At 34.0% G+C, this 144,179-nt stretch overlaps 2 protein-coding genes across 3 annotated transcripts; one reads left to right on the top strand and one right to left on the bottom strand.

Moving 5' to 3' along the window:
* Nucleotides 1-11,350: 11,350 nt before the first annotated feature.
* HNF4G (hepatocyte nuclear factor 4 gamma) lies at nt 11,351-36,429 on the top strand (the record flags this gene model as incomplete). 2 transcript variants are annotated; one of them, XM_081266572.1, is made up of 10 exons in its annotated part: nt 11,351-11,490; nt 15,808-15,981; nt 20,376-20,470; nt 23,352-23,458; nt 25,288-25,443; nt 28,434-28,521; nt 31,368-31,520; nt 31,647-31,883; nt 32,885-33,007; nt 36,308-36,429. In XM_081266572.1, the coding sequence occupies 10 exons, from the start codon at nt 11,351-11,353 to the stop codon at nt 36,427-36,429; spliced, it is 1,395 nt and encodes a 464-aa protein (XP_081122698.1). The 2 variants fall into 2 exon arrangements, with proteins under 2 accessions (XP_081122698.1, XP_081122697.1); XM_081266571.1 differs by having other exon boundaries at nt 11,351-11,486; nt 15,804-15,981.
* A 23,064-nt stretch (nt 36,430-59,493) lies between these two features.
* LOC308633291 (N-alpha-acetyltransferase 50-like) lies at nt 59,494-61,985 on the bottom strand. Its single transcript, XM_081265862.1, has one exon. The coding sequence runs from the start codon at nt 61,938-61,940 to the stop codon at nt 61,386-61,388; it is 555 nt and encodes a 184-aa protein (XP_081121988.1). The 5' UTR covers nt 61,941-61,985; the 3' UTR covers nt 59,494-61,385.
* Between the last annotated feature and the right edge of the window lie 82,194 nt (nt 61,986-144,179).

The following is a 144,179-nucleotide window of genomic DNA, read 5'->3' on the forward strand; positions in this document are numbered from 1 at the left end:
TTTTTTTAAAATTTTTTTATTCGTTGTTCAAAACATTACAAAGCTCTTGACATATCATATTTCATACGTTAGATTCAAGTGGGTTATGAACTCCCATTTTTACCCCAAATACAGATTGTTGAAGCAGGGAAGAGGAATAGTATATGGGTGGCACATGTAGCAAGCAGGGAACAAGGGAGAGTCCTTGTGTGCTTTATGTGTGTTTTAGTACTGCTCACCTGCCATAGCATGGGCCTTGAAAGGATCCCAGATAGTGTTTTCTGCCTTATGGTATTTTATCAGATGCCCCTTTAGATTGATTTTTAAGATACAAGTGAGACTCTAACATGGGAAATTATGAACATGTTTACATTCAATCCTAGATGTTTAAAACATTTAGCTCTAGGTAAAATCTTGATGAAACATTTTTTTCTGTTTTTTAAATATTTTTTCTAATTGTTTATGGACATTTATTTTATTTATTTATATATGGTGCTGAGAATTGAACCCAGTGCCACACACATTCTAGGCAAGTACTCTACCACTGAGCTACAACCCCAGCCCTTTTCTTTCTGTTTTTTAAATAAATGATATGAATATTTAATGTAACTTTGTCCAGAAGTTACTGTGAACATCAAATGATTTTGGGATTGCTTATTTGTCCTGTTGGCCAACTATAGGAAACAGATAATAATCATGTAAGCAGAACTAGGTACTTAAATACAAATTGACTTGTGAAGAAAAAGAAAAGAGTATTTTGAGAGGGCTGGGGATGTGGCTCAAGCCGTAGCTCGCTCGCCTGGCATGTGTGCGGCCCAGGTTCCATCCTCAGCACCACATACAAACAAAGACATTGTGTCCGCAGAAAACTAAAAAATTTAAAAAAAAAAAAAAGAGTGTTTTGAGAGAGAATACTGAAGGGGAGGTCAACTTTAAATTAGATGTGAATTTTTGTCATTATCTTTTACTACAATCTGTTTAGGCATACTGAAAGCTCTGTTACTTCCTTAAATATTGGGCTTAGCATTTAGAATTATTCTTCCAAAATAACTATGATTTTGAGCTTGTACAATCTCTTCAAAGTGTTTATCTTTCTCTTCTAATTTTTCAAAAATCTTTGTACAATTTGATTCATTCTGGAAGAACCACACTTTTTTCCCTCTAAATCATCAATTTATCAAAAAGTAGTGCAATTTTTTTTCTCTACTGCTTCCAATGAAACTGTATTTTACTTTTGTGTTTTATTTATACTCTCCTTAATTCTCTATAAATCCATTCACTTTTTTTTTACATCTCAATCTATTGCCTTTGAATTTTATCTTACTGTCATTTTATCTTAGTTCATTTTTGATAGATTAGAAAGTTATTATTTGCCTTTATCTTTATGGTTTCTTCTTATTTTGCAAAGTATTTGTGCATACATGTGAAACCTCATAAAAATAATGAGAGAAAGCTTACTATTCATTGTCTAATTAAGGTATTTACCATAAACTATAACTAACCAAAATATCATCAGACAGTATATATAGAATTATGGTATTTCAGGTAATTAATTTTGTCACTTTTTCTTCCCAACTTTAATCTGACCACCATTTGCCTTTCTCAAGAGGAGCAGCTACAGAGGTTAGCTAGCAGTAACGCCAGGAAGGTGTGAACAAGGCAGGACAGATTGAGTGTGCAGAGGCCATTATTTAGCTGATCTAGATATGAGCCTGGGTATCTAGGCCAGAAAACCTTTGAGTAGAATCAGAGTTCCAACCAAGATATCTGGACCAACCCCATTGCCCTGATGGATAGTTTATGTCAACCTAAACATGTTGGCATCAGAAGGCTTCTGTTCTTCTAGGTCCCTTAGGAAGATAGGAAGGCTGTGTTGTTAAACTGAGTTCCCCTATTGCTGAGCTCCCAGGGCACTGGAAGGTAATACAAACAGGTAAGCTCTACCTGTCACCCAGAAATGGACCTGATGACCTTGTAACTAACTAGCCTATCATCTGCCCAAGGCTGCTGTGCCTTCCACTCCTGTGTGACTTTTCCATTTATGGTATTCCAGTAGGCAGCTCTGAACCTGCAGGAGAGAATAGCCATGAGTAATTAAAAAAGAAAGAAAGAAAAAAAAAAAAAAGCAGCCAGAGAAAGGGAAGGTAAGCAGAGCAATTAGAACAGGCCCTTCTTTTAGCCAGAATTTCTGCAGCTGACTGTTGATAATTATAAGAAAAAACAATCACTATTTAAGGCACAAGGTATATTTAGATTTAACTCATGTTGCAAGACAAACGTGTAATTTTGAGCTTTAAACTTTACAAATCAGTGAGGCGCTCTAGGGAGATCCAAATTAGAGGTCTAGAAAATGCACTAGAATAAATATCTGAATGAGAACCAAACTGAAAATCATGAAGAAAACATAAGGGACATGGAAGATGGATAAAAATTACATTTGTTTTTTGAAAACTGCCATGTGCCAGGCATCAATGTTCAGTGTGCTTTTCAGTTTCAAATTTATTTAATAATTATGAGGACCCTTTGAGATAGAAATGTAGAGAAACCTAACATGAGAATAGCAGGAGATTTGCGAAGGCAAGAATAAAAAGGAAATATCCTGAAAATGCAATGGAAGAAATCACCTGGATGAAAAAAATTAAGTACTGACCGAAGGGGCTCCCCAAGTTTCATGGAGGACTGATTGAAAAAAAGTAAATTGAGAGATGAACCCCTAGACGTTTAGTAAAATTCCTGAATTCCAAATATCAACATTCAAATTTTGCATTTCAATACATGATGTTAGAATTGATAGGAATTACTTTTAAAGAAGCTTGAAATAAAAGTCTTTTACATCTTATCCTGTCTTTACACAGGATGTTTTTGACCTATTAGAATAAAAGCAGTCTACTCAATATCAAATTGTTATGTTTTCTCCTTTCTTTGTTTAAATATGTAGGGAACTTTGTGTTTTATATGTGTGTGTGTGTGTGTGTGTGTGTGTGGTGTGTATGTGTGTGCATGTGCGCTTGTGTCATATGAGCCCAATTTACTTATTTCCAAGAGATTAAAAATGCCAGAACAATTATTTGTATAAAATAGCCTTTTTGTCATACTGAGTTCAAATTACTACCTTTATAATATATTAACATTTCATATATAAGAGATAATTTGGGATTTCTCTTTTATCTCCTGATCCATTCATCTATTCTAACATACTATTATACTCTTTATTATAATGGTTTTATGTTTGCACATTGGATAATATCAGTCCTTCTTTTCTTTCATTTATTACTTTTGATGCCACAGTTTTTTTATTCTTCAATATGACTTTGAAGTCATGTCATCTAAAACCACTTTACTCAATCAAAAATAAATGAATAAAACCCATCCTATAGATGGCTTTCTAATTGGAATTTCAGGTGGTATTATTCTGACAGAATTGTGATTTTTATGATTCTAGTTTTACATATAGTAAGATTGAATCTTTCTTTTTTTTTATTTCTGGCTGGATATTTTCTACAGATTATTTTCAGGTCATTTCTCAAGATAACAATTATTTATTTTCCCCCCGTTTGAAATGTTAGAATATAAAGGATAATATTGATTAGTATTAGTGAGAATGCATACTCCACTAGTATTCTTAGGTTCAAGGAAATGCCCTTTGTGTTTCACCATTGAAAATATATTTGAGTTTTCAGTGACCTTCCTTTTTAATATTTATGGGGGACTTTCAACACTACTGCTTGCTTCTTCACATGAATCATGTTTCCTAAACGTTACCTGTGATCTTTGTTCCTGGAATGCAAATAAATGGGGCAATTAGAAGAATGGTTTTGGTGTTCTGGAAAGTGTTAGCATTGTACCATGGTACAGATACACAGTCATATACAAGAGACTGCATACAAAAGTCAGGATGAGTTTTACTTCTGACTTAAACTAGTACTAGATTAGTAATCTTATGTATATCATTGTTAACTTCCCACTAAAATACCTAAAAATTAATGACAATGCATACTAAGACTAAATTCAAGGGTCAGTAGGAGGGCTTACACCCTCTTCTATTTACCTACAATCAGTGTTTTAATTTAGAAATTTATGTGTTTAGGACATTAATTACATTTCTCCATCCAGCTTCATGGCTATTGTGGAAAGACTCTAATAACCTTTATAATGATTCAGGTGCCTTTATAAAGATATAAATTGTCATCATTATCATCATGACCATCATGGAGATGATGATGATTACTTGATTGACCATCCCAGGAAGGAAGGGATTTTCTCAGTTCGTTCTTATAAAAATAACTGGAATAATGCTTGATGTATAAAATGTACTCATGTTGGACTAGAAAAGATGAGGAAAGGGATCATGGGGAGGGGGAGGAAGAAGGATGGATGCAGATAAGATCAAAGTATGTTAAATGTGTGAGTGAGCTTGGCATAATGGAAGTTATTATTCTGCATAATTAACATGCATCAGTAAAAATATACTCATGCTCAATATAAATTCTTTGTCAAATTAATTGCTTGCATATATCTTTTATTCATACATTCAGTAAGTATTTGTGGACAGACAGTGCTCCAGGCACTAGAGACACGAACAGAAAATAGAACATGCCTGCCCTACATAGCTCACATCTGAAAGCAATGGTTCCCAGACTTTGCTGCACATTGAAATCACCTAAAGATTTTTTAAAACATTGATACTAATCGGTCATCTTCAAACATTCGTATTAAATTGTTATCTGATGCAACTTGGACCTGTGTTGGGAGTGTCTATAAAATTTCCCAGATGTTTCCAATGTGCAGCAGAATTTTTGAATCACTGGACTGATAGAAAGTTAATCACTAAGCAAATCCAAACTACTTACTTGAGAGCGATGATCACTTGTGTAAGGAGAGCTACCATCTTACTACCTAAGATGATTCATTCAAGTTAGATGCATATATTTACTACTAAGATTATAGTAATTTTGCCCTATATTTTTACCCAAAAGAAGTATTTTAGTATGGTATGTTTTGAAAATCCAACCAACATTTTAATAAAAATGCATGCTTTTTCAAAAGGAGAGTAGACTATATACTTATCTTTTAAAAATTCAGATGTTTAGTTGTATCCAAGTCAAATATCGTATTAAAATATTCTCCTTAAGTGTCAAAAAAGAGTTTTAAAGAGGAATGCTGACCAGTTCTTGACTGTGTGGCTGTATCTATAATGTATTATTACATTTTTAAATGGGGAAATTACAATTCCTATTTATTTATTTGGCTTCCAGATACTGAAGTTTATGGTTATTATAATACATTTATTTTAAATGTTCAAGTCTAAATGTGCACTCAGCATAGTAAAACTGCTGCTATTTTTCTTAACCACTACACTTGAGAAGATGTTTGAAACAGGGATTGGCCCAAACTGATAACTTCCTTCCCATCAGCTGGTCTAATGCAGCAAATTTGGTATCAAGAGTGCCACCACAGTCTTAAACAATTCTGAATAGCTTTGCTGAGTTTGCAGTGGCAACAGTGATAACACCCATTGCAGAAAAGAAGAAAAAAGGAAAAATTTTACCAGTTAAGTGCTAACGTGTGCTTTATACCACTTATTTTTTTTTATTTTCCTTACAACTATAAATTCCAGTTAATAATTTAGTGCTAATCAGCTCCTTATCTTCTGAAAAGGAGAGTCTATTTTGAATCACAAGGCAACTGACCTTGGAGGTAGTTTAATATATGCAGATTTCTTATATTGTCCCTGTTCTTTTACTCAAAGCATTTCTTGGTTACACGTAGATCTGAACTGCACAATACTCTTGTCCATGTTAACTGATTTAATTATGATAGAGTTGACACTCTTCCTCAATTTTGAATTTTACATTTTTTTTGTGCAACTAGTTTCAAATAATAACATGATGGTTTAACAAGCAAATAAAATAAAAATGAAGAGTTGAGGTAAATCTTGTGTACTACAAAGAATACTAGAATCTTTCTAAATTAATTAGGTTTTTCACAAGGTGATCATCTCTCTGTCCAAATAATTTTTTCCATCAAATGACATTTTTTAGAATGATGTAAATTATTTGCATTGATCAGAAAAAGAAGATGTGGATCAAATGTAAAACTAAAATAAGAATTTAAAGTCAGTTCCTTGGATTAAGTTTCACAAATTAAAAAAAAAAGGAATTGAGAAATGAGTTATAGAATAATTATAATTTTAAGGGTAATTATGAAACTATGTAAGAAAGTAAATGAATGTTCAGTTGAAATTTAAAAAATCTTTAGCAATACTAGGTCAAGAATATGTGTCAATATTATTAATAATAATAGACTGTTTATAATATCAAAAATGACTTTGACTTTAATGTCCTAGTGAGTTAAGGTGATTCTGTTGGCCATTGCATAGACTGCTAGGTCAAAGACCAAGGAAAAGAAAAGAAAAGAAAATTTGTTTTTAGCTAAAAATTTATATAATGTGGCTTTTATGAACAGGTTTCTCTCTGAAAGTATCCCCTCATTACAAGCAGCTTCAAACTTCTTTATATGTCAATGATAACAACCTGTTTTGAAGACTAATCTTATTTTTGTTGGCTTATTGTTTTTATTTTCCTATTTTCTCACACCAAAATTAGGAGAAAGAAGAGGCTGGATTTCTATTTCAAAAAGCGGAATGAATATTAAGTTACAGTATTAGCAAGGAGATACAGTGATTTATTTTAATACAGTTTTTTTTGAGAAATGAAAAATTGCTTTGCTTTAGATTAATAAGCCATTTTGTTAGACATTATTCTCCACTTAATATTTTTATACTTACACTGGAAAATATGCTGGGTTGATTTAGATTGTAACTTGTTGAAATTTCATCTGGATTTTGATGATCCTATTTATATAATCTTCATGCTTAGAAAGTGGAATATGAAATCAACAAAAATTACAGGTGTACTTTTGGGATTAATATGCATTTTGGGTAAGGTAAAATAATCTTAAAGAAATAAATTTAGTGAACACATTTTATGTTTTTATATTGGTGTTAACATCTCAAATTGTTTTCATGAAAATTCTCTCATGAAAATAACCTTGTTTTTTATTAGCCTGTTTGCTATTTTCAATCACGCTATGAAGGAATGATTAAATCAAATATAAAGTTTAGAACAGTTTAACAGGCTTAATAGTGTTACAGATAAGATAGAAATGTTTCTGGTATTATCTTGAATAGTCAGTAGGAAATTGAGTTGTTCTCTTTTAAAGGACTGCAAAATCTCATTATGTGGCTCTAAAATATTTTAAATTATATATTTCACATGCCAACTTACAGAACCATTGTTTTGACAAAAAAACATCTTTCAACATTGTTAGTTGTGCTACTTAAAATTGACTTTTTATCTGCAAATAATTTTGTCATTCTCTGTGGAATATTTGACCTGACCAGGTCTAAGACAGTACATCTAAGCCTACAAAACATGAGATTACACTAAAAAAAAAGAGTAATATTTTGCTCAGCTTTGAGAGCAGATACTTGAAAGTAGCATCTTCTGCTAAGAGATTTTCAGTAAGTCATAGTTTCTCATTTATATTCTTAGTTGTGGATATGAAGTTTATATATTTGTGTTTTAGAAAAGGTGTGCTTCTAATTTAAAATTATTATTTCATATATAAGAATATACACATGATGTTTTTTCCCAATTAAACTTTCCAAAATAGACTTAAAAGTACTCATAAATTTATGTTGATTATAGGGTTTAGTAATATTAGTCTCTTTTATTTAAGAATAATTGTTTCTATTGTCACTAGGGCATAAAAATAGTTTTTCTTTTAATTAATTAAGCTCTTAATCTAATATAGCCTTAATGAATTCACACATAGGAATTACTTGATGAAGCAATAATGAAAGGCTGTCTGGCTGATATCCATCAGCCTCTGTCTTGAAAATAAGTAAATTTTAAAGTGAAAACATATAAATTAGAACTATATCTGTTTTATGTATCTAGGGTTTATATAATTTAATTTTATAATTCAATTTTGTTCAATTGTGCCATGCATATGTTTTCTGAATCATGAAAACTCCACAATCACCGCTGTATGTAAAACACAAAGGAATACTAAGAGTATGATACTTGTTTTGATTATGATGCATAAGTAAAAATCCAAAACTAATCATAACTAAAATTGTTTCTGTGACATTTTCTTCTTTTCTCATCTATTTTTTCTTTTCTTCTTTATCCTCTTTCATCTTCCTTTTCTTCTTTTTAAACAAATAACAATATTTTGAATATAGACTAATTGTATTTAGAAGTAGAGAATAAAAACTGGTCATAAAGAAGAATATAATTCAATTTATAAACACAAGTTATCTCAAGTTAAAATCAATATAACAGAACCTCTCAACTCCATCTAGTTAACTCCTGGGATTAATTCAGGGTCTCAATTTCCTTTGTGGAACATACTAATTATTTTCCAGGGTAGTTCATCTCTCCAACTTTGTATATTGTGTCAAGAGTAACATGCATTTGTCACCTCAGGTGTCACTGCCATTTTTCTTGTATTTTCATTTAATAATTTATTTAAATATTGTACAATTTAATGAAAAATTATTGGTGGGAAAGTTTTTTTTTTTTTTGACAGGGGTGTCAAAACCAAGGAAACTACTTTGGAATTGAATAAAAGCAAGTTGACAAAAGTATATGAAATATTTTATAAAAACTATAAAATTGAACAAGTCTTTTGTTTTCAGATTGCTTTACAAATAGCTTTGACTTTTTTTTTCATTAAAAAATTAGAACCTCTAGATAGGGAAGAGAGGTGGGAGGGAAAGGGAGGGAAAAGGGGAATTCCATGGAAGAGGGAAGGAGACCCCCCCCCTTCAATATACAGAATACAGGTATGATGATGTGAGGGGGAAAAAAAAAGAAGTGGGTTACATTAGACTGGGTAGAAAGAAGTGATGGAACTGGAGGGGAGGGGAAGGGGGGAATGGAAGGACAAAAGAATAAAATAGACATTATTATTGCTGTGGGTATATACGTGACTGCATGACCAAAGTAATTCTGCAACTTGTACACTCAGAAAAATGAGAAATTATATCCCATCTGATTCAAATGTATGATATGTCAAGATCATTGTACTGTCATGTGTAACTAATTAAAACAATAAGAAAGAAAGAAAACAAAATTTGAAAAAAAATTAGAAATCAAAAGCTGTGCCTGAGAGTTAAGAGGGAAAAAAAATAGTAACAAATCCATAATAGTGGATTCTTACTCAAAGAAAAAGATCTTGATTCTATAACAAAACAATAGTATTCCTATCTACTTAAGTCTTATATAATAAACCATCAAATATACCTATGACCTTTATATGATTCTCTTTTAATTATTTTGTTTACTTAATTAGTTCAGTAAATTATTCCTTCTAGAATTTAAGAAAAGAGGGTTTCCATTGTGCTTTGTAATGTCTGAGAAAAAAGTTAAGGATGATTTTTCTTTTGTTAGACTAACTGAATTCTATGAGTGTTTTGACATCTGAGTATCATTAGGAAGACACACTGCCCACTTGAGGAGACATGGCTGCCATTTTGGGTCTAAGATAGCTTCCAGAAAGTTTCAAGTGTTTACTTTGTGAAATGAGGGAAATAATTTACAATAACATGGATGGGAAACAGGTTTCACCTTGAAATAAAACTCTGATTAAATGCCAGTGGATACTTGAAAATCTGTTCTGAGATGACTTGATAGCCCTTCACCATAGAACTAGATGCTTTGGTCTGGTAGTGATGTCTGCCATGGGAAGAACGTGGAGTAGAATGATAAAACTGTGACAAAATTACTCTACTGAGTTATAACTACTTTTTTTTAGTGTTTTCAGTTTTAAAATAAAAGTTTTTAAAGGTTTTTTTTTTTTTTCTTTTTTACCTCCTGTTGCAACACTCCCACTGGTGATGTCCTTTAGTATTGGTTAGTAACCACATAGATGAGAAAGATTGGGACCAATGCACGATTTATCCTTTTCATCCTCATAAGAAACACATCTTTGTTACTTTACGTACGACACAATGAGAAATATTTGTACAAATAAAAACAAATAGTTTTTTTTGCTGTAACTTCTCCAAAAACTCAATATGTTTTGTCTTCATTAGAGAAAACTAGTCTAAAATTTGTTCAACAATATTATTTTTATTATTATATAGCTAAGATGAGTAAAAGTATACAGAACATGAGAGCAAAAGGACTGTTCCAGTGATCACTGTTTGATTTAGTAAATTTGGCTGTTAATATGACTATGGTTTTCTTCAAGGTCCTTGACATGGGACATGATTTTGAATTTATATTAGGATAGCTTTTCTGGATGAAAACTACAATAATATCTAAGACAGTATATTCACAAGTTTCATTAATATAAGATATTGATTAAGAAGAATTACTTTGTTTTAATCTTCACAAATGTAGAAAAATGAATTCTCGAATTTATAATGTAAATGGTACTACAATTCTTTCTTTGAAGATTATGTCAATGCATGTATTTTCATGTCAATAAAATATGCTCATTGAATCCCATCATCTAAATATTCCCCAAACTCTAAATGTCATAAATATACATAAAAGACATACATGTTATATTGATGAAGATTGATGATAGGTATGTGTAAATGCACATGTTAGGGACAATTTTACTTCAGTTAATGCCTAGTAATGTGACAATCATCAGAAATGAAAAAAGAATGAAATCTTCCTTATTTAACAATTATTAATTGAATAACTAAAATACACTGCTCTAACTATGGGAGATTTACAAATGTGAAAGCACAAAACCCCAGAAACTGACAGAGACTATTATATTAGGAATCTTCCCAGGAAGCTACTGGAATGTACCATAAATCCCTGTCATTACAAATTACAAATTTATTTTCCTACAAAATAAAGTTTTATTGTACATGTAAGAAAGCTTGAAACTGTTCAGTCTTCATTTATAGTCTTGACACATCAATTTTATAACAGTAAATTTTGCCTTTCAAAATATGTGGTATATGGATGGTTCCCAGCCCCTGAAATGGGCCACTTCACATTATAATTGCTGCTTCAAACCTGAGAGATTCCCTTTTCTGTTTAATCCTTCTCTTAATGACCTCATTTATTGTCTACTGGAAATCAATTTAGAAAATCATGTTAGTTCACTAAGCACTTCAGATAAGGCAATTCCATGAAGCATTCCAAGATTATCACAAGGAGTTGCTCTCATATGCCATAAAACAAGAAAGAGGTAAAATATGACCTGTTGCAGGATGGTTACAGTTTTACAGCCCCTCCCACTGCAGCTCTTAAGTCACTCAGTTACACTTAGCTCTGGATTATCACTCTCAGATTGAAAGCAAAACACTGGGTTTTTCTGGGCTTGAGGTGCCATTTGTATGTGTGTCTCTCAGTCGATGATGAGGATATCAGAACCGATTCTGGACATGGACGTGGGAAATTACAGTGAAGTTTTGGACCCAAATTATACCACTTTGGAATTTGAAACGATGCAGATTTTATATAATTCAAATGGTGAGTGCTCATCTGCTTATAGATCTATGAAAAAGTAAACATAGTAAGGAGAAGTGAAGTTGAGCTTCCCAAAGGTGGTGGCTCAGGATTTTATTGCTGGAGAAATCAAGGCTTGTTTTTTAAGGATACAAACATGAGTTTTTGCACTTCATCACAAAATTTAAATTAATAATGCAATGGCTATTTTATGTTACAAGTAGAAAAACCCAGTTTTGTGTAATAAAGTAACCTCAGAATTCTGTCATGGGCTAGAGAGGTAAAAGGAGTAGTTTCAGCAGATACTTTATTTGCTGTAAATCACAGTAATAAATAACATTGGCAGATTGGCTGTGAAAAAATATTTTCTATGCAATATTTAGAATGACTTATGGAACAGAGTTTCTATAGAACACTGAATACTTTTACTGATTGCCTCCTCCTTTCATTATTCCAGTTTTTGGTTGCTGCTGAGGAGAAACTACATTTAAAATCACTGTCAAGCTTTTGTGTTGAACAGAAATATGAAAAGAAATAGAGGTTTATATTATAACCTCACTTGACAGGCTAATGTTTAGCCACACAAAGCTCTTGGTATTTATCTACTGTAACATTTTAACTTTAAATAAGACATGAATTGTCTTTGCATAATACAGTTTGCTATTGTCTTTGAATTTGGGTTTTCCCCCCAAGTATAAGTCTCGTCCAAGACAGACTATAATTGTTAGAACTTCGAATATCTTGTAATTGTGTATACTTTGGAATTTTTTTTTTGCGTGTGTATGTGTGCATATGTGTTTAGGTCAAGATTGAGAAATCATTTATATTAAAAGTATCCTAATATTCTACTTTAATGTACAATTTTTATGACACATGTTCTGGTTATATTTCCAGTAAGCAAATTCCAGTTATATTTCCTTTTTAACAGGGAGGTTTAAAAAAAAATGTCAAAAGATGAATTCTGAAATTTAAGCACAAATAGAGTTAAAATTAACCTATTGTTCAACCCTTAGGAAGTAATTATTTTGAGTAGACATGTTTCATAGAATTTCTCAATAGAATCATGACTTTAAAAAATGACTCTAGCTTCCTATATGATACCAACAGATTTACTATAAGAATTTACCAATGTATGCTATAATAACTAAATTGTATGGCTATTTTTCAATTATGATTTAACTTGTTTATAATAACTGTCAATTATATGTAACTATTGCTAAAGTTAGAATTAAATTTGTTTTTAATATTTCCACCTAATATTTAGAATATAATCAATTTTAAACACTTTGACTTCCATATGGCTAATGTTTTTGTTAATGTTACTAAAAGAAAAATTTTTTGCATTTTAGTTCTATAGTGTAGGATGATGAACCTTAAATATATTCCCATTAAAGTTTTTTATGACTTTATGAAATTATATATAGCAGTTTACTCAGAAGCATTAGTAAGTAGAATAAATGTGATGTCATGGGGTGTAACTGGGATATGACAACCTTTAATTTTATTTTTTTATATTAAATAGAGATATAATGAGTTCTTTATTATTATATAATTTATGGTAAATTAAAATTTTAATATACTACATGTGGAGGGTACTGGGGACTGAATCCAGGAGAATTTTACTTCTGAGCTATATCTTAGCCTGTTTTTTTGGTGGGGGATGGGTACCTCAGGGGCACTCAACCACTGAGCCACATTCCTAGCCTTTTTTTAATATTCTATTTAGAGACAGGGTTCCACTGAGTATCTTAGTACCTTGCTTTTGCTGAGGCTGGCTTTGAACTCGTGATCCTCCTGAGGCACTTAGCCTCTTCTATTTTGGGGGAGGGGTGAAGGGGGGGTGCAGTCTGCCAAGTATTGAACCAGGGGCACTTAACCACTGAACCACATCATATGACATATTTAAAAATATTGTTTATCTTGATACAGGGACTCATAAAGTTGCTTAGGGCCTCGCTAAGTTGCTGAGGTAAGATTTGAACTTGAGATCCTCCTTCCATAGCCTCCAGATTTTGTTTTGTTTTGTTTTCTGAGATAGAGTCTTGCTAAGTTGCACAAGTGGTCCCTGAAATGATGATACTCCTCCTTTTTCAGTCTTCTGAGTAGCTGGAATTAGAGGCATGTGCTACTGTACTTGGAATATATTCCCTTATAGTTAATATATTTTGAGTACATACAGATTTTAAAGATGCATTCAACAATATCAACTCATTAAAATATATTTATTTACTACATATTTATTTTTAATGCCTGCTCTTACAAAACTATACATTAGGGGGCTGGGGGTATAGCTCAGTTGGTAGAGTGCTTGCCTAGCATGCACAAGGCCCAGGGTTCAATTCCCAACATCACGCACCCCCCCCCAAAAAAAAAAAAAAACAACAACAACTATACATTAGATATTAGATGTCCTGTAGATGCCGGCACAATTCTAAGAGCTGGAAAACAGATAAATTCTTGAAGTTTATATTCTGTGCATAAAGATGGGTTACAAATGAGCAAACCAATACATAATATAATTTTAGGCAAGGGCATTTCTATAAAAATAATAATAATAGCCAAGCTCCAAGTTTTACTTGAAGGGTAGATGAGAAGTAACTTTTTAAAGTCTTACAGAAGAAATTTCCTTCCAGACAAGTGTAAAAGTTCCAAGGTCAAATTAGGGCTTCAAGAAACAAACACAAAATGGTAACACTGCTGAAGAATAGTAAACAGGATGAAAAGTGATACCAAACACTGGGGTCAGAGAGGTGGGGTTGGCAAAGGCAGGGAATTTTATCATGCAGTGTTTTACAGGTCCTGGTTAAGGGCATAGGATTTATTCTATCTAGTAACACATCATGGTGGGTTAGACATAGAAGAATGACATGGTATGGATTTCTTATGTCAAGATCTCTTGGGTGGCTTTGGGGTAATAAACAGAGGGGGGAGCAAGCTTAAAAGCAGGGAAGTTAGAATACAAACAACAGTAATTGTTGGTGAGGATGTGGGGGGAAAAAGCCACACTCATACATTGCTGGTGGGACTGCAAAATGGTGCAGTCAATATGGAAAGCAGTGTGGAGATTCTTTGGAAAACTGGGAATGGAATCACCTTTTGACCCAGCTATCCCACTCCTTGGTCTATACCCAAAGGACTTACAAACAGCATGCTACAAGGATACAGCCACATCAATGTTTATTGCAGCATAATTCACAATAGCTAAACTGTAGAACACTCTAGATGCCCTTCAGTAGATGAATGGATAAAGAAAATGTGGTATATGTACACAATGGAATATTATTCAGCAATAAAAGAGAATAAAATCATGGCATTTGCAGGTAAATGGATGCAAAGTGTAGTTAGCCAATCCCCAAAACCAAATACCTAATGTTTTCTCTTATAAAAGGAGGCTGATTTGTAGTAGGGTTGGGTGGGGGACTATGGAAAGATTAGACAAACTCTAGATAGGGCAAAGGGGAAGGAGGGGAAGGGAGGGGGCAAGAGGGTCAAAAAGATGGTGAAGTGAGATGGACATCATTACCCGAAGTACATGCATGAAGGCAAGAATGGTCTGAATATACTTTATATACAATCAGAGATATAAAAAATTGTGCTCTATATGTGTAATATGAATTTTAATGTATTCTGCTGTCATATATAACAAATTATAATAAAAAAAATTTAAAAGAAGCAGGGAAGTTAGATGGGAAGGTGTTGCAGAAGTCCATGGGAAGGATGATGATCAATTGGATAAAGGTGGAAATCTTTGGAATAAATGTGTATTTCAAATATTAATTTACTACTGAGTTAGAGAGGAAGGATGACCAAAAGGATGCAAGGATGACTCTCAAGTTTTTGGCACCAGGGACTAGATGGAACCATTGGCTTATATAAGGAAGATTGAAGAAAGAACAAGTTCTACAGATGGAAAAAAAAATCAAAGTTCTAGTTTTTGATACATTAATTTATGATTTTTATTTGACTTCAAAGTGAAAATATTGAATAGGTACTTGAGCATTTCAGGCTGATTTCCAAAGGAGAGATCAGATTAGAAACAATATTTAAAGATTTTTTCCCCTTTATACAGATGATTTTTAATGTCATGCAACTGTATAAGTTTCCTTTGGGAAAAAGTATAACAGGGGGACTGAACCACATGGATTCCCCAAATCTAATGGTCAGAAATATGAGATGGGAGTTATGAAAGAACCAGCCAGAGTTTAAAAGAAAATCCCTGATTTAAAGATTCTAGCAAGTCAAGAAATGGACTCTTTGGGGCCCATGTATAATTTTTAGAGCAATTTAATCAAGAATATTCAGTACTAACTCTAAATCTATTCTTCATTTTTTTTTTAACAGATAGTTCTGCCCCCGAGACAACAAGTATGAATACCACAGACAACGGTGTCGGTGTCAATTGTCTGTGTGCGATATGTGGGGACAGAGCAACAGGAAAACACTATGGGGCATCGAGCTGTGATGGGTGCAAGGGCTTCTTTCGACGCAGCATACGCAAGAGTCATGTTTATTCCTGCAGGTACTTCACATGCTCCATTAAGGAAAATGATCTTTTGAGATGTTTGAAATAGCATGCAAAAAGTAAGGGAAGAGCCAAGTGCCGTGGTGAACTCCTGTAATCCCACTGGCTCTGGAGGCTGAGGCAGGAGGATTGTGAGTTCAAAGCCAGCCTCAGCAATTTATCAAGGCTCTAAGTAACTCAGGGAGACCCTATCTCCAAATAAAAAATAAGAAGATCTGGGGGTAGAGTTCAGTGGTAAAGTTTCCCTGGGTTGAATCCCTAGTACCTCCCACCCTGAAAAAATAAAAGCAAAAAGAAAAAAATATTTAGAGCTTCCTTATATCTGTACCTCTAGGTAGAAAAATTCTACCTGGCAATGAAAGAGTGTGTGGGGGGTATGTATACAGGTGGTTCTTCTTTTATGAAACTTAAAAAGATATAAATAAATAAATAATCCACCTACCACCCATTTTAGACCAAAATAGCTGAATCTTCCAATGGCTACCTCCCACTTTCTCTTTCTACCTAGACTCCCTGAGGTACCTACCATCTGGAATTTGATGTTGATCTTTTCCGTGTGTCTCTTTATTGTTTTACCATGCTTGTATACCACTATACATTTTTAAAATCTGTACTTAAATGGTTTCTCAATGTGTTTATTTCTCCCTATGTTGATTTTCTTTTTAGTGTTGCACTACATCTTGGAGCTTTTAAAACAAAATTTTAAAAGTACAGATGATTTTGGACATTGTTGGTTTCCGTGAATGAAATTTAATTTTCAGTTCTAAAATTTAAACTTGTTTCTCATGCTACCTTTTTTTGTGACATTGAATTTAAATGTCTTGTCTAAAGCTTACTTACTTACATTTTATGTGACACACATAGTTTTTTTTTTAATTTTTTTTTAAAGAGAGAGTAAGAGAGGAGAGAGAGAGAGAGAGAGAGAGAGAGAGAGAGAGAGAGAGAGAGAGAGAATTTTTAATATTTATTTTTTAGTTCTCGGCGGACACAACATCTTTGTTGGTATGTGGTGCTGAGGATCGAACCCAGGCCGCACGCATGCCAGGCGAGCGTGCTACCGCTTGAGCCACATCCCCAGCCCACACACATAGTTTTTTTAAATGTTTTCTTGTCAATATCACAACACAGGTTAGGTTTAATTATTGCATCCTTATTGATATGACATTTCTTTCTTTGTGCATGTGGGGGAGTACTGGGGATGGAACGCAGGGGCTCCTGACCATTGAGCCACATCCCCATCTCTATTTTGTGTTTTCTTTAGAGACAGGGTCTCACTAAGTTGCTTAACACCTCTCTTGTGCTGAGGCTGACTGTCTCGGCCTCTGAGCAATTGGGATTATAATCATGTGCCACTGAGCCTGGCAATATGACAGTTCTTGAAGGCATATTATATCTAAGTTGAATATGGGCTACTGACCAAAATCAATAACAGAAGAAAATCTGTATTTGCTTTGTCAATGAAAAGGATGTTAGCATTTTTACATTGTTTTAAGAAAATGGTCATTTAAGAAGAAGTTAGCCTTCTTCCAAGATGTCATTTCATTTTCCAGGCTGTAATAAAAGTTAATATGAATAGCCAAATCCTGAAATATCTTCCTAGGATTCCCTGCAAATTTTTTCATGAAAGTTTGATCTAGGCTAACAGCTAAAAGATATATCAGTTATTCACTTTAAAAGCTTGGTAAATAAACAAAAATATGTATTGACATGGGTTTTGCTTATGTAGACATAAAAATTCTGGAAGTAAAACGTAAATAAATTTCCTCCATCGTAAACATTTTCTGTAGGATTACCTTAATTATTGAGCACTCCTGAGTAATTAACACCTAAAATAAAAGCAAAACAACACATAGACTTTTTTTGGAATTAGGTGGTCTGTTAAAAGTGTAATGTACATATATGAAAAAATGTCAATTCAGACACCTAAATCCAAGAACAGATTTTAAGAAGCCGAGAGGACCAAGACAAGAGCTTTGGGATTTTCACGGGGTCTGTATGGGGATGGTAGGAAAGAACTGCTCCCGAAGCAGCTTTTAGAAGCTTAGAAACTATCCTAGTCACAAGTATGGTTTAACTTCTTGCTCCTAAGCATAATGCATGCTGCTGCCAACATAGCCCCATTTACATGTTTTGGTATTAAGCAAATGCTATGATTTTCCACGTAGAAAATAGTTATGTTGGTGCTTCTATATTAGGAGCATAAAGCGTTTTTGACCTAAGATTGATGCAGTTCCTGAGATTCAGAAATTCCACCTCCAGGCTCTTTGACTGTTCCATCACACAGAAAGCCAGACTGTCCTTCCTAAAGCACTTCAAACTCCTATTTCAATACTTCTCACATGATGCTTTTGATAATGGCTACTTATAAATTTCTGTGTGCTCTATTGGATTATAATTTTCTTGAATGGAAGAGAAAGGTAATATTCCTCTGTTTAATCTCTATGCCAGGATTCCATATACCATAGGAACTTAATAATAGGTTTATTCAATTTTTCTTCTAATTTAGTATTGATTGGCTATGTTTTCATTCTTGTGATTTTTAGCCATCGGATCCTCTCTCCTGAGTCTTTTCAACTCTCATTTAAAATGAACAAGGTTTTTCCTCACTCTGAATACACATCTCTCCTTTAGCTCATTTGAAGTAGTCTTTAACATCTCATTCTATTTTAAGTGGTCACCCATGTATTTTAAAGAAAAATTTTATATGTAATAAAATGAATTACTTTATTCTCATCATTTAATAATCAACTTTAAATGATCAGTATATATCAGTGCCTATGGATAAGAGTTTTGAAGAAATGTTATTGTTTATTATATGATTAACATGTGCCCCAAACTCTGAAGTACATTCACACAACATTCTTTTAAGGCAAGACCTTTGTCCCATTTTACAAATGTAGATTGATGTCATTTAATATCCTCAAGTTCTACCTACAGTGAATGGCAAACTAGTTTTAGAAAAGACTATATATATTTTTAAGTACATAATACAGCTTTTTTTTTAGCATACTCAGATTTGTGTGACCGTCAAAACAATCAATTTAGAGCATTTTCATACCCTAGGAAGAACCTTTAGAAATCACTTCCCAATTGCCCCAGCTCCTTTTTCAACAATATGAGGTAATTACTAATCTTACTTAAAAGATTAATAATCCTCTTCTGAACTTTTCTCTTTTCCTTTCTTTTGGTACCAGGGGGAACCCAGGGGTGCTTGAGCACTGAACTACATTACCCAGGCCTTGTTCTTTTTTTATTCAGAGATAGGGTGTCACTAAGTTGCTTAGGGCCTTGCTAGGTTGCTGAGGCTGGTCTTGAACTTGTGATCGTCCTGCCTCAGTCTCCTGAGTCTCTGGCATTACAGTTGTGTGTTGCCACGCCCAGGTACGCCATTTCATGTATATGAAATCATAAAATATTTGTCCTCTTGAATCTGACTTGCTTTATTTAAATTAGAAATGTTGTAACAAGTATCAGAACTTATTTCTATTTATTGACAAATGGTAAGATTCAATTGTATGGATATACCACGTTTTATTCATCTGCATATCTCTCCACTTTTGGCTCTTATGAATAATTCTGATACCGACAGAAATTTTGTTATGTCCCTAGTGTGGAATCACTGTCTCAGATGTCAGCTCTATGTTTAATTTGTGAGAAAATGCCAAGCTTTCTTTCTTTCTAAGCAGCAGCAGCATTTAATATTGTAAGTAGGAATATGTGAAGATTCTAAGTTTTCCCACATCCCCACCAACACCGGACTGTCTGTTTTTTGTTTTTTGTTTTTTTCCTAATGTGTGTGAAGTGATACATCCTTATGCAGAAATTACATTCTCAGTGATGTTGTCAATTGTCTTTTGATTTGCAACTTGACTCTCCAGCTGATGGGAATTAAACCCAGAGCCTCAAGTCCTTCCAGTGAGCTGCATACCCAGCTGTGTAATTTGGCATTTAGTATAGATTTCAGTTGGAAGTGAGGTCATTGAAAATTAGTTGAAGAATGTTTAAAAGGAGAAAAAGTACAAAAGTGTAGGTGAATGGAGTTCTGATATATTCTGTCTCACATTGAAACCACTTAGCATTAAGCAACTAGAATTTACATCAGAAGATGTCTAAAACTAGATTGAACTTTCATGACTCATGATAGAAATGATCATGTACAGTGGGTAAATCTTAGTCACTCAGTTTTATTTTATTATAAAGACTGTGTGAGAGGTGAGGCTTATATTTCCATATACATGCTGATCATGAGCCTGGAAACAGTTAATTGTCTTATACCTTCTTTCTGTTGAGCAACATTAGACTATACTTATTTAAAATCCATTTGTTTGTATATTTTATTTTTTGACAAATGATAGTTTGCTGTAAGCTAACATCTATGTTTGATGTTATAGGTTCAGTCGCCAATGTGTTGTTGACAAGGACAAAAGGAATCAATGTAGATACTGTCGATTAAGAAAGTGTTTTCGAGCAGGAATGAAAAAAGAAGGTAAAAAATAGTGATGATGATGATAGTTAACATTATTGATGAAAAGTGGAATGTACAAATATTTTCATTAGTTACAATAACCTTTTTACTTTATTCTGATTTTCCTCAATATAGTAGTGAAGAATCTGTGAAAGAGTTCTTTGAGTTAAAGTATTTAGCCCAGGATACCCAGCTTGTAAGTGGTGGAGCCAGTCTTTATCTTGTGATTGATTATCTGACTACTGACATAATTCTCCCCAACACTATGCTACGTGGTCAACAAAATTATTGTCCAAACAGCATTCAAATATCCAGTTCAAAAGATAAATTGCAAAATCTATGAATAGATTGAATTTATAAATATATTTTAAACACATTTTTATCCTTAATAATAATCAAATATCTTTATTCATTTCATGAACATTAATGGAACATCTACTTTTTCATATGTTCATCCATCTAACAAATAGCTATTGAACACTATTTCCCAATCACTCTTCTAGGTGTTGAGGTTTTGGCGCTAAACAAAATAGACAAAATGATCCTCCCTTTTAGAGAGTTTATATTCTGTCAAGAGACAGAGACAATAGATTGATATGGTATTTATTATTATATGGTATATATTAAGTTCATTTTGAACATATTAAACAATCTGATTATATTCTGGTACATTCTGAACATGGGTAGTTTAGACACAAATGTGATGAGCACATTCTAAACACTGGCAGGCATAAAAGCTACAAAAGTTTATTCCTTTTAGTTTTGCTACATGCCTGTCTCTATAATAAGCCATTGTTCACAGTATATAATGTGCTGAAAAATAAAATTGAATTAAATCAGTATACTAAAGAAGTTAAAATACATCAAATTCATTTTGAACATAGCTAGTTTTTCCTTTATCTCTCAGTATTTTAAAACTGTAAAAAAAAATATCCATTAGCATTTCTCAGGTTGCTAATCTTAAAAGAAGACCAAAAAAAAAAAAAGTTCATAACATTAAAGCAAAAACAATTTTTCATTTTAAAATGACATTGTTATGTCCTAAGAGCTCTATTGGGTAGTTTATGGGATTAATTACATACTTTGTCAATTGTCTCCCTCCATTCCTGCTTGATCCCCAAACTTTACCTCTACTAAATTGTAAACAAATAACAGTTTTATATTTCCTTTATGAATTTTACAATTTATGAAATTAACTTATTTTTTAAAATATTAGATTATCAGCCGGGTATGGTGGTGCATGCCTAGAATCCCAGTGACTCAGGAGGCTGAGCCCAGAGGATTACAAGCTCAAAGTCAGCCTCAGCAACTTAGCAAGTCCCTAAACAACTTCGTGAGACCTTGTCTCACAATAAAAAAATAAGAAAGACTGGGAGGGGCATAGGGATAGGAAAGATGGTGGAATGCAATGGTTATCATTACCCTAAGTACATGTATGAAGACACAAAGGAGATGACTCTACTTTGTGTACAACCAGAGGTATGAAAAATTGTGCTCTATATGTGTAATATGAATTGTAATGCATTCTGTTGTCATATATAACAAATTAAAATTAAACATAAAAAAGAGACTGAGGATGGAGCTCATGGGTTAAACTTGATCATGTAAATGAAATTTTAAAAAACATAACAAACATCTTAATTTTTTTTTATTTCTACAAACTCATTTCCGAATGAGTCAGTTCAGGTTGAAAATCAATAACTCTCTGGTAGGAAAAAATAAAACAACACAAAAACCCCAGTAAGCTATCAGTAAATGTGATATTAAAATAAAATATTAACAAATCACTCCAACTTAAAGACTACTTACTCTCTCATAAAGTGAAAAAGTCCAGTATTTTTTCTTCTAACTTAATGGACTTCATAATTAATAGTAAGTTTAGAGTCTCTGTTACAAGACTTTGGTGTATTTCTATAATAAAATAATAATTGCCAAAATTTTTATAGTTTAACAGTCTATCTTTCCAACAGAACAGACTAGAGTATTAACCTAAACACTTTGGTACACTAAGCTGTGTTTTTCTCTTTGATAATTATTTTTTCATTGATAAATGAAAAATAATTTTGCCTTCCAACTTTTAAAATTCATCTTGACATTTGTCTTGTTTTGTTGTTTCTATGAGTATTTATACAAATATATAAGCTAATTCTCCCCTTCTGGCTCTTCTTTATATTTAAAAATGTAATTTCAGCAAGGAATTTGGAGAAATACATTTTTATTCCTTTCCCTTCTGAAAAAAGGATGCAATTCTACCTCTTCTGTAGAGACTTTTTTTTTTCCCAAAAAGCTGTCACTCAAACTTTAGTCTTTTCAGGAGATTCCACAGACTCATACAGCTCTTTTATTTTATTTTATTTTTTTAATTAACACCTGTAAATTATCTCAATGACAGTATTTCATAAGGGATCATAATATTGCAACCTTAAAATCATCTAAACTAAAATAAATTTACTTTCTATTCTGGTAGTGCTTAGGAAAAAGAAAATAGAATTTCAAAATTGATGACTCATATCTTCTGGGAGCAAAAAATACACTCTTATCTTTGACCTGGTCAATCTCATAGGTGACATTCTTCCTCTAGTTAGTGTATAGTTTGAGAGAATAGAAAACCAATCTATCAAAAACTTAACCTGGCAAAACAGGTTAACCAACACTTTATAGCATGCTTGCCATCATGAAGTCCCAAACAGTATTTTATGAGCTCTAGTGACAAAGACAAGCCCCTGGCTACTCCAACTTTTGAAATGGTACAGAATGAAAAGTTCAACTTTCTATCACCATGGTCTTTTAGAAAGACTATTTCTTGTTTTTTTTTTCTTTTGTATTTTTTTAATTTCAAACTGTATATCATGAAACATCTTAAAGAGATTTAACCAGTAATATTCTGCATTTTCTGTCTTAGCTGTGCAAAATGAACGTGATAGAATAAGCACCAGAAGAAGCACATTCGATGGCAGCAATATCCCCTCCATAAACACACTGTCACAAGCTGAAATTCGGTCTCGCCAGGTACGCACTGCATCCCAGTATCTAGCTTTGTATAATAGAATGAAATGTCTATTTGCACATTAGCATTGTGCTAAAATAATCCAAGTTCATCTGAATGTGTTCATGTCTAAAGTAAATCACACCTACACAAGTCTAAGGCTTTTACTTTGTAAGCATTCGGGGGACTGCTGATTTGATTTTGACTTTTTTTTTTTTTTTTGGAACAAGAACCTATTATAAAAAGAACAAGCAAATAAATTTCAGTTTAAGATTGTTCGAGGGAAGAAAAGAGTTTGTTTATAAGGTTGATTAATAGTTCCTAATGGCCAAGTGCAGTGGTGCATGCCTGTAATCCCAGTGGCACTGGAGGAAGAGGCAGGAGGATAGCAAGTTGAAAGCTAACCTCAGCAAGTTATCTAGGCCCCATGCAACTTAGCAAGGCCCTGTCTCAAAATAAATCATAAAAAGGGCTGGGGATGTTGCTCAGTGGTTAAGTGCCCCTGGGTTCAATCTCTGGTACCTAAAAAAAGTTATTACTGCATACCACAATGTTGAGGCGGAAGAAGTATTTTTTACTATTGGTTGATTCTGTAAAATCAGTTGCTATAACTTTTGGGAAGCACAGTGAAGACTTGTCATTAGGGCTTCTTTCTCTGAAGATGATTTGTGACCTTAGGAAGTCACCTTGACGTCTGCTATGGAAACAGGTATTTAAATACAGACCCAGAATTCAGAAAGCACGGAGGAAACACAACTTTATTATTTTAAGTTTCTATAATATCAGGTCTAAAATTTTTAAAATAATTAGTTACATGCATAAAAATAAACCTCTTAAAGATCCAGTGAGGAAATCCTTTAAAGAAAGTTTATTTTAGCATTGCCCCTACTAGAAACATTAATAATATTTTTCTATTATAAAGTAAAAATAATATTTTTCTATTATAAAGCAAATTATGAAATAGGTAAGTAATCAGTTCTCATAAAGAGTCAATGAGGCTACTTTCGTTTTTGATAACACAAAGGTAATATGATGAGGTTGACATTCCCATTATCATCATTATTACTTGAAGATTACTTGATGGTCCAATAAAGCATTTACAGAATGGCTTAAGGGGGGGGGGGCTGTGAGGAAGTGCCAGGTACATGAAGACACACACAGATTCATGTTCAAAAACAAAGTTCACAAAAACTTTTAGATAGTATTTTAAATTACTTTTTAACACCACGTATTTGTATTTGTGTTATTCCTATTATTTGCAGTTTTAAAAATGTACCATTATATGCTAAGCTCTGCAACATAGTTGAATCAGATTTTGGTTTTCTTAGTTTTATTTTGATGGGCTTTTGTTTAATGCAGCATCACAAAGTATTTCTGGTTTCTTGTCTAAATCTTTTCTTCCCAATTTGGTAAACTTTATCCACCTAATAAATGTATTCTGAGTAAAGATCAACAAATTGAAGATGGACTACCTTAATGGAATTTTAATTTTAGTTAAAAATAAAATCACAAAGCATATTTCATGTGGACATTACCTATCTCTTTATGCAGCCTATTGAAGTGTGAAACTCCCCCAAAATTGTCATCACTTAGTTGAAACATTTGGCTTTTAAAATAAGATACTGCTGTCAGAGTGTGGTGATATCTATTGACTGCTTTCAGTTTTACTTGAAAACGGATAGGATATGTATTTTATTTCTAAATTAAAGAATGTTTAATACATTTCAAGATCCTGTGACAATGATATTGCCTGCTTCAGTGGTGTTTACTCCACACAGTTAGGGGAAACAGGGAAATAGTGCTATGTATTATTTTAAATGATAAGTGAATATAATGTTCTTCTTAATGCCAGATCTCAGCCTCAAGCCCTGGGGTCAGCACTGACATAAATGTTAAGAAAATTGCAAGTATTGGTGATGTCTGCGAATCTATGAAACAGCAGCTTTTAGTCTTGGTGGAATGGGCTAAATATATTCCTGCCTTCTGTGAGTTACCACTGGATGACCAGGTATAAATTGAAGAAATTGCGACTGTTTTAAAACAGATTTTGAAAATTCCTTAGTTTTGTGCCCCTTGAATCCCATTTGTAACACATTTACTATATTAGGCAATGGAGAAATTACCTTGTGAGAAAAGGATTGGTCTTCTTATCTTTTCCCCTTCTTGTTCTATACAGAGGCATTACTGTTTGACTTCTGTTTTAGAGGTCTTGCAGACTTATTGATTGGATAAGAGTGGATCAAAACACGGTTCTAACCTCTTGGAGTTTCAAGAGCTTATGTAAGGGAGAAAGACCAGCAAATAACCATCATTTTTGAGTCAAGGTATTAGAAGAGCAAATGTCCAGGGGTAAAAGGCAAATTGTGGTATCTTGGGTTTCCCCAAGATCTCACATAAAATCCCTCGGAAATACCTGGCCAGTCCTAAACAGAAACCCACCAGGATATGTTGATGTCTTTGTGATGCTTTATACAATTAAAGTGTAAGTTTTGTCCTTTGTGCTGCTAATTTTCTTCTAGCATTTATTATATAAAAATTACAGTTATGGAAAAAAGTCTACAGATTCATGATCTGAAGTCTAGAGAAATAATAAAAATTAGACACAGTCATCTTTTCCTGATACATGCACTGTTATATTTTTGTATATGTTGAGATATTTTAATAAATTAAGAGCTTGGATTTCCTAATTAGTCTATGAAGTTTAGTTTGTTTCAGGTTCATTTTGAATTCTTTGTACTAAGTAGGATATATTTTTTCAGTAGATGAAAATCATTTGAAAGTTTCCTTTCTTATCACATTGAGAAAAACAATCATGTTAAGTGTTATACCCAGTTATATTTATACACCTTTTGACCAGTGTTCTTTATCTTTGATACATAAAAACAAAGAAATAATAAAGGGCAGGGGAATGATTGTGTAAAAACATTGCAAAATATTTACACAGAGAACAAAAATTATCCTAGGAAGTGAGATGTTATATTTCTAAAAGAACATTTCACCTGGTTACAAAGAAAAAAAAATACTGTGAAATCTGAAATAATTCTTAAAATGTTCTGTAACTGCTTTCCTGGAATGAGTCACTGTTATTGACATGTCATAAAGATAGCTTGACTGAGAAAGTTATGCCAGAATGAATAATACTAAATTGCTAAAACCTACTAGTCTCACCCCAAGCAATATAAGTAAGGTTACGTTATTTATCAGCTTTATACTTTTATTACCATTCTTGTTTAAAAGTTGCTGACTTTTGTATGAAGACAATGATTCAAATACTGGGAAATTGAAATCCAGTAACCAGTCAAAAATGGGTTTTGTTTGCTAACTGACACTTAATATTAACAGTATAAAATTAATAGCCATGGTTTAGTGAATGTGTATTGTGGTGTGGTTAAGGTTCTGTGGAATTAGCTTTAAGATACATTATCAATCACATTATTTCATTTAATTCTCTAGGGAGTTCTGTGGTATGAGGTGTTATCTCCACAGTTTCTGAAACTAAACCCTAGATTTGTTAAGTTCATTCCTTAAATTTATCCAGTGAATATTTATTAAGAGACTCCTGTGCAGTTTTAGGCGCTATGGGTAATATGCCAGGAAAATACAGATTGCCTTACTAGTCTCATAAAGTTTGTTTTTTATTTGGGAGAGAAAGACAATAAAAAATAAACAAATTATGAGTAAGTTAATTCTAGGTGGGGAAAAGTTCTATAAAATGCTATAAAATGACATAGAATGAGTTGTTAGAAAATGACTGGGGATGAAAAGAGATACTTTATAGTGAGATCCGAGAAGATATTTCCTGAGAGCTGGTTCACAAGGGGTCAGGCACATTGAGATCCAAGCAGAAAGAATACTGGGTCCTGGAACAGCATGTGCAAGGGTTGTGAGTCAGGCAGGAACAATGTGAACAAGGAGTGTTTCAAGATAAAGTCAGAAATGTGGAGATCAGAGGCAGAACATGGAACTTCCCCTATTTCTTCCATCATCTAGGAAGCCAGGATTGGAGAGTTTGGATTGTATCCTAAGAACAATAAGAAACCATTCAAGAGTTTTCAGTGGAGGAATGATATTAAGAGGTTACTATTCTAAAAGTATCACTTTGAAGGATGATGTAGAAGGATGTATAATGGAGAACCCAGAAGGAAAGCAAAAATACCTACTGAATGTGGATGGTCCAGGCCACAAATGACAAGAGCCTGGACTCCTGAAAGCAGTGGATGGACTTGGCTTATATTTTGAGAAGCAGCACTAAGATTTTCTGTATAGTTAGAGTCCTTTTTGGATGTAAACAAACATTTTGCACTAAGGTGATTAAAACATCAGAGAAGCCTGACGTTGGTAGGCATTGCATTTGAAATGCTTCCTATTCTTCCTTGTGGTGGTGCCCACACCTGCAGCTGAGTATAGGAATGAAGCTCATTGTAGAACTTAATGCACAGAATCAGAAGCTCAACCTGGAAGGTGGCAGTACCCAGATCTCTATCTTTTCTTCACTACAAGTCCTCGCTTTGCTTTTGTTTAGTTTATTATATGCCGAAGATTATGTTTTACATAAATTTATACCTTAGTCATCATGAGCAAACTCTGAGATGCTTTATCTCCACCTCCACTTTACAGATGAAATCAAATGAGTCCCAAACATACAGGTGGACCTCATCAAGGTTAAAGGGTCCTGAGTGGTCAAGCTGAGATCTGAGTTCTATCCTGATTCTGTTTCCCTCCAAAACAGTGAACTAATCTGATTTTTTTTCTCATGCCATTGTGTCACTTGTTAAGTCCTTTTAGAAATTTCAGAAAGACATTCTATTGATATACTAGGGTAGAAAACTAGAAGGATTACTGATATCAAGTGCCTATGAATATTATATTTTATTAGAACAAAATGAAAAAAAAAGCCCCATGCTTAAAGAACATTGAAACTTAATCAGACTCATACTATGCCATCTTTTAATCATTATATTTTATAATTAATTGTTAAACTTGGAATTTTTCATTAAGGTGGCCCTGTTGAGAGCTCATGCAGGGGAGCACTTACTGCTTGGAGCTACGAAAAGATCCGTGATGTATAAAGATATTTTGCTTTTGGGTAAGTGTATATATACATATTTTTTAATTTAAGAAGAAATCATGCACATTTCATCCTTCAGATAATATGCAGGATCTATTCTATATGTCCCAAGCATTCACAGACACTGTCAATGGTACTCTTGCTTCACAGGTTGGACTTAATTGATTTTGTCCTCACTCAGCTTTATACTTTCTTGCCTTGATTGTGTGTAAGTTCAGAGAACAGTGAAATGATCAGGGAACATTAACATTTAAAAATGAAATGGAGATGTTGCTCAATAAATATAATATTGAGGTGTGTTAAGTCTCAGCAGAGCAAAGAATTAGTGATTTAAATAACTACCTGCAGAGTTCCAGTGTATTTTCACACTCCTTCACTGTTTGCTTAATAACTATTTTATACTCTAATGTGATGAACCACTAGGATCTCATTGCCTCTAATATACTATAAAATAATCAGGGACAAAGGTTTGATGGAATGTTTGAAGAATTCTTATAAAAGTGATAGAAAAAGCAAAATAGGATGGCAGGCGAAGATGGAGAAAGACTCAGATGGAAATATTTGTTTTCATTAATTGTTCCAATACTCCACCTTTTCTTAACTCATAAAATAGATTTCTTTTATGATAGCATCATGTTTACTACATAGTATCTGGGTTCCTTTTGACATAAATATATACATACAAGGAATTTTATTTCAATACTCATTCCTCCTTTTTCTCCTCCTCCCTTTCGCTTTTCTATCTCCTTATCTTCTTTTCAGTTCTTTCTTTATTCATTTTTGATTGGTATGTTCTCCATATAGATAAAGGAAATATTCTCTTTGGTGCATTTATATATGTATATAACATGATTCTGTTAGATTCATTCCATAAATTAGATTTTGAGTGTTGAGATCCTTCTAATGTTTGTTAGATTTACCTCTCCATGCTTTGTGCATAATGAGAATTTGAGTAGTTTGTTTATTTAGTACTGGGATTGAACCCAGGGGCTTTACCACAGGGCTACATTCCCAGCTGTTTTTTTTTTTTTTTTTTTTTTTTTTTTTTTTTTTTTTTTTTTTTTTTTGAGACAGGGTATTGCTAAATTCCTGAGGCTGGCCTTCAATTTGCAATCCTTCTGCCTTGGCCTCCTCAGTGGTTGGGCTTTCTGATTTGTGCTCCCTCATTGGGCAGATGAGTTAATTTTTCTGTGATAGATAAATGGAACACAATGTAACAATAGCTAAGGTTTAGTGAGGGCTCATTACATAAATGCTCTACTCTAAGTACTTTGCATATACATACATGCTCTCATTTAATCATTTAAATAAGTACTCTTCTGTTCAGTCCAATTTGCTGATGAGAAAACAGAGGCAGATTATGTTTATCTAAGAGCATAAAGGTAGGAGAGAGCCAGGATTCTAAACCATATCACATGACTGCAGATTATGCCCTGAAATTCTGTTAAACACTTCTGCATTCCTAATAAGCATCTCAAATAGTGTTCTCCCTATAGATCTGAATGCAATATCCCATAGAAAACAGCATCTGTTATATAATTCTAAATCATTTTACACTGAATAGTTAACTTTTTTGTAAGAAAGGGTTAAGATTCCCACAGAAAAGGGTAATTATTTGAGAGGATGGATATACTAGCTTAATTATAATAATCATTTCCCAATGTATATGGATACCCAAATACAAAATTACAGTATACTTTAAATATATACAATGTTTTTATCTCTCATATCTCAATAAAGCTGGGTGGAAAAACAGAGTGAGGCTGTTAATCTGAAGATTCTTGTTAATCAACTTCCTATTACTATGATCTGAGATAATCATCTTAAAAGGTTTATTTTGTTTCATACGTTTGTGGAGTTTTCAGTCAATTGGTCCCATCACTTGGGGCATTTGGTGAGGCAGAGCATCCTGGTATGGAGTGTATAGCACAGAAGAGATGCTCACCATATGGTGGCCAGGAAGGGGCTACAGATTCCCATATCCTCTTCAAGGGCATGACCCCAAGGACCTCACTTCCTCCTACTAGGCCCCACTTTTTAAATGTTCCACCACCTTCCATGAGATGGCAACCAAGCCTTTGATACATGGGCCTTTGGGGGGGTATTCAAGGTCCAAAATGTAACAGTTGTCTTAGACTACAGTGGAAGAATTTGGAATATTATGCTTTTTATAAAAACAGAACATAATAATTTAGCTTTCTTTCAGAAACCATAATGCACATTCATCATATTATAGCCAGAGAATTTCTAAGTTAGAAAGATCTTGAGGTGGTTGGGTGATTCAGTTCTCTGGCCAATTGATGTACTCCTTTAAGTCCAGCTCCTTACAGTGGTCATCTCACCTCTATTTAAAGAAACCCAGAAGAGGGAATGTACCATCCATGGAGGGAACTCATGAGAATACACATGCTCATTCTGAAAAATCAACTTCCTTTATTCAGACGTCTTAAAACTGTCTCAATAGTTCTTATTCCTTCCTAGGCCTGGGGCACCTAAGGAGTGCTGTTTTTAATCCACTGTAAGCAAGGAAGATTCTTTAGGATTTGTATTATGTTCATTAATGAGTAAGACACTAATAGGTGACTGACAAAGAGGAGAGCTAATCATTATATTTTGATTTTCCCCTGTCAATTATTAGCTTGTATTAGTCTGTACTTTTGTGCTATCACCAGCAAGTGAGGTTGTTAAAATGCATGTGATCCCATTATCATTGTTATTGATCCTTTAAGTACTCCTAAGGTCGAACATCACTAAACACTACTGAGAGATGAAGCCCTAACAACTCCTTCTAAACCTTGGTTTGTAAAACCTTAAATATCTGACAATTTGGGTAAGGAGGTAGTTCCTTTTTCTTTTTCTCCTAGGCAACAACTGTGTCATTCACCGAAACAGCTGTGAAGTCGAGATCAGCCGTGTAGCCAATCGGGTTCTCGATGAGCTTGTCCGACCATTTCAAGAAATCCAGATTGATGACAATGAGTATGCTTGCTTGAAGGCAATTGTATTTTTTGACCCAGGTTTGTTTTCAAAATCCCCTTAAAAATAAAATAATGAAAGTTAAACTAATTATTTGTATTAGAATAGCTCCTCTCATTCGCTAGCTTGATTCAATCTTCAAATTGTGCCTTTTGTCTTTTTATTAGATGCAAAAGGACTAAGTGACCCAGTAAAAATTAAGAACATGCGGTTCCAAGTGCAGATCAGTCTAGAGGACTACATCAACGACAGGCAGTATGACTCCAGGGGCAGGTTTGGGGAGCTGCTCTTGCTCCTGCCCACGCTGCAGAGCATCACGTGGCAAATGATCGAGCAAATACAGTTTGTGAAGCTTTTTGGAATGGTTAAAATTGACAACCTGCTTCAGGAAATGCTACTGGGTGGTGAGTACATTTAAGAATTTCTATTATATTGATTCAAATCACACTAAGTAGCTTAGAGCATGTTTGCCGGATTTACTTACTTTTTGTCTACATTTATTTCATCTTTTCAAGTTGCCTTATGTTCCTCCTGATTTTTATCTTCTTCTGCCATGACATAATAAATTCAATTTGTTGCATTTAGAAAGTCTGCAAAAACCCTTTAGAGTGGGGTAAAAATAGTGGAAAAGATTCAAATCCCCATTCTTACCAGAATTCACCATCTTTCCTCCATAGTCCCTTTTACTTCAATTTTCAAATATTTCCACATAAGGAAAATAGAAATGTATTACCTATTTTTAGGACCTCTTGAGGAGTGTGTGGTGTGTGTGTGTGTGTATCTCCTAATTCCTTTAAATCTTAAAGAATATAGGTATTGTAAAATAGCCTAAACACACACACACACACACACACACACACACACACACACAAAATAGCTTAAAATGAACATTTTTGCTCCTGGGTTATTGACACAAAATTGTAGAAGAAGAAAATGATATTTTAATGCTGCAAATAAAATGTGAGGAATAACTTAAGAAATTATTTAAAGTTCGATATAGATTAAATGTCCTTATAAATACACTATTTGTGTTTTAACTTTTCTGGTGCTTAATATCTTTCTGAAATAAAGGTTGATTATTGTATTAGGGTGGTCCCAAATACCATAAACTCGAGGTAAGCGATTCTTGGAATTGTTTTAATAATACGCAGTAAACCTAATGATTCCAGGAAATGGCACACAAGGTCCCTTATTAATAAACAACATTATGCTACAATATTCATCTAGCTAATATGCAGTGAAAGCTGACATTGTCTTTACTATGATAGTGGTTCTATCAATTTACATTTGAATTCTCAAAAAGCACTTGGCAAAAACAGCAATATTTAAGCTGTCAAATATTTGTGCCAAGATAAACCTGCCATTCTCCATAAATATCACTAATGCAAGCATCTATCTTCTTTAGGTGCTTCCAATGATGGAAATCATCTTCATCATCCAATGCACCCACATTTGTCTCAAGACCCATTAACTGGACAAACTATACTTTTAGGTCCCATGTCAACATTGGTTCATACGGACCAGATCTGTAAGTATCTGAGCTACTTTTCTACCACAACATTCTGAAACTTAATTATTTGAGAAATAGTTGAATTTGGGTAAGTCTCCAATAGTACCCATAAATTGCAAAAAAAAAAAAAAAGTGGGTACAATTTTTTTTCTCCAGAACTAAATTGTGGGAAATTGTTATATTCAGTTAGTCATTTATTCTCTCTAGATAAGATTTTTTTTTTTTCATAAACAGAAGATGTGAACTTCATGGGTTTTAGGAACACAAAAGAACAGACAGGTAGTCCTAGCTCTGCATGATGGTGCAGGACCATAAAAAGACCGTATAACTTGCAATCACACAAAGGAATCCTAATAATCAGTGGAAAAATTGTGTTGATTATTAAGATCTTTAAAAATGTCAAAACATTAAGAACTCATTTACCTATAGTTTATAAATGTATAGATAAATTGAATAATCTTTTTTACTCTAAAACATTAGAAACAGTTTTTTATTTCTTTGTGAATTGTGAAGAGTAATTTGCACAGTGCTTTCTGCCTTTTTTTTTTTATAATTTACAATTTGGAAGTGTAAATGTTCTCTGTGTCCTGATGAATTTTACTCCTTTGGAAGTTTGGATCATTTTCCAACATTTGATCCTTTGTATGTTTAATTTCCTGAAATATCTTTGAGAACTTATTTGATGCGAAGGTTTTTGCTGATTTGACTTTCTTTGCGACAATGTTGTTCCTTTCATCACATTGATTTTCCTCATCAGTTTTTCTTCCATCACTTCCTGGCTCAGACAGTGGCTGTGTCCCTGTTCCCATGCTCAGCTATGTTGGATTTGAATTTCACTTCCTGCATTTCTTTGCTTTCATCATAACTGGCCAATTCTCTTTCAGTTATCCTTTTTTTTTTTTTTTTTTTTTTTTTTGTAAAATGTTACATGAATTTATCATGGGGAGGCAAGGAACCAATGGAACTTTAAACTTTGTTGCCAGTGTGTGGACTGAAGAAAAGATGTTCAGTGATCAATCAGACAGATGTGATCAGTAACTGATTACAAAACACATCTGTCATTTATGCAGGCATTTGTAGACGGAAGAGTTAGTAGTAAAGTTTTATATTTATGCAGTTACAGTTAACGTGAGTTACCATGGGAATTGAAATTTGAACAGTGTTGTTTCGAGAGTGATGCAATTTAAGCCATGGTAATTGTAATTTTTGTGTAGCAGAGTTGTGCAAAGTGAGAGCTGCTTCTCTTTGGAACTCAAATGACTATGTAAATATTAGAAGTTGTTAGTAGCTAAGTTAACTGGATATTGTTGGAGCTTTAATACAGAGTCCAGTTTTCTAAGCTACTCTGGCGATAAACATTTTTTTTTTGATAAAGATAAACTAAAACTGATTGCTTCTGAATTTATACTAGTGAATTCAATATTTACCTCGGATTCATTGCCTTTGAGTGCCAAACCAGCTGTCTCACTGAAGTGACTTGAGTTATTGTGTTATAATTATTATTTACAGTTGCATTGCCTAGTGAATTTACAATAGTCTTTAATAACCAGTTGCAATGTGTTTTACCCAAGTGCTCCATATAATGTAATAACAATTTTGGAAGTTCCACTTGATTGCTAGCTAGTGGCAGGGGAAGTTAAGACTACAGAACTGCTTGCTGTTCTTTAGATATAAATAATGGTAGAGCTTTGGGCAAATTGTATCCAAAACATTTTTTTTTACTTCATGAGAAATGAAATTGTTTGGAAAAAATACAAATTCTGGAAACAATATGGCATACCTATTGCATAGGTCTTAATGTACTTGAAAGAGATTGATTTAGGACCATCCTTGCAAAGTATTTAATAAATTAATAAGAGGAAGGAGAGAAGAAGAGAGCTCAATGCCAGAAAGTCTATGCAGTCATTTCTCTCACAAATCACTTATTCATAATCTGCAGAGTAAAACATAGTAACAACACATCAAGCATCAATTGGCAAGGCAGTTTGAGAAGTCCATTGGAGTAGAATCTTTTACCTTTTAAATGCTAATGTTTTAGTATTTTTAAAACAAATTTGCTGTTCCTTATATTTTAAGAATCTCATCATCACAATTTTAATTTCCCCTCTTTCAGCATAATATTTATGAGAATCACTTGTAAAGTTAAACTTGACTTTGCTTTTAAAAAAATGATGTATAATTTATGCAAAGCCAAAACTCGTTCAACAATTTAAATTCATGCATTTTTTTTTTTTGGACTTTCAGATAGGGCCACTGCAATTTAAAATCCATTCTAAATATCCAGAAATAATTTGAAAGAAAATTTTGGATATTCTTTTGTCAATAAAACTACATGTAAAAATGTTATTTATAAGTAATTATTAATCTATATTAATAATAATATAAAATTAATGTATTAGTGACTGGTAAATGGGACTTTTCTTGTTTTATGTAGAGGTTTTAAAAACTGAGGGGAAAAAATAAAACTCTATAAAATTTATAGTGCCACAGGCTGACCAAACATTTCCAAGCCATTAGTTTTGTTAAACATATGAAATAATAACTGTGAGTAATAAAATAATAGTTCAAGGTTTTTTTTTTTTTTTAATTCCAGAATAGCTTCTGGATTATTTTATATGGTAAAAATCCCCATAGGAAGAAATACTATTCTAAACAGTGAAGTATTCAAATTACAACTTTTTATATTCAATTCAATTTATTTTATATTTAATTACTCAGGCTTACTCTTTGCATTGAAGGGGAAGGGACCAACAAGCTCAACTGTAATAGAATAATTGTGAGGCAACAGAGCCAGTGTGTTTCAGACGCTTCTGATTATAGCTTAATTTTCACAACACTTATAAAGTATCTTAATTCTAATTTTTTATGCCATCTAATATATCTGAATTAGTAGAATCCAAACCAAATATATTTTAATTCTATGTGCATTTTGATTGCAAATATTATGAAGATTGCTTACTAATATTTGAAAAAACTAACATTCTGTTAATTTTTGTCATTGACTTCTTTCTACTGCATTTGTTAGGAAATTAAATGCTCATGAATGCTTTTAGGAAAGGAATACCAAAAAGTGACTATGAAGATTTTTGTGTGTGTGCATGATCTTTTGCTATTTAATGCTATTTGGGGAGGAAGATGAGATTGCTTTTCCATTAGTATGATTATACACTGAAAATGCATTATACAAATCAGTACTTTACATATGATCTTTTAAAAAATATTTCCAAAATATAATAATGCATGTTGGCATTGTGTAGGGCTAATGAGGGTGGAGAGGTTGGTGCTACCATCACAGATAATTCTATGATTCTTTTTCAGCAACTCCTGAAACCCCACTACCTTCACCACCACAAGGCTCTGGACAAGAACAGTACAAAATAGCTTCAAATCAAGCTTCAGTTATTTCACACCAGTCCCTCTCCAAACAAAAGCAATTGTGAGAATGTGTTTACTTCTGAATAGCACTGCACAAATGTGAAAGGCTTTTGGTCTTGAAATATCTCAGGATATAACTTTTGGCAAACTCTTAGCCAAGGCTTCTTCATGGTGCTGTTATAAAATGGTATCCTGTTTTCTTGTTTATATGCTCATTTTGTTTGTCTTTGCTATGGTGTAAAACTTTCATATGCAACCAATGTACATTTGAGTTGGAATTTGTTTATATAGTTTCCAACTGCTCCTGCACTGTGCCTGAACTGGTTAAATCTTATGTACTACTTTCATTTGTTTTCATAATATTAATTTAAATCTGTAAATAATTGCTTTGCTGTGATGTGATGCAGAACTAAGTGTTCTTTTTGGCTAAGAACAGATCAGAAATCCAAGGTTAATATGAAATGAACCAGTTTTTTTTTTTATAAATTATAAACTTGCAGATTTAGAAAAATAAAGCAGTGACTATAGAGTAGAGGACATTTATTTGAAGAAGAATCACTACTTATGGGCATTCTGTGGCTAACAAGCATGTCTTTGGTTCACGGTTCTGAAGTTCAGAATATTATAAAAAGCCATTCTAAGAATAACTGTATACTCTTTGAAATCTATGTTTGAAGATATAGTCTAAGATATCAGTTAGAATATAAGCTAAACTGTAACAAAGATGCCCCTAAAACAATGTTTAAACCAAGAGAGACATTTATTTCTCTCTCCTCAAACAATCTAGCAATAGTCATCCATTGACTAGAAATTAGCACAAACCTGCACCCAGGGAGGCCAGGGGAATCCTCTTTGTGTGGGAAGCCTGTTCCAGCTAATGCTGGATATCTCTGGGAGAACTGAACTGGGAGATAAATGAGCCATCTACCATACATGTGCCTCATTTAATTCTCATGGTAAGTCTATAAGAGAGGTATTACCATTTCTTTTAAAAATAAAGAAGCCTTTAGCTTGAGGGTTCAAGGAATATAACCAAAGTTCATAAACCCAAAGAATAAGAGATCTACATGCAAACCCAGCTCTAGTTGACTTTAGTAATAATGTATACCTTACAGCATGGTATTTAAATACACACAACAGAGTTGGGATTGACCACCAGCAATGAGTGTGAAATTGTTGTAACTGAATGAGAAATCATTTGTATTCTTTAATGAGAGCCTTTCCCCTAAAGTGTTGAAGGAAATTCACAAACAGATAGATTTTGATGAGAGCAAAAACAAATTGGAATTGCCGACTTAGCAGATTTTCAAAAATTCAGCAGCTCAAGAATATACTGAATGTTTAATTCTAGACTGAGGAATACAGCCCTGAAAAATTGGTACCAATAGCACAAGTTTATTTTAAAACGGTTAAGAATGGGCTCATGAAGCAGGACTCCTCTCTCTTCCTGTCTCTCACTACTTGCTTGCTGAAGCAGGGAAAACTGGTTGAGTGATTATCAACTATATATACAAAGAAATTTAAAAAAAAGAGTATTCCAAACTGTAAGATATTTAATCAAATGCTTTGTTTTGTTTAGTTCAGGGCACTTCAACATTTTTAAGATTATGATTTCATAGCTATCACTTACCCTACAAAGAAAAAGGTTATATTAATGTTAACTAACTCATTGGCTCTTAAAGGAAAGTTGAACTCTTTGAATGAAAAAAACTGATATGTAAAACCTATCAATGATTTAATAAAACCAATAATAATTCATCAAGAGCTGCTACCCTTGTAAAACTGTAAAATATATCATTGAGTGAGAGAGGGAAAAGGAAGAGAGAGAGAAAAGTCTTTTAACTCTAATTTTTTGAACATTTAATTGAGTGTATATTTCATGAATAGGAATTTTTATTTTCTATTTATAAAATACAAACACATTTTTGGTTTTGTTTACTTTTTATTTCATTTTATTATTATTATTGTTTTGTTGTACCAGGTATTGAACCCAGGCAGTGGCGCTTAATCACTGAGCCACATCCCAGCCTTTATTTTTTTATTTTGGACAGGGTCTTGCTAAATTGCTTAGGGTCTCCATAAATTGATGAGGCTGGCTTTGAATTCATCCTGCCTCAGCCTCCTGAGGCTCTGAGATTACAGGCCTGCCCCACTGAGCCCAGCTTTTTTTTTTTTTTTTTTTTTTTTTTGGTGATATTTAAATATTTTTACTCCAGCTAGTCTGCTATAACAAAATACCATAAACTGGGCAGCTTAAAAACAACAGAAACTTATTTCCCACATTTCTCAACCTTGGGAAGCTAAGATCATGGCACTAATTCATAGAGGGCACACTTTCTTGCTTGTTCTCACAAGAGGAAGGGAGAGGGAACTTTCTGGGGCCTCGTTTATAAGGGCACTAATAAAATTCATGAAGATTCAACCTTCGGTGCCTACCACTTCCCAGTGTCCTCACCCCTAATAATCACATTGGTGTGGTATTAGCATTTGCATTTCCGGTTTGCCGGTGGGCACATTCATTCAGACCATAACAAACACCCTTAAGATGTAAAATTAAAATTTGATCGCAGTGAGGCTCTAATTTCTCCACAAACAGAAAACATGTCTGCCTTAGGAATTATTACTAATGATTTTTGTTTTAATAACTACAGTCAGGGAATTTGTAATATATTTTTATATACTGTACTGCCAAAAATGCTGGAAAAAGAGGAACTGATGTTTTCAGCATATTTAAAAATATAGATGAGGAAATTTATTGCTTTTATATGAAACAGTTTTTTAGGTAATAGAAATGAATAATTTATTGTGAAATAACAATTCATTTTATAAATATAAAATTATTTTTATAAATTTCATTGTTGAAAATCAAAAATAAGTAGATTTTTTAAAATGTTAAATTATCATGAAATTAAAGTATTTCTAAACTATGATACTTTGTTTGAACTTTCTAAATAAAAACTGAGAAAAAAATAATTGAAATGGAGTGTTTCAATTAATTATCAGAAGTGATTTTTTAATTTTAGATACTGATAATATCTTTTATATGGTGATTTAATTTAATTTATATGGAGTCTAACACTAGTTGCTAGAGGTCAAGGAAAAATTTAAAATTAGCATATCTTTAAATAATTGCAGAATTGGATGACAATAGAAGAGACAATTCTCACATTTATGCTTTTATTGTGTAGTTTTGCTTGCCTTTTGGTTTTGTCACAGTAACTAAAATATACCACCTAAATTGATTTAATCTCTGTATGTGGATCCTTTGGCACACAAATTGTGAACCTAGATGTTTTAATTGCTGGTACCTTCTGTTCATATTTAAAATTTCCATGAAATTTCTATATCATGAGGACTGGCAAATTTTATTTTTATAGTTTTCTACTATTTTATTTTATTTTTACTATTATCTGGTGTATGCATGTATCATGCAAAAGACAAATTGCATTTAAGGTTTGTAATGTAAACTTGTAACCCTGTTTCCTGGGACTCCTCTTTTTACCATGTTCTCTTCTGCCATAATAGCATTCAAATACTGGAGCTGTTTTGTCTGGTATTTTTTTCTTCATAATTTAAAAACACGTTTATATCATACCTTTTTCTCTTTTTAAGTTTCAGACCTTACCTGCTAACTTTCTACAATGACAGAACCCACCCACATCTTTTCACTTCTTTTTTCTGTCTTTGGTGCTGGTAATTGCCTTTTGTATACCCGGCAAGCGCTCTACCACAGAGCTATGCCCCAGCTTCAATATTTTTTAAAATACATATTTTAATTTACATTAGAAGTTACTATTTAAATTATTTCAAACCATCTTTTTTTTTTTAAGAGAGAGTGAGAGAGGAGAGAGAGAGAGAGAGAGAATTTTTTAATATTTATTTTTTAGTTCTTGGCGGACACAACATCTTTGTTGGTATGTGGTGCTGAGGATCGAACCGGGCCCCGCACGCATGCCAGGCGAGCGCGCTACCGCTTGAGCCACATCCCCAGCCCTCAAACCATCTTTTAAAATACAAAAAACCAGTTTTAATATCTCTTTTAATAGAGTATAGGAGATACATTCTAATTTCATAGAGTGAGAGGAGAAGAAACAGTCCTCACTGAGTCAGAAGAAAACAAAGACAACACATTGAGTGTATTCATACTGTCATTGAATGCAATTTGACTACCATTTCAGCATACTAATCTCAGAGTCTAATTTTGAGGAAATCCAACCTCAAACAATATAGATCATTCATTTGTATATCATTAAAAATAGTTTAATAATGCAGTTCATCAAAATATGAATTTTGTGTCATCAAAAAATCAAATTAGTAAAAATCAGCTTTATGAAGTATAGATTACACTGCCATCAGAATTCCAATTTATAAAGTAACACAATGAGAAACATTTAGGCCAAAATGCTGAAAAACTATGAAACAGTCCTGATTATAATTCATTTCCAGGAAAACTACAGTATCAAGGATAGATGAAGGAGGGAAAAACATAGATATTGAGTATGGATGAGCCTCACCTACAGATGTTTGCAAATAGCAATTAACATGGAAAAGTTGGCTGGACCTGAGTTTGGTTAGAAGAAAATATTGTAGTTAAGGATTTCATAATGGAAGAGTCCCACATAACAAATGTCTAGCTTCATTCTTTGCACAGGTTATTTATTCTGCCTTCTCCTTTTCTTTGATCTACTGACTTGCTTCTACTGGTCCTTCAAGATTTCAGTTAATGTGTCACACTCAACCCTTCTGTGAATCTTTCTACAAGCTTCTCATCGTCTTTTTTCCTGCCACACCATTTGTTCCACTTACTTCTATTTATAGTGTTTATTTCTTTGTTGTTGTTTAATGCAAATTACAGTAAATCCCAGGTGAGCAGGGATCACAGTGGATGCATTTCCGAATTTCCAAGATGAAAAGAGTTCCCAGCAATAATTAAATGAGCAATTGTGATTTCTAAATGAGATGATAGTCATAATTTAAAATTATATTTCATTAGTAAAGATCAACAAAAAATACGATGAATTGTTTTTAGATAATTATATCTATTTTAATTATATAATGTATTTGTCATGTTATTTTTTGTAAATGAAAATAAAAATAGTTAAAAATGACTCAATTTTTTAGTAGTTGAAATGTTCTCACTAATTCATGTCTGTTACTTATTTTTTAAGATATACCACAGTTTATTTAACCATTCACCTATTGTAAACATTTCATAATTTTACAATCCATTTTGAGTTAATTTTTGTTTAACATGTGAGGATTAGTTTGTTTTATTTTGTTTTGTTTTAATAAGACATGGTATATTTTAGAGAAGGAACCATGTGCTGCTGAGAAGAAAGTATATTTGCTCATTGATGGATGAAACATTCTATATATGTCTGTTAAGTCTAAGTTATTGATTGTATTATTTAGTTCTATAGTTTCCTTATTTAGTTTTTGTTTAGAAGATCTGTCCAATAGTGAGAGAGGTGTGTTAAAGTCACCCAATATTATTATTATTTTTTTTTAAAGAGAGAGTGAGAGAGGAGAGAGAGAGAGAGAGAGAGAGAGAGAGAGAGAGAGAGAGAATTTTTAATATTTATTTTTTTAGTTCTCGGCAGACACAACATCTTTGTTGGTATGTGGTGCTGAGGATCGAACCCGGGCCGCACGCATGCCAGGCGAGCGCGCTACCACTTGAGCCACATCCCCAGCCCCAACACCCAATATTATTGTACTGTGGTCTATTTGACTCTTGACATTGAGAAAGGTTTGTTTGATGTACATAGTTGCTCCATTGTTTGGAGAATACATATTTATAATTGTTATTTACTGCTTATATATACTTCCCTTAAGAAGTATGAAATGTCCTTCTTTGTCTCTTCTGATTAACTTTGATTTGAAGTTTACTTCATCTGAAATGAGAATGGATTGTTTACGTAATCCACATGAGTGATAAGTTTTTCCCTTCCTTTCACCTTCAGCCTGTGGATTTCTTTGCCCATGAAGTGAGTCTCCTGAAGATAGCATATTGTTGGGTCTTGCTTTTTAATCCAAATAACATTCAAGGTTATTATTGAGATATGATTTGTATTCTCTGTCATTTTGATTTACTTTTGGTTTTTGATTTGTTTTACTTTCTCATTTGGTTGAATGTCACTTTAGTGTAGATCCTCCCTTTGCTGGTTTTCACTTTTTTTTTTTCATTTCATCCTCATGGAATATTTTGTTGAGAGTGCTCTGTAGTGTAGGCTTTCTTGTTGTGAATTCTTTGTTTAATCATGGAATGTTTTAATTTCATGTTCAAATCTGAAACTTAATTTTCTGGATATAAAATTCTTGGTTGGCATCCATGGTTTTTCAAAGCTTGAAATATATTATTCCAGGACCTCCTAGCTTTGAAGGTCTGGGCTGAGAAATCAGTTGAGATCCGAACTGGTTTCCCCCTATATGTAAATTGATTTTTTTTTCTCTCACAGCTTTTAAGATTTTACCTTTATTTTCTGTGTTAGTCATTCTCATTATAATGTGTCTTGGTGTGAGTCTGCTGTATTTTTTTTTAATTTTGGTGTCCTGTAAGCCTCTTGTAATTTGATCTTCCATTCCATTATTTAGATTTGGGAAATTTTCTGTTATTTATGTTATTGAAAATATTTTGCATTCTTTTGGTTTATATCTCTGTTCCTTCATCTATTCTGATAACTCTTAAATTTGGTCTTTTCATGTTAATCCATAATTTTTGGATGTTCTATTCATAGCTTCTTATCATCTCCTTCGCATATTCAACTCTACTTTCAAGGTTATATATTTTATCTTCATTTTCTGATGTTCTGTCTTCCAAGTGGTCTAATATGTTGGTGATGCTTTCCATTGAATTATTAATTGGGTTTACTGATTCCTTCATTTCGAGGATTTCTGTGTTTTTTTCTTCTTCTTCACAATCTCTAACTCTTTATTGAAGTGGTCTTTCACTTCATGTATTTTTTCCTTTGGTTTCATTCCTTATACTATCCTTACTATACTTACTATGGTAACCTTACTATATTATCCTTTACTTCATAAATCAGCTCAACTATATGCAATCTGAACTCCTTCGTGGATATTTCTTCTACTGTTTGATCAGTGGCTTATGTTGTTGAAGCATCTTGGTTTGTTTAGAATGCTTTATTCCCTTGTTTTTTCATGTTGTTGGTGTGTTTTCCCACCTAAAAGTATGGATCTAAGGCAGGATAAGTTCTGTTAACCTTAGCGTCCATGAAGGTTTCCAACATTTTGCCTTTACTGGTAAGACTAATATCAAAAGCACCCAGTGAACAAGATACATAGCCTGAAACTAACAGCTCCCACTAAGGCATCTACTGCTTTCTCGCATTGAACCAAAATGATGAGTTCAATAACTATCTATAGTATAAACAGAAAATTTGTTAAAATGATTTAGAATTTCAAATGGGATGAGAGAACAGAGGTAGTGTAGTATGCAATATTCACAAGGGAGGAAGAGAGAAGCTAGAAATAAAAATTCACAGGAAGAGTGGTAGAGTAGACAACAGAGATTGACTATTGGTTGGAGAAAAGTTGGAAAGAAAATAAACAAGAGAGGGAAGAATACGAACAGAGGAAAAATTAAAAACATAAGAATACAATAGAAATGCAAAACACCAATCATATATCATTGTCCTCCACACACTGATGCATAAAAAACATCCTGTTCCAAATATGGTAGAGAGATTAGTGAATCAAAAAATAAAATAAGTCTTTCTGGAAAGTTGAACTGTCTCTGTCAGTGTTCAACAGTTTCTCAGCCCTGTCTGTCTCTGACATCTCTTGAGATTACCAAACCTAGATTAGCTCTTGCAAACCCAGTCTCTATCCCCCTGATCTGGGCTTCAGATACCTCAGGCTCGGCCACGCTGCAGTCCCGAGATCTCAGTGCTGTTCTTACTTGCAGAGAGACCACCAGAAATACACTCATGCAAAGGAGCAACTCCCAGATGCAGCAGCAAGACAAGAGCCACCAGCACTCTCAGCAGGAGGCCCCCAGGGGCCTCCAAACCTGCAGGCACCTCAACACTGGACCTGCATGTCCCAGCTGGAGTCCCCAGACAGAGGCTTTCATGGTGGTAGACCTGCTGGCAACCAGGCCCTACCTGGTGTCACAAAATGGGTGCAACAACATGCAACCAAATCTAGAGTCTCCCCGAAGCAGTCCTCTAGGCTGTGGTAACTGTGGTAGTGGTGGTGTTTGGGTGGTTGTTGGCAGCAGGCGGTTGTGGCTGCAGCTGTGGGGGCAGCATGTCATGGTGATCTCCAGGGGTCAGCAGCAGTGTCCTCTTCAGTTGCAGGGCAGCAGTTTCTTCTGTGGCAGTAGCATCCAGAAAGAAGACCTCCAGGCGATCTCAGGCTTGCAGCAGCGGAATCAGAGGCAGCAGTAATGACAGCAGTGGCACAAGCGTAGGTTGATTGACATAAGACCTCAGGTTCAGCAGCAGCGACCACAGAGGTACCCAGGGAATTCTCATATGATGTAACTGAAGCCGTGCCTAGAAAAGAGAAGTCACTCCCAGCTCGCAGTGACTTCTGTGGCAGCCCAGAAAGAAGACCTCTAGGCGATCTCAGGCTGGCAGCAGCGGAATCAGAGACAGAATTCTATCTCTTACTTATTTTTGATTTCAACTTCTGTTCTCTTTTTTAGAATATAAATTTTATAAAAGTGTATCTTGCAACACAGTATTATAGTTTTATATGGCAAAAGCAGCATTAAAATAAGAAGTGATTTTATTTAACTTTCTTCTTACAGTATATCAGACATTTTCACGTTCATTTAATCTGAAATATCATTCACACTTGTCATTCTCCTGCCTGTATTAGACATTAGAATCACAGGTAGCTTAATAAATGCTAGTTTGATGTTGTCTATTTATTTTACTTTTTAAAAAACTTATGGAAGGGCTGGGGATGTGGCTCAAGGGGTAGCGCGCTCGCCTGGCATGCGTGCGGCCCGGGTTCGATCCTCAGCACCACATACCAACAAAGATGTTGTGTCCGCCGAGAACTAAAAAATAAATATTAAAAAAAATTCTCTCTCTCTCTCTCTTTAAAAAAAAAAAAAAACTTATGGAATAACAAAGATTTAGTACAGTGATAATGTAGAAAAAAATTAAAACCTATTTGCCCTAATATAATAACAGTAAAAGAAATGAATTAAGTTAATTATAAGTCATTTTTATTTATAAATCATCATTATGCTTGCACTATATAAGAATTCAACGTAAATACAAAGATTTAGTGAACAGTTAAGTGGCAGATAAATAGGATCAGAAGTGCCTTTCAAAACCCATAGTGGTGTTTATTTAGAAAAACTCTGATTTTTGTCTAGAGTTGAACTGTTTTGTCTAAAGAATGAAGTTTTGTGTTGTACTGATGGTGGTAATGCTGAGGATCAAACCCAGGGCCACGACCATTAAAGAAAAGACATTCATGACATCACAAGATACACAACTGGATATTTCAGTAGCATAAAATATTATGTTACTGTATCCCCATAGAATTGCCTCTATATTTCTTGGCAGATTCTTCCAATAAATCATAGTAGTTCTAGAATAAAAAATGAAAACAAGAGGAATTTTAATATAAGCATCATTAATACTTCACAAATATTTATTTTGTACATGCTATGGTCAAGAAATGCATTAAGTAGGATGTGCTCAGAAGCACAAAGATAAATGACATATTTTTGTTTTGTAGGTGTTTGAAATCTAGTGAGAAAGATTGACACTTTATTAATATTCATATTAGAGAATACAGAAAATGTTAGGACACAGGGTACCTTAGAATTTAAGAATTCAGTCTTAGCCTAGATTTAAATGTGGATTCCAGTTTGCAACACCTGAAAAGGTCTTCAGAAGTTCTTCCAGAGTATAAACTTCAGAGCAAAGTAGAACAAAACAAACAAACAAAGGATTATTTACAGTACTACCATCAGTTATGCTGTTATTAGGGTGAATGGATAAAGTTTGTAAAATGTGCTTTTCATGGAATATGTTAGTCAGTAAGCATTAAAGAAAAGAAATTGTCATTATTATTAAAGAGACAAACAATGAAACCTGAGAGCAAGATCAATTATTTTTGAGTATGCATACTGAGATGCTTAATAGAGGATATACTATTTGAGTTATGATTATAAATAGCATTTGGATATTGACAATATTGGAAAGAATTGGGAAATATATTTTTGATTGAGGGAAATAAAACCAAAGACATGGAGAATGTGATATTTGAGGAAAATTGTGAATAGACTGCAATCAATTCATGGGGAAAATATTTTCAAAAATAAGATATCAATAAGAGGACAGCTGCAGAACCATGAGAATGAAGCTGTAATAGTTACAGAGATTAATCACAGATGAAACTATGACTTCAAGATCAATTTAAAAAATCTACTAATAGAAAAGGCACATTACAATGTAGGAATAACATCTTAAAATTTATTTTAATATTGCATGAGAAGTATTTATCTTCATGGCTACATTTGATTGAAATAAGTTATCAAAATCATGATCAAATGCAAATTTTCCATAGTTGTCTTGTTTGTTTTTACTTGTATGTATTCTTTCCATTTGTTTCTCAGAACATATTTGGCAGGAATTTCTATTTCAAATATCATTTTGAAACATGCCATTTATGGTAAATCATCTTACTAATGCACTGAGGTAAATTTTAAGAGCTTGGACTAACAAATCCATTTTTTACCAGTTAAATAAATTATTGAATTATATTCATCATTAAAAAAGTGATTCTTATAATTTGATACTGATCATAGTTTAAATATATAAAATAATTCCTTAAACAAGTTACATAGATTTCATAAGGTACTCTAATATATGGCACTGCTATTTTGATAGTTGAGTTAAGCCTTGCAATAGGTACCTAAACTACCCAAAGAATGACTGACCAAAAGCTTATAAAACTGACTATAAACATCATAACTATTGAACCGTGAAGTGAAAAACAAATAAGTTGTGTAACATCTATCATCTATCTATCTATCTATCTATCTACCTATCTATCTATATCTATTTTTTTTCTTTTTTTGTACCAGAGATCGAACTCAGGGGTGCTTAGCCACTGAGCCATATCCCTAGCTCTTTGTATTTTTTATTTTGAGATAGGATCTTGCCAAGGGGCAAGATTGCTTAGGGCCTTGCGAAGCTCCTGAGGCTGACTCTGAACTTGGGATTCTCTTACCTCAGCCTTCTGAGCAGCTGGGATTTCAGGTGTGCACCATCATGCCCAGTTGCAGCATGAGTTTTTTTTTTTTTAATTTGTAATTAATAATTTAAAAGGGAACATGCCACATGTACTTCCATTTTTGGTTAAATAAGAAAAGCCTGATTGGAAAGGCAAGGCTAGAGATCAAGGAAGTGGTTAATTCTTGTGTAGGAACTAATGACATTCCTGAAACAGGTAGCAAGAATCACTTCAAGGACACAAGCCAGGGGTTCAAATTTCATGTGGCAATACTTAAGATACAGACAGTCTGTGTGATATGATCTGTATTCTTGCTGCTCTAAGTGCCATAAATAATTACACAGGTGCAATTTCAAGAGTGCTATAAATGAGAATAACTCTGATTCTTACAGGTTGGGAATTTTCTGTAATTGCAGAAAGCTCAAAGTGCTTGTCTTACATGGATTTTGATATCTGGCCAAGTATTCACAGCAATTCACTCTGGGGCCAAGACTGTTTCCTGACTCCCAGGTAGATTTCAGATAAGATCAGATGCAGAGAGAGAATGGCCTTCTCTGGAAAACTATTTCAAAAATTGAGAAAATCATTTCTTGAAATGTGTGTTGTGTATTTGAACAGAAAAAAAATTAGTGGCAATATATTTTTAAAATGCTTATGTTTGCTTAAATTACATTTTCATTTACAATTCATCAGTGAAAATACTTTGGTTTGTTTAAATACATGTTATGAAAGAGGTAGTTGTGGATTTTCCTTTAATTGTTTAACACAACAAAATACTTTGGCAACCTATAAAATTGGACTAAGATGTTTAGTTAGAATTAGAAATGTTCTATTGGAAATTTAGATTTACGTATCATAAGGAAACCTAAATGATTTTGGCATTTCAAATTGTTTCTCATTAGTCAGAGTGCAGTGTAAATTTCATGCCCCACCAAGCCCTACCTAAAATACACATTCTCTCTCCAACCTCATCATTTCCCTTTGGACCCCCTTCATCCACTCTCATCGTCACCATCCTCATCCTCATTTTCATTATCCTCATTACTATGTTGCTTATTGGAATTCAAGGTTTTGACCTTATGTTTTTTTCCTCCTGCTTAGAATAATATTCATATGGTGAACACATTGTAACAGCTCATGTTACAACTCTTCAGACACCTCTTCAGGGAGACTTTACTGGCTCTTTCTTGAATCAATTTTCTTTCTTCTTTCTTTTGCTCCTTCCTTTCTTTCTCTCCTTCCTTCCTTCTCTCCATCCCTCACCCCTTCTTCCTTCCTTCCTTCCTTCCTTCCTTCCTTCCTTCCTTCCTTCCTTCTTTTTATCCTTCCCTCTCATTCCTTTCTTCCTTCCTTCTCTCTCCCTGCCTCCCCCCCCTTTCTTTCTTTTCTCTCTTGTTGTTTTGGTGCTGAAATTGAATAGAGAGCCCCTCTCATGCTTAGCATGCATTCTACCACTGAGCTGTACCCTAGTCTTTTGTTTCTTTCTCTCTCTCTCTCTCTCTTTTTTCATAACTGCCAAATTATATGGTAGTTTATGGAATTGAAAGCCAAAGGAAATATAAATTGTCATCTCTTCTTTGAAATTTCTTCTTGCAACAAAGTTTGACCTAACCAGAAATAGATATGGAGGCAGGGGATGTAATCATTGTGAAAAACATTAGAGCACTCTGTTCATAACAAGGCCTGCCCTCAACAGAAACTGTTCTACCAGAGTCAAACCTAGTGAAATTTTATCAGTATCTAATTGACCTGGTAGAAGAGAATACTCAGTTCCAGTTTGCTCTGGGTTTCCATGTGTGGGGAATGGAAATATTCAACTCTAGCTTTTTCAAGCAATCCTTGAAAAGAGTGGGGATTAAGAAGCATTTGTGAAATTCATAGTCCAATGTCATAAGCTTACTATAAAACTAAGAACTAATCATAGAACTATAGAAATATCCCTCTGACATTTCTGCTACTATTTACTATAGTTTTAGATCCAATAAAGCATTTGGATGCTTTCAATGAAATATTTCAGGTCATTGTAACAGGCAAAAACACAGTTTGACTAGGTAGACCAAGCAACAGAACCACAGATAGGTCAGAGATGTTGGGAGGAATAGAGTTTGATTTACAACAACTATGACTAATATGCTAAATGTTCTAATGAAAACAGTAGACAATATACAAGAACATTTGAATGATATAAGATCAGTGGTAGAAATTTTAAGAAAGAATTACTGAATATACAAAAACAATATAACAGAAAAGAAAAATGCCTCTGATGGGCTCCATAGTATATGGGCATGGTTGAGGAAAGAATCTTTGAGCAAAGACTCGTCAGTCGCAATACCGAGTAACTAAACTGAAAAACAAAGAGAAAAAAGACTGAAGAACAAAGCAAGATAATATAAGAGCATATGAAAGAATAATGAGACAATTACATGAAATGTAGCATGTATATTAAAGGAATAACAAAAGAAGAAGAGACAAAGGAGCAGAAGAATTATTCGATGTAATCATGACAGAATTTCCCCCAAATTAATGTCAAGTACCAAAGAACAGACTGAGAAAGCTCAGAAAATTTCAACCAGGAAAAATGCCAAGAGAACTATACCTAGGCTTTTTATATTTAAACTAAAGAAGACCAAAAATAAAGGGGAAAAAAAAAAAGAAACCTTCCAAAAAGCCATTTTACTAACAGAGGAGCAAAGATAAATTTTACATATGACTGCCCAGAAGCCATGCAAACAAGAAAGGGGTATAGAGATATTTCAAATGTTGACAGAAATGAAATCCTCATTAATTTAGAATTTGTATCTTACAAAGTTACTGTTCAAAAAGAGAAAGATAAATACACACTCAAACAAAATTTGAGAGAATGCATTGTCTGTTGGCCTTCCTTGAAAGAAATATTGAAAGTTCTTCAGATAAAGGAAAAGTAACATGGGTCAGAAATTGGGGGCCTACATAAAGGAAGGAATTAGAGAAGGAATAAAAGAAAAAAAAGAAAAAAAATTTTTTTAAATTACAAAGCTGAGACACAGATTTACTTGAACTTTAATGTTTTTGCTCAGTAAGGAAGGAAGTAAATACCAAATTTAATAATAAAGGAGATTTCACCTGCCTTTCAGTGGCATAGCTCCTAGAGAATCTGAAGGGAATTTTTCATTTGCAATTCTCTGTTTCAGGGGTACTGTATCTTTTTGAGTATCTGATAATCCTTAATGTGATTTTAATGCATAAAGGGTTATCTTATAAATTTCATTTTTCCTTAAGTCTGATTTTAAAGCTTAATTTTCAAACAAGATGCAATGGATTGTATAATTTACAAAATGTTCAATATAAATTTATTTTTGTCCATAATATCTATACAATTTTATATAGCTTACACAAATGAGCTCATCCTTAGTGGGTTGTTGTTGTTGTTTTCCTCATACCAGTGATTGAACCAAGAAGCACTTAACCACTGAACCAGAGTTTTTTTGTTTTTACTTTGAGACAGTATCACTAAGATGCTTAAGGCCTTGTTAAATTCCTGAGGCTGGCTTTGAACTTGTGATCCTCCTGTCTCAGCCTTCTAAGTCTCTGGGATTACAGGTGTGAGCCACCATGCCCAGCTGAGCTGGTGTTTTTTAAAGGATATTTAGATCAAATTCCTTGTGGGCAGAAATACTTTCTTGTTCAGTCTTATATAACTACTACTTAATGTAGTGTTTGGCAGATGTTCAATGACTATTTGCTAAATAATAAATAACTGCCAGCATATACCAGTAACTTTGAATAAAGTGCTACAGTTTGCAGCATTTCAAATGGTCATATCTACCTGCTTTATAAGCACATCTTCAGGTAGAAGAAAACAGTGTATTTTGGTTTTCAAATTCTGTGCCTGTTTGGGTAGAAGTTGACCCAAACATGAATGAAAAGAACACAAGGACACTATGCTTGGGAGGGAAAAAAATGAAAGCGGATAGGTCCATTAATTGTGGGGAAGAAATGGGTGGATATTAAGAAGTGGAGCAATGTGGAAGGTCTGATGCAGTACAGACTTTGATAGTAGCTGTTAATAATAAACGTAAATGTTGTCTGGTGGCTGATGCTGTTATTGGATGGGATATATAGCAGCAGGGGTGAGAAAAGAGAGAATGACTTTATGTCTCCATAGTCCCTGCTTTTACAGGAGAATAGGATGACAATAATAAAATACTTCTGGAGGCTGGAAATTGAGATCAAGACACCAGCATGATTGGGCCCTGGAAGGACCAATTCTCAGAGTTGCAGATGCTAATTTCTTATGTCTCCTTACATAATGGAAAGAGAAAATAGGTTTCTTTTATTTCTTCTTATTTTTAATCAATTTTTAAGTACATGAAAATGAAAATATAACTTAACTTGTGAGATGAGAAGAAACAGTACTTAGAAGGAAATTTGTGGCACTGAACACACATATTAGAAAACAATAAAGACCAATCTGGCCATACTACCCAAAGCACTATACAGATTCAGTGCAATTTCAACTAAAATCTTAACATCATTCCTTATAGAAGTAGAGAAAGCAATTATGGAATTTATTTGGAAAAATAAGAGACCCAGAATAGCCAAAGCAATTCTTAGCAAGAAGAGTGAATCAGGAGGCATCACAACACCAGACTTTAAACTATACTACAGAGCAATAGTAACAAAAGTGGAATGGTATCGGCACCAAAATAGACATGTAGACCAATGGTACAGAGTAGAAGACACAGAGACAAACCCACATAAATATATTTATCTCATACTAGACAAAGATTCCAAAAACATACATTGGAGAAAAGATAGCCTCTTCAACAAATGGTGCTGGGAAAACTAAAAATCCCTATGCAGCAAAATGAAACTAAGCTCCTATCTCTCATTATGCACAAAGCTCAACTCAAAGTGGATCAAGGACCTAGGAATTAGACCAGGGACCCTGTGCCTAATAGAAGAAAAAGTAGGCCCAATTCTTCATCATGTCAGATTAGGCCCCAACTTCTTTAACAAGACTCCTAAAGCACAAGAAATTAAAAAAAAAAAAAAACACGAATAAATACATGGGATGAATTCAAACTAAAAAGCTTCTTCTCAGCAACAGAAACAATCAATGAGTTGAAGGAGAGCCTACATTTGAGGAGCAAATTTTTGCCACATGTATGTCAGATAGAGCACTAATCTCCAGGATATATGAAGAACTCAAAAAAGTTTAACAGCAAAGAAACAACCTAATAAGTAAATGGGCTAAGGAACTGAACAGACACTTCCCAGAAGAAATACAATTGATTGACAAACATATGAAAAAATGTTCAACATCTCTAGTAATCAGAGAAATGCAAAGCAAAACTACTCTAAGATTTCATCTCACTCCAGTCAGAATGGCAGTCATCAAGAATACAAGCAACAGTAAGAGTTGGCAAGGATGTGGTGGAAAAGGCAAAGGCACAATCATACACTGCTGGTGGGACTGCAAATTGGTGCAGACAATATGGAAACCATACTGCTTATGGAGATTTCTTAGAAAACCTGGAATGGAACCACCATTTGATCCAGCTGTCCTACTCCTCAGTCTATACCCTAAAGATTTAAAAACAGCATACTATAGTAATGCAGCCACTTAAATGTTTATAGCAGCACAATTCACAATTGCTAAACTGAGGAAGCAACTTACATGACCTTCAATAGATGAATGGATAAAGAAACTGTGGTATATATACACAATGGAATATTACTTAGCATTAAAAGAGAATAAAATTATGGCATTTGCAGGTAAATGGATGGAATTAGAGAATATTATACTAAGTGAAATATGCCAATCTCAAAAAAAAAAAAAAACAGGGCCCAATGTTTTCTCTGATAAATTGATGCTAATCCATATGGTGGAAGAGGTGTGTGGGATAAGTAGAGGAACTTTGGATGAGGCAAAGGGGAGGGGAGGAGGTGTCAAAGGGGTAGAAAAGACAGTGGAATGAGACAGACATCATTACCCTAGGCAAATGTATGATTACATAGATGGTGTGACTCTACTCCATGCCCAACTAGGGAAGTGAAAAATTCTGCTCCATTTGTGTAGAATGAATCAAAGAGCTTTCTACTGTTATGTATAACTGATTAGAAGAAAGAAAGAAAGAAAGAAAGAAAGAAAGAAAGAAAGAAAGAAAGAAAGAAAGAAAGAAAGGAAGAAAGAAAAAAAGATCAGCTTGGTATGTTGGCACATGTCTGTAGTCCCAGCAAGTCTGAAAGCTGAGGCAGGAGGATGCAAGTTCAAAGGCTTACTTAGTAACTTAGTGAGGTTCCTAAACAACTTAGCAAGACCTTATCTCAAATTAAAATAAATAAATAAATAAAAGGGTTGAGGACTATCTCAGTGGTAAAGCACCCCTGGGTTTAATTGTCAGTACCAAGAAAAAAATCAGAATCAATATAGGCTTCTACCTTTAAAAAGTAGGAAAACTATTAAATAAAAGTGAAGAGAAGAAATAACAAAAATTTGGTAATAATCCATGAAATTGAAAGAGGATAGAAAATGTCTATCTCACTGGGGTGCAGTGGCACAAGCCAGTAATTCTAGTGATTAGGAATTCTGAGGCAGGAGGATTTCAAGTTCAAAGCCAGCCTCAGCAACTTAGCAAGGCCCTAAGCAACTTAGTGATACCCTGTCTCAAACTGAAAAATTTAAAAAGAGGTTTGGGATGTGGCTAAATGGTTAATTGTCCCTGTGTTCAATCCCTGGTACAAAACTAAAAACAGACATACAAACAAAAAATCCTAAAAAACACATAAAGAACATGCCTATATTGCTGTAAAGGGAGTGCGATGATTTGGGTGAGGTCTCAGAAGATGAGAAGACTGGGAAACTAACTACTGAGAGACTGTTTAAGTGATGGTGACCAGAAAGCTGATCAAAAGTGTGACAGTAATGGCCATGCAGAGGTGGTATTAGATGGAAACGAGGACTATTCTATTGAAAGTTGAAGCCAAGGTCACACTTGTTACACCATTGCAAATAATCTTGCTGCATTGTATTTATGTTCTAAGAACTTTATGGAAGACAGAATTTTAAAGCAATTATACTCTTTGACATAGGAAATATCTAAACAGCAAAGCATTCAGGTACTGCATAGGTGCTTTTGGACTTTTCAGTGCCACCTTGGAGCAAATAGGAGGAGAATTCTGATAGCTGGAAAAATTTACTGTCCAGCTGCGAAAGAGCAAAGAAAAAGCGTAAGAAAAAGAAAGGGAAAAAGACAGGCTCAGCAACCACTACCTAAAGAGAATAGCCCAGATAAACGGGATCCAAATTAGCTAGACCCTGTCTCTACATAAAATAGTTGTAAAAACGGGCTGGGGATGTGGCTCAAGCGGTAGCGCGCTCGCCTGGCATGCGTGCGGCCTGGGTTCGATCCTCAGCACCACATACAAAGATGTTGTGTCTGCCGAAAACTAAAAAAAAAAAATATATATATATATATATATATATATATATATATATATATATATATATATAAATGGTGGCACTTCTTCATTTGCATGAACTCTTTATAAAAAAAATAGTTGTAAAAAGGGTTGGGAGTGTAGCTCAGTGGTTAAGTGATCCTGGGTTCAATCCCTGGTACCAAAAATAAGTATCCAAGTGCTGTGCAAAAGGTCAATGAAGAAAGGTCTTGAGAGCATCTCAAAAAGCTGTGAAGGCTCCTCTCTCCTCCCATTACAGGTTCAGAGACTTTTGAGGACAGAATGGATTAAGGAAATGAGCCTGGGGTTATCTCCATAGGCTTGCTGTTTCTGGCCATCTTGGGATTTTGCTTTCTGCTTTCTGGTGAAGTGCTTGACAGTTACTCCAGCCACAGTTCAAATGAGCCCAGCAAAAGCTCATGGCATTGCTCTGAAGGGAGCAAGAGGCAGACCTTGGAAGTGTTCTTTCTGCAAGTGTGCAAGATGAAATAGCTATGTGGTGGTGGTGGCTTTTCACCAATTTCTCAAAGGAATGCCTGTGAAGTCAGGCAGAAACTCTTCATAGGATCAGAACAGCCACAGAAATGCTCCATTAGAATGCCTAGCTGAGCTGTGGGAGCAGGCATGTAAGACCATGTTTTCTGCATATCTCTATTTTGTGGTATACAGCATGAATGCTAACACTTAATGATAAAAATATTAGCTTTAAAACGTGTTTTTTAATTTTTAAATGTTGTTATTTTGTCATTTTTCCCCAAAATAAATGTTGCTTTTCAATATGGGGTAATATAAAACCTTGATATGATTTTCTTCTGGCATCTGTTGTCATTCAACTACAATTAATTTTACAAAGATACATTTACTTATTGTGTTATGGAATATACACACAAATAGGAAACCTTGTTTTTACAAATGCAAAAATATTTTTAAAAAAACTTCTTAAAGCTAATTAAAACCAATATTGAAAATCAAATTAAAGCACCACTAGTCTTTGCTCTTGCATTAATTATATGGAAAATGTACTCTAAGGAATTTAGGAAATGTAGCAAGCTTTTGCTAAAGTCTAATGTTTCAGAAATTCATTTAATAGTTACTCTCTCCTTTCCTGACATAGGCTTGTATTTTTCAAAAGAGCATACTTTAAGAAAGCACAATGCACAAAATACCACATCAGGTCACCTTTCAGTGTTAGCAGTTTCATCCCATGTGTACAGTGTGCTTATGAAAGTTGCACCAAAATTCTTGGAGGTGAGTACTCCAACTACCAAAACCCTGGAAGCACCTAAAAGCACAATAAAACAGGTTTTCATGGATTAAGGGAAATCGAAAAAACAAAAACCAAAAAACTCTAGTCTTTGAGTTTGGCAGTCTTTCAATTTGGAAGGACTTTGCCACTTCCAAGTGCAGTCTGTGTTGCTGAATGACAACTAATGCAAAATAAAATTAAGAAGCAATGATAGTGTAATATTTGAAGTTACACTAAAGTTGAAATTATATCTGAGTGATAAAACTAGAGCTGTAAATAAGGGAAAATTATTCTTAATAATATACTCTAAAATATATTTTTTAAGTTCATAGTTAGCAGATATTCTTTTTCAACTAGTTATGAGTGTCCTTAGTACTATTTTTCATGTTCCCAAGTATATTTCTTAAATCTTCTATAAATTTCTCTTTTTTACTGATGTCCAGTTTTCACTTTCAGATCTTGTAATTTCATCAGTGAATGAGATATACAGTCATACACGACGTTCCTACTGAAAGTTGACATGTATTCTAGATCCTCTGAAGCTCCATAGACGTTTCCAAGCTCTTTATTAGTCTCTAAGACAGCATGAGTTTATTTCCTTAAAATATAGAACATGTTGAATTTTGAAATAAGATACATGAAAAATTAATATTTGGATATAAAAATGAGCTATTTAAAATGAAATATTTAAACCCCTAAACAGAAATTTTAATATAATGGTGTAAAAACAAAAAGTCAATGACCTTTCTTAGACAAAATGGAAAATTAGAATGAAAATATAATTCTAGATGAACATTCCAAAAAGTTCTGTCGCATATTATGGAGAACATCCCCTTCAAATTCTGCGACCAATTATTTCTTCCTCATTGTCTGGTTTATAGACACTACAAGTGTTAACACTTGGTTTCCCAGGTTTATCGGATGAAGATGCAGGAGCACAGAGATTAAGAAAGGCTGTGTCCTGATGACACCATTTAGCAACTCTGGGACTGCCTGCTTCTGGACTCCTTATGTGAAACAATACTTAAAACAAAACACCCCAACTGCGCTGTTTAAGAAAACAAAAAGCAGATGTAGAAAAATTTAAGAGTTCTATATAAGTTATAGTCATCAGAGTAGAATAAAGACATTTTTAAATATAAGACAATGCACAAATTTATGTTCCATGCATTAATTCTTGGGATGCTACAGAAGGCAAATGAGATGGTTAATACAGAAAGTGAATGATGAGACACTATAGCAAACAGGGACCTGACATCTACACTGCTTAATGTTGAAGTCTAGAGGATCATAACCAAAAGCCAGCTACAGAAAACTGTGCAGCAAATTTTGATAATATCATCAGTCCCCTATTAACAGATTTTGATGTGAGTTCTTCAATTTCTTTCTCCAATTCTGTACACCTCAATTTAGCTTTCTGTAATAGCATCATTTACTTCTTGGCAAACTTGATGAGAACTTCCCTGGGCAATGTTTCCAGCTGAAAGATGTTTCCAACTTGTTCTCACTCACATTTCCATGCCAAAAAAAGAAATGTCTTTCCACCCTTTAGGCAGCCTTCTGGTCAAACATTCTCTTTACCTTAGATGTACTGGTCCCATGGTGAGGACATCCCATCCTGAACAGGATCCTGCACACCACATGCCTGAACCCAAGACACTCAGTGCTTCCATCTGAGGCCTACTCTGTTTCCAAGTTATTTTTTTATTTTTAATTACTTTCATTTTTTAAATACCTGATAGCAGAATGCATCACACTTCTTATTACACATATAGAGCATAATTTTTCATATCTCTGTATATAAAGTATGTTGACACCAATTCATGTCTTCATACATGTACTTTGGATAATGATGTCCATCACATTCCACCATCATTGCTAACCCCCTGCCTCCTCCCACCCCTCTGCCATATCTAGAGTTCCTCTATTCCTCCCATGTTCCCTCTCCCTTCCCCACAATGAGTGAGTCACCTTATATCAGAGAAAACATTCGCCATTTTTTGAGGGAGATTGGCTAACTTCACTTAGCATTATCTTCTCCAACTGCATCCGTTTACCTGCAAATGCTATGATTTTATTCTCTTTTATTGCTGAGTAATATTCCATTGTGTATATATGCCACAATTTTTAATCCATTCATCTACTGAAGGGCATTTAGGTTGGCTCCACAGTTTAGCTATTGTGAATTGTACTGCTATAAACATTGATGTGGCTGTGTCACTGTAGTATGCTGTTTTTAAGTCCTTTGGATATAGACCGAGGAGAGGGATAGCTGGGTCAAATGGTGGTTCCATTCCAAGTTTTCCAAGGAATCTCCATAGTGCTTTCCAGATTGGCTGCACCAGTTCACAGTCTCACCAGCAATGAGTGTGCCTTTTCCCCCACATCCTCGCCAACACGTATTGTTGTTTGTCTTCATGATAGCTGCCATTCTGACTGGAGTAAGATGGTATCTTAGAGTAGTTTGATTTGTATTTTTCTAATTGCTACAGATGATGAGCATTTTTTCATATATTTTTTAATTGATTAAATATCCTCTTCTGAGAAGTGTCTGTTTATGTCCTTGGCCCATTTATTGATTGAGTTATTTGTTTTTGTTTTTGTTTTTTGTTGTTTTTTGGTATTTAGTTTTTTTTTTTTTTTAGTTCTTTATATACCCTAGAGATTAGTGCTCTATCTGATGTGTGAGGGGTAAAAATTTCCTTCCAAGATATAGGCTCTCTATTCATCTCATATATTGTTTCTTTTGCTGAGAAGAAACTTTTTAGTTTGAGTTCATCCATTTATTGATTCTTGGTTTAAATTCTTATGCTATAGGAGTCTTATTAAGGAAGTTGGAGCCTAATCCCATATGATGAAGATTAGGGCCTACTTTTTCTTCTATTAGATGAGAGTCTCTACTTTAATTCCTAGATCCTTGATCCACTTTTTTTTTTCTCAATTCAAACTTTAATATTTTTCCCTCTTTAAATAACAAGTACTTAATTGTCGTGAGGCAGCTATTCGGTTTTTGATAACCACATATAGGGATACATTCATAGGACTGCTTAGAAAGTCCAGGTGAAATGGATATAGAAATAGAGGCAGTGTCATCTCAGAAAACTCAGTTATATATCAAAATCTATTTTGATATCTGGAAGTTTACAAAAAGGCTGAATTCTTCACACTAATTACACTTCCTGTAACTCAAGCACTCTTTTCTTGTCAAGAGCAAGCTGAATCTTATCCACAAAGGTAAAGGTGCTTAATGCTAAACTTTTCTTCTAAGCCTACATTTGGATTGTTTAAGGAATTGATAATGAAGAAAACAGTGTGGTCTTTCTACATTTTTACTAATTTAAGATTAGAACACTAAAAATTCATTCACCAGCCATCTTCCTTTCTTATATTTTTCTTGGCACTCAAGACTATGGAAGCCTATTTTACTTTGTACTCTCACACTTACAAATAAAAACTTAAGGATATAAAGTGTATACATTCTATAAAATAATATTGTCATTTAACCTATTTGGACATGAGACTTTTATACCAGAATTTTACATGAGGATCAATATTATGAATCAAACTTCCTTAAAGTCAAATGACAGAAAACTCAAGCCCTGTGCATTGTTTGTAAAGTCTAATGAGAGCATTTCTAGAACCATCACTACTGACAAACCAAAAAATTCTAAATATTGAAGATGGGGCAATGGGAGTAAAACATAAGTATTTCAGATTTCTCTCGTAAAGTTATCAACCTGTTAAAGCCACTCTCTACGTGTCAGAAAATGTTCTGACAAAAACCAGTCTGTCAGTAGAGGAGGTCACAGTGATATCTGCATTATTAATACTTTATGCTTCTATCTTTCTTAGAAGCAATTTGTTTAACAATTCCCCTTATCCCAAATCCTTAAACTCAATATTGTAGAGTATAAGCAAATCTGGGATGTTCTCCAACAGATAAGCAATAGCATAGCTATGTTATTCTCAAAAATACTGTTTAGATATTTTTTCCTATACAATCAAATGTTCAGTGGCCACACTTTCAATTAACAACCTGCATTAGTTGACATTAAATGCATTTATTGTGCCACAGTCCATCTAGGCTTCCTTTTAGGTATTTTTTTAAATATGTTTACGAGAAAACACCTGCTTTAGGTTGATTTAGGGATACTGACCTATAAGGACATCAACTCCACTTTTAATGTTAGACTATTATTGGGTTTGCTGAAGGAAAAATGTTGGGGGAAAAAAAAAGATCACAACAAAGCTCTTTAGGTCAGTTAAAGGCCATATCTCTAGCTGGGAGAATAAAAAAAAGCTTTTTTCACCAGCTCATACTCTAAAAACTAATGACTCCAATATTAATAGCAAGAAAAACAAATCTTCTAATAACCAGAGCTCACTCATTAGCAAAAAAGCAGTTTAACTCAAATGCTTTCAGATCAAAATATAACACAACCTACCCAAACTGCCTCATCCATCAGTTGGGAGAAAAATTGCTTTAAAAACCTAAATAAACTTGATATTTCTTACGCAGATAAAAATGGTCCAACTCCTGAGAAAGTGCTCAGAAGGACTAAAGGTGAAGTGAAGGCAATGTCTAGGGATTAACATCCCACAAATAGTTTTTAAGAACCTAGAGTACCACAAACACACTAAACTTGTCTATGAATTACAGAACAAGATATTGCTGCTGCTTCTTTTTATCTTTAGAAATAAACAATATCTGTAGGCTCTGCCCTTCAATGTGAAAGGAGGAAATAAGGAAAAAAAAATTGAAATCATCTGACACCCAAATTTTGGGACCATACATTTTAACTGTGAAACTAAACAGATCTACCTTCTCCTTCTTTCAAGACAACCACCGTACACACACACACACACACCAAAAAAAAAAAAAAAGAAAAGAAAAACAAAGAGAGGGAGAAAAAGAAAAACTAAAACAATCCAAACATGATTATTTTTGAAAGTATTAAAACTTCTAGAGGAAGAAAAGAAATGAGGAAAAAAAAGGAACAAGGAGGGAGGAAAACTTAGGAAAGGCGGGGGACAGGGGCAGGGAATCAATGGGCCTCTCTTTTATTTGGCGACAAGCAAGTGCAAGAAAGTTCATTTGTAATTTGTTCAGTTGTCTGTTTTCTGCGCATCTGCATTCTGACCAGAAGGGACTTTGAGGTTTTTCTGAAGCACATGAGCATCTGCAGGCTCTATCCTCTTATAGTAGTTCTTCTTTGTCTCAATAATCTCAAAGCCAAACTTCCTGTAGAAGTCAATTGCTGACTCATTGCTGATCTGAACGTGCAGATAGATGTTGTCAAAAGTGCCATCTTTTTCACAGATGTTTAGGACGTGATTTAACATTTTAGTTCCTATTCCTAGCCTTCTGTAAGGTGCAAGACATCCTAGTGTCATGATGTAAAGTCTCTTTTGATTTTGTGAATGATCCACCCTGCAGCATACTGCACCTACAGTAATATCATTGAAATAGGCAAGTTTTGCTAGCTCGCCAACCTCCAGCACATCCTTGTAGAACTTGTCATTGTAGCTGACTGGAAAAATGACCTGGTTCAATCTCTTCAACTGTTTAATATTGTGTGGTGTTACATCTCCCAACTCCATCTGGCCTTTCATCTTCCCCGCCTGCTGAGGCCGTCTTACCACCGCTATCAACGCCCTCATCCTTGCCGCCCTGAGCTCTTGGCGCCCTCAGCTCAGGCCACTCAACCCCACAAGCCGGCCTCCTCACCTAGGGCACAGAGCTAAAGGGGTGACGGAGGCCGCCAAAGTCGAGGGCGGGGGTGTCTCCAGCAGCCACGCTGGTGCCGCCGCTTCTTCACACTGTGCACTCAGGGCACTCAGCTCCCACCCACCGGCGCCAGCCAGACCCGCAGCAGCGCAGTGCCCTTGATCCACTTTGAGTTGAGTTTTGTGCACAGTGAAAATTAGGGGTTTAATTTCATTTTGTTGCATATGGATTTCTAGTTTTCCCAGCACCATTAGTTGAAGAGGCTATCTTTTCTCCAATGCATGTTTTTGGTGCCTTTGTCTAATATAAGATAATTGTAATTTTGTGGGTTAGTCTCTGTGTCCTGTGTTCTGTACCATTGGTCTACCAGTCTATTTTGGTGCCAATACCATGCTGTTTTTGTTACTATTGCTCTGTAGTATAGTTTAAATTCTGGTATAGTGATGCCATCTGCTTCACTCTTCCTGCTAAGGATTGCTTTAACTATTCTGGGTCTCTTATTTTTCCGGATGAATTTCATGATTGCTTTTTCTATTTATATGTGAAATGCCATTGGGATTTTGACCAGAATTGCATTAAATCTGTATAGTGTTTTTGGTAGTGTGGTCATTTTAATAATATTAATTCTGCCTATCCAAGAGCAAGGTAGATCTTTCCATCTTCTAAGGTCTTCTTTGATTTCTTTCTTTAGGGTTCTGTAGTTTTCATTGCATAGATCCTTTACCTCTTTCATTAAGTTGATTACCAAGTATTTTATTTTTTTGAGGCTCTTGTAAATGGGGTAGTTTTCCTCATTTCCCTCTCAGAGGATTTGTCACTGATATACAGTAATGCCTTTGAATTTTGGGTGTTGATTTTATACCCTGCTACATTGCTGAATTCATTTACTAGTTCTAGAAGTTCTCTGGTGGAGCTTTTTGGGTCTTCTAGGTATAGAACTATATCATCAGCAAATAATGCTAATTTAAGCTCTTCTTTTCTTATATGTATCCCTTTAATTTCTTTCATCTATCGAATTTCTCTGGCCAGTGTTTCAAGGACTATGTTATGTAGAAGTGGTGAAAGAGGGCATCCCTGCCTTGTTCCAGTTTTTAGAGGGAATGCTTTCAATTTTCCTCCATTTAGAATGATGTTGGCCTGGAGCTTAGTGTAGATAACCTTTATGATGTTGAGATATGTTCCTGTTATCCTTAGTTTTTCTAGTGTTTTGAACATGAAGGGGTGCTTTATTTTGTCAAATGCTTTTTCTGCGTCTATTGAAATGATCATATGATTCTTATCTTTTGAGTCTATTGATGTGATGAATTATGTCTCTTTATATCCTTATGTTGAACCAACCTTGCATCCCTGGGATGAATCCCACTTGATCATGGTACATGATCTTTTTGATAAGTTTTTGTATTTGATTTGCCAGAATTTCATTGAGCATTTTTGCATTTATGTTCATGAGAGATATTGGTCTAAAGTTTTCTTTCTTTGATGAGTCTTTGCCTGGTTTTGGAATCAGGTGAGATTGGCCTCATAGAATGAGTTTGGAAGTGCTGACTCTTTTTCTATTTCCTGAAATAAATTGAAGAGTTTTGGTATTAAATCTTCTTTAAAGGTCTTGTAGAACTTGGCTGTGTAACCATCTGGTCCTGGGATTTTCTTGGTTGGTAGGCTTTTGATCACATCTTGTATTTTATCACTTGATATTGGTCTGTTTAAATTGTGTATATCTTCCTGATTTATTCTGGGCAAATAGTATGACTTAAGAAATTCATCGTTGCCTTTCATATATTCTACTTTATGGGAGTATAAGTTTTCAAAATAATTTCTAATTATCCTCTGTATTTCTTTTTTTAAAATATTTTTTGTAGTTGTAAATGACAGAATGACTTTATTTGTTTTTATTTTTATGTGGTGCCTCACACATGCTAGGCAAGTGCTCTGCCGCTGAGCTACAGCCACAGCCCCTACCCTCTGTATTTCTGTAGTGCCTGTTGTGATATTACCTTTTTCATCACATATGCTGGTAACTTGAGTTCTCTCCTTCTCTTCATTAGCATAGCTAAGAGTCTGTCAATTTTATTTATTTTTTTAAAGAACCAACTTTTTGTTTGTCAATTTTTCCAATTATTTCCTTTTTTTTGGATTTCATTGTTTTCACTTCTAATTTTAATTATTTCTTGCCATCTACTGCTTTTGCTGTCGATTTGTTCTTCTTTCTGGGGGACTTTGATATGTAGTGTGAGGTCATTTATTTGTTGTCTTTTCCTTCTTTTAAGGAATGAACTCCATGCAATGAACTTTTCTCTTAAAACTGCTTTCATAGTGTCCCAGAGATTTTGATATGTTGTATTTATGTTCTCATTTACCTCTAATAATTTTTTAATCTCCACTTTGATGTCTTCTACAACCCATTGTTCATTCAGTAGCATATTATTTAGCCTTCAGGTGTTGCAGTAGTTTTTATATTTTATTCTGTCATTGATTTCCAATTTCATTCTTTTATGATCTGATAAAATACATGGAAGTATCTCTACTTTTGTATTTGCTAAGAAGTGCTTTGTGGCCTAGTATTTGGTCTATTTTAGAGAAGGATCCATGTGCTGCTGAGAAGAAAGTGTATCTGCTTGATACAGGTTGAAATATTCCATATAAGTCAGTTAATTCTAAGTTATTGATTGTATTATAGAGTTCTATAGTTTCTTTATTCAGCTTTTGTTTCAAAGATATATCCAGCAGTGAGAGTGGTGTGTTAAAGTCATCCAAGATTATTGTGTTGTGATCAATTTGCCTCTTGATCTTGAGAAGAATTTGTTTGATTAACATAGCTGCACCATTGTTTGGGCATATACATTTATGATTGTTAGGTCTTGTTAGTGTATTGTTGATACAGTATGTATTGAGCAGTATGTAATGTCCATCTTTAGCCCTTTTGATTAACTTTGGCTTGAAGTCTACTTTATTTGATATGAGGATGGAAACCCCTGCTTGTTTCCACAGTCCATGTGAGTGGTATGATTTTTTTTGAACCTTTCACTTTTAGTCTGTGTATGTCTTTTCCTATCAGATGAGTCTCTTGGAGGCATTATATTGTTTGGTCTTTTTCTTTTTTTAATCCAATCTGATAGCCTGTGTCTTTTGATTGGTGAGTTTAAGCCATTAATATTCAGGGCTACTATTGAGACATGGTTTCATTCCCATCCATATTTGTTTATTTTTGTTATTTAACTTGATTTGATTTTCTTTTTTGATTAGTTTTTCCTTGAGGGTACTACCTGCCTCTGCTGATTTACATTATTGTTTTTTGTTTCCTCTTCATGGAATATTTTTCCAGGGATGTTTTGAAGTGTTGGTTTTCTAGCTATAAATTCTTGTAACTTTTGTTTATCATGGAAGATTTTTATTTCATCTTCAAATATAAAGCTTAATTTTGCTGGATACAAGATTCTTGATTGGCACCATTTTCTTTCAGAGGTCGATATATATTGTTCCTGGATCTTCTAGCTTTCAAAGTCTTTGTTGAAAAATCTGCCGTTAACCTAATTGGTTTTTCCCTATATGCAATCTGAATCCTTTCTCTTGTGGCTTTTCAAATTCTCTCCTTATTCTGTATATTGGGCATTTTCATTATAATGTGCCTTGATGTGGATGTGTTGTGATTTTGTACATTCAGTGTTCTGTAGGCTTCTTGAATTTGGATTTCCAATTCTTCATGTTTGGAAAGTTTTCAGATATTATTTCATTGAATAGGTTGTTCATTCCTTTGGTTTGGACCTCTATGCTTTCCTCTATCCCAAAACTCTGAGATTTGGTCTTTTTATGCTATCCCATATTTCTTGAATGTTTTGCTCCTGGTTTCTTACCATTGTCACTGTGTGGTCTATGTTCTTTTCAAGATTATATATTTTGTCTTCATTGTCTGATGAAGTGGTCTACTCTGTTGGTGATGATGCTTTTCTTTGAGCTTTTAATTTGGTTTATTATTTCTTTCCTTTCAAGGATTTCTATTTTTTTTTTAGAACCTCTATCTCCCTATTGAGGTGACCCTTTGCTTTCTTTATTTGTTTATGTAGCTCCTCATCGAAGTGATCTTTCACTGCCTGTATTTGCTCTGTTATCTTCCTTGAGTTCACAGATCATTTTAACCATGTACATCCTGAACTCCTTCTCTGTCATTTCTTCTGCTGTGGCTGCCAATGATTCTAATGAAGTGGTGTCTTCATTTGTTGGGGGCACTTTTTTTCCTTGTCTTTTCATGTTGCTCATCTGTCTTTCTTTCCAGCTCTGTGGATCTAGACTGTTATTGTTTTTACCCTATAGGTTTGTAATGCTCTTGTAGGGTTTCAAGACCTCTCCTTTGTGGGGAAGGACAATGTTAGCAGATCCCAATATCAACTATATACCACCTATAAACAATTTGTTGTTATTAAGACGTTCACAGTTTAGTCTCAATGTATGGCAATGTTGGATTCAATTATTATCTAAAATATAGTTAGTAGTTTTGTGAAAAGTTTTACAGTTTCTATGGTGGACAATAAACTGGTAGTGGGCCGTAGGTCGATATGCTGAGGAGGTGGGATGTGAGGATATAGAGTTAATATATCTTAGGAAGTGTGAAGGAGAAATTTAATGAAGAGGGTTAGTTGCAAGAGAATAGATAGGAAGTAATTTAGGGTAGGCAAGGAGGTGGGATGACAGTAGAGTACATAAAACAAACACACATATGTATTTAGAAAAATACAATGTTAAAACAGTAAAATTTGGAGGGGAAAAGAAAAATGAAAGAATAAAAAGGAAAAGAAAAAAAGGGCATATACAACACCTCTATATTACATTATTCTGATGACTCAGTCCTCAAAGTCCTATTTCATACAAAGTTCTTGGTTTCTCATATGTTGAGGATGTGAGGGCCAGAGGATAGAGGGGTAAAAGAGAAAAAAACAAACAATCAAACCAACAAAAAACTCAAAGGAGGAGACCAGGGTTGTAGCTAGCTTTAGAGATCCATAGCTTTCTTGCTTCTCTTCTTATCCAATAGGTCGTGTCATCTGTTATAAGGTGGTGTCTTTGCCCTCCAGCTGGTGGAGGTAACTAGGGTAGGAAGACTGGTCCTGGCACAGGGCACTGGGATGTGGGGAGTGGCACCCTCCAGTTCCTGCAGAAAGACTGCAACTTACAGGTCTCTTTTGGGGACCGCTGGTATGACTTGAGCACCTGGTACTCTCTCCCTCTCTTGCCTGGAGATGTCCCAGTTCCTGGTCTCTCTGTTAGGCTCCAAACTTTAGCCCAATCTCCCTCTCCCCCAGCAGTTCCCAATTCAGAAAACTCTCACCCCAGGGCTCCCGTGCGCAGGTCTTTATTTGCACTGCACACCTGTGTTGGGCAGCTACTGTGTTGGGTTACTGCAGCTGTGTTGGGTTACTGCACATCTGATCTGAGAACTGCCCCCAGCTAATATGGTGAGAATGTTGAGTCAAGATGGCTGCGGTCTGCTTTCAGAGCCAGGGATTCTGGTGAGGTGGGGGGAGCCTGGTGAGGTGGGAGGAGCCTGGTTGAGGTGGGGGGAGCCTGGTGAGGTGGGAGGAGCCTGGTTAAGGTGGGGGGAGCCTGGTGAGGTGGGGGAACCTGCTGAGGTGGGGGGAGCTGGGCGATGGAGTTGCACTGTGGGTAGGTAGCAGCTGAGTGACCTGCGTGGGAGCGAAGCAAAGTCTTGGGGACCTGCAGATGTGTTGGTAGGTGATTCTGCTAAGGCGCTCACCGAGTCTTGCGTGGGCTAGAACTTCTGGCTTTAGGTCCTGCTCTAATGCCAGATGTCCTACTTGAACACTGAGGTGTGGGGTCACAGTGCTGGTGATTTCTGTGGAGAGCAGCTGGATAGGGGTCCTCTAATACTCTCGGAGATGGAATATTCAGACTAGGCGAGATCTGGAGGCCTGGCAGCGTGGGGGCACAGGTGGCTCACTCCCTTCCCACCACCATGTTTTTCCAAGTCCCTGTTTCCAAGTTCTTAATAATTTCTCTCTCTCTCTCTCTCTCTCTAAATATATATATATATATATATATATATATATATATATATATATATATATAATTTTAATACTAATATTCATAGGTGCTGAGGGCCATTACCAAGTAGGAATGACGCATCGAAATTTCCTTGCCAGCGTACCCCATGTTAATTTCGCTGTTGACCTTGCATGTGTGTTTGAGAAAGGTGACCCTGCTCAATGACCAGGGAGGATCCAGGATTAGGGTGTGTCCTGCAGTTTGAGGAAGTATCCCGCTCCTTGGGTTAAGGGCGTTCCCAGTTTAAGACCTTGGGTTTTAGGGAAGTTCGATGTTGAGGATTATTGCTGCTGGAAATAGGGCGTTCCTGCTGCCTGAGCTCCCGTTGAGTTCTCGTGAGATTCAGAGAGCATTTTGTGAAGAAAGCCTCGTGGAGTAGGTGAATTGGGTGGCAGCAGAACTGGGATTGCCCCAGAACGTGTGTGGAGGCCAGTGTGAGTTCGGGAATAAAGATTTGCTGTTTGAATCTACAAAGCTGTGCGGTGGCTTGTGATTCTGTGCCCAGCCAAGACTGCGGCACATAGGAATACACAGATCTAATGAATTGTCAATGTTTGTTCTTACAATATTCAGTGCTAAAAGAATTTCCATCAGAACCAATTTCCAGTAGTACATTTCCAATTTAGGGAATAAAAATACGAGTCTGATAGGTACTAGGAACAGAAAGGGAACCGATCTGAGATGGGTTGGAAGATCCCTAGAGTTGGAATTGGATATCTGTTTGAAGAACCAATTAGAGTAAAAAATGAATATAATCACAGCTTCAATTCAATTTCATAATTAACTTTGTTGAAAACATCTACATAAATAAGTTTTTATCCCTTTATTAATAAGATACCTGCCTCAGGTTACTTAATGTTTTTGACATAATCAACTTTGGCCACAAATTTAGTACTTCTGGGCTAATCACCTTGTGTCCAGTCCCACTGTTTGATCTGGGTGCACCTCCCAACTCCATCTCTGAAACAGTGGAATGGTACACATCTCTAAAGTGACTTGGTGGCATATCTGTTAAAGGCCCATGCAGTTTTGTGGGTGTAATGAAAGTGAACATGAAGATTTGAACTTCTTGATTTGCATAATTTTGTGGGGTTTTCTGGGTCAAAAGAGCAGCAAATCATTCATATCAATTACCTCAGGCTGCATACAGGAAAAAGGGTTATTGTATTTCTTAAGTGCTCTTAAAGGTTAACCTTCCTTAAATTGATTTTTGCTAAAGTTAGGATTGTCCTGATTGCAAGATCATAGTGCTAAGGTCCCTCTAATGGCAAACAGAAACCATGGAATCCTACTGCTGTTGGTCTAGTGTCCCCGTACCAGATTTAGACCAATCGGACCTTCTCATATTAGGGAGGTAGAATCAACAAAAAGTTAGAATTGACTTAAAATAAAAAAAAAGAATTAAATGAACATTTTATTACTGATTTTTAAAAAATATGGAATTAATGGATTAGTTTTAAAAATGTAAGAAATGATTGAATCTAACAATAGAGAGCAGAGCAGAACAGAGCAATATTTGAAGAAATAGTGGCTTATAATTTTTCCAACGCTGGTAATAACCACTACCCCAGAGATAGTAATCTCTGAGAGTCAGGAAAGATAAATATAAAAACAAAATGAAAAGCAAAACCATACACATGACACACATATACAACATGATGATATTTTATAAATGAAAGATAGAAAAATCTTAAAAGTAGCCAAGAGAAGTCAATATATTTCATTCCAAAAATAAAAGTAAGACTGAAAATGGACTTTCCAATAACAATGTAGCAGGCAAAACATGATAAAATGATATCTTTAAAAACATGTGGACATGCATTTGCATGTGCACGTGTACACACACACACACAAGCACATACCTGTCCACCCTAAATTCTATATATAGAAAAAATCCTGAAAATGTATGTGTGATATAAAACTTTTTTATCTAAACAAAATTAAGAAAATTTGGGCTGGGGATGTGGCTCAAATAGTGTGCTCCCTGGCATGCCCGCTGGTGCTGGGTTCGATCCTCAGCACCACATACAAATAAAATAAAGATGTTGTGTCCGCCGAAAACTGAAAAATAAATATTAAAAAAAATCTCTCTCTCTCTGACTCTAAAAAAAATTAAGAAAGTTTCATATTAGTACACTTGCATTTATATACATCCATACATATATAAAGTCAGTAATGCATATTTCAATGTTTTTCTAGCAAAGGTTTAAGCAATTAGTTAATGGAATACTAGAATAATATAAAATGTGATTACTTTTAAAGAATAAAATACATAATAATTTTCAAAGAGGAGATGTAGTAGGAAAACAAACAGTAAAATAAATGTTATAAAATTAAATGGATGAGTATGATTATACATACTGTACCACAAACAGACAATATACTGTAATTAAAATACTTTTATTATTTTATTGAAAAATAATGAAAATAAAAAGAACAACAAACTAAAAAATCAAACAACACTATGTTTGTTGCTTATAAATGACATACACATTAAAAAGGCCTGGAATTGGGGAAAAAGAAAGAATGGAATAAATATCATGCAAAGAGAAGTCTGATTAATAATATATAAGTGTATGTAGAATTATATTATTATTATTATTATAATTATGTAGAATTTGTGGCAAGAATTATTGTTAAAGACAGCGAATATTTCAAAGTGAAGAAATGATCCATCCATCAATATGATAAAATCTAAATTGCTCTGAAGTTCTTAATGTTGGCTCAAAACAAAAAAAAGCAAGATTTGATTGAATTAAAAATTAATTAAGATAAATTTACAATCATACTGAAAGAATTTAGCACATTTGTCTCAACAATTCATCAACCAAAGGGAGAAAATAATTGGTAATAAAAAGAAAGTCTGAACTAAAAATTTAAAAATTTTCTGACATGTAACAATTGACCTGGCAACAAACAAACAAACAAAAAAACATTTTTTTCAAGTGTACTTGAACCATTTGGCAAAATTTTCTACTGAGATTATTTATTTAAAAAATCTAAAATTTCAAAATAAGCCAAGTTATCCCTAATTCTTTAAAATTAATTCTGAAATGATAATAAAATTAATCTGTCTCAAAATTAAGTAATACAATTCTCAAAAATCTCTAGTAAAATAATGTGAGAAATTAGGTAATTTTTAATTGAGTGGTAATGGAAATATTCTAAATATAGATTTAGATATTGTGAATAAATAGTTTTTGGTATAAACTTATATTTTAAGTGTATTTATTAAAGAAATAATAGAAAATAAATGACATGCTTTAATTTGAAGAAGAGGAAAAAGCAATATGAAAAGCAATATGAAAATTTAAAGTTTAGTATGTAGATAATAATAAAAGAAGAGAAGAACCTTAGAGAAAAACACCAAAGCTAACAATGAATTCTTCAAGATCAATAAAAATTCTCAAACTGTTTATTTTGAAAAGTCCAGTATTGTGACTGAACAGAGGACATCACTACAGATCCTATAGTTATCAGGATGGAGATAAATGTACCCATGTTCATGATTTATAAATGTATGAATTTATAATATATAAATTCTATGCTATATATATGTGTAAGTGTGATATATATATAAAAAATCAAAAACAGCCAATGAATTTTGTGTATGTATATGTTTATCTGTTTTACTACTGATGGAGACTAGGGTCTTGGATATGTTAGGCAAGCACTCTACCACTAAATTTTATCCCCAGGCCTTTTTGTTTTGAGACAGTGTCTCCTTAAGTTGCCCACACGCTCTCCTGCGATAGCCACTGCACCCATACAATTCTTAAAGAAGAAAATAAAGATAGAAGATTTATACTGCCATATACATAATCTTTTTTAAAGATTAAACAGATTAAGAATGCAGAAGTGGTGTGACCTGCTTGCACCACTGATGTTTGTACCATAATTTTTTTTAGAAACCAGATCAATGGAATTAAATAGAGTCCAGAAACAGATTCACAAGTATATAGTCACAAGGTGATACTTCAGGACAATGGACAAAAAGTTGATTTTTTAAAATAAGTTGTACTGTATCAACTGAATACCCATATAGATAAGATAAACTTAAAAAAAAAATTGTACCTTCGTGAAAAATCAAATTGAGATGTGAAAAGTAAGGCACCACAGCAGTTCAATTAAAAAAAAAAGAGAGAGGTAAACATGGAATATAAATGTTGGCTTGGATTAAACAATGCTTTAAATTGAGTTTTTAAAAATTTTGGAAAAAATGTTGACATGCTGAGTTAAAATTTCAAAAATTTAGCAAATATCATTGAAATTGTGAAAAAACAAGACATATAGTGGAAGATATTTGAAATGCATATATCTGAAAAAGATTTCCTATTGAAATATACAAGGAATTCCAACAAGTTGATTTAAAAATACAGGAGACAAACTAATATAAAATATACAAAACTTATAAATCACTTAATAAAAGAGAATATCTATGTAGCTAATAAATATATGAAGAAGAGCTCAGCTCTAATTCTCACTCATCTGTAAATGGAATTTAAATCTATCCTATAATACTAGTTCACCCTGACCTTAATAGCTAAAATGAAAAACACTGAAAATTCCTTATGCTGCTGAGAATGTGGATCAAGTACAAATATTATACACTGTTAATGGACTTGTAGAAAAATTCCTTTGGAAAATTACTTTGCAGTCAGACTTGTGTTAAATGAAGCTTTTAATCCAATAATTTGATTTCTAGGTATATAACCTAATAGAATATGTATATATGTCCTTCCAACAAGCATACAGGAATGTTTATCATAGCACCATTAGTAATAGCTGCAAACCAGGGAGTGTCCAATTGTGATGTATGTATACAATAGAAGAGACTAAAATATTAGGCAGCAATAAGATGAATGAACCATGTGCAGCAATACATTTATCACAAAAACATGACATTTAGCAAAATAAGTCAGGCACAAAGGAATATGTACTATATAGAAAGTTCAAATATAGGCAAAACTTATTAATGGTGTTAGAAGTCAATAGTGGTTATAGCATTTAGAGGTATGTACAGGGCTTTGGAATGTCAGTAATGTTTTATTTCTTAATCTGGGTGCTATATACATGACTATGTTTCTTGAATTTTTTATAAAAATTAATTTGTGTGCTTATGATTCATATACTTTCTCTCTGAAGACTGTAATTCAATTTAAGGGTTCGCAATCCAAAGACAAATGTAGGGATTTATGCTTCTTGTCACAAGGGAGTCAGTGGGAATGGACTTTTCATTAAAAATAAAAAAAAGAAAAGAAAACTGAACAAAGTACATAAAAAATACATTTTTAAACAATGGATAGTGGGGAGTGCAGGACTGTGCTGTCTCAAAAAGAAACTCAAGTGATGGGAATCTCACAGTCACCCTACCTTTTTACCTGGAGGAACATTCCAACTTTGCAGATCATGATGTAGGGAGAAAACCCAGAGTAGAGTAGATTTACTACTGAGTTGAAGAGACAAAGAGACAGAGGTAGAGAGTAGGATGGCTGAGAAAGCTGAAATTTGCTCATTGGTCTATTCAATTTTCTCATGCATCTGAAAGGAAAAAAAAGGATAGATTTGTTTGTCAGATTACTTCATCCTGGGTAAATATTCAATGCTCAGCACTCAAATTATTAGCTCAGCCAATATATGCAAATTATGTATGATGAAGAAAGATAAATTCGTCAAGCAATAAATAAAATAATTTGAAACACCAGAATCTACTCTCCAATTTGTGTCTGAAGATATCTGAAACTGGCACTGAACTTATTAAGGTTTTTCTTTTTAGGTCTACAAAGCGCATAGACCAGACAAACAATCCCCTCTTCACTCTCCTTATACAGTGAGTGTTAGAAAGTATTGGCTTTTCATTTAGGGTGAGGAGATCAGTGTCACCTGTAACATATGAATTAGCTGAGCCTCAGAGAAGCCCTATATTTACCTCAGTCATTTTGTTCAGTAATTCTTCAAAAGCAAGCCAGGGGCTCACTGGTGAACATGCTTGCAATACTGATGTTTGTGCAATGGAAAATTTTAGGAAGGGAATTCTATTTCCCCGAGCAAGTTTCCAAGCACTAAACTCTCTTTCAAATAATAAAAGAGGTTAGAGACTAACTTAGGGAACAGATTCAATTTTTCAATGTGGCATTAATAGGAACAAAGCAAAGAGACAGATTGCATTGACAAGGAAACAAAAATGGATAATGGATTTAATAGCTTGAGTTCTAATGGAAAAAATAACATTCTCTATGAGATTGTCGCATTTTTTAAAAATGTGGCTTCCATTAATAGTTCATACATGTACAAAAATGAGCTTATATGGTGGTATATAAATCATTTAAAAGTTTTCAGCAAAATCAAGTAGATAAGTATTTCTGTTTTCTTTTGTACATCATCTTCCTACATCCTCAGCAATTTCTTGTGTACTCAATAGTATTGGTAGCAGTATTTTCTGCATTGAATATTAACTTGTGTTTTTAGTGTGCTGTTGGTAATAACAAAAAAAACAATAATGAGAAAAAAATGTGAAACTAACTTGGACATTTGGATAATTTTATAGGCTCTTTTGGTAGATATGTATGATAAAAATTATTAGATTCAGTATATGATCAGGTGGTTAGTCAAGAGATAGTTCAGTTCATAATTCTGTTAATTTTCCCTTTCTGTCATGCTGAGGGCCATTGCCAAGTAGAAATGACGCATCGAAATTTCCTTGCTAGCGTACCCCATGTTAAATGGATTTCGCTGTTGACATTGCATGTAAGGTGACCTTGCTCAAGGAAGGCGGATCCGGGTTTAGAGCTGATCAGGTTTGAGGAAGTATCCCGGTCCTTGGGTTTAGGGCGTTCCCGGTTTAAGACAATAGGGGTTTTAGGGAAGTTGGAGGTTGAAGATTATTGCTGCTGGGATTAGGGTGTTCCTGCTGCTTGTTCCCCTTGAGTTCTCGTGAGATTCAAATGGGATTTTGGAAAAAAGCCTCATGGAGTAGGTGAATTGGGCGGCAGCAGAACTGGGATTGCCCCAGAACGTGTGTGGAGGCCAGTGTGAGTTCGGGAATAAAGAATTGCTGTTTGAATCTACAAAGCTGTGTGGTGGCTCGTGATTCTGTGCCCAGCCAAGACTGTGGCACTGTCATATAAGACATTCATAAAAGTTAAACCACCCAAGAGCTTGAAAAACTCTGTGAAATTACTATATCCAGTAAAAATGTATGCAGGACTATAACACAAATTTTGAATGTAACTTAGCTACTGAAAGGAAACTTGAAAATATTAGATTAAAAATTATAAAATAATAAGGAACTAGAAGGAATGAGGAGAATAGGATAAAATGTAGAGTTAAATTTTTATTTCTGTCAAAAAAGCAAAGAGAAAAATACTCTGGGGATCACAACTGATCCTAGTACACAAAAAGGCATGAGAACCTGAGGAGACAGTATCTAATAAAAGGTCAATATTTGGAAATGAATGCAGTTTTGTAAATGTATAAACAGTAGTTGTGGTTAGTTTGTAAAAGGGTGGGAGGATAGGAGGGAGAGATAGATAGAGAGAATGAGAGGTAGAAAAGGAAGAAAACACAGACCTGGACAAAGGGAAAGAGACACTAAAAAGTAATGCAAAAATGACTAATAGGAAGAGACAGACAATGGAAAATTGCAAATTAATAAATGATTTTCTCTACTATGCATACCATATTTGTTCAGGTACATGATGAACTATGGATCAATGCTTCAGAATGGTCTCTCAGCCAGTTTCAATGACTTTTCCACAGTGCTATTGTTCCTTCTGAAGCAAATAAGTAATGAGCACATCAATGAAAACTGTTAAGTATGGTAGTAAGTAATCTGAACATAATAAATAGGAGAGAAAAAACATCTCAGGTATAGCTTTGTATCAAATCTTAATGAGTGAATATTAACAAATCTGATTCTAATATTCCATTGTTTGGGCATTTGTCAGTCCACTATCATCTGGTATTATTAAGCTTCCATTGAAAGTCCACACCATACATAACACTAATCAAAGTATATTGGTTTGGATATGAGGTCTACCCCTCAACCTCACATGTTGGGCAATTCAGGAATATTCAGAGGTGAAATGATTAGGTTATGAGAGCTATTCCTCATGAGTGGATTAATTAATCCATAGATTAATAAATAACTTGAATGTATTACTGGGCATTTATTGAAGGCAGGTGGATGTGGCTAGAGTAAGTAGGTCCCTGGGAATGTCCCCGCAGGGATTTTGTTTGTTCTTGGCTCTTCAAACACTCTCTCTGTTTCCCAGCTGTGACAAACTGAGCAACTTTCTTGCACCATGCTCTTCTGCCATGATGTTCTGCCTCATCTTGGGCCCAGAGCAATGGAGTTACCCAATCATAGACTGAACCTCGGAAACAATGAGCCCCAAATAACCTTTTTCTCTTCTAAGTTGTATTTTTGTCACAGTAACAAAATGCTATACTACAAAGAAATGTTATAAATGATTAGAACCTCAATTTAAGAATCTTCTCAGAGAAAAAAAGAAAAAGCATTTCAAGTTTATTATAGAAGCCTCTTACATGCTAATGTACCATGTACTTAAGAATTAGGTGTATGCGTCATGGAGCCTTGAAGGTGCAGCTGCTGGCTTTGGTATTAACTGGCTTAAATAGGTATCTCTATAAGTGCCCACAGATGTTTCAAACCTTGCCAAAACAAAGGAACAACAACAATAACAAAAGACTATTAAGTGACTTACTAAGGGCTTACCTAAATCTTTAGGTTGTAAACAGCAGACCAATGAGAAGAAATGTGAAGTTAATTTGATGTTTCAAATCTTGCCAAAACAATTGAGCAACAAGAACAACAAAATTCTTTTCATAGATGTATGTGTTCAGAACAGTAAATACACTAAGACTTACTGAGGGCTTACCTAAAATTTTAGATTGCAAACAGCAGACCAATGAGAAGAAATGTGAAGCTAATTTGAATGTTAGAATGATTGTGTGTGTGTGTGTGTGTGTGTGTGTGTGTGTGTGTGTTATTTTGTTGGTAAGATACATAAGGTGACAATTATTAGATTCAGCGTTTCATCAACTGGCTAACCAAGGAAAATGTTGGTCCCTAATTTTGTTAACATAATTTTGTTAGCTATGCAAGATATTCATAAGCTATCCTCAAACTAAAAAGTTTATCCCAATTTTGCTATTCAAATTTATCTGTAAGGATAATGTTATCTTTACTCTGAAGTCCTGGGCCCAGTCACTTTTTGGTACATTACTTATGAAATATAAATGTAATTATATATCTTCTATTTTCTCTCATGGTTTTTGATGAGAACATTACTCAACCATACTTTTCTATTACAAATGCTTATTTTTAAGTTTCAAACTCATGTCTGAATGTATATAAATTTGGGGCTAATTTAGAAAACTATGTGAAAGAACCTTAGGGTAAAGTAAAATAAGGGCAGGTCACATTGCTGAATGGAGACTAGGAAGGACAAATGAGGTCACTCCTGAGCTGAAAGAAGCTGTCCACTGTTATCTTGAGGGCCTCCTATGAGTTTCAGAGAGGCAACTCATGGATTTGAGAAAGTAATTCTGGTATCTAAAAAAGTTAAAAGCTACTATTTCCAATCAGTACATGGCCAACCGTGCCAGCCTGCTGCTATGCCCCTGTCACCTGTAGGCCAATCCACAATGAGGAAACTCTGGTTCCACAAACTCCCCTTAAAAATACAAATTTGTACACACTTTCTTAGTGGGCCTTATGGCATTTCACTGTGCCCTACACAAGTTCAATATTCCACTTGGTAGCCATCCTGTTGCTGTTTCTAGTCCTGTGTGTTTGCCTTGATTGTTAATTGTCCGCTGAAGCCTAGTTTCTAAGTTCTGGGAATTCCTCACTAATTGTCTTCAGCCCCGGGCTACCAACTGAACATCATACCCTTCCATGCAAAATTGTCTAACCTCATCCCAGCTCTTCTCTCCTAAAGGATACAAACACCCTAGTACCATCTTAGTTATTCCTCTTCCAGATTTGTGCATATATGACACCAGTAAGTGACTGAAGAAATTTTTTAAATATTTTGTTTTGGTTTCCATTCTTTAAAGTAGACCAATTTCTATTTATTTTGGCCTAGTATCTTACACAGTTTCAAAAGTGCACTTTGTTGTTTTCAAGTGAAATAAATGAGAATTACTGCAGGTCACTCATGCTATCAAGCTGATTGGAGGCTATGCTGTAACCCATTTAGAAAGCAAGCTTCCCAGGTACATGTTCAAAACCCTGGTGGAATTAATAATGAAACAGTAGTAGGCAGAATTGTGTAATCTTCCACAAAACCATCTGCAAAAGTGAAGTCTGTCTCAAAAGAGTAACAGACTAAATAATTAGGAGTTATAGACACTGTCAAGGCTACTGTCAAAGTTTCCTTTGAAAAACAGTAGCAAAGCTGCTGATCTAAAAGAGAAATCAAGAAAGAGAAAGCAACACTCTGAGAGCAAGTAACTACAAAAGAGAAAGTCCATTTTGCTCAGCAAAACTCTTTGAAGCCAGTGTATATTTGCTGAGTTTAAGTTACTGGGTGTTTTGTACATTTGTTTTACATAGCAAACAAAATTAACAGATTTAGCAGTGTCTCAGCATCCTGTAATAATCTGGCTCAAGAATCATAATTGAGGAAAAACTGATAAAAACAGTACTTTTCTTATGAGCTTAAAAATTTATTACACCATGCCTTTGCTGTATTTTATTGCTTTTTAAAAAAGGTAGTCAATTAAGCATAATTAATTTTACCTCTCCAACTGCTTCATGAGGATATATGTATTATGTGTCCTATCTCTATTGAGGGGAGAGACCGTAACTATCGGACATAGACAGCATAATTCAAATCAGTCTACTGGACAACAAATAAATATTAGGCAAATTCTCTTTCTTCTTCTGTCTTTTCCATTCCTTTTCTGAGAAGAATGGTCAAAAATAGACAAAGTAGTTGCAGAGTATTGCTTAACAAAATTACTGTTGTACTTAATCATGCCAAATCACTACAAGATAGCCACAAGATATTTGTCCCCTCCAATTTAAATAATAAAATGTACCTTAGTAACCAATATAAAAGCAAGCCATTGCATTCAATTTGCATTCCAAATTACTATATATTCCAAAATGTTTATTTGGTCTGCTACATTTTAATTAGGACAGTCCTAGTATCACTGAATATCAAGCAAGCAATAGAGAACATCATTCACGATCCCAAATAAAAATGACAGGGAATATTAATATGGTAACCATATAGCAGCCCAGATAATTGTTTTTGTTTTGTTTTTTTTTCCTATCACTGTATTTTATCACCTATGGTCATGGTGTGAAGTTGAGGATATTGGACAATTGTTTGCTTATTTATGAAAAGGGAAAGATTTTATAAGATACTGTAGATATAGATATTATACTCAAAGTATAGAGCTCATAATCCTTAAAAAATGTAAGGGCTGGTTGGTAATATAGCTGGTAATAAAAGTGTAATATAGCTTGGTTGGTAGAGTACCTGCCTTGCATGTAGAAGGCCCTTGGTTCAATCCCCAGCACCACACACACATACACACACACACACACACACACAAAAGTAGAAGAATTTTTAAAGAAAAAAACTTCAGAAATACCACAAGGAAGTGGCATACAAACAGGCATGAAGTTTCTTATGAACAAATTTCTTTTATTTTTCTCTTTATTTTGGAATGTGTGTATGTGCAAATACATAAAAATAGTTATGCTATGAAACTGTTGCCAGCTAGATCAACTACTGAGATACAGAAGGGAGCTCCCCAAACTCAACTTTCCATTAAAGTTTTACTTTCCCACCAAAGTTAATTGAAAACAAAAGTTGCTCAAAACAGAAGAAACCCTATCTGGATTTGTTCTGTACTTGTTTCTACAGTAATCTATCTCAGAAAAGGCAAAGTTTCAGGTTGTAGACTTGTTTGAATTGTCTATTTTTTTTTTTTTTTTTTGGTCAAAAAATGTCAAGATACAGGGAGTCTTTGAAAAGTTCTGATCGGTGGGCAATTACCTGAACTCAGTTATCTTCAATGCTGCATACATCAGTCTGATTTGACTAAGCTAAATAATTGTATGGGCATACCACCCAGAACTAGGGATCAGGATAACTGTGGTTTGATGCTATAAATACTATGGGTAAGTTAATTACTTTCTTTGAGAAGCTTTCTACATATCTGTAAAATGAGAGGATTATGTTATGTTCTCCAAATGCACTTCTATAAGTTTACCTGATTTTCTGCTTTTGTTGTTGTTGTTGTTGTTTTAAACTTAAGTTAACATTTAGTCACATTGATGGAACCTTGGCTTGCTTTCCTTAAGTTATATCTTCATTATCTATAATCTTTAATTATTTAAATTTCTAGGGCCACTGATAATTGGTATTTATTTGAAATTACATTTTGAAAGGAATATATGAAACTGTAAATAATGCTCTGAAAGCAAAATGTCAAGAATGTGTAAAACAAAATTACTAGTTTGTCACTCATTTTTTAAAAACATGCATAAAAAGGTTCCTCTATTTAGAAAGTGACTATATTCTATTAACATAAATTGTGAAAAAATTTTTCAATACACAGTTGATCTGAGACAAATGTTTAAATTTGACATAAAATAAAATGAAGTCCCAGTTCTCTTTTACCTTTACTCATTGCATCAATAACTCTCAAGAAATTAATCATTCTGAGCCTAGTAATGATCATGTCCAAATATGACATACACTCATGTTAAAGGTGAAAATTAGTGAATCGGCATAATTCTGCTTGAGCCATGTTTTTATTGCCATCTTACAAACCAGCTTTTCTTGCTAATAGAACAGTTTGACAATTCTCAGAAATCCAGTCTCCATGAGTGAAAATTCAATAAGTAAGTTAAGAATACCAAATGGTAACCAGGCCTTGGGGAAGCTATGGAATTGAAACACAACTTTTTTTTTTTTTTTGACAGTTTGTAGTGTAGCTCTGGTGGTCTGTTTCAAAATCTGTCAAAAAGATGATAACTGGACTTAGGAGTTCAGTTTGATTCTTAAACCAAATAATCGGACAGCCTGTCTGGCATTACTGCCTCTGGCCATTTAGAAAAAAAAAATGTCTGAGTTTTGAAAGAGCAAAAACATTAAAATCATCAAATTGTTGCTGTGTACTGGCAGAAACACTTTCTAAGTTTCATGGCGCCGACATCCAGTCAGGGAAGTGGATAATAAAGGTATCTTCACTGATGTCAATAGAACTCAACAGCAAACACATCCCCAAAGAGAAGATGTTTAACAATTATGTCACCTAAAGTGACGCAGAATCATCAACCTCCAATTCTTTCAATGGTGATTTTATTTTCACTTTCTCAACATCAATAAAACAGTCATCCCCACATTTATTATATTGGATACCTAAGTAAAACTGAGGAAATTGACATTTTAGTCTCATTGTTTTTGAGTTCTATCAGGTAGCTGTTAGAAATCTGCAAGAAAAAGAGAAAACTGAAAAAAAAAACCACATTGATTTTATATTTAGAATTGTTTGTGACTGGACACACTCAAATATGTAATTCAAAACTATATGAATCATAGAGTCATTAGAACTTAGGGTTTGAGAATCTCTCAAAAGTTAATTAATTTACAATTTTTAATTTGTTTTCTGCAATTTTTAATACATCATATATTGAATTATGCCACTAAACTAACAGAATCCCAGCTTCTTTAATCCTTGCTGGGACAATAACACTAGCCATAGTAAGTAAAACTTATTACATGCCTCTGTTTCCCAGACATGGTACTAAATACTGTATTTGCATCTTTCATTTGACTCTCAAAATTCTTGTATGAAATAGTTACTATTAATATCTAAATTTTACAACAAGTAGACTGAGGCTTAGAGAGGCTGCCTAACTTTCCCAGAACATAAATGCAGCAAATGACATGCATAGGAGACTCTGAATCATGGCCTACCTACATTCATGTAGAGACCTTTTGGCAGGTGTCTGGTTTCTTTATCTAAATAAAGAATCACCTAATGAAGTTTTCTGTTAGTCTCCTACCTGACCTTATGTAAAGAATTTGAAATGGTGGGGCTGGGGTTGTGGCTCAGCTGCAGAGTGCTCACCTAGCATGTGCGGGGCGGTGAGTTTGATCCTCAGCACCACATAAAAATAAATAAATAAATAAATAAAAAAGGTATTGTGTCCAGCTACAACTAAAAAATAAATATTTAAAAAAAATGAAGAGGTCAACGCCTTTGGAAACAACCTCATGATTGGTCCAGTCTAAACTTTGTATTGATTAATTCAATAATTGCAAACAAGCTTCTAAGGAATTCACCTGCCTCCCCTTATGACATCCTTGATCAGATCCATGGCTATTGCCCTGAAGACACATGACACCGAAGGGAGTAGGCTAGGCTGTGACAACTCTTAGCTGAAGGAATTAACCTGTGGAAATCAAGCCAGGAATAGCAGTTCTGATATGGAGATCTGTGTGAGGAAAAAAGTGGAGGATTGCTGAAGAGTACCGAGACAAGGGAAGGGGAAGAACTCTCTGATGAATATAAGAAGTTGAACTTATTTTGCTTGGGATCAACACTACTTCTGTCTCTCCTCAGTCTCCATTTTTTTAAATGCCTATTTGCAGATTGAGCAGATAAAGGAATTTTTAAAAAGCATCTTATGTATAAATGTTTATAAGACATAGAAGTAAGAATTGTCTCAACATTTAGACAACTAAGATTAATACTAAAATATTGGAATTAGGTTAAGGGAACATCATTATGGAAATTGCTCAATGTTCTCTAAGAAGTTAGAACACCACTAGAAATTTAAGAGAGATGAAGAAAATTTCCTAGAACTCTGTCCATGGAAGTTCTATAAATAGGTTGAAATTGGAATACATAAGTGAGCTTTGGCTTCCTAGTCCCTTCTGTCATTTTCAATTCTCCTCTGAGGAAATTCTTGTCTTCTGGTAAGTGGAAAAATGCTAGTTTGGAGCTTGGAGTTTGAAGATGAATTCTTAAGACAATATAGCACAGCCACTAGCAACTCTTCCTTTTCCTTTCTTCTCTTTGTTGATGCCAACATTTTCCTTTATCAAAAAAGGTGAACTGTATTTTGATAATATTTGTCTGAAGGTATATCAGTGCCTAGGTTTCTTAGTCCAACCCTCATTATTGCAGACTTGGCAGAGGCTAGAAGAATATGCACTCTTTTAAATAATCACTTATATTGTAAAAAATAAAGAAAACCAGCAAATCCCAAGCCAACAATAAGAAAACAGCAAGAAGATCTTATAACACATCTTTCCTTCCTTCTCTAGATTATCACATCTATTCTTTCTCATTGGATAAACATGAAATATGTCTTCAATTTTACTGTCAGGCTAACTGCAACAAGTTGTCATCTTCTTATAGTGACTAAATATCTTACAGAAGTCTGACTGCCATTTATTCTTATGCCACTGCTTCTAATTTTTTTCTGGCTAATTATAGGGGATATTTATGTAGTCTGTGAATAAATTATGTTTATATTTGTGCTGAGCTCTATAAAGAAGATGAAGTTTAATATGTATGTTTACAATGTTGAATAGTTAAACACAAACGTTTTGTTTAGAAACAAACAAAAACACTTTGAGACAAAGTATAATATAAAAAAAATTAGATTGTAAGTCGTACGTTTGTTAAGGAAGATGCTAAAGTAATATTTGGTCTATTTTTAAGAATCATTATAGCCATTGGGAGGAATATTGTTGATATAACACAAAATGTAACTATAAGACATCTACATTTTTTTATTGTTGGTCGTTCAAAACATTACATAGTTCTTAATATATCATATTTCACAGTTTGATTCAAGTGGGTTATGAACTCCCATTTTTACCCCATATACAGATTGCTGTATCACATCAGTTACACTTCCACTGATTTACATATTGCCATTCTAGTGTCTGATGTATTCTGCTGTCTATCCTATTCTCTACTATCCCCCTTCCCCTCCCCTCCCCTCCCCTCCCCTTTTCTCTCTCTACCCCTCTACTGTAAATCATTTCTTCCAGTTGTATTATTCTTCTCTTACCCCTCATTTCCTCTTATATGTAATTTTGTAAAACCCTGAGGATCACCTTCCATTTCCATGCGATTTCCCTTCTCACTCCCTTTCCCTCCCACCTCTCATCCCTGTTTAATGTTAATCTTCTTCTCAAGCTCTTCGTCCCTACCCTGTCCTTGGTTACTCCCCTTATATCAAAGCAGTCATTTGACATTTGTTTTTTAAGGATTGGCTAGCTTCACTTAGCATAATCTGCTCTAATGCCATCCATTTCCCTCCAAATTCTATGATTTTGTCATTTTTTAATGCAGAGTAATACTCCATTGTGTATAAATGCCACATTTTTTTTATCCATTCATCTATTGAAGGGCATCTAGGTTGGTTCCACAATCTTGCTATCGTGAATTGTGCTGCTATGAACATCGATGTAGCAGTGTCCCTGTAGCATGCTCTTATTAGGTCTTTAGGGAATAGACCGAGAAGGGGAATAGCTGGGTCAAATGGTGGTTCCATTCCCAGCTTTCCAAGAAATCTCCATACTGCTTTCCAAATTGGCTGCACCAATTTGCAGCCCACCAACAATGAACAAGTGTACCCTTTTCCCTGCATCCTCTCCAGCACTTGTTGTTGTTGGACTTCATAATGGCTGCCAGGGAAGTATAGCTTTTGCCTACATCCTGGGAACAAATCTTTACTCCACACACTTCAGATAGAGCCCTAATATCCAGAGTATACAAAGAACTCAAAAAATTAGACAATAAGATAACAAATAACCCAATCAACAAATGGGCCAAGGACCTGAACAGACACTTCTCAGAGGAGGACATACAATCAATCAATAAGTACATGAAAAAATGCTCACCATCCCTAGCAGTCAGAGAAATGCAAATCAAAACCACCCTAAGACATCTACATTTTAAGAAAAAAATTTCACAGATGGTACCAGTAGTAGAAATTGTTTGCATCCTATCAAGTGTCATGGAGGACTCTGAACTCCTGGCAGCCATAACACCTAGAAGTAAGATTTCCCCAATGTCCCTAGTCAGATGTGACAGGCACATTGGCACTATATGAACCTCATAGACACATAGAGTGGTTAGTAGAGGCAGAAATAGGTAGAGATTTAAAAACACTGTGTAAACATTATTTTAACGGTTATAAGGTTAATGTTTTACTTTATTAGCTTTAAACTTTGCAAACAGAAAATAATCCTCTGGAAATTTATTTACTGGTGTTGTTGATAGGCAAGGCAGGCAGAAATAAGTTAGGACATGCTAGAGAGCCAGAATAATAGTATATGCAGACCTAATTCAGAATTAGTCCAGATACATTCATCAGAGCCATAATGAACTGAAGACTTTATACATTTTTATGAAAAAAATTAAACAGAGCAGGTTGATTCTACAGTTCACATAGATCTACAAGTATGTAGTATGTATAGCATTTCTGTGTATTTATGACCAAGTTGACTTATTGACTGAGAATGCTGTATGTTGCATTTAAATTTTTCATTATTCTTTCCAAGAAAGTTTTCATTTTCTTTCCAAAAAGAGAAAAAAATTTTTACAAGTAATGGAAAGTACATCAGAAGTGATTATTTAAAATAACTTTAGAAACAAACAAAAATACTTCCAGACAAAGTATAATATGAAAAAAAAATTAGATTCGAAGTCATACATTTGGTAAGGCAGATGCTAAATATGTCTAGCTAAAATATTATAAGATATTGTGATTATAATATTGCGATTATTAATTTTTGATAATGTTATGTCATCTTTCAGTTTTTAGATGAGAATATATACATATATACATATATGTATGTATATGTGTGTGTGTGTGTGTGTGTGTGTGTGTGTGTGTGTGTATGACTTTGAAAACTTTGAGGTATCAGTTTAGCTACTAAGAGTCAGTGGACCAAACACCTGTTTCACTCTTTATTCCCATGCTCAGAAGGAGAAGCCTGACCAGAGACACCAGTCACCATCTTAGAATCATGACAAAATGAGATTTGTTTCACTGTAGTGTACTTATTCTTTGATCTAGAAAACTTTAGCAGCAGCAACAAAGGTTTTACCATTCTTACGTATAATGTGGTTTTTTTTTTTATTCTTACTGGTGATAGTGACCTGTGGGTTAAGTTATAAAATCCCTCTTAGCCTTCCCTCCTTCATCCTGCTCTGTACATTCCCACTTTCAAATTTCAATGGCATTTCAATTTGTATTTTCCAAATTGTACTTACAAATTTATATTTGCTGAAGATAGAGAAAATAATTAATTTAAGTTAGAGATTGTGTTTATGAAAAATATAAACAAAATTGTTGCCACAAATGAAAAGGATTAACTCCATATAATTAGATGGGTATAACTTGGCTTATTGTTGAACATAAAAACTTGAAATTGAATTATTTTTAGGAATACCTATATCATATGTAAACAGTATGCCAACAGTAAACCATTTTTGATACTTTTTGAAAATTCACTTTTTCTCCTTTACTTCAACTAAATTTCATTAAATTATTCCAAAAACTATCAAGAAATAAAATATCTTTCTGTCACTAACACTCCAGTCTTTATTTTTCTATTTCTTAATTTTTTTTAAGGAAGAGAGAGAGAGAGAGAGAGAGAGAGAGAGAGAGAGAGAGAGAGAGAGAGAGAATTTTTAATATTTATTTTTTAGTTTTCGGTGGATATAACATCTTTATTTTATTTTTATGTGGTGCTGAGGATTGAACCCAGCACCCTGTGCATGCCAGGAGAGGGCGCTACCCCTTAAGCCACATCCCCAGCCCATGTTCTTAGTTTTCTTATCATGTACATTTGCATGCTTTTGCTTGTGAGTGAACACACACCCTGAGACCAATTCTTTAAAACCATTTGTCTTAAATGCAGGGCAGGGATTCTTTAGCAAACTGCCATCCATCTCTTCTGACTCCTGTGAATTTATGCAATTGTTTTTCCGTTTTTTGTTTGTTTGTTTTTTAATCCCCAAGTCTTAATCAGCAGTTCTGACTCTACCACTTCCCTTTAGTACTGTAGTGTTTACTCCTTATTCCACCCTGATCCTTAGGGTCAGGAAGATACGCCCCACGTCCCATGTGCCACTCCAACTACAGATCTCAGACTACAGGCATCTCATGCATCTCACTTCTGCTGATTTTTATGTGATCTGCTTAACATGTCCTCAAAGCCACTTACGGTTCATTTTTACAAAAGTTTATTTGGAGTCTCCAGGACAAGAACTGTTTTTCTTTTTCTTTTCCCATGCTACTCTCTCTCACTAACTTCTATGATTTTAGTATCTATGTTTGATATTCACCTGAGTCTTCTCAACTACTTCAATCACCTTGATCATCAGCATAAATATAATTGAAATATTATTGTTGTCCAGAATTGCTCATCCTTAATATCTTTCACTAGGTACCTTTCACATCCACTGATTTCTCTATAAATAAATTTGCATCCCTCTTTTCATTGCTGACTTCTTGACCCCAATAAAAATGCTTGCAAATTTATAAGTAAGCTCTTGTTTTGTTAATTCTTAATTTATAATTTTTGCAGTCTCTTTAAAAGTCACATGTGTTGGTGGAGTAAAAGTTACTCAGTTGTATTATATGTCTTTGTGCCTTTTTGTGCCTTTAAGCTTTTATCATCACAACTTACATTCGTTTCTTGAAAGTCAATATTTCATTCTGTATGTGTATGTGTGTGTATGTGTATATATATATATATTTGTACTAGGGATTGAACTCTGGGGCACTCAACCACTGAGCCACATCCCCAGCTCTATTTTTTTTGTATTTTATTTTAGAGAAAGGGTCTCACTGAGTTGCTTAGCGCCTTGCTTTTGTTAAGGTTGGCTTTGAACTCAAGATCCTCCTGCCTCATCCTTGTGAGGTACTGGGATTACAGTTGTACACCACCATGCCCAGCTCTTTCTGTATGGGTTTTGTTAAACATTATCTTCTGGGATTCTGTGAACTATTGAAAATGTTAAATATTCACAACACATTGTTCACTAACTTTTTAAATAGGATATACAATTGTATAATTTACCAATTTTATTTTACTTTAATAGTGATCTCTAAACCTTTAGTACTGTAACAAAACAAGTATGTGCTTATATAACATTGCAAATATAGATAAAGGGACATGTAAATATCAAAATTGACTGTCTACATTAAGTACTTAACTCATTTAATACTTGTAGTATTTTACGATCACAAGCTTCAAAAGAGGTACACTGAGTTTTAATTTTGCATTTCTTCATATCAACCTTAAAGGTTTAATATAACACTGTTTTTCTTACTAAGTATTTGTGACTATCATTTTTTAAAGAGTTTATATTTTGTACCATGCTCTGTTCTTACAGCATGACTCATCCACTCAACGCTCTAAAAAGACAGTATCTCTGGGAATATAAACAAATTATAAGTTTTCCCCAACCACACTGTTGATGGTCTTGCTGTGACTAGATGCGTTAATTGTAGATCCTATGCTTTTCCCTCTCTGCCACATTAAAAAATTCATCCAAAGCTTTGTAATCAATTTACATTGTCTGCATTTCCCTTAAGATAATGATTTCTACAATCTATTACATTTACAAAAATTGCTTGTCATTTTCTTTAGTCCTGTACTCACCTCATTAAAACTTGAAATTTAATCCCTCATCATAGAATGATGACTTTTGATGGCAGTTAGTCATTTCCAATATGTTTCTTAATTGTTTATTTCCCTCCCCACTACTTAACCTACATCATTTAAACATTTGGTGGGGTCCAGTTTGTATATACACAGATAAATCTGTTAGCTTAAATTCCAAATTTATTATTCATGTCTATCATTTATCAAATTTATGTAGCCTTTATTATTTTTATGTTTTACTGTTTTGGATGTTTCAAGTATCTATAGATTTTAGAAATTAGTTATATTTTATGGTAAATTTTTTACTTTATCATGATGTAACAACTTATGTTCCTAACAATACTTCAGACTTTTAGGTCATATTGCTACACTAGTTAGTCCCTCCTTTTTCTCTCCCTCTGTGTGTGTATTGATGATATTTTTTTTTTTTAGTTTTTTAAATGAATTATGATTTCTGTGCTTCACCGTAAGATGGGAATTGGTGTTATATAAAGGAGTATAATATTTTTATATTCATGATGTTTAATATATTTGGATTCTTTTATTAGTTACTCTTATACTTAAATTCCATCCTACATTTATTAAGTTAGAAAGTAAATATCTCTTCAATTATCGTGAACAATATAAAGCCACATAATAACTGAAATTCAAACAGTTCCTCATTGAATTCCTTCTTTCATTTTATTGTTGTCTAATACTTTAGTTCTTCTTTGTTTTTTTATCCTGCTAATATAATAATTATTTCTGTTTTTGTAGTCAGTATTTATTGAAAAATATCAATAGGCTTTCTTCAGTTTCTTTCTGAACAAATTTTATTCTTAATATTTCTTTCAGTGTCATTAAAATTATATCCCTTAGGCTCTGTCAGAAAATGTCTTTATTTTCCCATTTTTCCTTAATTATCATTTAGCTGGATATTAAATTCTAGTGTGAGAATTTTCCCTCCACATTTGAAATAATTAGATTTCTGGCATCTTTGTGTTTCTAAGAATTATGTTTCCATCTAAATTTTCTGAGCCCAAAGTATAAAATTGGGGGCTTTTTTCCCCCTGATTGCATTTGTTTATAAAATTACAGTGCTCCAAAGATAGAAGGCAGCAATTCAAAATTAGCTTATTCACTATATTTTTATGTATTCTAATTTTTGCAAAGCCCATTATTTACTGTTTCTCACATCTCTAACTATAGTTTTTTAAAGTTGTTGTTCTAAGGATTAGAAGAAGCATCCTCTACTTTTTGCATTCCAGAATGTTAATATTGTACTACTTCATTTACAATGCAGTAGTCCTGGGACTGTGTAGGTCACTTTGCATTCCCTCACTGCCCTCTACACAATTGTTTACGTATGGTTGCCATGGACATTACATCTGCGTATATTATAAGCCCAGGGGATAGTGCTATCACTTTTCCTGTAGATAATCATTGCAATACTTTTTCTAAATTCCTAGTCATCCAAGTGCCATTTTAGAAATGTTTCCCTTCACACTGTAAAATTGCCTTTTATAGCACAGGTGCATTGTAGATAGAGTCTTGTGTCCTTTTTAATTTTTCCTGACGTCCCCCCTCATCTCATTATCTAAGGACATTTTATATTATATTCAACGGTGGGTTTGATTATTTTATTTCATTGCTATCTTTTGGCTTTGATAATTTATGGTTCAAAGTCTTTGATTAGTTCAGTTGTGGCTTCCTTGTATATGATCTTTCAGTTTTTCCTGACTGCTTTCAGGGTTTTTCTTCAACTTTTGTTTTCAGTAGTTTGACTATGATATGTTGAGGCATGGTTTCCTTATACTTTTTCTATTGGAAATATCTTGAGCCTTCAAAAATTTGTCAAATTTTATTTTTCACCAAAAGACTTGGAAAATTTTAAACCATTGTTTATTCAAATATTTTTTTATTACCCAATTCTCTCTTCACTTTCTGGGATGCTAATCCTATATATTGTCTCATAGTTCCTCAGCCTCTGTTCTAATTTTATATGTCTCTTTTTAACTTTTATTCCTCTATATTCTTTAGTGTAGACAATTTCCAATTACATCTGTAAAAACCATATTTCACATTAACAAATGATGAGGGTCACAACTTAACTATATCTTTTTTTTGGGGGGGGGGAAAGAGGGCACAATTAAATATAAAACTGATTTTTATCTTTTCTTTCTCTGCTGAGAGTTTATTATCTTTCCTTGAATTACAAAGTACTTTCCTTTATCTCGATGCACATAGTTACAATAGCTGTGTTAAAATCTGGGTTGAAAACAACTAAGTCAACTCATGGTTGCCCTGTTGATAGTCTATCTCTTGAGAATCGATCATAGTTTCTAGGTTCCTGGCCTACTGAGAAGTTTGGGATTATATTTTTTTTAGATTTTAAGTATTCAGTTGTAGGTATAAGAACAAGTATTCTGCATTCTGTTAGTTTCCTTCAAAGACTTGCTGTTTTTGTCCTAGTATGTCATTAACGTGATTAGACACACACTCAGTACTATTCTACCTGCGGTGGGTAGCAGGTCATCTTTTAGTTTAGTCTGAAGTGTTGCATTATCAGAACTTTCTTGTCTGATATTTGCATATGGAAAATAGATGTTAGCCACTTGGACAGACTTTGTATACAAAGCTGGGGCTCCCTTTTCTCAATCTCTCTTGTCCAAATTTCTCCCATATTTTCTGGGATATATCCCACTATATCCAAAGTAAAATTAACAATATCTATTAGATATATCTAGTAACTTTACATTCTAGCCTTGATATCTTAAAGTCTGATTTATATTTCAGGAGTTTATCTCTCTCCATAGTGTATTCTGGATAAACTTATTGGTTGTATCTTTTAATTTATTAATTACCTATTTAGGCTGCAAGTTAAATTGGGTTTTCTGCAATGTGATGGACTAAGCAAACATGAGCAACATTCAACTTCAAACATACAGACATTCTGAATTGTACATGTTATTATTTTTAAAATAGATAGCTCAACATTATAAAGCTCACATTGAGTAAGATGGGATATTTTAAAAGAATTGTAGTAATTCAAACTTTATGCTAAAAATGATTTAATCTCGTTTTCTCTACATCCAATTGTATGTATAACAAACTGCATTCTTACCTTTTATTTGGTTAGTGAGCATTTAGTATTTTTTTTAGAGGGGAATGATTTCTTCATTTTCCATTTATGTTAGTAAGCAGAAATTTTTTAAAAAATCATGAAAAAAATAGCTGAGGAAATCAATGAAGAAGATCGTCATAATAATGGATTCACCTATATTTTAGTTCATTCACTATATCACCTTTGAAGAACATTTTTTTTTCTGAGAGGATTTCTTTTATCTTTTCTGTTTCCATACCCATGCCTGAAACAGTATAAGATAGCTTAATTTATCTTTGTATGTTGCTTTCAAAAATCATTATCATCTTATTAATTATATTTCTACAAAATTTGCGTGGACTCCAATAACATTTACATGGGTACATTTACTATAGATAGAACTCCATTTCCTGTATCCCTGACCAAACACCAGTTTCAGCCAAAGTCATCTGCATCTGCCTATATAAATCACTTCATAAATTAGAGCCAGAATTCCTTATAGAACATGGATTCATATATGAATCCAGACAAAATAAATCATAAGGAAGAACCACAAAGTCAGGAATGCAGACTAATTTTCATCAAGTTCCTTCCATTAATGTAGTTTAATGCTTTAAATTTGTATTAAAAACACTGCAAGAATTATGTCCTTATTAATCATTTAATTTTCACCCTCCTTTCTCATCTCAATATAGTATTTATCCAAAAGATCTTTTTCACTTTCTTTTCAGGGTCTTTGTGGCTTTTGTCTGTGGCTTATTTTCATTTTTGACAGGTTTCTTCAGACCTTGTTGCAAGTTGACAAGTGTTTATTTATTTATTTATTTATTTTGATATTTTAGTGTTAAAGAGATTGGGAACTGGGTTCGGTAACATAAAACCCACCTTCCAACTGCTACCATATTTATTCATTCTTTTAATATTCATTAACTCATTTAACATTCATAGAGTGCCTACCATGAGTCAAGGATTTTATAGTGACAAATGTTAGGTTTTCTGCTCTTAATCGCACAGTCAGATAATGGAGACAAATATTGATATATTTGAGATAAGTGCTGAAAACAAGGTACACACATGGGAAGCACTTTATCACTAGCTATTGCCAACTAAAACTCTAGTACAAACCTAAGTCAGACAGAGGGCTGTCGGGAATCATTGCTCATATCACTGAAGTTATCACTTCTACAACTGCTCAAATTCCGTTTTTTTTTATTATTGGCTAGAAATTCCATAAATTGTTTTCTCCATATGTTTGAAATGTAATGATGATTGTTACTCATATAAATTTTTAAACTTGTCCAAGCAGTGTAAACAGCATAAAAGGTGAAAACTGGGAATGTCATATGTCACAGCATATCAGGGTAATGAGATGTCTAACAGACTCATAGACATACAGCCTGGAAAGCACTTCTTCATATTCATGTTCTTAATAATTTCACGTTTATAAAAATCACATAAGTGAGGAAAACATTTTCTCTCAGTAGAATCATGGGTCAACTCAAGGTAAACCATTATTCTATAAAAACATGGCTCAAAAATAATCTAATTAGGTCTTATAACCACATTTCTAAGGGGTATTGTTCTGTTATTGTGTGTAAAATACAGGAACCCTTCCCAATAAAGCAAAAATGAGGAAAACTGATATGAAATCTACAGGAGTCAGCTAACAATTTTCCAGACAACAGAGTTATGTATTTTGCATTATTGTTCTAAGACCTATAGGCTTTGATTACTTGGGACTGCTTTTTTTTTTTTCCTTTTACCCTTTCTAGCAGAGCTGCAGATTTAATTTTATAGGTATGAGAAATATGAAGCTAGGGAATTTAATAATTGTTTCACTAGGTAAGGGATGAAGTAAATTCCATTGCCTTTCGTTTGATTACAATCTTCCCTGCTGGTTTAATTAAAAACATCCATGTGAGGAAGAAGAAACATGGTAGAGGATCTAATTGTTTTATTGTATTGGATGTAGAGTAGGAACAATGAAACCGAAAGGTTTAGAGTTGTAAAACTTAAATGTTTCATGTAAATCTAAAATGCAGACACAGGTCAGCTATAGACAAATGTCAAAGACTAGATTCAAAATACACTGCAGGCAGAAAAGATGACATTTATCAGTCATCCATACATCAGTAACTAAAACAATTTTAGGGTTGTCTAGACAGGCATGTATTATTTTTTAAATTTAAATCTCTAGAAGGACAGCAGAGGCATAGTATCTATATTTAGTTTCACAAAATATGAGAAGGAAAGCCTAAGAAAAAAATTTAAAAGCATTTGCAAGAATACATACGTAGAAAGGTTTTATTGTTTTTATTAAATAGTGGAAGATAATACCTGACTAAATTATGTTTCTGTTTCCATGACAAGGCCTGAAAATTTATACTCAATACTGCTATATTAGATTCAATTTTCTGATATTTGGATAGTGTGCAAATCACAAAAAATATATTTTTAAAAGTATTACCAATATTTTTATAAGATTTTTTTTTTATTTTAAAAATTGTTACTAAATTAGAAATTTCTTTTAAATGTTAATTTTGAAAAGGGAAGAATTCAGTAGCAGAAAATTAAATGTGCAATTATGAAAATATCATTCAGCAACTTTTCCAAATACAAAGCCCAAAAAAGACTTGTAAGAAAAACAAAATACAGGGTATCAGATACCAGAGCGGTAAATTAACCAAGAGAAAATAAAATTGTATAGAAAATATTATTTAAATTATTTTTGAATCTATCATTGTAAAATATAGTTTAGACAAGTTCATTTGTAAAATAACAACTAATATATCACAAAATTTCTAAATGGAAAGATTGACAACATGTTGTATTTTCAAAGTCAGAAAATGAAAGACAGAGAAGTTAAAAACAAATGAATCACAAGCAAAATAAATTTCAATATTAGCTGGGGGACTATTTTGAATTTTATTCCTTTTTATCCTGCTCTCATTTTATTTTATTGTTTATATCAATTACAGTTTTTAGTAGTATAATTTTGCTATCATTGAATAATTTTTACTTATACATTTCTAGATATGTGGATATCCAATCCATAAATTATAAATCTTCATGTATGTCCATCATGAGTCATCTATAGGTTATATTGTTTTTCACTATTTTAACTCATTTTAAAAATTTATCATATTTAAAGTCATTCTCAGTTTGAGTCCAACAATTTAAAAAAAAAAAAAACTACCTATGATCTTAGTTTTCTGGCAGTGATTTATTTTAAAGTACCTTTTTGTGTTGAGAAATCATGGTATTTTAATGCCATCTATTCTTCAGCTCTCCAGGAAGTACATTTTTCACCCTCCCCGCAGCATACACCCCCATATACATCTTTTTGATGAACATTATTGTGCTAAATATATTACATGGTGCAGATTACTTCAGTCCACTGCTTCTAGATCTTATAGCCGTAAATCACAGCTTTTAAATATTTATAACATTCCCTTGAACACTTAAAGGGAGAAAGCCAAAATAAAATTTTTCATTTGCTCCTAGAGTAAAAATGTCTCTGCTGGTTAAAAAATACTACTGTTTTTCTTAAGAACTTAAATTATACCCAGTAACCTCTACCTAGCCATTGATATTAAATGGGTTTGCACAAGTGTCCAGATTTTCCTTCAGTAGCATCAAAATAATTGTTAATATGTAGGTTCTTAATACAATCTAAGGATCTCTTTTTATTTTTTGTTTTTGTTATGTCTGGAACTCCCTTTAACCTCAATGATAATTTACCAACCTCTTTATTTTTTTAGACAAAATTTTAACAGGCAGAATTCATTCAAATATCTACCAAATCATATGAATCAATTCACAATTTCATTTAAAATCTATGTTTTCTCATCTAAAACAAAATTGTAGTGCAGAGTTCAAATGTGTAAAAATAAAGTTAGCTTTATACTACTGCTCAGTGAAAACATCTTGCCAAGAAAGAAGGGCAAGGACCCTTTTCTAACATTTAGAGAGAGAACAATCTGGTCTTAAGTAAACAACTGAAAACGAGGGAACCCTGATATGTTTTAGAATCCCTCAAGACATCATAAGCCAATTTGGGTTCATTTCCCAGAATTTTATGGCAAGCTTACTTTGTTGCTTTTTATTGTATGATGGGAATATCTTTTTCTTTTCTTTTTGAAACTTCTTATCCCTGCTCTACCATCAGTATCCACTAGGTGGAGATATAATTATATTTTTCTCAGGTTTTGGATGACTAAAACATTTATGATGCTCTCTGAAAGAAATATTCATCTTCAATTTGAACATTTACCTTTTAATTGGTGTTACATACTTTGGTATCATCTATATTTTTCCTAAATGTTATTTTTTTTTAATCCTTCTACATTCCCTTTTTTTGTTTCTGTGTTTTATTAGAGATTCTAAAATATAATTAATTGATTGCATTAGTTTTAATTTTATAATTTCTTTTCATATTAGGGGACACACAGTTGAATGAGTATTCTCAATTTCAGAGTATAGTTAAACGTAATCCCCAGCATTATGTAGAGCTGCTTTGAGACTAAGTACAGGTTGTTGGCAGGGATTTAATTGAAGGGGTTAGAGAAGAAGAGGTAGGAGATTTTCCCTTTTTCTCTAAGCCAGGTAAGAATGCTCCACTCAGCTCTATAGCTGCCAGGAAGCAAAGGATATGAAAGCAAATGAAGTGGTTTTCAGATCCTGGTAGATCCCCTCTTCATAAAATCTTCCTCTTCTCTCTTCTTTTCTTCTTTTTTTCTTTCTTTTCTTTCTCTTCACTTCACTTTTAGAAATCTGTGTTGACATCTGTCTGTTGCTTATCTTTCTGTATCTACCTGAGATACCACCCCCTCCACACGCATACAGTTTTATTAGATGCTTGTGTAATGCAGTTTATGTCACATATATATGACATAAACATACACATTTTAGGACTTTACAATAAGAAAGCAAGAGCTAAAATCCGTATCCAATTTAAGGAGGACTCCATTTATTTCTGTCTTTCATGTGGATGCTTGTTTTATAAAAACATCTTTGTTAATTACATATTTCTAAAAACCTAAGCATTACTCGTTTTCCTTTCTGGCTTTTTAAAAGCACAAAAAGTCTCCTGTGACTCTTGTTTCCAGTGCCACTCTGGAAACCAGGGATTTTAAAGTCTTCCAACAATGTAAGGTAGGAGGATACTATTCTCTATATAAGAAAAGACTAGGTTTAAAACAAAGGTCTTAAATTTAGGAGTGTTCAAATTTCAATAGCTAGTTGAACGTTAAGTTTTGACTTACCAAGCACAGTAACTAACACTTGACCGACAACATCTCTCACTTTGTTCCTGAGAAATGTATTTCTAAGTCTAAATAAAATTAATAGGGATCTTTCTGACAATACCATTTCTTAACTATTGAGACCTATGGGAAGGAGGTGAATTTGTAAATTATAGTGCCTACTCCAAAGATGTTTTTTTTTTTTTTAGCAAACAAACAAAAGCAAAGGAAACTCTATATTTCTTTGCTTTGATAAACTGCTTAGGCATGTTGACTACATTTTATCATAAGCAAATAAACCTTATATCTTTGAATTTGGAGGACATATTATTGTCCTTCCATTCTTTGTGGTTACCTGTGCTTATGATCTTTTAATTCTATATAACTGAGCTCATTCACAGTGGGTTTAGCCATGTGCTTTTTTTTTTTTTAATAGCATTTAGTATCCTGAAAGCAAATGCTTTATGTTCATTGCAAAACAATCTTTTCCAATTTGGGTCTTTGACCAATCCCTGTTGTTAAAATGAGTGATATAATCATCCATAGATGCTAAAAGCTTTTTAAGCCTAAAACAATTAAGGTAAGTTAAAGTTTCTCCAAATTTCCAGTTGTTTCCAGTTGGTACCATTAATGCAAAGATAATGTTTGATGGGTCAAGACTTTTCATTTATCTCCTCATTGGAGTGGAGACACATGTTACTCATTATAAAAATATTACATTCTATTACCAAACAACATAAATGATAGCATAAATAGAATCAACTTTCACTTTTGCACAAAGAAATAAACAGCAGCAACAATTGTTGTTATTTTGAAGGGCAGATGCTTATTATTAATTATTTTACCAATTAATTATATTTACCAATATTTTTTCTTCATGTTTTGGGGAGTCTAAGACATGTAATTAAAGAAAAACAAAATAATTGGATGTTAAAATTTTATTTACAATTTTGATGCCAAGAAATATCTTTTATGAACTGCTTTTTATGACTGTTCTGATATTGGTACCACAACTGCGTTATTGATACTCTTCCTCCACCGCATCTTCTGCCGTGTTCCTCTCCCTCAGAAAGGGTATATGCAAGAGAATGGTCCTTTCATTTACCTTAAAGGAATAAAAAACATCAGGAGCTTTTAAATATCTTTTTCTAAACTCTTCCTTGTGCTGCATGCAGATCTTCCAGTTCACAGTCTCCCCTCTCTCTTCATTCTTTTCATGTTATATTTAAAACCAGGAGTAATAAAGAAAATACTAAATTTCCTGTCACCTGAGTCTAGAATAATTATGACTAGTAAGTTACATTTTTGTTATTGTTGTTGTTTTTCAGCACCTTTTATGAGCTCAGTAGTTTACATTTGTAATTCATTATGAACTCACCTATGTGAGCTGAAATGACTACCAATGTTGCTAGTCTGACTTTGGACAAATTATTTAACTGGTTCCTCAATCTTACCTGTAAGATTAAAAAGGAATATAGCTGATTTTAATACTAATTTAGTTAGTGCATGCAGTCTTTAGAAGCATATCTAAAATTCAAGTGTAAAATATTACCTATGATGTCATGTTTAAGCATTTCTTGGTTCTGTGGGCTTGTTTGCATATATTCCTCCAAAGTATTTATCACTCTTTTATTTTGGCATTTTCTTCTTTCTTTAAGAAGCATGGGTATTTATTTATTTTGTTTGGTTTGTTTCTTAGAGAAATTGAACACTATAGCTAAAAGACAAAATAACTTTTCCAAAGTTTTAAGTCTTATGCATAAAATGAAACTTAGACTATGGAAGGCCACATATCATGCTTTTTCACTACATTTTCTACCTAAAAATAGAGGTATCTATTGAAGGCCACATATCATGCTTTTTCACCGCATTTTCTACCTAAAAATCACTCTGTAGTGTAATAATGAGGATAAACTCCATTCGTAATTGAGAGAGAAGTAGCAATATTACTATGATAATCACTCTTTGTATGGAGTGACCTTGAATGTACAAATTTTTTTCACTTATTCTGTTTTATTTTGAACCTCATAACAACTGTCTAAAGAAAGCATCATTAGTTCCAAATAAAAAAAAATAAGGCAATGGAGGCTTTTGGACTTAAATAACTTGCAAAGACTCACTTAGCAGGAAATAGTGGAACTGTATCTGGGAGGCAGGTTTTCTATCTCCAGAGCTCCCACTCCTAAATAGATCATTAGGACGTCAATGGACCTTCAAATTTTCTAGTCTAAATCGTTATTTATTCAATGAGAAAATGGAGGACAGAGAAGGAAAGGACCCAGACAATGTGACAGAAAAGCAGATCCAGGACTAGAACTTTTTATTTTTTGTAATTTGTGATTCCTTGGTTTTTCTCTTATATCACAATAGTATAGAATCAGCATTTTAGATTTTTTTTCTGACAGAGTTTGAGAATGAATTTTTTAAAAAAAAATCAGTATTTATGAGAATTATTCCATACTTAACCTAAACCTCTGATTCAGAGATAAGAACATAGCTTTCGTAGGCTGCCTGCTAAGGACAGAGCTACATCACTTAAGATCTTAAATTCTGCTATGTATACAGTGGGGGTGGCAAACATGGTTGCATTGTCTCAGGACAGCAGTTCTCTTAATTGTGTAGCTGTCGCAGAACCAGTCAGAAACTCTGTTTTCTGCTTTACAAGGAGACCAGGTAGTTTTTCATAAGCTCAAGTAGCATCGGGACTCTACAAGAAAACAACAGAGTTGATGCACAGAAGGAGAACTTCCTAAAGCATGGATGACCATGAGCAAGGATTCTCCATGAAAAGGAATTTGTTCCCAGAGACTACATAGAAATCACTTTCTAGACTGTACATGAGCAGAGTAGAATAATGTTTTCTAGCAACATCTTCATTTGGATGCCAAACTTATACAGGTAGAAGTGAACTTGACGAGATTACAATTGATCTCAATTTTCTGGTATTTGAAGTACACTAAGATTTATCCATTTAACAAAGGCTTTGAAGATAAATAATATCAAGTAGATAAAAGAGTCCAGAAGAATGAGCATGGACAGCCCTCTCAAACTGAATTAAGCATGGTTCTCTGCAAAACTTGTATCTCTTTCATATACTGAGTCCTACCTTTTCATTCATTTATTTAATAGTATTTTAATGCATCTCATAAATATCCAGCTAAATGTAATTAAGGAGCAAACAAAAACACAAGGTATACACTGTCCTCCAAGAACCTAGGAGGAAAGTAAGTTATTGATACAAATGATTGCATTACAAAGTTGAGAGCAGTAAAGATCTTGAGAGTTCCTTGTAATCTAGACATATTGGAGGTGAAAAAGAGATGTGTTCTAGTGGAATAAATGATTAGAGAATGTTACATGAAGGAGAAGGATTTTGGTTGACTGCAAATGAAAAACACTTGAGTCTGTGGAGCTGGTGGCAAGGACTTTTAAAGAGAAGGGTAGAAAATGGGTGTTAGCAGAAAGACAGGCAAATGGATGGTAGAGAATGCATTGTTCACATTGACTGGAGCATAGGATCATTCAGTGATATAGAGAAAAATTAGAAGATTTTTGTTTTATTTTGTAATAAGCAATTTTTTTTTTTACCTAGGGACTTATATGTGTACACTTATGTGAGCAATGACACAGGTAGAGGATGCCCACTGAAGTACTGGAATACTTGAGACATCTAAGTGTTCACGAACCCTATGATATCCCCATGCAAGAACTACTGAACAGTTACTGAAACAAATGAGCAAGCCAACCATTGAAAGAAACAGAAAAAATAAACTTAGAATGTTCCCTGCACTGATGTGCTGTGGCCTCTGTCTATTGTCAGGAAAAACTAACATACAGAACAGTACTCATTATATATAATCAGTTGTGTATAACAGTAAGCAGGATATAAACATGCATTCTTAAACCTGTTTAGCCATTTCTGGAAGAAGAATTGTGATAAAATTGAGCTCATCTGGGAAAGAGAGCTGGGCCGCCGGTGGGAAACGTGAAAAGATTAGGTATGTTTCACTGAAGAGTCCACCATATTTTAGATTTTTATATAGAAGCATTTGTAGCACATATTATTTAAAAATTTATCTAAAGACATATTGTGAAATTGGAATCTTTTTAGAAATACAATGAAAGAGAATATAAAATACATACTAGTTGGAAGCCACAGTGTTGAGTATTTTTTTTCTTTTTTCTTTTAATAGTAAATGTCCTGGGTATGCTTGAAGGCAGGAGTGAGGAGATGGATGGAGGCAGAGGAAATGAAATAGAAGGTAAGTGAAAATTATAGGATTTAGGGCAGAAGTGGAAAGGCTGGGATCTTAGAAGACAAATGTCCTTTCTGTGAGGTGTCTAAACAGAGCCACTGAATCACATATTTTGGACAGAAGCTGATGGTTCATTTTTTTTTGTTTTTCTTTGTATCCACAGCAACAACTTGGTGGTGGGGGTGTATGTGAGCTGATTGGTGTGACTGACACTTGGAGCAGGACACAATTCTTGCCATGGGGCCCCTGAGCAACACAGGTGACTTTAAGGTAATGGTGGGACAGTCAAGAGCTATACTTTAATGACTACTTCTTTAGCTACTGCTTTTTGTAGAAAGATTTGTTCACTACCAAAGAGGAGATGGAATATGATCATGCCCAAGGTGGCAGGAATCAGAAAGGAGATTTACAAGTATGCATATTTATGGTTTTCAAGGGCCAAAGGGTTCTTCTCATCAATCAGCTCAGTAATTAATGAGGTACAATGATATAACCTATCTAGGTGATTTGTTGTGAAAAGAAAGGTGATATAGGGCCAGTATTTAGGATCAAAAAAATACAAGAAGTTATTCAAAGATAAAGGAAAAAGTAGCACAGGTGTAGAAGTTTTTGCTTCAGTCTTTGAGTCTGTTCTTTGCAATAAGTTTTCCTGATGGCTGAGTCTGAAATTGGGCTGTGTCTTATTCATTCAATTTCAGACAAATATTTTTATATTTAGAATAACTGTGGGCATTTTACTGCATTCATTCCAAGAGAGAAAAATGAAAAAACAGAATTCAACCTTGTTTTCATTATGTTCCCCCCAAAAATCTTTCAGATTTTTAGGAAAAGGCAATGGATCAAGTGGAACTCAACAATTGTAGTTCAAAGTGTAGTTGTTGATCAAAAAAGTAGTATCCCTGAAGTAGCCTGGGTGCACCCCAATCTATATGAGCTTTCTCCTGTTTACTCTGAGCAGTCATAGGTATCTTAGTTGGTTTCTCCCAGATGCAGACTTTGAGGCAAATCTTCCAATGCAAGCAGTTTACTTGAAAACTGTGGAGAAACACCACAAGAGAAGAAAGGAAATGAGATTAATTCCAATAGGATACTCTGAGAAATGCACTCATCTCAGGACTATCCCACCCAATGGCAAGTGAGCTGGGGATTTATACCAAACTCTCAACAGTAGTTTCTGGAATGATCCCAAGCATTGATAAAGATTCTCTTAGCGCTTCCAGAATGCTTCATTTGGGTCAAGGGGCCAGGAAATTCCTAGTCAGCACACTTGGCCCATATTGCAGCTGGCTGGCAACTGGACTTTGGCAGAATCAGGAAGGTCTGAGGGAGGCAAGCAGGAAAACTGACAGCATCTGGCATAGGGACTAAATAGGCAAGGCTCAGAGGGAAAGGAATCTGAAATTGAGTATCCTCTCTAAGGCTGTCTACTATATCAAATATCATTGATGTTGTTTGAGTATTATTAAGGCATATCAATGCACTCCAGTGATAGTTTAGTTGGTTCATATGGCTTTTAGATTTCCAAATAATAATAATAATAATGTGCTGACGCACACTGAGAGGTTACCATCTATAAGTACCATTTTAATTTTTTTAACCAGGTAACATAATTTCTGCATCTTTTTAGCAATGTAGTGTACTATATTCACTTTTCAATTAGAAGACTAATGCTTGGGAAGGTATGGAAATTATTTCAGGATTCATAGCAAAATTTAGTCATCAAGACAAACAACAAGGTCACTAGTCTTTCTACTTTTGAAAGAATGCTTCCTCGCTTCCTTTTAAGACTGAGATGTATGTGAGCAATACAAGAAGCAATCTCCAAAAGCCTATTTTGCAGAATGATATAGGTATTATGTGTTGGGGGACATATTTTGAAAACCAAACAAATTAGAGACATGGGAGATTAAGCAATGCTATTTTGATTCCTATACATTTTTAAGATTTTTAAACTTACTTTCTTCAGGATGTTTTAGATTTTTTAATATGTCAAATTGTATTGTGAATGCCTAAGACAAATCACTGTTTCCCCAAATCACTGGATGTGAACTCATAGTTTCCAAGCAACACATTCTAAGTGGAGAGAACAGATCTTGTGACATTTTAGTGCAGATATCCACCCCACAAATAAACATTGCTTAACTTGCTCATAACTTTACCATTTGAACATTTATAAATTAAGTAGTGTTACTTCCAACATGAAAATTATTTATGTTCTCCTTCTTAGAAATTATGTCAGGTGAAGACATGGCAAAAGAATATGTCAGAGATGTGCTCATCTGAGGATCTATTTAGTGATTAGGGTCACAAACTTCCCCCTATTATTTTTCACACTTGCAATTATTCATAATCTCAGACTTGTCTTAGCCAGATCAACTAAATTTCCCTTGAAAAATGGAGAAGGAAGTTCATGTCACTCAGTCACAGTCCAGAAAGAATTCCCCCATTTCAAGGACTCACATCACTCTGCTTCCTTTTAGGTCCACACCTTATTTATCTTTTGGTAAATTGGCTTCCACTATCCCTTCCTCTTAAATTCAAGTTAATAAAGTCCTGCAGTGAATTTTCAGTTTCTTCAAAATTCTCTTGAAGGACTGAAAAGTCATCCAAATCACAATAAAACATTTTTAGGGCCTTTTATTCTCTCTCCTAGACTTCAGTGACACTATGAAGTTTCACATAATTTCTAGTCTGCATCTCATCAAATACTGGCAAAATTTATTCAATTCAAATTAAATAGATGTAGCACAGCGTAATCTTTCTCTATTAAATATGTCACTTTTTGCAATTGTTTCTTAATATCCCTCACAGCTTCCATCTAAGATTAGCACTTTCTTTGCTGCCAGAGTTTCACTAACCTACTGAATTATTCACTGAAGCATAACCTTCAGATATCAGGTTAGAAAGACCTTGATTATGGCAGGAAGTGAACTGTATAAACCATTTTTCTTTAAAAGAAAATTTCTCAGTATAGCAAAGTCTGAAATGAGATAAGTATTAAATGTGTGTAAAAATTAAGTTCATAATTGATAGGAATTTAGCCAACTGTGACATTCCTGCATTTTGTTTATTATAATGTATAATACCATCTTAACTACTGCAAAGCAGCATAAAACATGTGCATTGCAATAGTGCTTATTTTACCTAAAGAAACGCCAACCTGGATGCACATTTAACAAACCAAATTGTTGAATGCTAAATTTTCACTGTTTTGCACAGCCTCTGAATATTCAGGCTAAAATTTTAATCATGGTTTATTCCCTTTATTTCCTATTCACTTTTGTTTCCTTCACTCTAGCTTTGTTTTAGTGTCACATCGCACTAGAGTTCATGGTAAAGTCAGCAATTCACCATGGGCCTCCCTGCAGCAAATTCTATTAGTAGCGTCCCTTGCTTTATCTCAATTCAGTGTTGAAAGGTCATTAGAATACCGGCTGAGGAGACAACACTCTTGGAACACCTTTGCTAGTGCTGAAATCAGAAAACTCACCACTCACAAATCAGCCACTTCATGACCAATCCACTGGGTACTGATAGCTGAAGTGTAACACTGATACACAGCAGGGTGTACGTCCTGTTTTTCCACCAGATGAGAAGAAATGCACAGAGACAAATTCTGGTCTACATTTATTTCATAAGCCATCGAGAGAGGTGTTTTCTTCCCCCCTCCCCCATGACATATATTTGACTAAGACACTATTCAAATGACTTTCCAAATACTTAGGTAGGGCATATATATTTTAAGTATCTGTCCACTTATTAATGTTAGGCTCCTCTTACCATAACCAGTGTTGTAGAAGTCAACACAACTTAAGGAATGTCAATAGTGACAGATGATGCATTATTAAAGAGTGTGCTTTGATTAAATTTTCTACACAGATTTGTTGTTCAGATGGAGGAAATAAACTAAGAAACATTTTTTTTTTGCCATGAATCAATATAAGTGGTATAGATAACTTTAACTATTTTCCTTTAACACCATCCACCCTACCCTCAACAAAAGTACCAATTGCATTCAGTTCTAAAATTTTAATCTTGTTGTATGATTATTTGAAAGTTTTTTTATAAGCACTTAGGGAAGTCCAAAATAAGCCAGCAAAATAAGTCAATCAGAGCAGTCTCTGAGAGAAAAAGACCCAAGAAATGTGCTGGTGAAGGGAAAATTATGAAAACATCTTTGTTTTAAGGGACAAAGAAAAATCTTAGAACAAATGTACAACAATTTGCCATTTTCTTCAGGTGAGAGTCAATTTTCATGTTTATACTAATAAGATGTTTTTTTTTCCTTGAAGAAAAGTATCAGAAATTTGGGGGTTATAAGGAGTTGCACATAGTTTATTATATTACTATGTCAGTCAGCTTTGTGTCACAGTGGCCAAAGTACCTGACAAGAACAACTTAGAAGAGGTGAAGTTTATTTTGACCTCCAGTTTTCAGAGTTCTCAGTCTGTGGTCAGACTCTTCCATTGCTTTGGGCATGACATGAAAAAGATCATCATGACAAAAGGGTGTGGGGAAGGAAAGATGCTCAGTTTGTAGCAATCCATAAGTAGAGAGACAGAGAACAAGGTGCCAGGCACAAAAATATAAATCCCAAAGTCACACCCCCAGTGACTTACTTTCTCCCATCACATACTACCTGCCTACAACTACTATCTAGTACTAAAGTCTACTCAAATTATTAATCCACCAAATGGATTAATCCACTGATTAGGATATAACTCTCATGATCTAACCATTTTATCTCTGGACATTCTAGCATTGTATTACACATGAACTGTTGGGATTAATACTGCATGTCTACACCATAACATTCCACCCCTGATTCCAAATGCCCATGTCCATCTCACAGTACAAAATGAATTTAGTCTATCTCCAAGAATCCCCATAGTCTGAACAGTTCCAGCTTTGCCCAAAGTGGAACTGTTTAAAGTCTCACCTGATACTCAAAGTAAACTCTTGGCTTTGAGCCTCTGTAAGAACCAAAAGGCAAGTTACATATATTTAATAGAGGTACTAATGTATTCTTCCTTATTTATTTATATTCGATGGATTTTTGATGCAGTAGGAACTTAAATTGTTGAGAAGAACACATAGTCAAAAAGTAGAAGGAAAAACTGTCCCCCTTTTATTGCATTTATGTCATATCTTGTCAAGTTAATATAATTTATTACTAATTTTTTTTTTGCATTTGGCATTGCCATCTCTTCTGGGTGGAATTCAGAAGATAGTAGCATCAAAAACAACATAAAATACATTATATAAATTAGAGAAGTACAATGTGATCATGTGGTAATGAAGATTAAGGTGATAAGCCATTTTCCAAGAAAGCTCTCAACAAATCCTTTACCATTTATTTAGAAAATGATGGATAGAATTTTATCACAAAAAAATCTGCCTAGAGATCATTATCAGTGGAGAGAGTCTATGTAAAGTTGCTCTGTCATTTATAAATATTAAGCCTTTAAACAAATGTAGAAGTGAATAGGACACTGTCTAGGTCTTAGGGAACTCATATTCTTATAGAGGAGATCATACTAATTTACCTAAAGGTCAGGAAATATCTTAGTGTGAATCAGAATTCAAGAGAGGATCTTGGATTAGTTCTGCCAGAGGTCTTCTACAGATTAATAAAAGGCCATTATTGGTTTGATCCTTTTGAGTGTAGTTATTATACACTTCAGGATCATTGTGCACATTATAAAAGTCATCAAACTTATTTAAATAATGACTGCTTCTATATTGGATGGTCTTGGGGCATAGAATGAATCTGTCTTGCTCACTGACCTACATGAAATACATTGTAAGAGAATCTCTGGTAGATAACAAGTGTTCAATAAATATTTACCAAGTTAATAAATTAAATGAATGATTATCTGAAGGTACTTAATTTATTGAAAGTACAGGCAAAATTAAACAAAAAGATCTCATACATAGATAATAGAATATATATAGTCATCTTAAGATATATATATATATAAAATATATATAAGGTATATAAAATAAGGTAATAAGGGTAATCTTGTCTTTTCCATATTTGGTGATGGATAGATACTTGTCTGTACTTGAATTCACCCTGGAAAATCAGAGGAGAATATAGATTGCCAGGGATAGTAATGAAGAAGGAATGTGGTCGATCTCATAGAAAGTTAATAATTAATTAAATAGGACATGTATTTCTCCAAGTTTGGGATGAGGAAGAATTGGGGAAAGGACATTGACTACCAAGTTCCTAAGTTTCTTATAGATCTGAGGCTTGCTGTAGCACTGGAATCAAGGCTTTGTGTGAGATAAATAATCATTGTGTTCATATTCTTGCACTTTAGTTGTCTATTTTTATTACTTCTCAAATTTATAATAGCAATTATACATCTCAAGTTAACAAACATCCCAATGTAACTAAAATTCATTCCGTGGCACAGATTGCTCATGACCAACCAGACTCATGTATGTCCATCCTATACTTCTATTTTTTTCTAAGTATATTTAAAAGTGATTTAGTAATTACACGTAGGATTACCAAAACAAATTGAGCAAATAATTTTTCCCTCTCCCAACAATGCCTTCTTATTAAGAAACTTTCTGAAATTGCTAATTAAGATTGTGAACAGGCATTTCATTTAACATCTCCCTCTAGTTTCTCTGGATACAATGTTTACGGTGCTATAGAAAGATGGCTGTTGCTGGCATTCTGGAATTCATTAGGAGTTTTTCAGGAGCTGAACATCATTATTTCATTGAGACATCTTCTTCCTGTCCCTGATGTGTCTTTTGTTACCAATAAAACTATACCTGTGCTTCCTGGTGAGCAATGGCTGTGGGTTGCCTGTGAATATAAAAATAGGAAATGGAATTTCGGCTGCTGGTCATTTCAAAGCTTTTGCTTCAAAACATACACAGGACATTTGAGTGATGTCCCTGAGCCCCATAACAAACTAGGTCAGACCACTTTTAGAACAATTACTCATTTCTGTGGTCCCCTTATCACTTCCTTGACTAGCCAAGTGAATATTTCACTAGTGGGCTATTCATGGAAACCCAATCAAGATTTGTGGCAGGGTGATAATTTATTTCAAATTTATGATTGTATTCCCAGTGTACATTAAAGGGAGTAGTTTGCCCTTACTTTCCCCACATCAAGCCAAATGATAAGGATTCTCTGTGTTAGGTGACTATTTCATAATTAAGTTAAGGCTGTAGATAGACAGAGTAAGCAACCAACCATGGGAGTGATTTATAGATTTTTTACTGATTTTGTCTCTCCCAATGGCTTACCACCATGCTTGAAATTTTCACTAAAGTAGCTCCTTTCAGATCCCTCAAGACAAAGCTTTTAGCAGCTTGGAGAAATCTGCTTTGAGGGAGGGTAAGGGATTGCGTTGTTAAGATTCTGAATTGTCAAATCCTGGAACATTCCTGAGCTCTATCCTTGGAGCACCTCTCTTCCAAGCTCTCTAAGTGATTTTACTTAATCAAATGCCACTAAATGAAATTTATATAAAATATTTTATGTCTTGCTCTAACTTTTCCACTGTGCTCTGTGTTCTCTAATTTTTCTATTAAATCACTCTACTTGGATGTCCACTGATATCACAAATCTCATTTGAAAGCAAATTCTTCTTTCAGATGTTTCCATTCTAGCAGAAGGTACTTTATACGCACAGTTGTACAAGTCTGATAAATATGTGGTTCTTGTTTTCTTTGCTTCTTCACTTCATATACCTAATTTATTAGTGAGTCTGGCCAATTATGCATTAAAAAATACATCCAGTCTGTACCATGGTCAGAATAATTTATGAAAATGTAAATAGGATTAAGAAATTTGCCTAAAATTCTCAAATATTTTCTTTTAGAATTGAAAATAAAATAAAAATCGTAATCTAGAACTTAAAATAATCCACACAACTCTCTGGTCTCATCTAGTACCAGTCTCCAGTTTCACTGTGCCTTGACATTCAGTCATTTTGGACTTCATCCTGTTCCTAAAAGTAGTACTAGAAGTCATAACCAAGGAACTCAACCTGTAAAATTTGGGATAGCTTTTTTATTTCATTCATGCCCTAAGTCCAAGGTGAAAAAGCCTTCCTTAATAATTCAACTGCATAGTACCACTAGTCACTCCTGTCATGTATTAATGGTAATTGCTACTAAGAGTATTCATCAACCTCTGACTTATCTATTTACTTATTTTATGTCTCCCACCTTCTTCTGAGATCCTGGGTCTAATCTATCTTACTTATGGCATATCTGAAATCATTATTAAAATAGTATAGTTACTCTATAAATGTTACTTGCAGAAATATAGAAGGGATAGAAATAAAATCCTTGTTTCCTATTGATTGGCCTGTATATTCTGTCCATTAAATTGCTATATTAGTAGTGAGCACCAGCAAGTACATTATTTAAAATGTAATGTAATTCATAAGCTAGATTCTGCCATAGGAATAAATTAACCTCAGAATTTCAGTAGTTTAATACACAATTTTAAAATAATTATTCATGAGAAGTTCTACTTGAGTGAGAGTGGAAGGAATACTCCAGTCAGTTCTTCCATATGGTAACTCAGGGATCCAGGTCCATACATAATGTAGTGTTATCCTCTCTCCAGGAGGTAACACACTAGCTTTTAAACATTTAGCTTAGAATGGAAATGAATCATCTCTGATAACTCAGAATTGACTAGAACCAGTCTGATTGCCTAATACAGTTGCATAGGAGGTTAGACTATTTTATGGATCACATAATTTATCTTGATAAGAAGTATTGCTTCTCACACAGTATCAATGGCATATTATAGAAAAACCTGAGGTATGACATAGAAAAACACAAGTCACCAGATTTTTAAAAATGAAAAGAAAATATGGGAAAGAGAAAAAAAACCCTGAAATATATTGACATTTTCTGGGTTCTATGCATAGCTAATAAAAGGTTAGAACTGATCTCTACACTGGTTGAAAAAAAATATAATGTTTCCCACCATTTGGTTTGCAGCTGTAGCTAACATTATAGCCTGCCCCTAGTATTATTTGAAAGTTTGCCTCTTAAACTCATGTTCTTCTTGATCCTTTTTCTCTAAAGTATCTTCCCACCCCCAGATGGCTCCACCCCAGGCTTGCCTTTGTGTTCCACTTCACAGCTAATCATCTTAGATTAATACCAGGACCACTCTTGCCTAATGGAGTTTCAGCTAAAAAGAGAGAGAGAAAATCAGGAAGAAAGCTCCTGCTAAGTGAATATGTCTACTCATTTTCTCCTGTGTTTTACATGCTCTTTGGTATAAAAGAAATCACGGAAGTCAATGGATTAAATATAAATGTGAAGTAAGGAAATATGTGATAAAAGAGAGATGGATAAAAATGTACTTGAGACCAATGGGCGGACCATGTGGTGAGCTGATATAATACTTTAATTCTGGCATCCCTGTGGTTAACCCAGGTTGACAACATTTCAAAGATGACAATTATTTGGAATAAATCCAAGATTATACTTTAAATAAAAATGTTCATAAATCATAGCTCTTCCACTTTGAATAGGACAAGCACGTAAGCAATTACTTATAGGAGCAGTATTATCTTGCAGTTCAAGCTGTTTCTTAAGATGATTTGACTAAAAGCTTACTTTTTTTCCCCAAAGTGGAAAATGAAAACATTCCACTCTTCTTGCTTTGTCCTAAATAGGAAGTCCAATTAGATGAATCATTTATTCTCTCAACAAGGTATATGAATGAAAAATATGAATTCAAGATAAAAGAGAAAAAATAACATTATGTCCGGAAGGAAGGGAGTTGGAGCAGGGGCTATCAAATAGTCTGGCTGGGTGGGAGAGAATCAGGATCTAGTCCACCCAGTGAGAACACTGCATGCCACAGGGGACTCTGGATTAGGGGGAAAAAAAAGTAGTCTCAGTCTATTGGTTTACAAAAGGATAGACCCTAGGACACAACTCTTTTTCTGCCCATTGTGTAGAGTGCTTAAGAGACAGCAAATTTGGCTTTCATTCCTGAATCTACCATGCACCAGCTTTGTGTCTTTGGGTGAGTTTCTTAACTCATGTGTTGATTTTGTCATTTGTCCAATGAAGAATAAAATCTCACAGGATAATGCATGTAGTTTTTAGCGAAATGCTGGGCACATTGTAATTGCTGATGTAAAGTTTCAATGTTGGGAAGAGTACTACCAAGAGTGATATATATGTCTATAAGAAGGGATATATACACACATGTATATATGTTTGATAGGTAATTTATGACTGAACAATTTACATTATAAGAGATTATAATCTCTTTAATATTCTTCTGTCACAAGTTTCTATAACAATAAATAATATGCAGCATCCTTACAATGTCAATATTTTAATGTGGGGAAAAATGTTATTTAGTGTTTTTTTTTTGTTATTGTTGTTTAGTTTTGTTTTGCTATTTGTCTTAGTGACATTCCAGTTGCTTTATAAATTCTAGAATAAAAATGGTCCAGGGTGTGGTATGAAACCCATTTGGCATGGGAAATAGCTTTTACCTATATGCCAATAGAATAAATGTTTCATGATACAAAGAGAAGCTGTAAATTCGATAAGTAAATGTTACTTTACCAAGTAGTGAATGAAATTCAGAGATATGAGAGAAGAAATTACAAAAGACAAATCCATATTAGTTTCAAATTAGATTTCTTTAACACATTGAAAAATACTGAAATGTCATGGGAATGGATTAAGCCTGCAGACTGCTTTGACAAAATTGCCCCTTAAAATGGAAAATAAAGATGGTGATACTTAGTATAATGCCAGTAAAAGTCCCAATAAAATAAAATTTTGGTGAGGGGGATTGAAACTTTAAAAATTATTCTGACATTATCTGGAAGAATTTATATTATAGCAGTTGTTTTAAATTTTTTTACATTGTGCCTATACTATAGAGTATATTTAGAGGTGTATGCATCCCACATGCACATACAAATACATACACACACATACACAAAAGGAAAAAAAGTTTTCATAAAATTATATTTACCCCAAATGCATGTAATAAAGTCTAATGTTTTATATTTTATTATCTTTAAAAAGCTTGTCATATTCCAATACATTAATTCCTAGAAGCTCAAATGGGATATGACCTAACTACATTTAAAACATAGTGTTTTTATAAAATACTTAAGTTGTTCAAAATAATAGTTATAAATTAATTCACTTTTTATTATATATTCTCATATATTAGAAAGTTCTAGGCATATGGTTGAAATAGTAGAAAGTCCTGAATTATACCTATATTTGTATAAACAATTTCACATAAAATAAGGATACACTTCTAATCAAGTAATATATGATGAGATCATATATTGTATTAAACTTATCTTAATGTAGCTCTCAGTTTGGAAAATTATATTTAGATTCTTTTTTCACAATTTATTTCTAAACAAACTATACCTGTAGATATAGGATACAAAAAAATCTACAAATTACTAGAAAATGAAGAGTATTTGTGTAATTTAGGGTGGCAGAAAGCCTTCCTAAGCATGAGAATAAAATCAGAAATAATTTACAGAAGTTATAGAACCAATTATATATAAAGTGAAAAGGTCTATATTTAAAAATCATTATGAACACAATTAAAATCCAAATGGCAACCTGTATATCATTTAAAACATATATAATATATAAAACATATACAATATATAAAATATCTCTGACACAAATATGACAACCTTAGTAATTAAAATAAATACCACTAAAATAATAATAATATGTACAAAGTGAAGATCAAAATTATCAGGAAGGAAATGAGAAAAAATCCAAGCTGATTACTAAAGAATTAAAAGTTAAAACAGTTATAAATAATTTTTTTATTTATAAAGTTGGAAAAAATACATTTTTAGAGTCATAAAATCCACTGTAATTTAGCTGACGTTTATTGATTGCTTTTTATATGTCAGACATTATTTTAAACATTTGGCATACCATTTATTCTTCTTAAAAAAAACCCTATAAGAAAATATCATAACTATTATTTTTGTTTACAGAACAATGGGGCTGATACAGGTTGTCTTGAATAATATATAGAAAATAGTGAAGTCAGATTTTGATACCAAGAAATCTGACATCAGAACACACTCTTTTAATTGAAATTTGCTTGTTGTCCCCATATTGTCGTGAATGTGAAATACACATTGGAAAAAGTACAAAATGGTACTATATTTCTAGAGAGCTATTTTACAAAATATCCCAGGAGCACTAAAAATGTACATGCTGTTAGGAATATCAATTCTGTTTCTACAAATTTACCTAAGTTGATTTGACTAAAAGCTTACTTTTTTCCCAAAAAACTTGTGCAAATAATTAATTGAATAACTTTCTGTAGAAATTGTTTTTAAAGCAGAAACTTGAGAGAAAATTAAGAGATTGAATATTTACTAATTGATTACATTATTGGTTGCATATTAATGCAGTGAAATACCTTCCAAAAATTAAAATACTGCTTTTGATAACAGTTACTGACAGTATGGCAAGTATAGACAACAGAATACACATTCTAAAACAATATATATACTGTACAATGCATTTTACTATATATCCTTAGTTTCATGTCTTGATCAATTCTCCTTTTCCTCCCACCCTTTCTCTGTTCCTGAGGGCTGACTGGATAAACTATATGGTGAGGGTTTCTGTCCCTATGGACTAGAGCAGTTTGGAGGTATTAGTGCTCAATGGAGAAAAGTTTCTTCCAAGTAAAATGTCATGATTTGAAGAATTCTTTCTACCCAAATTCTAAAAAAGAAAAAAAAATAATAAGAGGAGCCTAAGAAGAAAGTTAAATACTTCGTTGACCAGGATAATTGATTTCAACTACTATGGAAGGAAATTACTCCACAGCTACATAATGGGAGCAAATTCTGGAATTTGGGGATATGGCTGGGCCATGGATGAGTACTCACTTCCGCAGTAGTTCCATTTGGGGTTATTGTACTAACCTTCCAAGTTCCAATAATAAAAACTTGGAAATTAAAGGGGAGATGTTTGAAATCATCCTACTAGATAAAGTGCCCTGTTCTGACAAAGTACTGGCAGAAGGTGGAGAAGAAATGGTTGTGGAAAGAAGCAGCTCTAAGATAGGGATATGACTATGTTGTCTTGACTCCACTGTATAATAAATAGTTGACAGGATTTTATGTACCCGCAGTTTTGGGGGACATTACCTTTTTACCTGGATGACATGCAAGAGTGAATTCTGAGGATGAAATAGGGCTGATCAGATGAACATCTTCCATTTGATTCTTTAGACCACCCTCTCTCCTTCTCTTCCATGGAAAAGATCAATCGACAGGACTCATATTATGTCTGATGCTGTTTGAATGCTTCTGATATATAGCTCTGGGAGGAGATTAGAAAAAGAGAAGAAAGTGAAATCAGAGTACTAATTTTCCTGGTTCACTCCATGCAAGTTTCTCTTGGATTTGCTGTGTCTCTTGACCATGCTTGTGTTTCCTAACCAGTCAGCTGGTGCTACAGAACTCCCTTTCCTTCTAGGTTCCAGTGAACATGTCTATTCTCACTCATTTGTATTTAGAGTGAGTAATAGCTCACCCGGGCAAGCTTGGGATTATTGCACTAACCTTTGTGTTTCCTCTGTATCCAAAGCTTTGTGATTTCTCCTCTTTTGATATAAACTTCTCAAATGTCAATTAGAGTATCTTTTGTCTTCAGTCTGGGGAAGATTATTTAGGAGGGTGCTTACAGTTTGAACCCTGAATGTCTTCCAAAGGTCCATGTGTTAAAGGCTTAGTCCTCAGATTGGCACTGTTGGGAGGCACTGTGAACCTTTAGCAGGCAGGGCCTTATGATAAGACCCCAATGACTCTTGGGAATATGTCCTCAAAGGAGGTTTGGAGGCTTGGCTCTTCTCTTTTCTTTCTTTCTTCCTCCTTCCTTTCTTTCTTTCCCTCATGGTTTTTAAATTAAGTGATTTGTTCCATCACATGCTTTTGCCATGATGTGCTGCTGTCATTAGAGGTCCAAGGCATGGGCTCCTGGATCTTGGACTGGTACCTACAGAATCCTAAGTCAAAATCAACCTTTTCTCCTTATAAATCAGTCATCTTATGTATTCATTATAGTAACAGGAAGTTGAATAATATAGAGAGGTTAAATAAATACCCTATAGGCCTGATTTTGAATTCAAATTATAAGGATAGACTCAAAGTATTTTAATTTTTTTAATTTATTGTGTTCACTGGAAAGGTCTAGAGATGAAGACTCACCCACTAGCAAAAAGTGTCTCCATAATCAGATTGTGATTTTGGATTAATGACTTATACCATGTGTGACAGTTCTAGGTGTCAACTTGACCGAATAGAGGATACTTAGAGAGTTGATAAAATATCATTTCTGAGTGGGGAAAATCCTCCTTCAATGTGAGGAAAAACCATCCCATTTACTAAAGGCCAAAAAAGGCAGAGAATGGGTAAACCCTTGATCCTATAACAGAGCCAGGATGCTCTTCTTCTCCTGCATTTGGGTGTCCTAACTCATAGTTTTCTCACTTTTGAACTCCAGGACTCTTGCTCCAAGTTTTGGGGGTTTTGAACTGAGAATTATACCACTAATTTCCCTGGTTCTGAGTCTTCCAGACTTGAACTGAGACACACTACCCAGAAATATAAGGTATCAGGCACTCAGAGGGATTGTCATGGGACTTCTCAATCTCCATAATGGTATGAAGCAAATCTCCTATCTATCTATCTATCTATCTATCTATCTATCTATCTACCTATGTATTCCTCCATCCATCTACCACCTATCTTTCTATTCATCAGTCTATCTCTTCTATTGTTTATCTCTGGAGAGAGATTGATACATTAAGTTAGGGACAAGAAATGCAAAAGATGACTCTGGAACCACTTCATATACCATGGGATCTGTCCAAAACTACTGAGATAAATGGGACATTTTGAGCTTAAATAAGAGTAAATATTGAAATTAATGTAAACTTGTTAAATATGTTTACCTGAGCAAGTTTAAATAGATGTGAAAAGAAAATTTGGTCACTTACTCAGGGATAATGATAATAACCCATTCAGTATCTCCCAAATGGGTTACATCTAAGGGAAACAACAAATGTTCATCCTGTGTTCCTATCTGAACTAAACAATGGGGTGGAAAAATAGTAGGTAATGGTGGTGGGTTGTATCTGAAAATATTTCTTAAACTTGTATATTTGAAAAGACTCATAGGATTCCACAGAATATACTCATTCAAAGTGGACATTTAAAGTAAAAAGAAATGACATATCAAAGAAAGGGTTCAGGCAGACGTTGGAGTTCCACAAGATTTTCAGGTGCAAGCTCTCTGTGGTCTTACTCCCACATACACATGTCTGGATTGAATCACCAAGATTTGTGCCATGAATCTTGGCTCCAGAAGAGCTCAAAGCAGAAATTTCCAAGAGATCATTTATGCCCCTCTAGTAACATAATCATCCATACAGTTTAACCCATTATGCCACTTAAAAACCATCAGTAAATGAACCATCCTTGAGGTTTGGGAATTACCAGGGGAATTTTGGATTTTAAATAGAACTTCATAAACTGCACTGTACTTATCTTAGTCATGAGTCAAAGTCAAACCTCCAGGCTTCTTGGAGATAAACAGAGTTTTCTGAGGCCATCTACATATAAACTATACATTACAGAACCTCCACATCAAATGATTTCAGCCAATAAAGGAAAACAAAATGATAGACATAGAATATTACTATGTTCAATCCCTAATGAGTGATGGATCTAAACATTTCACATTTCAGTTATCAACATCAACAATAGATAAATGTATCTTGTGCCTTCTTGTAAAGGAATATACCCTCAAAGAGATCAATCCTGAGATTGATTAATTCTATGAATCTGACTATCAGTTTTCAGGAAATCTAGAGGACAGTGGAGCATGTTTAATTTCACTGTGTGTATGCAATGCATATCTAGCTAGATTCAGGTCAAATGTTTGTAGGTTCTTGAACGTACTATGAATTTTATGTTCTTCCCCTGAAAAATTGCAGAGAACAGAAAGAGATGGAGCAAATAATCTATAGTTTTTTTTTTTAAAAACTTGAAGGACATAGCAAGTTAAAAGTTTGGCAAGACTATATTATATTGACCCTTTAGGGCTGCATGCACATTTAGGTGGCAAAACCATGCACAAATGAAATACAAAGTGAGGGTTTTTTTTTTTCCAGTGGCAAAATTGTATTTTTTTTGAGGATGTTTGCCTATGATATTTCACTAGAATCTACTATTTTTCATATGATGCTCTCTGGTTTTGAGTTTTACAACAAAAACTTACAGTGATTTGAGAGATGGGGGTAAGATATGGAGTTTGAAACAAATTTTATAACTTAAAATTTTTATTGAAAGATGAAATAGAAAACAAATTGAAAATGATCATGAGGAGAAGCAGCCCTAACTTTCCAATTCTGAGGTTTAGATGATGGAAAGTTCTTCCATTCAAAATGACCTATATAAAGTTTAACCACTGGCATTCTTAATAGAAGCGCTTTGTGCATTTAATGAACATCCTTCTCTATTTTTGATATAACAGAACATAAAATATATTGTTTCTTTTTCTTAAAATTTCTAGATGGGTATGGTGGTGCATTTGTATCCTCCCAGCAGCTCAGGAGATGGTAGGATGGCAAGTTCAAAGCCAGTCTCACAACTTAGCAAGGGTCTCAGAAAAATAAATAAAAAAGAATTTAAAAAGTCTGTATATAGCTCTGTGGTAAAGCACCCCTGGGTTCAATCCCAAGTAGCACAAACAAAACAAACAAACAAACAAAAATGAAAGAAAGAAAGAAAACAAATAATACCAAATTTAATGTAATAAGAGCAGCATTAAGAAGTAAGGATTGTTGTGAAAGTCTTCAATATTTCTGTACAATAACAGGAGAATAAAACACACAGTTCTCTGTGAGTGGTAAGCTATAGTCACCTAAATCATGCATTTTTCTATTATTCTAGGCTGGAGTAAAAGATGGTCAGACACAGCACACATGAAAATGAAAAAAAAAAAGTTAAATACCAGCCTAGATATGCTTGTGATATGCTAAAAATGAATTTCAAGTACTAAAAGCAGCACATAAGAGGAAACTATCAAAAAACTGCCAAGTTTGAGATTTAGAAATGTCACTCACTGATGCTGTTTCCAAACAAAAAGCTTTTATTCTATGGCAGGTTTTCACGGCTTAACAGATAAGCTTGTGTTAGGTGTGTGCAGGTTGCTTTTTAGAGAGGTTTCTTATGAAACCAGGACGACAGTGTGTATAAGGAAAGAAGGCGTTAATGGGTTAAAAACTGTGTAAATGTTACTGCAGTAAAATTACAGCTTGTTGTTTAGATGAATACTCTCCACTTCTCCTATAGCTTTAAATTATGGACAAATGCTTGCAATTGTGAACTCTCTACATTGTGCTGCCTATTCGCAGGCTTCATCAACCAGGGCTGTCCAATGGGATTACTGTAAGCCTTCACGGCAGTCTGCCAGCCACTGATGAGAAACTCATATCCCTGGATGTTAGATTGCTCTCTTTATTCCATCCTTGTGACGGCTGTGATTGCTGTCATGGTGTTAGGTTAGAAATTAGCATTTTGTGGCCCAAATTTTGCCATCCAGAATATATTCAGGAGAAAAAAAAATCAAAGAATAGTAATTTCTTCTGTCAGAAAAGGAACTCAGAGCTACCATGATACAAATGTCTACAAAACTTAGGTCAGAAATGTTGTGTGGTCCTGGGTGGCAAAACTAACTCAGAAGGCGTTTCATTGTTATCATGGGACTCTGCTTAGAAACAAATGGTTTTCCTTGTATAAAACTAAGACTGACTGAGGAAACTGTGGATGAGTCCTAGAAGGTGTTAGAACTAAAGAATAATCTTGGTCTTTAGCACTAAATTTTCCAAAATGTGAATTAATCACAAGAGGCTGGTAAGTTCTAAGTCAAAAGACCAATTCTTCACACCATTTCAGATTTTATATCTTGGAACAATGACGATATACTTTTGCTGTATCATAATGATTTCTTTACGATAGATATATCTAAGTAAACTATGAAATGAAAAGATGAAAAATAAAGGAGTTGTGGAAAAAACAGAATGGGAAAGATCATTAATTTTTCCATGTTTTTTCTCCCCTAAATCATTATAAGGAAATGACCAAAGCATTGCTATTATAGTAATCAGTGTTTCATATCATCAGTGATTCTTAACTGTTCTTGCATTAATATTTTCTATCTTCTATTTGCTTGTATGCTTGCTGAACAATTATGAGTTACTGATGTTTTAGTTTCATATGAACCTACATTGTGGTTACAGCTTAATTTAATTTCTATTCTTTATGCCAGAGATTAATTATAGAATAGAAAAGAAAGCTATTTAAATTTTGGTTAAAAAGGGATATGGTGTCCTTATCTTTTGATTCTTCCTAGGCTATCCACAGGCATGCTAATTTTTTCTATCATTAACAGTGAGCAAGCTAGAAGGATTCTGACATGTGAGGTGCACAGATTCTGTTAGGAGCCTTGATTTTTATCCATCTACCCAAGCTTATCCGTCATCTTTAATCATGCAAAAGGCAGAATTACTTAATCACTTCATTTTATTGAAAAGAAAAAGAAAGATTTACATTAAAATGATGACATGCAAGAAAAAATAAATTGAAAATGATCATGAGGAGAAGGTAATGGGGAGACTAAAGCTCCATTGGTTTTGTGATGCTCATTTAAAGCAATAATCTAGTAAAACCAAGACATAAAAGCAATGATGATGTCAGCTGTAGGGCTATAACCATCTTATCTTTGCATTCTAACTTGCATTCCGGGTCTGCGTTCTTAGCAAATTATGTGAGGAAGGCAAGACAAATAATTAAGCATCAGACCTAGTTCCCCACCCCTCCCTGACCTTATCCCAGATTGAATTATACCCTAATGATAATCTTATTTAGAGGAACATGACCTCAAGATTTAAATCCAAGACCTTGAAGATCTTTATATGAAATACTTGCTTTAATTCCAACATGCAAAATAAGCCAAACCACTTAGACGTTAATTACCAAGTTTGTCTGTATACATTAATGTAATCTTATTTTTCTCAAGTGAACATCTTTTGTTTTGAATTTATTTGTGTGTGTGTATTATTAGTGTTCATTGACAATAATGCATGTTTTGTATGAGTAGTTTCTTTTCTGCAAAGCTTCCTGTTATTTGGATTAGGATATTTAAAAACAGTTGTTTGGAACACATTCACACCTCCCTTCCCAACCTTTTTATTTTATGTTGTTTCTCTATTTTTTTTTCATTGAAAAGAGCTAAAGATAGGAAATTTCTAAAAGTTTTGAAGACATTTATTGATAATAGCATTTAATATTCTTTTTTAATATATGTGAAACAAAGACGTTTGAAACAATAGTGAGGCCTCATATAAATTTTTAACCTCAAAATATATGTTTGCCACATAAGGTTCAGTCAATGTATTTAAAAAAAAAACTATACTTGAATGGAATTGTGCTTTAAAACATCTGACTGCACTGAATAAGAATAGTAATCATACACAAGGAAAAGGAAAAAAAAATTTTAAAAAACTTTTTAAGGCAAAATGGTAATTATGGATATTTACTCTTTTAGCTTTTCAGAAAATAGTTGTTTAGCATAAAATATGTGCCAAGAATTGTGCTAGATATCCTGGATATAGCTACGAATAAAATTCCTGGTCTGTAAAATACTTTTATTACATTTTTTCCCATAGTACATATAATTTAAGAATCCAGAAAAAGGATTTATTCTCTGTTCTCCTATACATGCAATTGGCCCTATTTTCACTTAAATTGAATGTCTTCATATACACAGCCTTTATAAGAACTAGGTCACTTGGTGATATTAAACGATTTCAATATTTCAGCATATTCAGACTTTATATGGCCTTCCTAATGCTTACTTTGAATTTAAACAGCAAAATTTGAGATGATCTAAGGATATTACTATTTCTCCTATAAACATATATAATCAACAAAACAGTTAATAGGTTTAAATATGAAAATTAAAAGATACAATTGAAAGATTGAAGTAATTTTTATGTTTAAATTACAAAGATTATATACAAACTGCATAGTAATTGTAATTTCAAAAACCATATAATCTATATAATTAGGTTTTAGAAATACATGACTTATGCTATCATCCCTAAGGACTGAGAAGCATGTATTAAAAATCAACCATTCTTTTGCTCATCTAAAGTATCTTTAAATTCCAGACTCTGTAATTACCACTTTCTACCACAATCCTTTTGGGGAGATAAGAAAAATTCTGCTTTTCTTTTATTTAACTTCGTTGGAGACTTTGGCTGCTGGAAAATGCAGGAAATTCTCTTTTCATTTTTAGACAGACTCTTCATTTACAAAGCCATATACTCTTATTTCATACCTTATAAAAAATAAAGAGATAGTATAATATAAAAATTAATATGAAATTAAAAGATATAACTATATATAATTTAAATGAGCTAGTTGTCTGTCAAAATTAGTGAAGAACATTAATGTTTCATTTATATACATTTTTAAAAGTTACATTAAAAACATAGTACATATATAGTGTTTTATTAAAAATATGTACTTGATATTAATTTACAAAAATATGTTTTCATGGAATTTTGTATTTTTATTAGAAAATAGAAACAATAAAATGAAATATGCAAATAATTACAATTTAGATATGATTATGTAAGTCAAAATTAATGGCATAATCAAATGTTTTAGGGAAATTCATGTTCTATCACACAAAGGAAATTTGATTTCCTTTTTCCATTGATCAATTTGAATGTAGTTTAGTATAATTTATCACATTAGAATCAAACACTATTTATATTAGGTAATGATATAAAATTTAATTAAAACATAAATTTCTTCCATACTTACTTTAATGCAGTTTTTAAAAGACAGAAAAAAAGATGCAAGGCTAAATTATTTCATCTTTATATTGATATTTGAACCATTGCGTATCTAAATCTTCAAATGAGTATATTAAAATAAAAGTTGTTTTCCTGAAAGAATTCATGCATTTAAACTTACTTGAAATTATTTATTATTTTATAGTCAAAATGAAACTTAACGTACAGAAACAGAAAAATAAGAATTGTAGGATCAAATACTAAGGGAATAATAACGAATAAGGCTACTTTAACTTTATAGCAATAGGTGGCACTGTTACCTAAATACTTTGATTTGAATTGAAGAACTAGAAATGTGTTGTTTCTGTATAAAATTTCCTATGTGTAAACAAATGAGAACACAGATGAAAACTTTAAAAATTTGGGCAATATTTTTTAATCATTATTTACTTAGCATTTCATTTATTTATACAGCCAGTGATATGTCAACTAGTAGAAATGTTGGTTAATATTTATGACAATAAATATGATTAAATGGGTATGCATTTAGTAGAATTCATAAAAATTTCACTTTTTAACACAAATAAAAATGATCACAATATTTTTTCTGCAAAATTTTACTTTATAAATTCCCAAGTCTATGATTTTAATGTTGGAAATGTTTAAGTGTCTTAAAAAATTAAAATTAAAGCGCATAACTGGATTAATGAGATATATTTTCCACTGCTACATTTCTTTTGGACCTTTTTGTGTAGTGGTACAAATAAGAAAGCCATCATGTGATCTTATATGTTTGTTAACTATAGTGAATTTTGACAATACTCTACTCATTAGGCTGATATTACAGAAGTAGTGTTCTTTCATCACTGCCCACAAGGTTATACTTATATTTGAAAGAGAAAAAAATGGGTATGTATGTGTTCACAATGTTTCTATGAAAATAAGAATAAAGAATAAGGACTAAGCCTCGTTAGAACACACTGCACCTTTGTACAAGGTAGATAATGCTGACCCTGTGGCAGGCAGATTGCAATAAAACCACCCCTTCCTTTACACAGACATAGCCTGTCACCAGGACAAGGCTTTGAAAGGTGAACACAGGCTTGATTTCATCAGTCCCCATGTCCCTAGCACCTTACAATGTGGCCTAGTGCAAGCCACAGCCTGCACCATGCCTTGCAAATTGATGCATGTTAAATTGACTAATAGCTACTATGGCTTTCTCTTAGAATTCTTAGAAATAATTGACAAATATATAATTTGATGATCTTTGTGACTATCCTGCTATATGCTTAAACTTGCCACAACAAAATGCTGATCTAACTTAGAGATTAGTTTCCTAATCAGTTGGAGGTCACTACATAATTAGGTATAGTTCTGGTTATTAACTCAGTGTAGTGGACAGTGTGGTGCATGACCCAAACCCCCATTGCACTTAACTTCCTTATTTGCTGCAAATTCTGCCTGGGATAGAACTTAGCTGCCAAACTCCTAAAGGGATTGCCATTTTAACTAAACATTTGCTACATATTTTTATGCTTTTTTTTTGCAAAAATACATTTTAAATTTTAATTCAGTTGAAATTATTTATTACTAAATGTGTTTGGAGGAAGATTTGATGCACAGAATACTCATGAATGAATATATGTTGATGGGGTGGTGATGCTTATGTGGTGAAATACAATTTCACCATATAATGGTTCTGCTAAACAGACACTTATGGTTAGGTTATATTCTTTTCTGGGAAGACTCACACCTAGTTAATAGCATAGAATAAACTTGGCCCCAAGTTGAAACAACTCATTTTCATCCATATTCCAGAACTTTCCATAGAATGAGTTAAGACTTCTATCAAGATTGCTAGAATGTTTTCTCTGATGTAAGGAGGCTGATTCATAGTGGTGTAGGGAGAGGAAGCTTGGGAGGAATAGAAGAACTCTAGATAGGGCAGAGGGTTGGGAGGGGAAGAGAGAGGGCGTGGGGTTAGAAATGATGGTGGAATGTGATGGACGTTATTATCCAAAGTACATGTATAAAGACATGAATTGGTGTGAATATACTTTGTATACAACCAGAGGTATGAAAAATCATGCTCTGTATGTGTAATAAGAATTGTAATATATCCCACTTTCATATACAAATAAAAAAAAATAAAACTAAATTAAAAAAAGATTGCACCACAGTTCAGCTTTTCCCTCTTCCAGGGCTGCTTCATATTTCCCCTTTCACAGGGTGAATCTCTAGGGCATTCACCGATAAACTTCTTTCTCACTAATCTCCGCTTCCAACCCTGTTTCCTGGGGTATCCAATCTGTGCTCTATGCTAAAATAGGATGCAAATTGAACTAGAGGCCAGGTGAAGTTCTCTTCACTAGCTTCAATAGCCAGAAACTAAATTACAACATTGGCAAAAAAAAAAAAAAACAAACATTTTAACCATAAAATTGATTCTAAAAGGTAAATGACTGAATAAAATCATACCAAAACTTTAGGGTCAGCATCCAACATGACTTTTTAAGACCACTCAGAGACTACATTTGATCTTAATGTTACATCGACAGGTTACCCTAAAACAATTCAAATCGTTCATGTCTGTTACATATCATTTATGTGTCAGGTCCCAGAGAGGGAACAAGAATTACCAAAAACTTGGCCTCGGTTCTTCAGAAGTTACCGGATCAGCAGCATTTCAGCCTATTCACAACCCATATGCATTTATGCTCTGTTATATACGGGGAAACAGATGTCAAATTGTAGAGCAAACGATTTTCTAAGCATAAAACATTTTTTTTCATATGGCATAAACCAAGACATATAGGGTAATTTGGATTTTTTTATGTGTAAAAATGATTGCTTTTTAAGAAACTAAATTGTATTGTTCTTATTCTTTCATCAGGTTAAATATACTTCAGTTGTATACCATAGTTATTTTATTAAAAATTATTTTCAAAAGAGATGGATCAGAAAACATTATATGAATTAATTTAATGGTAACCATAAGAGATCAATAGGTTTTTTAAAGAGCTACAGAGGTCCTTATTTATTTATATAATTCCACAGTAGTAAAAACAAGACATGAGAGCTAACAGTGCCTCCACTTTTGCCTGTAGCATCCTTCTCTCAAACCATACAAAGTAGTCTAAAAATGAATCTCAGCCCAAGGTTCTTAGCAGTTACCATTAATTAGTTAAAATTAACATTGGACCCTACTTAATATCCAAATCTAGCCTAATCACCTTATGTTAGAAAGCACTAAAAATGAAAATTAGAAACATGAAATCCTTGCATGAAAAGGGAACATAAATAGTGGTTCTTTAGCCTAGTTCCCTTACAACACTCTCTGAAAAACATTTGTGCTATGTTGTTAGTAAAACACAGCATTACTACTTTTCAAAACGATGAGAAACAGTTTATAGATTATTACTTTTATTGTACCATGCACCTAGACATTTATTGCTTGAACCAAATTGTTTGGCTTCAGAATCATTGTATTACATATTGTATGGATTAATTATATGGAACATATAATTAAATTCAAGTTAGAATATTGAATGTATTTTTTGAGGCAATATTTTTCTAAGATCTCGTAATAGTACACCGATTTTTGAGAGCCAGTAGCCAATTTCAAGCTATCATCAAATGTTTAAGAGTTATTAAAATTTCTAATAATTTGCTAACTTTAAGAATTAGATAAAAGAAAACTCATGTCATAGTTTTCTGGCTGAAGGATTCTTAACTTTTTTATTATAAAACCTAATTTTTTTTAAGTAGGGGAAATACACTTGTGGGGATATGTCCTCCAATTCACCTTGCCATATTTTGCAGTTGGACACATCTTTGATAATGCCAGGTATTTTTGTGCCTATGTGTAGTCCATGAATTTCATTTTATGGAAATATAAAACTTGGCAAACATACAAACACAAAAATCTCAACAAATTCCTATTACTTCTTGTGGAAATTTTAATAATCTATATGTTATAGCAATGGGTGCAATAAAATATTTAAAAAAGGAAATCAAGAAGGTGACAAAAATGATGACACATTTAACATTTTCAATACTACAATATACTCTCATTACTTACACACCATGCTATATAAAAGATTTTTTGAATTTATTCTTCCTCACTGTTATTTTTTATTCTCTGATGACTTTCTTTCCATCCCTCCCATCTCCCCATTCTCTACTAACCACCATTCTACTCTACTTTTATGAGGTCAGTTTTTATAGATCCCACTATGAATGAAATAAAGTGGTGTAACTTTTAACTAAGTAAAAGAGGTGATGCATATGTTGATTAACTAGTTACAACCACTTCATAATGTATACATACTTTATAATGTCATGTTGTATGTGATAAATACATACAACTTATCTGTCAATTTATAAAGCAATGAAAAGCCAGGCACAGTGGCTCAGGAAGCCAAGGCAGGAGGATCCCAAGTTCAAGACCAGCTTCAGCAACTTAGCAAGGCCCTAAGCAATTTTGTGAGATCTGGTCTCAAAATCAAAAAAATTAAAAAAGGGATGAGGAATTTGGCTCAGGTGTTAAAAACTCTGGCTTTAGTCCCCAATTAAAAAAAAAAAAAGAAGAAGAAGAAGAAACACTGTGTGTGTGCACACACGTGTGTGTGTCTGTGTGTGTGTGTGTATGTGTGTAAGAGTAACAACCATATCAGTACCTTAAGAGACAGGCTTTGCAAATAATAATAGCCACTTTTAAGTGTCAGTGATTTTAAGTGTTTTTTGTTTGTTTTTATACACTGAATATGCTTTATGATTGTTTTTATCCATGTTTGGAAGAAAAGTTTAGTGATGCTCTGACAAATGAAGCAACTTACCAATGAACCCAACAGTTGGGAGATGAGATTCAAATCTAAGAAGGCTTACTTCCAATTTGGGATTGTTATTGTGCTATAGCTGTCTCTTTGTGAAAAGTTTCAAATAAATATTGATGATGAGCAATTAAAACTATTTAATTACTGTGGGAAAGTTTGCATTTTATTTTAAAAAGTGAAGACATTGTCTACAAGAAATCTATAAAGAAAATAAAGTGGCTGATTCATAGCATTTATGTCCTTAGGAAGATATTACCAAGTACCTTAAACTGTGTTAGGTGTGGAATCGATATGTTTGGAATCAAATGCAGTGAATTTGGGGATATATCATTTACTTCAGCCTTAGAAAATGAAAAATTACAATTCTAAGAATGCAATAATATTTAAAAATCTTTGAAGATCTTATTGAATATAGTATTTTGAAGGCAGCAGTTGCAGAGTTTTGTGGTTAGACTCTGCCCTGAGCTGTATTGAATTCCTGCAATGAGATGCAAAATACTACTTGTGTGTGAAGATGGGTGCAATTTGCAGGGAGAGGGCTCAAGGAATTCATGACAATCTCAAAGAGACCAGATTGGTAACACAAAAACTTTCACAATGAGTTCTCTAGTATATTATTTAGTACATCGTTAAGTGGAAGAAGTTGTATATTTTGTTTTTTACTTTTAGCAAATTGTGTATCTTCAGAATTATCAAATAATGATCAGATCTTCATTTAATTTTCTGTGCCTTAATAACATAGTCATTATATGGTGTTTACATGCATATGAATCAAATATAATTTTTTTCAAAAATATTTATTTTTTAGCTGTAGTTGTACATAATACCTTTTTATTATTAATTTATTTTTATGTGGTGCTGAGGAACATACCCAGAACCTCACATGTGCTAGGTGGGTGATCTACTGCTGAGCCACAACACCAGCCCAAATCAAATATAATTTTAAGCAGGAAATTTTATTTTTCTTAGATATAAATGTTCTTAAAAATAAGTATATATATAATATATTATATAATATATATATATATATATATGTATTACCTATATCAACAAAGAAATATCTGTGAATATAAACAAACACATGTACAGATTTCTAGCAAATGCTATTTTTCATGTTTTTCCAGGAGACCACACATATTATGTTTTGAGTAGCTGTTTTACCTTGATTTTATCCCAAATGCTTTTATCAAAAAAAAAAAAAAAAAAAAAAAAAGGAAGGTAGGTGCTCTGGATATAGTTCAGTTGGGAGAGTGCTTGCTTCACATTTATAACACCCTGGGTTCAATCCCCAAAACCACAGAAAAAAACAAGAAAAAAAAACACATGATGTTCAAAAAAGAGAATAAGCTTTATCACAAAAGGTTTTTCAGTGCATATAATCTTACAAAAAATGTTTTCATTTAAAGACTTAGATTTAGAATGAAAAAGATTATTGTGATCACCTGTTGACTCTTCTGGGACCAAGGCTTTTGTGTGTATGTGTGGTGTGGTTTATGCTTATTGTGTACATACATAATAAGGACAACCTTTGAAAAATTTGGTTCTAAATGTCAGGAACCAAAAAGAACTCTATCATGTGTGTTATTAATATGTTTCACTATCTAAAAGAATATTCCATCATGTTGTAGGAATGTCACATTACCATAATTTTCTTATATCAAATGCATGCATTTAGCAAGTACATTATGACAGTGTCTGCCCTGAATGAAGAAAATCCCTTTTGTACTGAGCTTCATGATGTTGAACTGTCCCATCTACTTTAAAAATACATCAATATTTTAGAGGTAATTTTTCTATCCTTTGTTAGCATTTCAATACATTTGAATAAACCAGACTTGTGTCCATAGAGTACAAAGTAAAATAGAGTTTGGCAATTTTCTTCAAGAGGATCTATGTATATATAAATGTCAAGTGGAAGAAGTTGTATATTTTGTTTTTTACTGTTTGTCAAATTGTGTATCTTTTCAAAATCCTCAAATAATTATTAGATCTTCATTTAATTTTCTGTGCCTTTATAGAATATCATTAATGTGATGTTTGTTTGCATATAAATCAAATATAATTTTTTTTATGCAGAAGAGTTTATTTTTCTAGGATTTAAATGTTCTTGAAAAATAATATCTGCAAGACGAATGAAGTAAAACTGGTTGGGCATGGTGGTACACACCTGTAATCCCAGGTACTTTGGAGGTTAAGGTGGAAATTTCACACGTTTAGGCCAGCCTAGGAAACCTAGCAAGACCCTGTCTTGAAATGAAAAATAAAAAGGAATAGGGATGTAGCTCAAGGAAAAATTTTAAAAAAATTAAATAAAGGTAAAACCAGGAAAAATATACTGGCTTATTTTAACATTTAATGTGAATTTTAAAATTTAAAAATCTGTTAAAGATGTAAATTTAAATTATAAAAGCAATGACAAAATTGCCAATATTCTATAATTTCAAATCATCAGGTTTTCATGTGCTACAACCTTCATATCATTACTATACCATAACATATTTGTAAAAATATGACTTGACTTTGGAAGTTAATATTCATTTCAGTTACTTACTTTACAAATATGACCACAATATTAGGTCATCTGCCTTATATATGAAACCATGTATTATCAATTTAAATTTGGTAATTACTCATGTTTTCATTAGAAGTCCCAAATTCCACAGCTAGAAACACAGTTATTACACTAAAATCACAGGCACTCTAATATATCATCTCTTTCTTTTTAGATAGCCATCTCTGTCCTAGCCAAGATCATGGGCTTGTCAGAGTTTCTCCTCTAAACTATTTGTTCAGAGCTTTCTTTGTTCAGGGTGGCTTCATGATCATTCGATAACATGTATTGAGTATTGCTCAGCACCGATTGTGACACATCTTCTCATTTCTCTGCACTTCCTTTCCCTTAGATTTTTCCAACTTGTCATCTTGTAGTTTCGAATAGCTCTCTGGGCTGTCACTCTGAAACACAGACCTTTAGACACTGCTTCTTTCCTAAACTCTGGACCTTCACTTCCAAATTTCACACATGTATCACTGAATATCTGTTTTCACTAAGAACTGAATTGCGGGGTTTTCTTCCTCTAAAATAACTCTCTATAATCATTTCCAAAGAGCCATTTTAGAGAAATAGCAACTCACAAGCCTTGTGATCATTTTTGATTCCTGCTTTTCTAATTTCTTTTCAGTAAATTAAACCATAGTCTATTACCCTTGAGAACAACTTACCTTTCTCTTTCTCCTGCTCCTTTTCTTGAAGCTATCACTGCCCCCTAGAACCTGCTGCCATAGCCCCCGAGTTTGTCTCCCTGATATTTTTTTTGTTTTGTTTTCTAAGCCATACTTTAGGACATTACAAGATTAATGATCTTGCTATCAGTTTCTGAAACGTTCCATAGCTCCTAATTGTCTACCAGAGGAAGTATGATGACCAGGCAAGTTCTTTAAGGTCCTGAATTGTTTGAACCCTGTAGTCTTTCTAGCATCACTTCAACCTCTTTCTTAAGCAAATGTTCATTTTAGAAAACAGGTTAGTCACACAGTGGTCCCTTTGGTCATTTTTATCACTCATAATATTCCATGTACTAGAATTTTCTTTTCCCTGTCTACCTACTAGCTATGCTTCTCTAAACTGTTATAATAATTATTCTCTACTACATTGAAGAAACTACTTTGTACATCATTTTGATGATCTTTCTATTATTGCCTTAAATTATATAAGATAAATGCCTGGTTATTTGTTTCTTTGTGTTTTCTTTATCCAATTAGATTATGACCTTTTGGAAGACAGACTTATATGCTAACATTTTTTCACCTGCTTATTACATTGCAGTGCTTAATGTAATTCCAAGTACTTAATATGTGTTCCAAAAATACTTTTTCAGTTGCATAGACTATAGAATATTAAACAATTGAACAATTGCCAATTTTTGTTTCTCAACAAAATTCAGCACATGGTAAGTTTAGAAATAGAACTGTTTAGGCCAGCCTAGGAAACCTAGCAAGACCCTGTCTCAAAATAAAAAATAAAAAGGAATAGGGATGTAGCTCAAGGAAAAAGAAAAAAAATTAAATAAAGGTTGCAACTGAACAAAGTTCACACATTTCAAAGTGTCAGAAGCACAGCATGTAGAAAGCAGGGCACAGGCTGTGTATTTGGTGTCAGTAGAGATGAATGGTCAAGTGATGAGTGGGAAGCAATTTATGATTATGGTTTTGAAAAAGAAGCTTATAAGAGAACTAATGAAAGTTTATGTTTGGTTTGACACCGGTAATTCTAATAAAACTTTACTTTTTCCCCATTTTTTTATTAGTGAATTATAGCTGTACATAATGGTGGAATTTGTTGTACTATATTTATACATGCACACAATGTTATTGTGTACATATTATTTTCCTTTTCCCTCCCTGTCTCTTTCCTCATGGAATCTTTCTTCTACCCAACTGATTTTCGTACAATATTCATGAAATTCCTGTCTTTCTTTTCTTCTTCTCTAGCTCCCACATATGAGAGAAATTACATGACCCTCAACCTTTTGAGAAAATCCGATATAACACTAAAGGTTTTCAAAATTTTAGCAGAATTATTTAGGACCGAGACAAATCCAAAGCCACGTAGAAAACATTACTAGGAAATGGACCCACTCGCTGAGTCTACATTAAATTCACACAACCCAAGTTTTATGAATTATTTTACAGAAAGTACAGCATCTATAGGAGACAGACACTGAGCAAGACATGAACGCCAGAGGTTTGAGTTGAAATTTGGGCTAATACTAAATAGCATTTGGGCCAAAATGCAAAGAGTTTGGTGGTGGTGACAGTGATGTTGGTGATGAGTTCTGGCTCCTGATTGTGTTAATTTGTGGAGTGTTCAGGTAAAATATAATTTTTTAAAGACTCCTTTTAAATAATGAGAAGGAGCTGGGAGTAGTGATGCATGCCTGTAATCCTCGTGGCTCAGGAGGCTGAGTTCAAAGCCATCCTCAGTAACTTAGCAAGGCTGTCAGCAAATTAGCAAGACTCTGTCTCAAAAATAAATAAATGAATAAATAAAAAAAATAAAATAAAGCAGGGGATGTGGCTCAGTTTTTAAGTGCCCTGGGTGTAATCCCTGGTGGGGGAAAAAGAAAGATGAAAGAACTGTGAACTATACATACCATTGATTGATTCATGGTCTTCATGGGAAGAATGAACCTTGCTGCCCAAACTCATCTAAAGAACAATATGTGGTCTAAGTAAATAAAAAAGTAAAATAATATTTAGTTTCTAACTTGTGCTAGTCAATGCTGTCTCTAGGCCTAAGTGTCACTGACTCCCAGGGCTTCATTTTGTTCCATATGGTGCCCCTGAAACTATGCAATGTTTCATTCCTAGCTGTGCCTGATCTATCCATATATGTGCAACTGACCCCACAGAGATTTTAAATACCAATTTATTATTTCATTTGAGCAAGATCAATTTGCTTACATAAATTTTGTTTGTGTTTTTAGGTTCCAGGAAAATGGTTTTATTATTTATCATGAATTCAAATTGTTGAAAATGAAAATTCACAGAAATATTTATCGTTATGGGTCAAACAGTACTTGTCTGTATTTTCTTTAAAAAACAAACTGAAACGGTGTCAAATAAAACCAACATAAGACATACAAAATCATGATGACTTGACGAAAGAGCAATGATCAATGATTTACTTAATATTTTATCATATCAACTGTTTTTTATTTGTTCTTTTTAGATATACATGATGATAGAGTATATTTTGTCATATTTTTACGATTTAATAATCACAGTTGATTACATGTGGAGATTTGATTTGGATAGATCAGATGGCAACTCTTCAAAATTTTAACAGTGAGGAAAACATTATGATGCTTTCTGGAAATGCTATTTATAGTTAATATATTAACATCTCAGTTCATTTTCACAATAGGCTAACAGGCATAGAGTGTTTTCAATTTTGTTCTATTTTTCTCCTTTTGAACTTATGAGATCTTCCATGTGATCTCTTGAGTTTCCTAAATATTATGAAAAAATTATCCCAGAAGTGGGGATAAACTGGATGCTATTGTTCATAAGAGAGATCACTGCAATAGAATCAAAAGCCAACTGCCACCTAAATACCAAAACATTCTACAAGAGATTGGTAATGCAGATTGAAATTTGCAATGTAAGTAGAAAAAAAACTATTTACTAATAGATAATATTATAAGAGTTTTTTTTTTACTGTTTATTTACTAATGTTAGGAGAGAGAATTTGCTGTCAAAAGCAGAACTCTTTTTTCGTGCAACTATTAATTTCTATACTACAAATTCCTCAATTGACAAATAGTGTCTTTTTTCATCTTTGTGTCCTAGAAACTAGCACAGGGCCTGGTTCAAGCTAGCCATGTTGATTACATGGCCAGGGAATGAGTGGATGATACTACAAATGAAAGCTAAAGAAAAAATATGAACAATATAAAGGGTGTAAACAATGTGAATGTGGTATTTACCTGCTACTTGTAAATAAAATACATTTAATAGGCATTATCTTTTGCTTTTTCCTAAGATGCTACATCAGTGTGTTAATGAGTGAATGTTTAGGAGACATTAAATAGTTGTAGTGACAAAGTTGTGTTTACTTCTATTAATTTCATCTCTAAAATATTTTTAATCTTTCTTTTTTTCTTGTCATTAATTTTCAACAGCAGATAATGTGTTTAGTTTCCTTTTTAAAATCCATACTTCCAACTTAACACTTAGAGAACATTATAATCCATCATTTTGCATGTGTCTATATGGAGGAAAACTGGGGTCAGAGAAAGGAAGTGGATTGTTCAAATCTATGAAAATTTTGAGTGGTAGAGTCAGCATTTGCTACCATTAAGATATCAAAACTTATCATGAAGTGATGATGTGCTGACTGCCTCCCCTCTGAGAACTCCCACATCCTATCTTTACCTTTGTTCTGTGGGAGTAAGACACCTATTTTACATCTCACAGTCTCTTCTACCTACTGGCTTTTGGTTGTTTTGAGCTAATGAAGGCACTAACAGGAGCTGAGAGAGTGGGAGAGGGGATGAAGAGAAACTAGAGTATTTTTCCTCTGCTCCTTCCTGCTGTGGGCTGCAGTTGGGAATAGTCAGGATGTTTCTCCATCACTATAGGTTTACAATGTCTTTTGAAGCAACTCCCTCTCCTATCCTCTGGTTCCCATGGGATGGGGTAACTCTCCTTCTTCCCTGGGCTTTTCAGATTGAGGTTGCCTTCAACAGCTCTTTGTTTGTTTATACCCAAACACAAGTCTGTTAATCAGTCCTTCTTTAGTCTCTTCAAATGTACGAATTGGATTCTCTTTTCAAATAGGATACAGAAATGACCAATAGATAACAAGTCCATTTAAAAAATGAGGTGGTCCTTAAAAACCTGAATCTAGTTAACTGAATCTATTTGGTGTTCTCTTTTGCTAATTATTTTTGCATTTCCCTGCATATGGGTCAAGGAAAAATGTAAACTACTTTTAACTTTATTAAGAAAAGGAGAGGGAATATTTAAAAAGTTTTTTTCCCATGGATTAAAAAAGATACCTACACTTGGCATTATTATTTTTTTTAAATTGCTTTCGAAACAATAAAAGGTTTCTGGGAAATTGTAGCTTTTGCCCTATTCCATTAAATGACAGTGAGGTTGTTGGAAGATTCCTTTGTGATGGTGCAATGAATTAAATGTAGATTTGGATTTCTGAGCCTGCTGAGTTGAGTGGGCTGAAAACAGAAATGGACCAGTCACAATAAACTGGAATAACAGTGATTGAATTGGGTGGAACTTGTTTATTTTGCAGACATACAAGTTGACTTTTTCTCAGCCTGAATTGAAACAAATGACTTTATGTGTTGCCAAAAATTTACATTTGAAGCCAGTTAATTTTTGGGATTCCATGAAATTTATAATAATAAAATAATATTTATCATTACTACTTGTATGTCCTCTGGGTTTTTTGCAGCACAAGCTGTATTCTCAGTCTATTTTTACTGTTGTCATCATCAAGACCCAAACAAATGTTGGTCCTCACAACTACTCCTAGTCTTTAAAGATGTATATCAAAAATTTATCATTTGCCTAGATGATGTGTTGAAAGACTCTAGTCTTATGTACCTCAAAGACATACTGCATTTTGTCACCTCCATACAACTATACATTCCTGGAGGATAATGCAATTCATGATATCTCAGTATCCTTTTAAATTTAAAGTGCTTTTTAATTTTTTACAGGCCTTCTTTAGAGAACATTATAATAGAGGAATGCCTCATAGAGTCATACTTTTATCTAGCACTTTATGAAATTTCTATAGGTAAATATGAAGAGCCACAGTCTCTTTTATGACTAACTTATTTTACATCGGAAGTTAAGAGGTATGCCCCCAAAGAATGTGACAGGGCATGAATTTAGAAAGGAAAGGAAGAGTGGAATGCCTTGAGAATTCAGAAGGAATGGATTATTAACATTCCTTTTTCACACTAATAAAGTTGTTTAATTTTCTTTTCTTATTTAATTCTTTTTTTTATTGGTTGTTCACAACATTACAAAGCTCTTGACATATCATATTTCCTATATTAGAATCAAGTGGGTTATGAACTCCCATTTTTACCCCAAATACAGATTGCAGAATTACATCGGTTACACATCACATTTTTACATACTGCCATATTAGTGACTGTTGTATTCTGCTACCTTTCCTATCCTCTACTATCCCCCCTCCCCTCTCATCTTCTCTCTCTACCCCATCTACTATAATTCATTTCCCTCCATGTTTGTTATCCCATTCCCCTCATAACCTCTTATATGTAATTTTGTATAACAAGGAGGGTCTCCCTCCATTTCCATGTGATTTCCATTTTTTTCTCCCTTTCCCTCCCACCTCATGTCTCTGTTTAATGTTAATCTTTTCTTCCTGCTCTTCCTCCCTGTTCTGTTCTTAGTTGCTCTCATTATATCAAAGAAGACATTTGGTATTTGTTTTTTAGGGATTGGCTAGCTTCACTAAGCATAATCTGCTCTAGTGCCATCCATTTTTTAGTGCTGCGTAATACTCCATGGTGTATAAATGCCACATTTTTTTTTATCCATTCATCTATTGAAGGGCATCTGGGTTGATTCCACAGTCTAGCAATTGTGAATTGTGCTGCTATGAACATCGATGTGGCAGTATCCCTGTAGTGTGCACTTTTAAGGTCTTCAGGAAATAGTCCGAGAAGGGCAATAGCTGGGTCAAATGGTGGTTCAATTCCCAGCTTTCCCAGGAATCTCCATACTGCTTTCCAAATTGGCCGCACCCGTTTGCAGTCCCACCAGCAGTGTACAAGAGTACCCTTTTCCCCACATCCTCGCCAGCACTCATTGTTGTTTGACTTCATCATGGCTGCCAATCTTACTGGGGTGAGGTGGTATCTTAGGGTGGTTTTGATTTGCATTTCCTTGACTGCTAGAGATGGTGAGCACTTTTTCATGTACTTGTTGATTGATTGTATGTCCTCCTCTGTGAAGTGTTTGTTCATGTCCTTGGCCCATTTGTTGATTGGGTTATTTGTTTTCTTATTGTCTAATTTTTTGAGTTCTTTGTATACTCTGGATATTAGGGCTCTATCTGAAGTGTGAGGAGTAAAAATTTGTTCCCATGGTGTGGGCTCCCTATTTACCTCTCTTATTGTTTCTCTTGCTGAGAAAAAACTTTTCAGTTTAAGAAAGTCCCATTTGTTGATTCTTGTTATTAACTCTTGTGCTATGGGTGTCCTATTAAGGAATTTTGAGCCCGACCCCACAGTATGTAGATCGGAGCCAACTTTTTCTTCTATCAGACGGAGAGTCTCTGATTTGATATCTAGCTCCTTGATCCACTTTGAGTTGACTTTTGTGCATGACGAGAGAAGGGGATTCAGTTTCATTTTGTTGCATATGGATTTCCAGTTTTCCCAACGCCATTTGTTGAAGATGCTATCCTTTCTCCATTGCATGTTTTTAGGTCCTTTATCAAATATAAGATAGTTGTAACTTTGTGGATTAGTCTCTGTGTCCTCTATTTTGTACCATTGGTCCACCCGCCTGTTCTGGTACCAGTACCAGGCTGTTTTTATTACTATTGCTCTGTAGTATAGTTTGAAATCTGGTATCGCTATACCACCTGATTCACACTTCCTGCTTAGAATTGTTTTTGCTATTCTGGGTCTTTTATTTTTCCATATGAATTTCATGATTGCTTTATCTATTTCTACAAGAAATGCCATTGGGATTTTGATTGGCATCGCATTAAACCTATAGAGAACTTTTGGTAATATTGCCATTTTGATGATGTTAGTTCTGCCTATCCATGAACAGGTATATTTTTCCATCTTCTAAGATCCTCTTCTATTTCTCTCTTTAGGGTTCTGTAGTTTTCATTGTATAGGTCTTTCACCTCTTTTGTTAGGTTGATTCCCAAGTATTTTATTTTTTTTGAGGATATTGTGAATGGAGTGTTTTTCCTCATTTCCGTTTCAGAAGTTTTGTCCCTGATATACAGAAATGCCTTTGATTTATGTGTGTTGATTTTATATCCTGCCACTTTGCTGAATTCATTTATTAGTTCTAGTAGTTTTTTTGTAGACCCTTTTGGGTCTTCTAGGTATAGAATCATGTCATCCGCAAATAGTGATAATTTAAGTTCTTCTTTTCCTATTTTTATGCCTTTAATTTCTTTCGTCTGTCTAATTGCTCTTGCCAGTGTTTCGAGAACTATATTGAATAGAAGTGGTGATAGAGGGCATCCCTGTCTTCTTCCAGATTTTAGAGGGAATGCCTTCAATTTTTCTCCATTCAGAATGATGCTAGCCTGAGGCTTAGCATAGATAGCTTTTACAATGTCAAGGTAAGTTCCTGTTATCCCTAGTTTTTCTAATGTTTTGAACATAAAGGGATGCTGTACTTTGTCAAATGCTTTTTCTGTGTCTATTGAGATGATCATATGGTTCTTATCTTTAAGTCTATTGATGTGGTGAATAACATTTATTGATTTCCGTATATTGAAACATCCTTGCATCCCAGGGATGAATCCTACGTGATCATGGTGCACAATTTTTTTGATGTGCCTTTGTATCCGATTCCCCAGAAATTTATTGAGGATTTTTGCATCTAGGTTCATCATAGATATTGGTCTGTAGTTTTCTTTCTTTGAGGTGTCTTTGTCTGGTTTCGGAATCAGGGTGATGTTGGCCTCATAGAATGAATTTGGCAGAGCTCCCTCTTTTTTTATTTCCTGAAATAACTTGAAAAGTATTGGTATTAATTCTTCTTTAAAGGTTTTGTAAAACTCCGCTGTATACCCATCCGGTCCTGGGCTTTTCTTGGTTGGAAGTCTTTTGATTGCTTATTCTATTTCATCTATTGATATTGGTCTGTTTAAGTTGTGAGTATCCTACTGACTCAGTCTGGGCAAATCATATGACTTAAGGAATTTATCGATGTCTTCACTATTTTCTATTTTATTAGAATATAGGTTTTCAAAATAATTTCTAATTGTCTTCTGTATTTCTGAAGTGTCTGTTGTAATATTGCCTTTTTCATCCCGTATGTTAGTAATTTGAGTTCTCTCTCTTCTTCTCTTCATTAGCATGGCTAAAGGTCTGTCGATCTTATTTATTTTTTCAAAGAACCAACTTTTAGTTTTGTTAATTTTTTCGATAGTTTCTTTTGTTTCAATTTCGTTGATTTCTGCTCTGATTTTAATTATTTCTTGCCTTCTGCTACATTTGCGGTTGTTTTGCTCTTCCTTTTCTAGGGCTTTGAGATGAAGTGTGAGCTCATTTATTTGTTGGTTTTTCCTTTTTTTAAACAATGACCTCCAGGCAATGAATTTCCCTCTTAAAACTGCTTTCATTGTGTCCCACAGATTCTGATATGTTGTGTCTGTATTTTCATTTATCTCTAAGAATTTTTTGATTTCCTCCTTTATGTCTTCTGTAACCCATTGATCATTCAGTAACGTATTGTTCATTGTCCATGTGATGTAGGATTTTTCCTTCCTTCTTTTATCATTGATTTCCAGTTTCATTCCATTATGATCTGATAAAGTGCATGGTATTATCTATACCCCTTTATATTTACTGAGGGTTGCCCTATGGCATAATATATGATCTGTTTTTGAGAAGGATCCATGTGCTGCTGAGAAAAAAGTATATCCACTTGATGATGGTTGATATATTCTATATATGTCAGTTATCTAGGTTATTGATATTGAGGTCAATAGTTTCTTTATTCAACTTTTGTTTGGAGGATCTGTCCAATGGTGAGAGAGGTGTGTTGAAGTCACCCATGATTATTGTGTTGTGGTCTATTTGATTCTTGAACTTGAGGAGAGTTTGTTTTATGAACGTCACAGCGCCATTATTTGGTGCATAAATATTGATAATTGTTATGTCTTGTTGGTGAATGGTTCCTTTTAACAGTAAATAATGTCCTTCCTTATCCCTTTTGAATAACTTAGTCTTGAAGTCGATTTTATTCGATATGAGGATGGCCACCCCTGCTTGCTTACGAGGACCGTGTGCGTGGTATATTTTTTCCCAACCTTTTACCTTGAGCCTGTGTATGTCTTTTCCAATCAGATGTGTCTCCTGGAGGCAGCATATTGTTGGATTTGTTTTTTAAATCCATGTTACCAGCCTATGTCGCTTTATTGGAGAGTTTAAGCCATTAACGTTTAGAGTTACTATTGATATATGGTTTGTACTTCCTGCCATGTTTGATTATTTATCTCTTTTTTTTTCTAATTTAGTTTGTTTCCCCATGATTAGCTTTCCCCCCATCCTCTGTCTTTACCGAGGCACTTCCCGCTGATGGTTTTGGTTATTGTTTTCCATTTCTTCCTTGTGTAGAGTTTTGCTCAAGACGCTTTGCAATGCTGGTTTTCTGGCTACAAATTCTTTTAGCTTTTGTTTATCATGAAAGACTTTTATCTAGTTGTCGTATCTGAAGCTTAATTTTGCTGGATACAGAATTCTTGGTTGGCATCCATTGTCTTTCAGTGTTTGAAATACGTTTTTCCAGGATCTTCTCCCTTTCAGCGTCTGTGATGAAAAGTCCATTGTTAACCTTATTGGTTTACCCCTAAATGTAATCTGCCTCTTTTCTCTTGTAGCTTTTAATATTTTCTCTTTGTTCTGTATATTGGATATCTTCATAACAATGTGTCTTGGCGTTGGTCTACTGTGATTCTGTGTGCTCGGTGTCCTGTATGCATCTACAATTTGTATATCTGTTTCCTTTTTTATTTCTGGAAAGTTTTTCGTAATTATTTCATTCAGCAAGTTACTCATTCCCTTGGCATGAATCTCTGTGCCTTCCTCTATCCCGATGACTCGTAAGTTTGGTTTTTTTAAGTTATCCCAAATCTCTTGGATTTTTTTCTCGTGATTTTTTACCAGCCTTTCTGAGTTGGCTAGATTCTTTTCAAGATGATATATTTTGTCTTCATTATCTGATGTTCTGGCTTCTACTTGCTCCACTCTGTTAGTGATACTCTCGATTGAGTTTTTAATTTGGTTTATCGTTTCCTTCATTTGTAGAATTATTGTTTGATTTTTTTTTATAATCTCTATCTCCTGATAAAGATGCTTAACTTCTTCTTTTATCTTTTTATGTAAGTCATTTTCAATGTGATCTTTAAGGTTCCTTTCCATCTGTCTAAGGTGTTCCTTGAGTTCTTTATATGGCCATTTTTCTGATGACTCCAGGTCCTCCTAAATATTTAGGCTGTCCTTCATTGTTTGTACTCCTTTTCTTCCTTGCTTTTTTATGCTCATGATACTTCTTGTTCTGTTTGACTGCTGAGTTACTGTTTACTCTTATAAATTTATTTGATGCTTGGGAGGAGAGGTATTAGAAGGGAAGGGAAGAAGTCACTAAAGAGAGTGAGTGTAGGCAGGTAGAATTCAAGAAAGGGGGGATAAGAAAATTGAAAAGAAATGAAAAGACAAAAGAAAAAAAGTGAAAAGAAAGAAAGAGAAAATGAAAAAATAAAAATTTAAAACCAAAAAAAATTATAATGATAATAAACAAATGGAAATTAAAGTTTAAAAAATAATAGTAATAATAATAGAATAAAAAGAATTTAAAAAAATTGAAACCATTAATAAGAAAGTTGAAGAGCAACAACAATATCAACAACAAAAAGTGAAAATAAAATTAAAATAAATACCAATAATAATCATTAAAAATAATAATAATAATAATAAATGCAGTCATAGAGCTCAATTAACTTCTGTTCCAGTAGGTGGGAACTGGGCCAGGCTTCTCTTCTTGATGGGTGGGAACCAATCACTGTTCCCCAGCTCTTCTTCCCAGACTGTGCGGGTCTCCAATCCTGAGTGCCTAGGGCCTTCTCTTGTGGTTCCTCACCCAGGCCCCGCTCACCTGTGAAGCTCACCACAATACTGGCTACACGCTGGGTCTGCTGCTCCTGGGAGCCCTGTTTCCATGGATGCCTGGGCACACCCTTTCTGTTTGCCTCCCTCAGACCCTAAGTTTGTAGGGCTTGGGGCTGAGGACCCCCAGCGAATCTGTTTGCCCTCAGGTAGCAACTCCCCTGGTAGCTGGTGCAAGGGACCTCTGTTGTCAGCAGAGGGATACCCCGGGTCTGACTATCGTGCTCAGTTGGCTTTTACCTCTGTGAGTTCAGGTGGGCCGACTAGTTATTTCAGCGGGATCATTAGTGCTGAGTCACTAGAAGCAGGCGAACCAGAACTAGAATGCAGCCTAATCCGGGCTCGGTGTGTTCTGAGAGGGGCAGACTGTTTGCCCGGGATCCCCTTCAGCTCAACAGTGCCTAGTGGTCCTGAGCGAACAGTATTTTGACAGTTTACTTCTCCCTATGCTCGCGCAGCTGAAGGGGTTAGAGTCTTGATCTCTCCGTGTCCGCCGCCATGTTGGATCACTTAGATTTTAAATTGTCACTCATCTTATCAGCTGTTCCATTTAACTCGGCAGCTCACTCGCGCGGTGAAGAGTCTGCTCTATGGTGCTCCGCGGGAAGTGGCGGCGGCGGCGGCGTGGTGGCCTTCGGGACCCCTGGGGAGGGGGTGTGGGCTGGGGGAGGGGAGGCAGCGCCTCGGGGCCGCGCGGGCCGGGTACTGGACACGCGGGAGAGCGGGCGGGGTGGTGGAAAGAAATTGAGATCTAGATTTAGGGACTGAGCGTGGGAGAGAGACGGCGGGGGAGAAGCAAAGCGGAAAGGTGGAGAGGAGAAGGAGAAGGGGCCGAGGGAGCCGGGCAGCTCAGGCTGCAGCCTTACTGCTCGCGCTGAAGTCGTGATGGACTCACTCTACCTTGGCTGGAGTCGTGGCGGATTCACTCCACCTAGGCCCCTTTCTTGACACGGTGCTGAGTCTTTGTCGACAGATCTCCTTTAATGATATTTACTTCATCTTTTAAGACACGGCAACATACGCTGCGGGCGCGGCGGCGCGGAGCACGGAGCGGCTTACTCACTTCCCGCCGCCATCTTCTCCCAAAAATAAAGTTGTTTAATTTTGTAAGGATGTTACATAAGGTCTAGCTGGACAGAAAATTCCATGAGAGTAGAGGTCAGCCAGGTATTTGCATTTCTTCAAATAGAAAGCACAACTTCTTATATTAAGATTTAAATAGCTGCTACTGATTAATTACAGTGTATTCTTGTGTGAGACTCTTCAAAATGGCATGGTGCTTTCTGGTTGCATGTTCTCAGAAGAAAGAAAATTTAGGGTAGATATTATAAAATATATTAACATTCAAGTGGGAACTCTGTCTTTCCATACCTCATTCCCATAAGTAATAGGTAATCCCAGAAAACCAAGCCTATGCAAATCTCTCCATTTCTCTTGAATGGCTATCTTCTTCTGTCAGCAATCTCCAAAACCTAGAACAATAGGGAATAGCAAGTCACAGCAAAGCCACCATACTTCTTGCAAGCATATGTCAGAGTTCAATTTCAAGAGTCCTGAGAATGCATTTCATCATCTATGGCTTTCTGACTTATTACAGTTTTGCTACTTATGCGATGACAGAAGTGTACTTGGTCTGTATTGGAAGCAATTGTGCTTCTGAAATCATATCCCACATGTCCCATCCTGACATTCTAGTTTATGCTCCCACCACACTGGTCTTGAACTCCTCTTGGAGGGAGTTCTAATTCATTGATTGTTATAATGATCCAAGATTGTTTGAGTATTTTGTATGTACAAAAGTGCATGGTTAGCATTCACTCATGGTTTCCATTCACACTAAAGTGGAACTTCCCAATTCTATATCAATCCAACTATTTGTCTTTTCGCATCTGTACCCAGCCTATTTATCACCACTGGGGAAGCAACACAGTAATGCAGGTTGTCATTTTTGTTAATATACAGTATTGCTGGAAAAATACAGCTCTTACCTTCACTAATTATTTTTTTTTCTCCAGAGAAACTATTTCAAATATCTTCTTTTGTCAAACTAATTCTCAGGAAAAAATGAATTCCTTTCAATTTTTTGGATAAAATGACAGTGATCTAATAGGACCTCCCTTAACTGTTCATTGTAAAATCTACAAAAATGTTGACCTTTGCATTGTCCTTTCTTTCTTTCCTTCTGCTATAAAGAGAAAGGAATTCATTTTCCCACTCAAGGACAGTCCTTCTGTCTACACTGTCTACGCAGTCCATTTATCCATCATGCCCTCTCTTCCATCATGGTTTCTTCCATTTCACTCCTCACTCAGGTGCACTTCAGCCTTTCCCATATCTTCTCCAAGCACAATCAAAATTGTCTTTTGGGATCTGTCCTCATCCACTCATGAAATTTACAGCTAATTGCTTCTGTCTCTTCCTTCAAAGTCATATTTTTCAAGTGGTTTTATACATGATCTCCATTTTTTTTCTCTTACAAGTTTAATCTTTACCTCAATATGACCTCCCAAACTGCCACTGACATGACTCTCTCTAACTGCAATGGACAACAGTCCCTTTATTACCTCTAAATCACATTTTTAAATACATTAATATATTAATCACTCAAGTAATATCTATGAAAAGTAATGCAATTGTCCAAGACTGATTTCTTGCACGTTGTCTTAGAA

The sequence above is a fragment of the Spermophilus citellus genome (assembly GCF_964194105.1).
Source record: "Spermophilus citellus genome assembly, chromosome: 14".
Lineage (NCBI taxonomy): Eukaryota > Metazoa > Chordata > Mammalia > Rodentia > Sciuridae > Spermophilus > Spermophilus citellus.

Bases quoted from the DNA above. Each gene is read 5' to 3' on its own strand.
- LOC308633291 (XM_081265862.1), bottom strand. From the start codon at position 61,940: ATGAGGGCGTTGATAGCGGTGGTAAGACGGCCTCAGCAGGCGGGGAAG.